At 36.2% G+C, this 123,683-nt stretch overlaps 5 protein-coding genes and 2 long non-coding RNA genes across 18 annotated transcripts in view; 1 reads left to right on the forward strand and 6 right to left on the reverse strand.

Annotated features, from left to right (window-relative positions):
- tlcd3a (TLC domain containing 3A) overlaps positions 1 to 3,328 on the reverse strand; it is a 56,014-nt gene extending 52,686 nt beyond the window's left edge. For all 7 annotated transcript variants that reach the window (XR_015492045.1, XR_015492042.1, XR_015492046.1 and 4 more), the window contains exon 1: positions 2,865 to 3,328. Coding sequence is in view for 1 of the 7 variants with exons in the window: in XM_087254630.1 (XP_087110756.1) it covers positions 2,865 to 2,986 (122 nt within the window). In the remaining 6 variants the exon portion in view is untranslated. The remainder of the gene's footprint in view (positions 1 to 2,864) is intronic.
- A 12,319-nt stretch (positions 3,329 to 15,647) lies between these two features.
- LOC100538142 (uncharacterized) lies at positions 15,648 to 21,638 on the reverse strand. The gene is made up of 2 exons (XM_087254628.1): positions 21,487 to 21,638; positions 15,648 to 18,493 (listed from the first exon to the last, which is right to left on the reverse strand). The coding sequence occupies exons 1-2, from the start codon at positions 21,542 to 21,544 to the stop codon at positions 17,691 to 17,693; spliced, it is 861 nt and encodes a 286-aa protein (XP_087110754.1). The 5' UTR covers positions 21,545 to 21,638; the 3' UTR covers positions 15,648 to 17,690.
- Positions 21,639 to 24,571: 2,933 nt separating this feature from the next.
- usp2b (ubiquitin specific peptidase 2b) lies at positions 24,572 to 118,660 on the reverse strand. Of its 3 annotated transcripts, XM_087254589.1 has the most exons (13): positions 118,501 to 118,660; positions 113,935 to 114,493; positions 39,093 to 39,143; positions 36,103 to 36,226; positions 34,003 to 34,114; positions 33,797 to 33,907; positions 32,764 to 32,828; positions 32,549 to 32,652; positions 32,136 to 32,213; positions 31,589 to 31,667; positions 29,523 to 29,630; positions 29,285 to 29,405; positions 24,572 to 28,639 (listed from the first exon to the last, which is right to left on the reverse strand). In XM_087254589.1, the coding sequence occupies exons 2-13, from the start codon at positions 114,451 to 114,453 to the stop codon at positions 28,555 to 28,557; spliced, it is 1,557 nt and encodes a 518-aa protein (XP_087110715.1). In that variant the 5' UTR covers positions 114,454 to 114,493; positions 118,501 to 118,660; the 3' UTR covers positions 24,572 to 28,554. The 3 variants fall into 3 exon arrangements, with proteins under 3 accessions (XP_087110715.1, XP_087110716.1, XP_087110717.1); XM_087254590.1 differs by lacking the exons at positions 113,935 to 114,493; positions 118,501 to 118,660 and adding an exon at positions 50,149 to 50,614; XM_087254591.1 differs by lacking the exons at positions 113,935 to 114,493; positions 118,501 to 118,660 and having other exon boundaries at positions 36,103 to 37,005; positions 37,395 to 39,143.
- Positions 75,669 to 81,885, reverse strand: LOC147844478 (uncharacterized). Its single transcript, XM_087254318.2, has 2 exons — positions 77,136 to 81,885; positions 75,669 to 76,599 (listed from the first exon to the last, which is right to left on the reverse strand). The coding sequence occupies exons 1-2, from the start codon at positions 81,519 to 81,521 to the stop codon at positions 76,579 to 76,581; spliced, it is 4,407 nt and encodes a 1,468-aa protein (XP_087110444.1). The 5' UTR covers positions 81,522 to 81,885; the 3' UTR covers positions 75,669 to 76,578.
- Positions 92,633 to 100,965, forward strand: LOC147844479 (uncharacterized). Its single transcript, XR_015492128.1, has 3 exons — positions 92,633 to 96,554; positions 97,100 to 98,295; positions 99,512 to 100,965. It is a non-coding gene; the product is annotated as an uncharacterized LOC147844479 (long non-coding RNA).
- On the reverse strand, positions 99,816 to 105,103 carry LOC147844480 (uncharacterized). The gene is made up of 3 exons (XR_015492167.1): positions 102,335 to 105,103; positions 101,602 to 101,759; positions 99,816 to 100,746 (listed from the first exon to the last, which is right to left on the reverse strand). It is a non-coding gene; the product is annotated as an uncharacterized LOC147844480 (long non-coding RNA).
- Positions 118,661 to 123,137: 4,477 nt separating the features above from the next.
- Positions 123,138 to 123,683, reverse strand: part of tecta (tectorin alpha) — a 62,188-nt gene continuing 61,642 nt past the window's right edge. For all 4 annotated transcript variants that reach the window (XR_015491913.1, XR_015491912.1, XM_087254300.1 and 1 more), the window contains exon 26: positions 123,138 to 123,683. This exon is cut by the window's right edge and continues 485 nt beyond it. The gene's annotated coding sequence lies outside the window, so the exon portion shown is untranslated.

Consider the following 123,683-nt stretch of genomic DNA (forward strand, 5'->3'; position numbering starts at 1 on the left):
CATCCAATGTGTCACCACCTTTAGGATGGTTTTGCTGCAGACAGTTACAACCCTTTTGCATCCTTGTTGGAACTCAAATTGGTAGCGATCAAAGATTTATGTTAATTTATTTTACCCGTGAAAGATGAACCACGTTATAACAAGGAACCACAGCATATCTAAATAACCTTAATATAAATAAATATCATAAATACATATTGTTTAAGCTTTTTTAAAACCCTTTTTAGGAATAAGTGACCATAAAATCTATAATTATTAATCTGAAAGGAACACAACAGGTCAATATGTTCTCCAAATGTAAACTTTTAGCAGATAATGAGTTTGTTCTGTATTAGCAAACACTTTTATAATGCAAAGGTGTTTAGTTTTGTATCACTCTGCTCTCAAACATTAGAATACAGAAAATAAACTTTTACTGCACTTTTCGATTACACTGCAAAAAACTTTCACGCCATCTTCCAATCAGTATTTCTGTCTTGTTTTCAAGGGCAAACGTCTAAAGATACTAAATTCTAAACATATTTGCTTGAGAAGCAGAATTACATGAGATAAGTCTTGTTTTCTGTGAAGGTAAAGTGGTTATTATCTGCCAAAGCGCTCAAGAAAACAAGATTAAAGAGATAGTTCACCCAAAAATGAAAATTCTGTCATCGTTTAGGCACCCTTCACTTGTTATAAATGTGTTTGAGTTTATTTATAGATTATGTTGAATGTTGGAAACATGTAAAGAATGCATTTGCAATGCAAAGTGTTGCTTTTTTCTAGTGTGGAAGTCAATGCACTGTTAATGATTTTTGTAAATGACACAGTGTTCAACTGTAATGTGAACTGTATTTTACTGTAGAGTAGTTATGCAGTATGTTACTGTATTATAAAGTAATTTTTTATTACATTGTTTATCTTTATTAAAGTTACAGTATATTTCACAGTAAAGATACAATTCTGTAAATACATATACAGCAAGATAAATGGTGCTGTAACTGTAAATCCAGTATTTTGCTGTAATTGATTTACAGTAAGGTGCAGATGAACTGCTGTCAGTAATTTACTGCAGATTTCACAGTAAGTTGTTAACAGCGTGCTTACAGATTTGATTTTTTTTTTCATTTTGGTTTAAAAGCTTGTTTCATCCTCCACACTCTTTAAATAAAGGGTCCAAAATTATGTTTTCAGTGATGCCATAAAATAAACATATTGCGTCTCACTAAAAAACCTAAACCAGTTTTTCAGAAACGAGTATCTTCATTTTACATCTCTAATAAATAAACCCTAAATATGTTTAGAACTAAATAAAATTACTAGACATTAAACATTGTTACTAGTAACATTTAATGCATCTCTGGTCTTATTTAAGGCCTTAAAATAACTATACTTGTAAACAAATACTGGGGTCCGTGGTTTGGCTGAGAGCCAGTTTGGGGTTCCTGTTAAATGGAAAGATGCACACTCAAAAGTTTTACCAGACAATAATTTCCATCAAGCTTCTGTTCTGTGAAACTACTGTATATTTTACAGTAAACACATATACACTTCTGTAAATACATATACAGCAAGATAAATGGCGCTGTAAATGTAAATACAGCATTTTTGCTGTATTTGACTTAGAGCAAGTTGCTGATGAACTGCTGCCAGTAATTTACAGTAGATTCTACAGTATCTGTTACAGTGTGCTTAAAGATTTCTTATTTTTTTTTCCAAATATCTTCTTTTGGGTTTAAAAGCGCTTTTCATCCTCCACACTTTCTAAAATAAAGGGTCCATAATCATGTTTTCACAGGGATGCCATAAAAGAAACATATTTTGTCTCACCACAGAATCTAAACCAGTTTTTCAGAAATGAGTATGTTTGTTTTGCATTTTTAGTAAATATACCTTAAATACGTTTAGATCGAAACAAAAACACTAGACATTAACCACTGCAGTGCACGTAACATTTAATCCATCTCTGATCTAATTTAAGGCCTTAAAATAACTATACTAGAAAATAAAGTATACTGGGGTCCCTGGTTTGGCTGAGAGCCAGTTTGGAGTCCCTGTTAAAGGGAAATATGCAAACTCAAATATACACCAGGCAATCATTTCAATCAAGCTGCTTTGTGAAAATTACTGTATATTTTACAGTAGAGATATACATATAATTCTGTAAATACATATACAGCGAGATAAAGGGTGCAGAAAATGTACATACAATATTATGCTGTAATTGATTTACAGTAAGTTGCTGATGAACTGCTGCCAGTAATTTACTGCAGATTCCACAGTAAGTTGTTAACAGTGTGCTTACAGATTAGATTTTTTTTTCTGTTTGGTTTAAAAGCATGTTTCATCCTCCACACTCTGTAAATAAAGAGTCTGTTTCACAGTGATGCCATAAAAAAACATATTTTGTCTCACCACAGAACCTAAACCAGTTTTTCAGAAACAAATATCTTCATTTTGCATCTCAAGTAAACATAGCCTACCTCCATTTAAATATCTTTAGATCTAAACAAAAATACTAAATACTAGACATTAATCATTACAGCGCACGTAACATTTAATCCATTTCTGGTCTTATTTAAGGCCTTAAAATAACCATACTGGAAAAGAAAGTATACTGGGGTCCCTGGTTTTGTTGGGAGCCAGTTTGGGGTCCCTGTTAAAGGGAAAGATGCACACTCAAACATTCACCAGCTAATCTTTCCATCAAGCTGTTAGAATATACCACGAAAGCAAAACAGTTGTGAATGCTGCCCTGAAATATGCAAACTACATTCTGTCTGTTCAGACCGGCTGGATGTGAGCAGTTTCACTAGCAGACAGCGGTAAACTAGCATGCAGAGCTGCGTGGCCTTTCAGACCCGCTCAACTGTCACCAAACTCACCTCTCGCTGACCAGCACGACGTCGGCATCTGTCCACCGCTTAAAAATGGACGGAAGCACTTTTCTAAAAGTGAAGAAGAGACCGGGGAAGACCACAACGCCGCAAACCAGCACTTGCAACATCTTGTCCCGCAGTAAAACCTGATCTGGTGTTCGGACGAAAACAAGATACCGCGTGAAAATAGCCGGTGCGGTCAGGGAAGCATTAGAGCAGCGGTTCCCCTGCCTCAGCAGCGCTCTCTGGACTCAACACACACCGAATAACGGTGGAGGTGTCCGGGGATTGATAGCTCTTCGCTCCTGCTTCACAAGCCGGGGCCAGCCAGTGTCTTGTTACATGATACTCCTAGTAAACTGACGAGCCACTTTAGCGTGCTTTTCGGTAGGACGAAATTGCATGCATAACGTGCGCAGTAACGACTGAAATAGTTGTGTACGGCCGCGTATCCGCTGCTACTCATTCCTGAGCGGGTTTAGAGTTGAGAACAGCATATCCGAGTCGTATCTTTGGAGTCGGATCTTTTCTAACGAATCTTTTGAACCGGATTGCAAAACTGATTCGATTTCAGCTGCGTAAATTTGCGTTCATGCTTGCAGAAAGAAAGAAAGAAAGAAAGAAAGAAAGAAAGAAAGAAAGAAAGAAAGAAAGAAAGAAAGAAAGAAAGAAAGAAAGAAAGAAAGAAAGAAAGAAAGTACATTACAATACAATAAACAAAACAAGCATGCTCAATAAATACATGTTGATGCTAGAATGAACCAATTGTTTTTCATTTTTAATAATTTAATAAACATAATTTGGTCCTGCAAAATTATTCAAGCCCAGTTACAAACTTTAATATAATTAGATACAGATATTTTTTATTAGTAGGCCTATTCATAAACCAAATTAAAGTACAAACCATAACGGAATATTTGAACAATCAGACACACATAGCGTTAGAGTTAATACAGAAATGCACACATAATATATACAAAATAGAATAGAAAGATTACATATTTTTAGACCTTTTATATTTCCTTTTAATGAACACAATACAAATAATTGAATTTAAGACAAAGTTAAGAAATTTATATTTGGTGGAAATTATTATTTCTGACTAACTGGCTTTTTTCTATGCTAAATATGTACAGTTGAAATTAGAATTATTAGCCGCCCTGTTTATTTTTCCCCCCAATTTCTGTTTAAACAAGCAGATTTCTTCAACACATGTCAAATCATAATAGTTTTAATAAATCATTTATAATAACTGATTTATTTTATCTTTGCCATGATGACATGATATTTTTCAAGACACTTCTATACAGCTTAAAGGGACATTAAAAGGCCTAAATAGGTTGATTCAATAAGATGGCCGTTATGTGAGTGTGTGTGTGTGTGTGTGTGTGTGTGTGTGTGTGTGTGTGTGTGTATATATATATATATATATATATATATATATATATATATATATATATATATATAGAGATATATATATATATCTATATATATATATATATATATATATATATATATATATATATATATATATATATATAATTTAATGATTATTTTTTATTGATATATATCACGATTGATTTCAATAATATTTGTTTTTAATGACAATCAAAGGTTACAGGTTTTCAGCATTCCTCTAAATATCTTCTTTTGTGTTCAATGGAAGAAAGAAACCCATTACGGTTTTACTCAAGAAAAAGGGGAGAGTAAATGATGACATAATTTTCTTTTGGGGTGAGCTGTCCCTTTAACAGCCTACATGGCTGTTTTTACTGAGACGTTTTAAAGCATGTGATATGGCACGCCGAGTTGTTTGGGACCACGTGGTGACGTAACCCCTCAGTGAATCTTTAAAAGAACTGTTTTAAAAGAATCGATTCGCGGAATCGAGTCAAACTTCTTTCACTACTGGAGAGTGCGTTGAGTGAACACTAGCAGCGAATTCCCACAACAGCGCCATCTACACGCGGCACTGTAGAACACCACAAGACAGTTATATTGCTAAATAATTCACACAAAAAATGTCAGCGAGAGTCTTTGGTCAATAGTCTTTCAGAGTTTTATAAATAGTATGCTGCCTAAAAATAATACACAACACGACGACTTAAAGAAAGCTTTGGCTAGGATATTTTTGAGACTTCAGGATGTCTATGTTTACGTATGTGTGCTCTACAGAAGAAACAGGTTGAACGGAAGCATAAAGAAAGCTTAAAGGGATAGTTAACTATAATAGTTAAAATTAGTTAAAATTGAAAATGTACTCACTATTTACTCACCCTCAAGTTCGAAACCTTATTAAGTTTCCGTTTTCTGTAAAGCTAATACAAAACAAGATATTTTGACACCATAATTGCATTGACTGCTGTTGTCGGAAAAACAAATACTGTGGAAGTCAATGGTTACAGGTTTCCGAAATGTTTCAAAATATCTTGTGTGTGTGTGTGTGTGTGTGTGTGTGTGTGTGTGTGTGTGTCTGTGTGTGTGTACGTGCGTGTGTGCGTGTGTGTTTGTGTTCATCAAAAGAAAAAAGGTTTGTGACAAGTGAAGGGTGAGTAAATGATGACCAGTTTTGGGTGAACTATCCTTTTAAGGGTCACTAACTTTAGTCATGTTAGCCAGTCGGCGTGATCACACTGCGCTAAGTACACATACAGAAGAGCCTTTGTTCCCAAACAGCTTCACGATCCTAATCCATCTGTCCCGCCACCAACCCCCACTTCTTAACCAGCCATTCATGCTGATCTAGGAAAGATGACTTCAGCCCTTCAGTCCCTTGGACATAGTTTCCTCTCACTGGGACCAATTACAAACGCTCCTTATTGTACCTTTCCACGCCACTGCTCTAAAGTTTTCCCAATTCAGCGTCTACCTGATAAACCAGTCCTTGTAAACTGTACAGTGACTTAATAACATTTTCCGTACAAGTTTTCCTCAGATATGAAACCAGTGTGAGTGGATTAAAAACTCAACAGAATGTTTTCACCTGCCCGCTGAAACATCAGGGCCCTCACATACACCCAGCGCAACCCACATAGCAAAATATCTCTGGCCCAGCTCTGGCCCACACAAACAGCTGTTGCCTGGCCCACATACCACAGTAAATTACAGTACATGACTGGACCAAGTCTGGCTTCCAGACAAGGGCCGTTATGGACCATATCTGGGCCAAGTCTCAGCCAATTTAATAACCCATAACTTCTTTTCTCGAATCGACCTGATTGGTAGATTTTTTTCTTCTTCCTTTATTCAAAAATAATAAAAATTTATTTTAAATGTGGGTCAAAATAGGCCAAATTTACATGGCCCACAAATCCATTGTTAGCATCTGGGCCAAATACTACATTTTACATCTGGCCCAAGTATTGTGTGCCGCCTTAAAGACGGTGCTACCTCTGCCAAATCCGGGTCATGTGTGGCCCTAATGCTGTATGCCAGTGCTGGATGAATGCCTGCTGTGCCAGATTTATGCCAAATCTGGGCCAGAATTCTTTGCTACCTGGGAATAAGGCGCAAGACATATTTGGCTTGCTATTTTCAGACCAGTGCAACCCTAATTTTCCTGCTTTGCACCGCGTTGTTTAAATAGTAAATCCATTTGCACCACTTTGTGGACTTGTGGGTGTGGTGGTCTTGAAAGGAGGTTTGTTAAGGTGCATTGTTGGTGCATTGCTATTTTGAGGAATTGAAATAGACCATCTAAAAGCTGGTCTAAAGTCCAGCACAGAGCGCGTTAGTTATGCACTTATGCGAGTCCAAAAGCTTGCACATCGCTTAATACAAACAGGATGTACAGCAACAAACAAATATCTTTACATATGAAAAAAAAATAAAGGGTTAAAATGTTGCAAAAGTTATTATTGTTTGCATAATTAGAAAAACCAGTGGCTTCATGTTTTCTTTATCTCAGGGGCCTTTTTTTCTGTTCATTTTCATTTATTCAATTTCTTGTCGGGGGCGAGGCAGTGGCGCAGTAGGTAGTGCTGTCGCCTCACAGCAAGAAGGTCGCTGGGTCACTGGTTCGAACCTTGGCTCAGTTGGTGTTTCTGTGTGGAGTTTGCATGTTCTCCCTGCCTTCGCGTGGGTTTCCTCTGGGTGCTCCGGTTTCCCCCACAGTCCAAAGACATGTGGTACAGGTGAATTGGGTAGGCTAAATTGTCTGTAGTGTATGAGTGTGTGTGAATGTGTGTGTGGATGTTTCCCAGAGATGGGTTGTAGCTGGAAGGGCATCCGCTGTGTAAAAACTTGCTGGATAAGTTGGTGGTTCATTCCACTGTGGTGACCCCGGATTAATAAAGGGACTAAGCCGACAAGAAAATGAATGAATGAATGTGGAATGACAGTGGAATGAACCACCAACTTATCCAGCACGTTTTACGCATCGGATGCCAGCCGCAACCCATCTCTGGGAAACATACACACACACACACACACAAACACACACACACACACACACACACACACACACACACACACACACACACACACACACTCATCCTACAGACAATTTAGCCTACCCAATTCACCTGTATTGCATGTCTGTGAGGGAAACCGAAGCACCCAGAGGAAACCCAAGCAAATGCAGGGAGAACAAGCAATCTCCACACAAAAACGCCTACTGAGCCGAGAATTAAACCAGTGACCCAGCAACCTTCTTGCTGTGAGGTGACAGCACTACCTACTGCGCCACTGCGTCACCCCTAAAATTTGCATTTGTTTAATGTAATTAGTATTAGCAGTATTATTTATCTTATGCATATTTATATTTGGTTTAATGAAAACAAGTTTAGATTTGACCACTTGTTGGGTTTTGGAGATGTCTGCATCACTATATGGGGCATCCGCTTGTTAAGTTTGACGTCACGGGACGTTGCTTCCAGGTCCAAGTGCTCTATCAAACTGTATAGGGAGACTCATGAAATGGTAATAATAAACGTTTACTAAGCGCTGTACTGTTTTCGAAAGTCATGATCGCAATACAGTTGAAGTCAAAATTATTAGCCCCCTTAAATTATTATTTTTCCCCAATTTTATTTTAGTATTTTATTTCTGATGACTGATTTATTTTATCTTTGCCATGACGACAGTAAATATTATTTGACTAGATATTTTTCAAGACAGCTATTCTTCTATACAGCCTAAAGTGACATTTAAAGGCTTAACTATAGGTTAATTAGGCTAACTAGGCAGGTTAGGATAATTAGGCAAGTTATTGTATAATGTTGGTTTGTTCTGTAGACTATCAAAAAAAATATATAGCTTTAATGGGCTAATAATTTTGTCCCTAAAATGGTTTTTAAGAAATTAAAAACTGCTTTTATTTTATCCCGAATAAAACAAATAAGACCTTCCCCAGAAGAAAAAATATTATCAGACATACTGTGAACATTTCCTTACTATGTTAAAAATCATTTGGGAAATATTTAAAAAATAAAAAAATAATTCAAAGGGGGGCTAATAATTCTGACTTCAACTATAAATATTCATGCCTAGTATACAATGTCCAGAAAGTGATTAAATTTTTTATAAATTGTTAAAATTTTGGTATTTGTGATGCAGCAAGCCCAGAGATTGTTGTGTACACTATGACTTTATATATAATTCACTTTAACGTGTGATATGAATAAAAAGTGATCATAAACAAATATTTTCCCAAATTCAAATGAGTGGCGGATTGGACCCGGAAACAGTATTACATACGTCACCAACACGTCACCACTTAAGAAGCAGATAAGAATAGGATGTGTATTTGGTACTTCGGCAGACTTGAGATGCACACAGGAGCTGACCACGACGATGGGGTTTAAGTCTGAAGAAGAACGGTTCTAAAAGAAGGCAAGACAAAAACAAAAGCCAAAAAATAAAATTAACAAAGTAGATAAAAGGGTGAGAATGTGGTAAAATCAGAAAACATGCTAAAAATCAGGCAAGGGCTTTTTTTTCTGGATTGCTTTTTTAAAACTTTCGCTTGGGTTTAGGAAAGTGGGTCAATCTGTACTTTTGAAAACACTTGGTTGAGTTTAGGGAAGGAGGAGGGTGGGTCAGTCCGTCAGTCAGTCGACAGCGGCCTCTGGTGGAATTCCGCGAGAACAGCAGGCGCGAATGGCACTCACGAGAGAAATTTAAGATCTCAAAAAGCGTACACAGCGGCCTCCGGTGGATTCGCGAAAACAAAAACTGAATGAGTCTGGGTTGCTGTATTTTTAAGCTACAAAATAGCTAAGTAATAATATAGTTTTTCTAGCAATTATTTTTCTAATATACTACAATAAACAAGTAGCACTTATTAAAATGAACATTCTGTGTATGATGTTTGCTTTTTGTTCAAACTACTTTAAAATAAGTTGAAACAACACAATCCTTGAGTGTTTTTTTCGGGGCAACTTAATTGTTTTATGTTAACTCCACTTAAATTAGTAAAAACTAATAAGTTAACTTAATTCCTTCATGTTGTCCCAACACAAATCGACTGTGTGGAACCCAGCATTTTTTTTTACGGTGTGGTACATTTATAATATGTCCATATGTTTTTTTTTTGTACAAACAGAAGCAACACTGAGTTTTGTATCCCCAAAACAAAGTTTGTTGCCGACAGAGACTGAACTGACAGAAAGAACAGAGGACAGAAATAAACATCAGAGTGTTCAGTCACACAGCAGGTAAAAGAGCTGGATCTCTCTCTCTTTCTCTCCATCCAAACAGAACAGCACATCAAATATTTATCCCTCCCTCCAGCAGCTGCTTTATAAACACTATCCAGTTTAATCCCTCATGCTGTGCATCTCTGAATGAACGGGAACATCGAGACAGGGACAGTCCACAACTGGCCTTCGACTCCAACACCACATTTATAAAGCTTTTAAATATTTCCTGTAGGGAAAAAAAAATAACTGTTTGACAATATACTCATAAATACTACACATCCGGCTAGACATCTGTTTTATTCCCCTTAGGCAGACGATTAAGAGCTATCAAAACTAAAACTGCATGCTTTTTAAATAAGCCCTTATTGTAGGATGGTTCATTTTTAAACCTCTCTAATGTATCTGTATTCAATTTTGTATGATGATTGTAATTAATTTGTGTATTTGTGTCTATATAAATGTGTTTGTGTCTGAAATTTCAGACGTCTATATTTATTTGACAATCAATCAATAAAAAAAAGGTATAAATAAACTATATCTAGTCCGTCTTACGGATGAGATGTTAAACCAAGGTCCTGACTCTCTGTGGTCATTAAAAATCCCATGGCACATTTAGTAAAGAGTAGGGGTGTAACCTCGTTGTCCTGGCCAAATTCCCTCCATTGGCACTTAGCCATCATGGCCTCCCAATCATCCCCATCCACTGAATCAGCTGTATCACTGTTCCCCCTATAGCTGGTGTGTGGTGAGCGCACTGGTGCCGTTGTCCTGTGGCTGCCTTCACATTATTCGAGTGGATGCTGTACACTGATGGTGGTGTGGAGAGACTCCCCTCATGATTGTGAAGTTCTTTAGGTACATGCATGATGCATACATGATAAATGTGCTATATAAATACACATTACATTTACATTATATATTAAAGTTTGAGTACAAACTTTATTGTGGTTTGAGAAATAAGCCTGGGAAGTAGTTTATTTAGTTTACAAAAGTATCACGTTGGCTTAAAGAATGTTTAAAATCCCTGCAATCAACAATGTAAGCACTTTAAAGACACTAGTAAAAAGCTTTAAAGTCAATCTCTGTGGTAAGTAATAGCATGATATTAGCATGAATTAGCATGCTTTTATCATGATTCACTTAATCATTCATTTTCTTTTCGGCTTAGCCTTTATTAATCTGGGGTCACCACAGCTGAATGAACCATCAACTTATCCAGCATATGTTTTACGCAGCGTATGCCCTTCCAGCTGCAACCCAACACTGGAAAACACCCAGACACTCTTGCATTCGCACACATACACTACAGAAAATTTAGATTATTCAATTCACCTATAGCACTGTCTGTGGGGGAAACCGGAGAACCCACGCGAACACAGTGAGAACATGCAAACTTCACACAGAAATGCCAACTGACCCAGCCTGGGCTCAAACCAGCGACCTTATTGCTGTGAGGCAATCGTGCTACCCACTGTGCCACCATGACACTTGTTATCATGATTCTAGCATGAATTAGCATGATTCTAGCATGAATTAGCATGATTCTAGCATGAATTAGCATGTTGTCTGATTCTAGCATGAATTAGCATGCTTTTATCATGATTCACTTAATCATTCATTTTCTTTTCGGCTTAGTCCCTTTATTAATCTGGGGACGCCACAGCTGAATGAACCACCAACTTATCCAGCATATGTTTTACGCAGCGTATGCCCTTCCAGCTGCAACCCAACACTGAAAAACACCCAGACACTCTTGCATTCGCACACATACACTACAGAAAATTTAGATTATTCAATTCACCTATAGCGCTGTCTGTGGGGGAAACCGGAGAACCCACGCGAACACAGTGAGAACATGCAAACTTCACACAGAAATGCCAACTGACCCAGCCGGGGCTCAAACCAGCGACCTTATTGCTGTGAGGCAATCGTGCTACCCACTGTGCCACCATGACACTTGTTATCATGATTCTAGCATGAATTAGCATGATTCTAGCATGAATTAGCATGTTGTTATGATTCTAACATGAATTAGCATGATTTTAACAAATTAGCATGTTTTTATCATGATTCTAACAGGAATTAGCATGATTCCCACAAATTAGCATGTCGAATCTAGCATGAATAAAGCCTTTAATTTCAGCCAGCCAGCGTAAGGGCTTCCGGTGAACTGTCTTTCCATTATAAAATCGCCACATTTAAGGTCTGATTTCTTTAAAAATCAGTGATCTTCACTGCCTGATAGTGATAGATACACGATATGAAATCTCAGATCTTAGATCAGACAAAAAGCACTGCATGAAATTCCATTTCCCCCTGCCATGTCTTTAAAATATGACAGTTAATTTTATCCCAGTATTCTCAATAAAGTTTCTGCATTCGCCTGCTGATCCTGACGGCTCTAGCGGTCTTTCATCTTGTTTTACACTTGAAAACATAAATAAACTCTTAAGTTTATTTAACTGAATGTATTGTAATTACATTACAACATCGATGCTGTAAAAACCTTATGAAATTGAAAATAGCACATTAAGCTTTCACCGGAAGTTTATCATTTGCTAAAACACTAGCTGTGCATATACCCCATTAACATGCCTTAGCATTCTAGCAGAAATTAGCATGTTGCTAGCATGAATTAGCATGTTGTTAGCATGATTCCAGCATGAATTAGCATGTTTCTAACACAAATTAGCATGTTCTTAGCATAATTCTAATATGAATTATAGCATAAATATAATTTTTCTACACATTTCCAAACATAACTAATTTCTAATATCCGATTTTCTTTTATCTTAGCCATGATGACAGTAATATTTTTCAAGATAGGCTACTCGTATTCAGCTTAAAGTGACATTTAAAGGCTTAACTAGGTTAGGTTAGGGTAATTAGGTTAGTCATTGTATAACAGTGCTTTGTTCTGTAGACAATCAAAAAATATATAGTGTAAAGGGGCTAATAATGTTGACCTTAAAATGGTTGCTAAAAAATAAAAAAACTGCTTTTATTTTAGCCGAAATAAAACAAATAAGACTTACTCCAGAAGAAAAAATATTATCCGAAATACTGTGTGAAAAAATCCTTGCTCGGTTAAACATCATTTGGGAAATATTTTAAAGAGAAAATAAAATTTACAGGAGGCTTAATCTTTGTGACTGTATGTTTTATATTACCGGGTTAAGGAAAGGCCAGTTGGGTAAGAGCAGTTTGTCACTGGTGCTGAGATGAAACTTGAGTTTCTAGCAGCTCCGTCAGCCTGTGGAAGTGAGATAATTCTCTCCTTCTTCTCACTAATGCAGTTCTTCTCCAACAGATCATCTGTCTTAGCTTGAAACCTAATCTGTGAAAGCAATAAGAGCACACACACACACATACACACATATATACACGCACACAAAGGTACTTAAGACATTACAGCTGATTATTTTGCATGACATCGAATTAATTTGAGGTCCTCCCTTGAGTTATTCATTTTCCTTTGGCTTAGTCCGTTACTTATCAGGGGTTGCCTCAGTGGAATGAACCGCCAACTATTCCAGCATATGTTTTATGCAGCGAATGCTGTTCCAGATGCAAACCAGTACAGGGAAACACCCATACACTCTCTTAGTCAAACACACTCATACACTACAGCCTATTTAGTCCATCCAATTTACCTACCCTGCTGAAAAATCCAGCTTAAACCAGCCTAGGCTGGTTGGCTGGTTTTAGCTGGTCGACCAGGCTGGTTTTAGAGGGCTTTTGGCCAATTCCAGGCTGGTTTTCAGCCATTTCCAGCCATTTCCAGCCTGGTCTTAGCTGGTCAGGCTGGGAGATGACCAGCTAAAACCAGCTTGACCAGCCTAGTCAAGCTGGGAGTGCAGCCAAAACCAGCTATATCCAGCTTAAACCAGGCTAGTCAAGCTGGTTTTAGCTGGATTTGGCTGGTAATTTTCCAGCCTGACCAGCTAAGATCAGGCTGGAAATGGCTGGAAACCAGCCTGGAAATGGCCAAAACCCCTCTAAAACCAGCCTGGTCAACCAGCTAAAACCAGCCTACCAGCCTACCAGCCTAGGCTGGTTTAAGCTGGATTTTTCAGCAGGGTATAGCGCATGTCTTTGGACTGTGGGGGAAACTGGAGCACCCTGAGGAAACTCACGCCAACACGGGGAGAACATGCAAACTCCACACAGCATCGCTAAGTGGCCCAACCTGGACTCGAATCAGCAACCTTTTGAGGCGACAGTGCTATCCTGTCTTCTTCAAGACTCTTACAAATAAAGGAACGCAAGCTCTCACTGTAGGTACCTTTTCGAAAGGTACAGATTTGTTCCTTAAAGGTCCATATTAATACCTGAAGTGTACATATTAGTACCTAAAAGTACAAAAGTGTTCCTTTTAAATTTTTTTAGGAAATGACATATACTTTTGAGGAATCAATATGGACCCTTTAGGTTCAAATGTGTACCTTTTAAAAAGGTACCACCCCTGTGACAGCTCGCGTACCTTTATTTCTGAGAGTGCACACACGTTAATGAAGTTCAGTGTCAGGATAAGTGATAGTGAGTTTATCCACTGTCATTGTGAGAACGCTGGAGATCAGGAGCACTGAGTGAACGAGTGAGCAAGGACTAATGTCTCCCTCTAGTGACCGGACTCTGATATGGAGTATGGAAATTAGCTTTTTAATTTTGTAAGACATTAGTGTATTATTGAAATCAAATATAATGTCATTTTGGACATGGCGTAGCTCATTTAAATACAATATACAGTTGAAGTCAGAAAAATTAGCCCTCCTGAATTATTAGCCTCCTTTATATTTTTTCTCCCAATTTCTGTTTAACGGACAGAAGATTTTTTCAACACATTTCTAAACATAATAGTTTTGATAACTCATTTCTAATACCTGATTTATTTTATCTTTGCCATGATGACAGTGAATAATATTTTACCTAAAAAAATTTAAGACTCTTCTATACAGCTTAAAGTGACATTTAAAGGCTTAACTAGGTTCATTGGGTTAACTAGCTATTAGATAATTTTTTAGCCAACTGAAATATATTTCTTAAGGGGAATACCAATATTGACCTTTAAAAAATATATATTTTATTTCAGACAAACTAAACCTAAAAGAAGTGAGACCTTCTACAAAAGAAAATATGTAATAGTGAAATTACTGGAAAAATTTCCTCGCATAGCTTAGGAAATAGGTTTGAAAAAAAAAAAATTTGGGAAGTGTGGTGGCACAGCGGGTATTGCTGTCGCCTCACAGCAAGAAGGTCGCTGGTTTGAACTTCGGCTGGGTCAGATGGCATTCTGTGTGGAGTTTGCATGTTCTTTCCATGCTGGCGCTGGTTTCCTCTGGGTGCTTCGGTTTTCCCCACAGTCTAAAGACATGCGCTAGGTGAAATCATTCATTCATTTTCTTTTTGGCTCAGTCCCTTTATTAATCTGGGGTAGCCACAGTGGAATGAACCGTCAACTTATCCAGCATGTTGCTATACTGCAGATGTCCTTCCAGCCATAACCCATGCTTGGGAAACATCTATTCACATTCATTTACACTCATACACGGACAATTTAACTTACTCAGTTCACCGGTACTGCATGTCTTTGGAATTTTGGGGGAAACCGGAGCACCCGGAGGAAACCCACACAAACACTGGGAGAACATGCAAACTCCACATAGAAACTTGAACCAGCGACCTTCTTGCTGTGAGGCGACAGCACTACCAACTGTGTCACCGCGTCACCGCTATAGGTGAATTGAATAACCTAAATTGGCTGTAGTGTATGTGTGTGAATGAGTGTGTATGGGTGTTTCCCAGTGATGTGTTGCAGCTGAAAGGGCATCCGCTGTGTAAAACATATGCTGAATAAGTTGGCGGTTCATTCCCCTGTAGTGACCCATGATTAATAAAGGTTAAACCAAAAAGAAAATAAATGTATGAATGAATGAATAAATGAGAATAAAAAAAATTATGGGAAGGCTAACAATTTTGCCCTCATTTGTGTGCGTTTATGTTGAAACACATTCTTTACATTTATTTAATAATTGAGTCATATAATACAATTGTTTTTTTATTTATTTCTGCATATTTAAAAAAATGTGGAGTCAGCATATGACATTTCACAAGGCAATGATTTAGTAAGACATCACTATAAACACAATTTTAACCAAACATCTCTTTTTAATTTTTTTAATTGGAAATACAAAATTCAAATACAGCAAAATGGCGTTCAACTTTACATATCATGAATCGTATGGAAGGCTCAAAACAAAATAATATACAAAAGTGTAAAAATTACAAAAATCAAAATTGAAATAAAATTAAGAGAGAGAAAAAAACTTAAAAAAAGAAATCAATACAAAACAGATATCGGCTATGGCAAGTTATATGATACAAAAGAATTAACATTTAGTAGTGGAGGTGTTTTAAAGTATCTGCTTTTAAGAACAAAATATTTGGCTAATATAATGATAATATTAATTAAATCGTGCAAAACAGAACAATCTTTAGTAATTCCATATATAGTACATCTTGTAATATGAAAGAAAACCTTCAGAATCCACATTCTTTATTATCAGCCTGGGGTGCGTTTCCAAAAACCATCGTTAGCCAACTAAAACATTTTTGCAGTGGTTTGCATGTATCAAATTGTAAAAGTAGATAAATGAATAAACAATATTCCACTTAATAATAATAAAATAATAATACAAAAATTTAATTTCCTAATAAATTGCCTAATTATGTATTTATTTATATGATTTATATAAAGATTAGAGTATGTGTTAGCTTTTGTAAGTGATTTGCTGATGAATGTCTTTATCAGAAAATGTTTACCAAACGTTTATTAAAAATGCCTTAAATGTTTAGTTTACAATACCTAGAGTTTAGTTTTACCAGTTGTTTTGCATTATAGAACTTGATAATTAGTGTTTATGAGTTTCTTTAATCATAATATGTAACAAAATCAATGCCAAAAGTATTGAATTAAAAAGCTTGTTGAATTCTGAATTTGAAAAAAGCTCGAATTTGTAACTGAAAATTGCCCTTTGAATATTATACATCGTATTCATATGAGGGTAAGAGTATTGAATATTTAGTGAAATCTGGAAATTGAATATGAATTATTAAATTTTTGAGTATGAAAACGTGTTTGAAATATTTTTAGTTGAAATATTCACACCTTAAATAAACAGACATGGTACATTTTAGGACCTAAAAATACAAAACCTGGAATTCAAGTCATTAAAATGCAGGAACTTGTTAACTTGTTGTTAATTCGGTGTATTATTTTTTAAAGTTTGTGCTGTTTAACAAGCTTTTAATTCAATACTTTTGGCATTGATTTTGTTCCATATCAAATGCTTATTAATGATAATTAATGATTAATGATGATTCATGTTTTAATATGGAAATCATTCATACATCACTGTGCCTGTCCAGTCATATTTATTCTCATATATATATTAATGAAGGAGTTGTTCAACACTTTTGTACCTTTTCATGAGAACAATTATTTACCTTTCTTTCCATTATACCTTAAAAGGTACAGAACAGCATCATAAGAGGACTTTTCTGTACCATAATAGGTAAAACTTTTACAAAGCTACAAAACTGTTCCTTAAGGAACATTATTTGTACCACCGAGTAATAATAATAATAATAATTCATTTTATTTATAAATGGTGCCTTTCTGGACACCCAAGGTCGCCTTACAGTAAGCATCAGCAGACATGCTAAACAACTTAAACATTACTAAAAACAATCATTGACCAAACAAGTTAAAACGCAATAGCGAATATAAAAGAACATAATAAAAACATGATAAAAAAAATTGTTAAGTAAAAGCCTGCTTAAAAAGATGGGTCTTTAGACGTGATTTAAAATTGTGAAGACTATCACTGCTCCTAAGATCTACTGGAAGTGAGTTCCATAGCCTAGGAGCCATAGAGCTAAAAGATCTGTCTCCCATTTTGCTCAGTCGAGTGCGAGGTGGTGCCAGAGTGAAGTTGTTAGCTGACCTAAGGGTACGAGAAGGGGTGTAGATATGGAGAAGTTCAGTGAGATATTGAGGAGCGAGATTATGAAGTGCCTTGAAAGTTAGAAGTAATATTTTAAAATCAGTACCTTTTTTTCTGAGAGTGTATGAACTTTCTCCACTGAATCTGAATAATAGAAACTCTTTCCACACGCAGTTCCGACACTGTTATGGCTTTTTCCCAGTGTGATTTCTCTCATGAGTTTTCAAGGATTTAAAGTAAATGAAGCTCTTTCCACAGTGTGAACACTTGTACGGTCCCTCTCCGGTGTGAATCCTCTGATGATCCTGTAACCTGTTCATTATTGTGAAACTTTTCCCACAGAAGCAAACGTGAGGCTTGACGGCAGCGTGAACTTGAAGGTGCTCCTTTAAGCGTTTTTCTAGCACAAATGTTTTATCGCACTGATGGCAGCTGAACGGCTTTACTCCAGAGTGCGAGAGCAGATGATTATTGAGGATGAATTGATATAAGAAGCCCTTTCCACACTGAGCGCATGTAAACGGTTTCTCTTCGATGTGCTTATTCGAGTGCGCTTTCAAGCATGACGGATCAATGAAACTCTTTCCACACTGGGTGCATGTATAAGGCCTCTCGCCGGTGTGGATCCTCATGTGTCTGGTAAGATCTGGTTTGTGTATGAAACTCTGTCCACACTGAGCGCACGTTAACGGTCTTTCTCCGGTGTGAATCCTCATGTGTATGTCCAGCTTTCCTTTCTCGGGAAAATCCTTTCCACACTGCGTGCACGTAAACAATCCTTTTCCAGTGTGAAATCGCTTGTGTCTGTAAAAACCTGATTTATGTTTGTAGATCTTTCCACAGGCAGAACAGGTGTAATGTCCATTGACTCCAGGTTTTTGACCTTGTCTGTGAACCGTCTGTGAAGCGTCTGCATTTTTATTTTCTTTAGTGATGTTGCGAGGATTTTTGAAATGATTACGTCTGACTTCGTTCACTTTCACTGGACCTAAAAATCAACAGGATACAAGGATACAAATTACACGACATATAATAAAGACTAGCAATTACAAATGTTTTGACCAAATCAACAATTATCTATATGTATTTTTTACTCATTGTTTTTCATCTAACAGTTGGAGATCGCTGGAGAACTACAATTCTGCCACTAAATTGAGCTACAAATCCCAGAATTCATTGCTCCAATCATTCATGCCACAGCTGACAGTCATCCAGACACTAATGCCACGGTCTAGAGTTTGAGCATGCAAAATTCAGTTTCAAATAGCTCGCAACACAATGGAAATGTTTCAAGAGGACCCTAAAACATAACGGACCTGACTATTTCGGTTGTCGTTAGACTAATAAATACTAAAGACAAGGCAATCAGGATGGTAAAATAAACAAACAAAAAACTCAACTTTCAAAGATCACCAACAACTTCACTGAGCAATAGTCGCTGCACAGTGACTTCTGTCACATTTTTGAGTCCCCTTGAAACATTTCTGTTGTGTTCCATTTTTTTTGCATTGTGGGAAAATATCGTTTTATTAACGTGTTTTTTTATTATTATTTTTTTATGTGTTTGCGTTGTGGGAAAATATCGTTTTATTAACGTCTTTTTTTATTTTTATTTTTTATGTGTTTGCGTTGTGGGAAAATATCGTTTTATTAACGTGTTTTTTTTTAATTATTTTTTATGTGTTTGCGTTGTGGGAAAATATTGTTTTATTAATGTGTTTTTTTTATTTTTATTTTTTTATGTGTTTGCATTGTGGGAAAATATTGTTTTATTAACGTGTTTTTTTATTTTAATTTTTTATGTGTTTGCGTTGTGGGAAAATATCGTTTTATTAACGTGTTTTTTTATTTTTATTTTTTTATGTGTTTGCATTGTGGGAAAATATTGTTTTATTAACGTGTTTTTTTATTTTAATTTTTTATGTGTTTGCGTTGTGGGAAAATATCATTTTATTAACGTGTTTTTTTATTTTTATTTTTTTATGTGTTTGCGTTATGGGAGAATATCGTTTTATTAACGTGTTTTTTTATTTTAATTTTTTATGTGTTTGCGTTGTGGGAAAATATCATTTTATTAACGTGTTTTTTTATTTTTATTTTTTTATGTGTTTGCGTTATGGGAGAATATCGTTTTATTAACGTGTTTTTTTATTTTAATTTTTTATGTGTTTGCGTTGTGGGAAAATATCGTTTTATTAACGTGTTTTTTTATTTTTATTTTTTTATGTGTTTGCGTTGTGGGAGAATATCGTTTTATTAACGTGTTTTTTTATTTTAATTTTTTATGTGTTTGCGTTGTGGGAAAATATCATTTTATTAACGTGTTTTTTTATTTTTATTTTTTTATGTGTTTGCGTTGTGGGAAAATATCGTTTTATTAACATGTTTTTTTATTTTTATTTTTTTATGTGTTTGCGTTGTGGGAGAATATCGTTTTATTAACGTGTTTTTTTATTTTAATTTTTTATGTGTTTGCGTTGTGGGAAAATATCGTTTTATTAACGTGTTTTTTTATTTTTATTTTTTTATGTGTTTGCGTTGTGGGAGAATATCGTTTTATTAACATGTTTTTTTATTTTTATTTTTTTATGTGTTTGCGTTGTGGGAGAATATCGTTTTATTAACGTGTTTTTTTATTTTTATTTTTTTATGTGTTTGCGTTGTGGGAAAATATCGTTTTATTAACATGTTTTTTTATTTTTATTTTTTTATGTGTTTGCGTTGTGGGAGAATATCGTTTTATTAACGTGTTTTTTTATTTTAATTTTTTTATGTGTTTGCGTTGTGGGAAAATATCGTTTTATTAACGTGTTTTTTTTATTATTATTTTTTTATGTGTTTGCGTTGTGGGAGAATATCGTTTTATTAACGTGTTTTTTTATTTTAATTTTTTTATGTGTTTGCGTTGTGGGAAAATATCGTTTTATTAACGTGTTTTTTTTATTATTATTTTTTTATGTGTTTGCGTTGTGAGGATTTGCAGCACATGTGCTGTCAAACGGATGAATATCTTGTCTAAATTTGCTGATGTTTTTTGTAATTGCATGTGTTTTCTTAAATTGCAACAAGTTCAGCTCTCTCATCTACTGTACAGGTCAGAGTTTACCAAGCTAGAACTTTGCAATGCAGCGAACTGCAAAACTTGTCGAGCTTGTGTTTCTGATCTGATGCAGTCGTGTGCATATGAATGTAAGATGAGGAGAAAAGTGCAGTGTCACTCCAGCTTTACACACACACACACGCACATACACACACACAGCTTAAACTCATCTTCATTGATTACTGAATATATAAGATTATATACTGGATTATATATACACCACACTTTCACACAAACTTTGCTGAATCTTGTTCACTGTTAGCATTACAAAGTGGTTTCCTTGTGTTGCCTTCTTGTGTTTTAGGACCTTTGTTTGTTTAATTGTTTATGCTGTTATGCTGCCCGTCCTGACCATTTCCCTGTTATTTTGACAACGTTCTTTGGTTTACTCTCATTCTCCAGTTTGTACCTGTTTGACCATTGCCTGCCTGATTTTGAAACTGCATAGAGTAGCCTATGATACAGTGTAAAAGTATTTTTTTTAGTCTAAAAGTTTCTGTAGAAATAAATCTGTAATTTTATGGTTTATTTCTGGCAGCTGGGGTGCCGGGAAAAAAATGTAAAATAACGGCCGCTAAATTACAGAAATTTATTCTAAAATAACGGACATTAAATTACAGAAATTTCCTTAAGTTTACATTTCTGGTAAATCTGTGTCATTCAACCTCTGTTATCTTACAGTACATTTCTGTAAATTAACGCCCATTATTTTATGTTTTTTTTCAGCACCCCAGCAGCCAGAAATAAATCGTAAAATTACAGATATTTATTTACAGTCTAGCTACGATAATGGTTGCAAATAACAATTATCTAGTTTTTTAGGCCAGTTTTGATCGTAATTTCTAATCAGTGTTAACCACAATAAGAAAAAAATTACAAACCTGTTTGTTTCTTTGTAGCCCCAACTTTAATTCTGTATGTTTCTTCCTTAATCTCCATCTTTAGTGTCAGTTGTTTTTCCTGCAGTAGTTCCTCCTGTTTGGTTCTTGTTCAGCTGTGGGAGGACAGAGAACCCACACTGACTGTGTTCTTTGAGGAACATGAGAATATTCCTCAGCTCTTAAACACTATAAACGGATGTGGGAGGGGCTTCACTGACAAGTTGGCCTATGTCATCTCTGCATTTACCATTTATACTTCTCTGAATAATATATATGTAATATATATTTATTTATGTAATATATATGTATTTTTTTAATCAAATGTGTCATTAATTTTATTAAAGTGTTTTGGTCTGATTGATCTGTTTTGTTTGTTTGTTTTTTACATCAAAGTGTAAGTTTAACATTGACTTTTCTATGTGTGATATATTTTGTTACTTTTTTTCTCACAACAAACATAACAGAGACTATATAGGCAATTTATTTATTTTAATGAGTAAATATTATATTCACAAATGTACATATTCGTTATCATTACCTCATTTGCAGAATTTCTTTCGTGATTTCATTTATTTAATTACTTCCTTACAAAACATTTTTTATATTATTATTGTTATTATTATTTTATTCATTTTTTTTCGGCTTAGTCACTTTATTAATCAGGGGTCGCCACAGCAAAATGAACCGCCAACTTATCCAGCATGAATGCGTTGAAATATATTTTGCGTTGATTTAACGACTTGCAGATAATTGAGGAATGAAACTTCATAATGATGGTATCCAAAACGTCAAATCTTATTCAGATTCAGACAGCATACCAGTACATTTTCCATACATTCAGTTATCTGGACAATAAGGAAGTCCATAGGCTGAGTTTAAAATGCAGGGTTTCTCAACTTCACAATACAAACAGTTAAGTAGCTCCAAGGAACCATGCGTTCCCTCTACGCAGCGAAATACCCTTCCATTAACACCTTTCTTAATAATTAAGGCTTTGTAAAGATGTTTTTCTCTCTGTTTGCTATAGCTTTTGTTATTGTATTTTCTCTTCAATGCAGTGATGTTTTATTCCCGTTCTTGTATTCAAAAATTCAGATTTACACTTTGAGCATAAATAGTCGGGGTTTTTTTTCAAGTGAAAAAGCAGATAATAGTTGTGTCAAATAGTTTAATCAGTGGAAAGACTCTGTATTGAAACTGGTATCTGTTTCTGTGAATTGAGCTCATTTAGCAGGTACTTGGCTTTACATTGACTCTCAATCATCCAGTGCTCAAATGGTCATTCAAATCAAGCCAATCAATCCGATTGTTTAAATATAGCCGCTAAAAATTGCTGCATAATTTATCATTAGACTGAAAAGGTCATTTTGTGGGTTCTGAGCCCATGAATAAAGCATGAAAGGATGAAATATTTTGAAAAAAAAAAGAAAATAAGAAATTATTAGCTGGCAGAAGATATAAGTGGTGTCAAGATATTAGCTTAAAGGTCATTCGCACAAAGCAAGATAATCACAAATAACGACAATATTGCGTGCACACTAAAATGAACGCCAAAAACTTTAGATTTATTTGAGTTTTTTTCATTCGGCATTCCCATTTTATAACCAGCAGATGTCCTCGGTGAATTTTGTTTGAACATGTATTATAGTAATCGAATCAAATAATGTATCTATCACAGTCCGTGTGGTGAAATAAAAACAACTTAGTTAAGCTATTTCCCCCAGTATTTTCAAAGAAACTGAAACTAGCACTGGATTTCTGAGGTACTTTGATTTTTATTCTTTAGTTTGCTAGCCTGGCTTACATATGTAATTTTAAATATAAATACATGAATAAAATAAAATCCAATGATCCAAAATCTAACTGACTGTAAAACGAGTACAAGAGCATTTTAAAGCATATTTCAAGTTACATACAAATATTGTAAAACCTTTTGGGACTTATGCCTTTATAATCACATGAACTTTAATGACACACCAAAATTAAGGTCTATTCTTTGCAGCTATAACAGATTTAACATCTCTGGAAAGATATTCAACAAGGTTTAGGAGAGTGTCATTTGTGAGTTCAGGCCCTGGTGTTGGATGAGAATGACTGTGTAATGGTCTCCTCTCTAATTCAGCCAAAATGTGTTTATTTGGATTGAGTTCAGGACTCTGTGCAGGCCAGTCAAATTCACCAAACTGTTCCCACAAAGTTGAGAGCATTAAATAGTTTGGAGTGTCTTGATATGCTAAAGCATTAGGATTTCTGAACCAACCCTATGCTATACACCAAAGTGGAGTGATTTCTGGATAGTAGATTTATTAGCAAATGTTTTATATTCAGGTTTTTTGCCACACAGCAAGAAGGTCGCTGGTTTCAGTCCCGGCTGGGTCAGTGGGCATTTCTGTCTGGAGTTTGCATGTTTTATCCTGTGTTGGTGTGGGTGTCCCCTGGGTGCTCCGGTTTCCCCCACAGTCCAAAGACATGCACTATAGGTGAATTCAATAATTTAAATTGGGACTAGTGTGTGTGTGTGTGAATGTGAGAGAGTATGGGTATTTCCCAGTACTGGGTTACAGCTGGAAGGGCATCCGCTGTGTAAAACATGCTGTATAAGTTGGTGGCCCATTCCGCTGTGACGACCCCCAATGTATAAAGGGACTAAGCCGAAGGAAAATGAATGAAACATTCATGTCTATCTATCTATCTATCTATCTATCTATCTATCTATCTATCTATCTATCTATCTATCTATCTATCTATCTATCTATCTATCTATCTATCTATCTATCTATCTATCCATCCATCCATCCATCCATCCATCCATCCATCCATCCATCCATCCATCCATCCATCCATCCATCCATCCATCCATCCATCCATCTATCTATCTATCTATCTATCTATCTATCTATCTATCTATCTATCTATCTATATTTATGAACAATGATAGGCAAAGTCTAACAGTGTACACACTAGTTATAGCACAATTGAACTACTGCCTGTCAGATTCTCTATTGTGTTTTTAAAGGGCATTTCTGGAGCACCACACTTCACAATCACTCCACACAAAGTAGCAATGCAGACAATTCACAAGTGCTCATGTAGACATTTGCTTTTATTCATATTTACTTCTTTTGAAAAGCCAGTAGCTCTTGATATGCAGTACACTACAGTCACATTTCAGACACAGAAAAAATCACCACTCGTTTAAAATCTCTCTGTAGAAAAAAACAACATCGTCCAGTTCAAGCGCGACAATAAGCAACGTTCACAACATTCACTTCATAAATAGAGAAATAATACATAAAGGCACACACACACACACACACACACACACACACACACACACACACACACACACACACACACACACACACACACAACACACACACACAACACACACACACACCCTCCTGGTGGCCTCTTGTTTGACTCATCTCCAAATTAAACATGAGTGTTATAGTCTCTGGCAGACTGTGGAAAAACATATTAAGGCCTCTTTTATATCTTGTATTATCCCTTGAGGAAACCGGAAATGCCTAAAAATAATTGGAGATGGATTTTAATAGACCGTTTTCACATCTACTACTAAATGTTGTCATGGTTGGGTAAAGTTTTATACTGGTGAACAGAAAAAAATCCCAAGAAATAGCCAATTAGCCAAAATCCAAACAGTGTTGCCAACTATTTTCAATGAAAAGGCGATAAGCTCTGCTTGAAAAGTTGCTAAATGTCAATAGATAATGTCATATGTCAAATTGCACATTATTGACATCACAACGTCCAACAGTTTCTGTTTGTTTAACTGCCTATGGTTAATAAAGGGGTATTTTTATTTGCACTACGCTTTATATATGCATGTCAATCCAATTAAATGCATTGCTTGAATACAGTAAATGTGTATAGTAGATCAGTTTTCTCAGTTCAGTAACTGGTGTCACTAAAATCTGTGTGATTGTACCAGGGAAATACCTCACACTCACGGTGCTAAAACATTTCCCATCGGTATGCAGAGGAATGATCTGCTCTCAGGCTGCAGGTGTGAGACTGCTGTGTGAGGACTGGGCCGCGGTAAGTGCTCTGAGCTGAAGGGGGGGGGACTAACGGGATCACGCGTGGCTCGTTGAGAAGAGTAGGAAGATTACAGTACGGACACATGAGATTCTATAACAATCAGCAGTAACACCAAAAAAAAGCAAACCAGGCTCATTCTGAAAATTTAGTCCTGTGGACCTTTCTGGAGACCGCAAATTATTTAATTAATTAATTAATATTTAATTTTGTAAGTGAAAGCTACAGCGCAATGTGACGCCGTTCCTTTGTTACCTCCATGTGGAGGGCTCTACCGCTGCAACCAGTTTGTCCAGTTAGCTTGTCGTGTACGTAGGCGGACTTGAGATGTAGAGAGGAGTTGACGACGATGACCGGGTTCGATTCTGGGGAAGAGCGGTTCCAGAAGTCAGGTAAGACAAAAACAGAATTCAAAAAATTATGTGAAAAAGATCATAAGAGGGTGGGAATGTGGTAAAATTTGAAAAACGTGGTAAAAATCAGACAAGGGCTTTTCTTTTTCTGGGTGGCTTTTGTAAATTGTTGGTTGGGTTAAGGGAAGCGGGTGGACGGGTCAATCGGTAAAATTGGTTGGGTTTAGGGAAGGAGGAGGGTGGGTCAGTCGATTGGCTGGTCGCCTAGTCAATCACTCACTCAGTCAGTCACACAGACGGTCACTCGATAGTGGCCTCTGGTGGGTTTACGAGAGAACAGCGCGAGTGCGAATGGCACTCGCGAGAGACATTTAAGATACGAAAGAGCGCACACAGCAGCCTTTTGTGTATTCGCGAAAACAAAAACTGCAAGAATACGTACCTCCCGGGACGTATTTCGCAGTCTCCAGAAATGTACACGGAAATATGTTTTCAGAATGAGCCTGGGTTGAAAAAAAGTTGCAAGATTGTCGCTAGTCGCTTTTTTGAAAATTTGTCGCTAGGGGGACTGAAAAGTCCCTAAATATATAGACGAAGTCGCTAGGTTGGAAACAATGAATCCATTGTCTTTTTGTCTTAAATCTGGAATAGACATTATTAAACTATATACGTAATTTGAAATATTGAGCTCATACTCGGCTCCTCTCTATATTATTTTCACCACAAACGAACAAGTTTTGGATACCAAATTTAATTTCTGAAGTAAATGTAACTTAAGTAAGAACTTAAGTAACACAGTTTACAATATCTTTCAATGACAGCTTTCTGTGGTTGAAACACTGACTTTTAATTTTTTTGGCTATGATACATTTCAGGAAGTTATTTTACTTTGCAACTACGTTAAATCAACTTAATTTTTATTACAATGCACATTTAATTAGGCATTATTTAATTTGTAATTACTTTGAAGTCAACGAGTGTAATAATTTTTTAAGTAAGCTTTTTACAATGTCCATTCATGCTTTTACCTTGCAATAACTATAGTAAATCCCTTTTGTGCGCTCTCTATTACTGAAACCAGTGATTGATTGATATGTAAATGTTATTGGATGGGTTTTTTGTTCTAGAAAGTATATGACATGACTGGCTACCATTGATTAATTACAGGTAGTTACAAGACATTCATTCATTTTCCTTCGGCTTAGCCCAGGATTTATAAGGGGTCGCCACAGCGGAACCAACCACCAACTATTCCAGCATATGTTTTACAAAGCGGATGCCCTTCCAGGTGCAACCCAGTATTGGGAAACACCCATACACTCTCGTATTCTCACACACACTCCTACACTACGATCGATTTTAAGGACAAAACATGTATTATTTTTGATTACTAAGTCGGGTCTCTAAATGTGATGTGTGGTCACCCCTATAAAAAATTTTGTGACTTTCCAAAACAAGAAAACATTTTAAGATTGATTACGATTATTGATTTGCAGATTATTCAATTATTTTCTATAATTGAAAGTCTATAAAAAGGGCAATCTTTTTTTTCTGTCTTTACCTCTCCTGGCCACCAGGGGGCAGTCATACAATCTTTTCTGTAATGGTGAGGGTTTCAGGAAGGAGCACAGTCATGCATTAGTGTAAAACCAAGCCCTTCCGATGTGCATATTCCATTGAAAATCAGCAAATCGAGCAAAGCGGACGCACGCATCTGTTCGAAACAGTAAACAATCCTTGCGTCATTCACACCGTTGACCTATATGGTCCTTCAGCAAGATGACCTCTCGTTTAAATTAGTCGTAATTAGCTTGAAATGAAGTAAAACGTTGAACTCATCATGTTAATAAATTAAATAAGGGATAGGGATGGTTTTGAGTCGGTAACACAGTGCATAGAGTCGTCCAGTATCAGCCTGAAGACTGACAGACACACACACACGCACACTTGTAAATATGGGTTATGAGGACTTTCCATAGGTATAATGTAATTTATACTGTAAAAGTGGCTTATTATATCGCCTTATCCTACCCCTAGCCTAAACTTAAATGTCAATAGACACTGTTAAGTATGTTTTTTAAGTGTTCTGAATTACAAGGACACAAGTCATGTCCCCGTAAACCAACTTTATTGGTTACCAGCCCAATGACTTAGCCTAGCTTTTATAATTATGCATTTTTTGTTTACTTAATAATTACAAGGCAACTAGTTTACTCACTTTATTCAAGTCAAGTCAGCTAATTGCTTTTTACAGTGTACTAGGTCATACTCTTGTCATTAAACAATGTTGTGTCCTCATAAACCACATAAACCTGTACACACACACATACATACACACACAATGTCTTGCTCGTTCCAGAGAGGTAGTAGTTCATGTTCCTCTGTCCGTCTTTGTCCACTTCCGTTTGTTAAATCCATCCCCAGAGCAGCAGCCTCTTTCAGGGGGAGTGATTGATGGAGGAGCCCTTACGCTGAAGCTCGATTTGGGTTAGACTTAAAACTCTAGTCCCAGGCTTCGTAGGCCGTGACTGTCGTTCAGTTCCAGTATGCATGTCTGGCCTTGGTTTGTAAATTCCCATGGTCCTTCAAGCATTTAGACCCTGACTGAGATCGAGTTCGACAGCAGCAGAAGAGTTTGTTTCCGTTTCGGGTTGAATCACATGCGCGAGGAGGTCGCACACTCGTAGAAGAGCACGTAAGCGTCGCTGCTGCACACCTGGCTGGACGACATGGGGCTCACCCTGAAATACACACAACAATGAGACGTCTGCAAAAACTCACACTGCGTCAGCATCTTTGAACACGAATTGTAAGCAAAATTATATGCCACAATACTGTAAATATACAGTACTGTTAAAATTATGAGGTGATATAATACATTTTATTTAGCAAAGATGTTATAATCGATACTTAAAATATTTATATTCCATTATTTTAGAATTAGAACAGCTGAAAACCTGTAATCATTGACTTCCGAAGTAGTATTTCCAACTATGGAAGTCAATGGTTACTGGCTTTTCAATATGATTAGTTAAAATAGGGTGACATGGTGGCTCAGTGATTAGCACAGTCGCCTCACAGCAAGAAGTTCGCTGGTTGGAGTCCCGGCTTTGTCAGTTGGCATTTCTGTGTGGAGTTTGCATGTTCTCCTTGTGTTCGCATGGGTTTCCTCCGGGTGCTTTGGTTTCACCCACAAAATTGAATGAACTAAATTGTCCGATGTGTATGTGTGTGAATAAGTGTATGGATGTTTTCCAGTACTGAGTTGCAGCTGGAAGGGTATCTGCTGTGTAAAACATGTGCTAGATAAGTTGGCGGTTCATTCAACTGTGGTGACCCCAGAGTAATAAAAGGACTAAGCCAAAGAGAAATGACTGAATGTTTACCTGGAGTCATTGTATGTGTACCATTCTCCTGTACAGGGACTGCGGCAGTACGCTGTATAATGACCACCCAATGATGTACCAGTGTGATTGGACACGGCATACAGATTATACACGGCATTTACTGTACGAAGAGAACAGACAACAGTTAAAGTCAATTAGCTGCGGTAAAAAACAAAGACACCAAAAAACGCAATGCGCAAATAACAGCACAGAATACAGATGTAGTAAATGATCTTACCGCTGTTATCAGAGGCGAATTCCCTGAGGTCCAGCTCTTTGAGAGGGAAGTTTACAAATGTGGAGAGTTTGCTGGTTCTGACCCGACACTCCGAGAAACGCTTTAGATCTGAGAGAGATGCAGAGTCAAGGGCAAACTGAAATATCCAGTATTTTGCGCAATCCATAACTTTTGAAAAATCATTTTAGGTTAAAAACATTCCTTCTTGTTAAAATCGTACATTTTCGTACGACTGAACTCGAACAAATTAGCCACTAAACTGATAAAGCGTAAAATACTTATGTTTCCTCATGAGATCAGGCTGGTATAGCTTGCAACTGGCATTTTTAAATGTCACAACTTGCAATTGCAACTGTTTATCTCACAATATGGACTCTAACTTGTCTCTAAAATGTGCATTTTTAGATTAAATCTTCAGTATAGCGTCAGTTTTTTGAAAAAAGCACAGACGTGTTCAGAATTGAAGAAACACATGCTTAGACTTTTTATCTCAGCATTCCGACTATAACTTGCTATTGTGACTTTTTCTCTTAAAATGACAAGATATGAAAGCAGAATTCCGGCTATAACTCGCTATTGTGACGTTTTTTCTCAAAATTACCTTAAAGTCAGAATTCCGACTATAACTTGCAATTGCGAATTTGTTTTCTCAAAATTGCAAGATAGGAAGGCAGAACTCCGACTACAACTCGCTATTGTGACTTTTTCTCTTAAAATGCCGAGATATAAAGTCAGAATTTCGACTATAATTTGCAATTGTGATTTTATTTTCTCAAAATTGCGAGATAGGAAGGCAGAACTCCAACTACAACTTGTTATTGTGACTTTTTCTCTTAAAATGGCGAGTATGAAGTCAGAATTCCGACTATAACTTGAAATTGCGACTTTATTTTCTCAAATTGCAAGATATGAAGGCAGAACTCCGACTACAACTCGCTATTGTGACTTTTTCTCTTAAAATGGCGAGATATGATGTCAGAATTTCGTCTAGAACTTGAAAATGCGACTTTTTTTTCTCAAAATTGCAAGATAGGAAGGCAGAACTCCGACTACAACTCACTATTGTGACTTTTTCTCTTAAAATGCCGAGATATAAAGTCAGAATTTCCACCATAACTTGCAATTCTGACTTTATTTTCTCAAAATTGCGATAAGAAGGCAGAACTCCGACTACAACTTGTTATTGTGACTTTTTCTCTTAAAATGGCGAGTATGAAGTCAGAATTCCAACTATAACTTGCAATTGCGACTTTATTTTCTCAAAATTGCAAGATATGAAGGCAGAACTCCGACTACAACTCGCTATTGTGACTTTTTTTCTTAAAATGCCGAGATATGAAGTCAGAATTTCGACTATAACTTGCAACTGTGACTTTATTTTCTCAAAATTGCGAGATATGAAAGCAGAATTCGGACCTAACTCAGAATTGTGACTTTTTTAATCTCAGAATTGTGCTAACATCTCAGAATTCTGACTTTATAACGGACAATTTTATGTTTACATCATACAATTCTGGGCAAAAAAACTGTAAAAAAAACTGTAAAATTAATTCATAGAAAAGTCATGACAACCTTATGTTTTTACTTTACTTTTACTTAATTTAGAAAGTTATTCAGGTTTCAATTTTTAACTTGACCTTTTAAGTCAGCTTATGTAAGTTAAAATGACTTGTAAACTGATGTAACTTAATGGTGTACTTGAGAAACATCATTTTTACAGTGCATTTGTACAGATACTGTGCTCATTACTCTTTCAATCCCTTGCTAAACAAAGAAAAGACTGCCTTAAATGGTGTACATTTGAAAAAGTTTCAATAAAGGATATGAAAAAATAAAAAGATACAGTTTTAGTAAATAAATAAATAAATAAATAAATAAATATTTAATCAAATAAAATGTCAAGTCTAGCAGATATTTATAAAAACACTTAAGCTTAGTAATAGAAAATAATGAGCTAGGCTATGTAATTATGTGACATTTAATTCATCAGCACATAGAGGTTAGTTAGATTTATTGAAAATTGAAAAGGCAACTCTTTGGATTACTGGTTTGTTTTAAAAGGATACGAAGCACCAGGATTTTGGGAAATTTCTGAATGGTGAACTTTTTCGTGCATTTCCGTCTGGTTTTACATCTGTGGCATGTCTGCATGAAAACAAAGAGATGTTTAGGATATATCATATCATACGTTTTTACCATGATTTACAGAAGACACTGCTGAAAATGACCACAACCAATAGCTTAAAAAAAAAAAAAAAAAAAAAAATATATATATATATATATATATATATATATATATATAGTACAAAATATCATTAAATGACAAGTTAAAATACTAATTGTGATTTTAAATATTTTATTGAAGCATCTTTTCCATTTCAATATTTTATAAACATTTAAAACTGAAAAATCGAGGGTGTGTGACTTCAACAGTCATCTCTCTAAGTAAAATATCTTATTTCTCAGAAATGTTCTTATTTGTCTGAAACATTATTTGGAATAATTTAAGTACACAAATCAGTCAAATATTTAACATTGTTCAAGTGGTTTTTGAATATTTCAATGGCAAAATGTTACAAACTGTGCTTTTAAATGATCAAAATCTAGACTTACTGGTCTCTCATTCCCATCAAGTACATCCTCCTTGGTGAAAAGCCGAAGACAATCATTCAAACTTACTTCTCCTGAAGTCTGAGGAAGACAAATAAACAACAGATGAAACACTATATGCTGTCATGTGACTAAACATAGGCACCACTTATGTTTATACAATGCTACTGTTCTAAATGATGGTTTGGGTTTTAAACTATAGAGCAAACCCACACGAACACGGAGAGAACATGCAAACTCCACACAAAAATGCCAACTGGCCCAGCTGGGACTCGAACCAGCGAGCTTCTTGCTGTGAGGCGACAGTGCTAACCACTGAGCCACCGTGCCGCCCCAATTATTGTATTGTGTAATAATAATTACTTATATTGTGTTAAGGCGTAAGGAATATGATGGATAATTAAAAGTATATTAACCTTAGCTATAGGCAGAGACAGATCCCAGAACGGATCGAATACAGTTGAGCAGAACCCACACTCGCTGCACGTCAGTGAGCTTTTGAGTTGACCGACGAACAGATCTGTGCAGGGACAAAAACAAATATTAGAACATTTGAATCAGAGCAGGATAAACACAAGCACGCATACACAATCAAGGAAAGAGAGACTGTTAATCTAGCAGGTCAACTCACCGACTACTTTGCTGTCCTCGCTCTCCAGGTACTTGTTCCACATTCGCTTGCCTTTCTCGTCCTCCCTGTAGATAAAGCGCATTTAATTTAAGAGCACAGACAGACTGCTCGCTATTACTGTCGGATTGCAACAGTTTAACCACAGGTGATTCATCTGTTGGATCAATCAGCACATCACACTGCATCATATTCAAGCACAACACTGATGCGAAGCAGTATTAATATATTCCCAGAGGCCTGAATCTGCTTAGGAATACATGATTAGCTTTGAATATTTTCTGAGGCCATGGCTAAAACTGATTATTCTGTGCCAGGCACTGTAAATATAATAAGCTATATTCCCAATTATTTAGTCGACGACATTGCCATTTGGAACACTATAATTACATAAACTTAATGCTCAAAACAAATAACATTTAACATATAGATTTATTTGAACAAAATGAACTAAATTTTGCATCTTTTGCAAGACCTTGAACCCGGACACCCCTAAGTAAATGTGTAGTTGCATCCCTACATAATACAACAATAGTAAATCAATTATTTATCAATCCTGTTACTGTGATACTTCCCAATATTATGGTACAAAAATGTACCATTCAATCTGCTTTAAGTTTAGCATCTTGTTAGCGATATCTCAAATTCAAAATGGTAGAAAACGTTAACTCTGTTAGTGGTTTGAAGATAAGTTAAACAATCAATTCAACAGTATCCACATTTTGCCTTATTTTACATTAATAATGGATTCATAATGGTTAAACTGTACATTTTTTGTACATTATTCCAGTTGAAACGAATGGAAAATGCTTGAAGTGAACCAGCAATTTGACATTTTCATTCATCTTTATAACAGCTCTTGCTCACATATTTGCAGCTTACAATATGCAATGAGTTTTGCCTTTTCAATCCTGTCATAAAACCGAACTAAAAGTAGGCTTGCAGTCTTTCCCTGTTGGCTCATGAGGCCACAACATGTTATATACATCGACAACCAAGTGTTTCTTCAGAATAAGAAAGCATCTAGTGTACTCACGAGAGGTGATCAAGATCCTCCACGGGTGCTCTGGATTTCACCGTCACTCGGTTTACTTCATTATGGAGCCCATCCAGTAGAAAGCGCAAGAACTCCTGAGCGTCCTGCTGACTACAGGACAGAAGAGAATGGCAAGGACATAGATTTTAAAGAATTGAACATCAGCCAAATATGATGCAATGTTTCATACCGCCGATGTGACTTACTTGTAACCAACAAATCGAGGGGCGTATTTCTGAATCTGCATTTTAAAGTCAGAAGGGCTGATGGCCTCATTGCTAGCTGACGTCCAAATGGTCTGAGTGAGCTTGGCAAACTCTGAACACAGAAACACGCAGGGATTTATTGACTGATTGATTGATTTATGCAGCATTGGCTATATTCATGGCAAAACCTATTCTACATACACAATATATAATAGGCAATCATATTGATTTCTTAATAAACATCCACTGTACAAAAAACAAACAAATAACAACATCACTGTAGAGTCATATAGGGCCCTATCATACACCCGGCACAATGTGGCGCGACGCAATAGTTGTTTGCTAGTTTCAGCTTGGCGCAAGAGTCGTTTTGATGTTTTCCGCCATGCTGTTTAAATAGCAAATGCATTTTGCAGGAGTGATATGGCGCGTTGTTATTTTGAGAAACTATAATAGATTTTTCAATTGACCATAACAAAGCCGGTCTAAAGTCCAGCGCAAAGCGCGTTAGTTGTGCGCCTCGCTTACACACTGCTTAATACACACAAAATGTACAGCAATCTGCAAATATCTTTACATATAAAAAATAATTTAAAAATTAAGGATATATATTGAATATGATAAGGATATATAGGATTTAAATATAAAGGATTAAAATATTACAAAACATATTATTTTCTAGCCTACATAAATTTAAAAAACACTGCCTTCATGCCTCCATCTCGGGAGGCTTTTTCAGTTCATTCATAACAATTTGCTTTTGTATAATGTTATTATTATTAGCAGTATTATTTATTATATCCATATTTATTCATTCATTCATTTTCTTGTCGGCTTAGTCCCTTTATTAATCTGGGGTCGCCACAGTAGAATGAATTGCCAACTTATCCAGCAAGTTTTTACACAGCAGATGCCCTTCCAGCCGCAACCCATCTCTGGGAAACATCCACACACATACACTACGGGCAATTTAGCCAACCCAATTCACCTGTACCGCATGTCTTTGGACTGTGGGGGAAACCGGAGCAGCCGGAGGAAACCCACGCGAAGGTAGGGAGAACATGCAAACTCCACACAGAAACGCCAACTGAGCCAAACTTCGAACCAGCGACCTTCTTGCTGTGAGGCGACAGCACTACCTACTGCACCACTGCCTCACCTCCATATTTATATTTGTTTTATTAAAAACAAGCTTAGATTTGTCCAAATGTCAGGTTTCAGACCATATGGGGCACAGCATGTGTTTTAATATAACTCAGGTTTTTGAACACACTTGGTTATTATTGTTCATTTATTGGAAATTAAAACTGAATTTAGAAATAGTTTCAAAAACAAATCTTTGCGCTGAACAAAGTTAATTATTTATAGGCTAATTGATGTCTGTGCTAACAACACGTTTCCCTATCCACGAGAGCGAAAGTGAAAGTAGATTATGAGATTACTATTCTCTTATTCTCATGCTGCAGATGCTCTGTTTAACTGTTTCCTTGCTAGTGAAGCGCTCGGTTTTTCCACTTACACTTACTTTACGTCATGTAAATAGCAAATGCGCTTATGGCGCGACGCAACTGGTTCTTAAAGGGAATGGGAGATGAAACTCTGATTGGTTTATTCTTAAAACACACCTATAACTCATTAAGAGAATAAGCTCAACCCTTTTAGATCATGCGCCACGACGCAAAGCTGATTTTTCCGTCCTTAAATTAGCAAAAGTGGATTCTGACACGCCCTGAAAGCGTTTGCGCCCTGCACTTTGCGCATGTACCGTCAAAATAGAGCCCAATAGAGTCTATTGGTTTGACAAATATCACAATTCCTCCTGAAGACACATTTTTAAACATTTCCATTAAAATATTTCCTGAATAACATCGATCTCTAATATCATTTAAAAATACACATTGAAATCAAGTCAAAATATTCTTACACAAGTCAATAAAAGTCGTGAGTGACCGTATGTTCAACCTGATCATGTCTAGTTTCAAAATGGTAGATGCAGGCATGTGACTAACCAATACCTATACAATACCCTTAGGGAGTCTGATGTGCGTGCTGGAAATGAATGCTCTACTGTATAGACCGGTGTGTAAATGTGTCTCTTACCGTCCATCAGCGCAGCTTTGGCCCTGCAGTTGTTGTTGAGGTCGGTGCGGTGTGTGTTACGCAGACAGTAGTCCCTCAGGTCATGAGTGTTGCTCAGACACTGCAGGATGGAGTTCATGAAACACTGCAGAGGCACAAGAATGGAGAAGGCACTGAAATGAATGAATTGAGAATACCGCTCTTTCTGGCCACTTTATTAGGTATAACTGCTTGCTTGCACAGATATTCAATTAGCTGATCACATAGCAGCAAATCAATGCATTTAGGCATGTAGATCAAGACGATCTGGGAAAAACAGAGCATCAGAATGTAAGAAAAATGATGGTTTACCAAAAAATAACAACTCCCTTTCAAGTGGTTCCAAACCTTTATGAGTTTCTTCTTATAGATATTTCTATTTAAACTGATTACTACTTTAATGATATTCATTTCCTTTTTGGCTTAGTCCCTTTATTAATCTAGGGTTGCCACAGCGGCATGAACCGCCAGCTTATCCAGCACGTTTTACGCAGCGAATGCCTTCCCAGCTGCAACCTATCACTGGGGAAACATCCATACACACTCATTCACACGCATACACTAGCTTACCCAATTGACTTATAGTGTATGTCTTTGGACTTGTGGGGGAAACCCATGCAAATATGGGGAGAGCATGCATACTCCAGACAGAAATGTCAACTGACCCAGCAGTGGCTTGAACCAGCGACCTTCTTGCTGTGAGGCGATTGTGCTACCCACTGCGCCACCGTGTCCGTGATTATATGGCTATAATATTTTTTTGAAGAAAGACATTTTTATTCAGAATATCTTTGTGTTCAACAGATGAAAGAAATTTAGGTTTGTGCAAAGTCAATAGTGAGCAAATGACGACTGAATTTTCATTTTGTTTTGGGTGAACTATTGCTTTAAGCCGTCTTTCGGATGAGACGTTAAACCGAGGTCCTGACTCTCTGTGGTCATTAAAAATCCCATGGCACTTCTCGTGAAAGAGCAGGGGTGTAACCCCGGTATCCTGGCCAAAGTCCCTCTATCGGCCCATACGATCATGGCCTCCCAATCATCCCCTTCCACCAAATTGGCTGTATCACTGTCTCTCCACTCCACCAATAGCTGGTGTGTGGTAAACGCACTGGCGCCGTTGTCCTGTGGCTGCCGTCGCATCATCCAAGTGGATGCTGCACACTGGTGGTGGTGTGGAGAGACCCCCCTCATGATTGTGAAGCGCTTTGGGTGTATGGCCGACACAATAAATGTGCTATACAAATACACACATTACATTACATTACATTTACATTAAGTGGTTCATGGTGCCAAATAGGCTGGTCTGAGCATTTCAGAAATGGCTGATCTACTGGGATTTTCACACAACCAACTCTAGGGTTCAGAGATTATGATGCAAAAAAAGAAGAAAACTAAATCCAGTGAGTGGCAGTTCTGTGAGTGTAAATGCATGGTTGATCTATAAGAATTTAGACATTTTAATTGAACCATAAATGGTAATATTTTAAACTAAGGGTCCAATATTTACTAACATTAACCAAGTATGACTAATCTTGTAAAACATTTACTAATGCATTAATGAAATCCAAATGTGTGCTTGTGGTAACATTAGCTAATGCACTGTGAGTTAACAAACCAACTCTATTTCCCTTAAATCAGTGGTTCCCAACCTTTTTTTGCTTGAGACCTGCTTTTCCCCTGGAAATTATAATAAGGCCCCCCTCTACATTTAACTTATTATAGCTCATATAATTTTGCCGTAAGGATGACAAAAAATGTTGTTTTCAAACATACAGTATTTTAATTTTTATAACTAGATATGTTTATGCGCAAATAATGGCCTAATGTAAAATAAAAGCAAAAAATTAGTGGGCCATTTGTAACTGAAAAACGAAAGCCTTTGGCCTTTAAATTGGCGCTATTGACCTTATTCTAAAATGCGGAAGTGCGCCTGTTTTCGCGATTGTCTTAGAACTTCCGATTCAGTCGCTTATGGGAGAAATGACTAGGAATAATAAACGGCAGAAAATGGCCAAACTACTTGCTCTACAAACAAATGTTTGCATGACTATACAGACCAAGTAGAATAATATAATAAGAAAATATCAAATTGCAACATCAAGCAGCGTAACGAGCAGTTTTTAACGTCAAAAAATGAATGGAAGTGAATGAGACCGGAAGTCTCAAGCCAAAAAGATTCAAATGGCAGCGCCCGCTCGTCGGCGGAGAATAAGGTGAATATTAGTTGCCAATTTTTTAAGTTTCTTGTCAGTAGCTGTGACGTCCATGTGTCAATTCTTTTGCCTTGCGCTGAAGAAAACGCTCTGGGCTTGTCGCCGTATTTCGGATGAGTCGTCTGCAAATGTCTTATTAATTTGGACGACCTCATGTGTTTGTTAGCAAGAACTTTGATGCAGATAATAGACTGTGGCTGGATCATGAACTCTTTGCTTCGAGAAAATGGAATAAGACCATAGTCGAGGTAATCTTGGTATTTCCTGCATTTCGTGTTTTCAGTATTGCTAGCGCTGTGACTTGAAATGTTTGGAGCTTCCTCATCTGGGACCAGCATGCTTGGGTCATTAGTATTAGCTGCTGAAGGCGAATCAGTGAGACTTTTTTGTGGAGGACGAATTACAAATTTGTCCCTTTTTATTGGTCAAAATGAACTAAGGCAACATGATCGTTCTCTTAATTGTTCACTGCTAAAAAATGTTAACAATATCACGCGATCCCATACTGATCTCGCTTGAGAACCGCTGCCTTAAATGACATTAACTAACATGAACATGAAATAAACATATCACTAATAGTTTGATCATGTTACTAAATACATTAACTAACATTAACTAACTCACCATTATTTTAAAGTGTTACACTATGGACATAAAAATGACAACTCACAAAAGACACAGGCATAAAAATAAAGCATTTTTTTATGAACTTTATATGGAACTATAGATGCGTTGCTACTTGCTAAAAATACTTACAGTATTTCCGAGATTCCTGAGACCCACCAGACCCTGAGCATTCTTTGAGTTCTGTAGACAACAAAGGTGGAAGAAAAAGAGAGAAAAGATTAGAGGACTTTCTAAGATGAACACCGGAGCTAGTTATACCCAACATGTTTTAATAAATTCAAATATGACTAAAGCGCGTGACTCATTCGAGCCACATCATTTGTTTGCCACAGATAATAAATGACAGCGAAGTGAAAAAGCATGTTTAAGGAGGGAGAACCAGACAAGAATAAAGGTGTCTCTAATTAAAATGACAAAAGCTATTGCACATTTCTCTGCCCTATAATCTGTTTTTTTAGGACAATTTTTGTTATCTGACCCAAGTGTTCTCTCTGGTGAAGGTTTGACAAACAAACAATGCCCATTTTTCACATCACAACCATAACCCAGGCTCATTATTGATACGTACCCCTGTGTACATTTCTGGACAGCATGAAATTTGTCCCTGGAGGTATATTTTTTGAAATCCTAAAAGATGAAATTCTAGGCTAAAATCTGTGGTATTTTTGGTTTGACAAGCTCACAGACAGCTGCTTATTGTCCGTTGCGATCAGATTTTCTCTCTGATGAAGTTCTGAAAAAGCTGAAAGAGTTTTCTTCCGTGTTTGGTGGTCGTTCAGTCTGACATTATGACGGCTGAGATCTTACAGTGTGACATGGGAGCCATGTTCGTGCAGTCTGACATGCTACAAATGATTATAAAAAATTTAAAAAATAAATAAATAAATAATCGCACAGTGTGAGCCGGCCTTTACTGAACAAACTCAAGAAGCTCCACCATTGAATTATTATTATTCAAAATAAAATAATATAAATTGTTTTAGCAGTATTATTAGACATATTAGTTAAAATAATGCCCTAGAAAAGTGTTTTAAGCCATTTTATCTTGACAGACTGGCACAAATATTTAGACTCTCATCATACTTAGGCATCTTAGCATGTCATCTGTTTGATTTTGCTGACCAGCTCTCATAATCTGTGGTAAAACTGTCACATTGCACAGCATGGAGCAAATGAATTTGTAGTGACCGGCAGACTCAACTCCAGTGTAGGCCTATATATATATATATATATATATATATATATATATATATATATATATATATATATATATATATATATATATATATATATATATATATATACGCAACAGCCATAATTTTAAATGAGTTGAGTAACATTATATATCAGTAATATTGAGTACAATGATCTTATGTCATTCGTGAACGACTGGAATTAATGCATTTGGTAGCAAATCTTACTGAATGAATCATTGATTTAAATGAATCGGTTAAATAAATGACTCGTTTAGTTATATAATCACTTGCTGCCACCTGCTGGCATTTTCAGAATATCATTTTGTCAATCACCTTATTGTATGACAGTGGTTTGTGAAGAAAATATTGCTTAAAGAGGCTAAAAATATTGACCTTAAAATGTTTTTAAAAAATATTAAAAACTGCTTTTATTCTAGCCGAAATAAAACATTTAAGATTTTCGCCAAAAGAAAAAATATTATCGGAAATACTGTGAAAAATTCCTTGCTCTGTTAAAGATCATTTGAGATATATTTAAAAAAGAATAACTGTGACTTCAACTGTGTGATGATGTAGCACAGAAACATTTGAGCAATGCAAGACAGCTGGGAACGCTGATGATTTCACATGCTTGATAATCTGGCCATAAGTGCTCAGCTTGTTGACCATGACATAACACAGAGCGCTCCAGCACATGAACAATGTGTCAAGAGGTTTCTCGGTATGAATCTCACGCATTCTCAAGCAGACACACTCAGAATCAGAGATACGGAGGCTTGGAATAGCAGCGCTCTTTTTCATGTGCGTCATTGGCTGATTGCAGTGCTGACCATGTGATGTTGTAATGGTGTCGGTGATGCTGGGAAGAACTTAAAAAAGTTGCAATGCAAGCATCCACTCAGACAGGTGAATTTGACCCCTAAATTCTTGAAGAAATGTTAAACAATGTTTGACAGACAAGGCTTGAGCCTAAATCCAGAATAAAATGTAAGTCTGAGCTGTTTCAACTGAAGGAAACTTGCAGTGACTGATTGTAAAAAAATAAATCAGTGTTGTTTCTTGACTCAAATGGGCACAGATTTTTTTGTTTTAAAGCACATCTATAAAATAAATGACTGTAATGTCCTAACTGAGCTACAGTGCTCAGCATAATTGAGTACACCACATTTTGAAAATGAAGGTTTTTAACCATTTCTCACTGAATACAGGTCATATTATGGTGCATTTGAACAAAAAAGATTTATTAAATGGATATATTTATTAATACCAACATCTCACCAAACATCTTTAAAACCAGAATATACATATAAATTCATGCAAAATATTGAGGGAAAAATTACAAGCTACAAAATTTCAACAAAATTTAATCAGTGTTTTGTTTCTGTTGAATTTTCCTCTTTTTAAATTTTTTATTTAATATTTCTCCCTAACATATACATTTGGGTGTGCTCATTATGGACCGTTATCATGAATTATTTTGCTAGATTAGCTCCAGATTTGGCTTCAATACTTACTAATTTAAAATATGTACGCAAATATATTATTGTAAAGCTTCCGATAGAAAATATTGATTTCAATGAGAGATTTGTGAGGGGTTTACTCATATATGTTGAGCACTGTATGTCTAAAAATACTCTCTAAAGCCCTGTCTGTGAAACCATGCTGTATATCTTTCTTTTCGTGAATCAATTTTAACACTAAGCATGATGACATTGAGAAGATAGAACTAGTAACGAACCTCCAAAAACAATAGTGTGTTAACAAACAATGGCTATCAAAGTTTTGTGTCTTGTACTGGCTGTTTTATCATTGGAAAAGCCTATTACAATAAAGAAAACCCTACCAGGGGAATAATTGATTAGCATTTTGCCATGTTTGAAAGCTGTGCTCCCTATTTTTACGTGGGTTTTTCTCTCTGGGTGCTCCGGTTTCCCCTACAGTCCAAAGATATGCAGTATAGGTGAATTGGATAAACAAAATTGAGTGTGTGTGTGTGTGTGTGTGTGAATCTGAGGGTGTATGGGTGTTTTTCAGTACTGGGTTGTGGCTGGAAGGGCATCTGCTGCGTAAAACATATGCTGAAATAGTTGGCGGTTCATTCCACTGTGGCGACCCCTGATAAAAAAGGAACTAATCCGAAGGAAAATGAATGAATGAATGTTAGAAAGTTCTGTGTCTGTGATCTTATTGGTTACCATCACTTGACCCATTGTGGAGTTTGTCATGAAGTGCACAAACACAGCATTAGTTTTCACCCACTACAACAATATATTAGAGGAAATAGAAGATTTTTGCATTCTTATGCTAATTTTCATTATGAATAATCACAACACACTACATCATGTCCTATGAACCATTAGATGGCCTTGATATTAGCGTTGTTACAACGTACTATAAGTAAAATAATATAATATTATAATTAATATTAGTTACAGTTATTATTAAGTTGTAATAAAAAACTGAACTACTAAGTTTCCAACACACCAAAACATTTTTTTTGTTCTGCTCGTTCAAACTACTAATTTGAAACGAGCTGAAACAACACAATTTTTTTGAGGACAACTTAATTGTTTTATGTTCAATCCACTTAGATTTGTTAAGTTAACTTAATCGATTTGTGTTGAGACATGAATGAATGAATTGTATTGCATTTTTTACAGTGAAGTTAAAAATAAAAAAGCTAAACATAAATATGAATAAACTTATAAAAAATGGGAGCAAGCAGATGACAAATTTGATCAAATGTAAACTGAAAATATAAAAATAAAAGTTAATAATTTAAAATGAATAAATGCTATAATGTTACATAAAAACATGCCAAAAACAAATGATGTTAGTACTGGCATTCTCTTTATGGGTGAGTGACTGGATAGTGTGTGATATTATGCACCACGTTAAGCGTATCACAAATTGCACACTAATGACATTATTGATGGATGTTTCACAACACCAAAAAATCAATAACAATTCATCCATGAAAAACACACTGCACACATACAGAACAGCGGCATATGATTGACAAACACATTAAAATTCTATATTTTTATACTCGTTTTTGAGCCATGGACCACTACTAAAAAAAGCGCAGTGCTGCTTTAATAGTTTTCAGTATATATACAGTACTGTGCAAAAGTCGTAAGCCACCACCAGCTTTGGGAGCCTAAGACTTTTGCACAAATCTATCTATCTAAAAGGTATGGAGCAAGTGCTTATCAAGGTATGGAGCAAGTGCTCATTACTTTTAGGTGAACTATACCTTTAATTTACAAACAGAAAATATGGGAAATATGCGCACAATATTCAAAACAAAATGACTATTTGAATCAAAAGTCTAGCATCAAAAGTCTGTGTTTAACGTGACCTCTTTAGCACCAAGCAACAGCCTTTTCTGAAATGATGTGCTAATTTATATCAATCATCTTTTAGCATTTCTAAGAGTTCTTCCTTATGTTTAGCATGTTCTCTCTTTATTTTTCTCTCCAAGTGAATCTCATACTGCCTATAGTATGATGTATACATACTGTATATAATATTTAGGTCTGGACTCTGTGTAGGATAATATTCAGGTCTGGACTCTGTGTAGGCCATTACATGACTGCCTTTGAAAAGATGTGCCGCCACATTAAATTGTTTTCTGTTCAATCCACTTAATTTTGTAAAAACGATTAAGTTAACTTAATCCATCTGTGTTGGGACAACATAAAGGAATTGTGCATTTTTTACAGTGTATGAAGATTTTAAAAACATTCAGGTATAATAAATTGTACACTTTGTTAATCTTATAACGATTAACTTAATTGAAATATTTATACAACGAAGACTTTGCAGTCTTATTTTACATTTGATTATTCAATTACTGTGTGACTGAACACTGTTAGACTCTCAGATATTTGATATCAAGCATCTTTCAGCTTTTTCATTTCTTCCTTACACTCCAAAAATATTTTGTTTACTTGTTCAAACTAATTTAAAATAAGCTGAAACAACATAGTTCTTGAGATTTCATTAGGACAACTTAATCTTTTGATATTCATTCCACACAAATTTGTTTTAAGCATTAAGTTAACTTAATCAATTTGTGTTGGGACAACATAAATGAATTGTGTGGAACCCAGCATTTTTTACAGTGTGGCTTTAGCATGTTCTACATTTCCTTTTCTCTCCAGGTGAATCTTGTACTGCCTATATTGCCTCCACATACTGTATATAATATTCAGATCTGGACTCTGTGGAGGCCATTACTGTCTTTAAAAAGATGTGCAGCAAAATTTAAATGTTTTCTGTTCATTTTACTTACATTTGTAAAAACTATAACATTAACTTAATTTGTGTTGGGAAAACATAAAGGAATTGTGAGGAACTCAGCATTTTTTACAGTGTATGTATTAAAAAATAACATTTAGGTATAATAAATTACACAGTTTGTAACAACAAAGAATATGCAGTATTACTGTGTGCCTGAATACCGTTAGACTCATCTGAAAAACACTAAAATACTGTTTATTTCATTTGCATCTCTTTCTTTATTGTGTTTTTCTCTGCTTGTAGATTGTTTATTATAATTTATGCAGATGCACTCAACGAAAGAATCATCCCAATCAATCTAAAAGGATCAATTCGTTCCAAAAAGAGATATTCAAGTCACATATAATCACAGAATAACAAAATATCACAATGTTAATGATATTTAATATCCAGCATCTTTCAGCTTCTTCCTTAGATTTAGCATGCTCTACCTTTCCTTTTTTCTTCAAGTGAATCTCATACTGCCTATAATATAGCTTATACATTCTGTATATAAATTCAGGTCTGGACTCTGTGGAGGCCATTTCATGTCTCCGATATGATTTCCTTACAATTGCAGTGTGTTTGGGATCATTATCATGCCGCAAAAAAACCTATTACAAATTAGGTGCTTTCTTGTAAGAATAACATGAAAAATTAACACCTGTCTGGAATTTTCAGCATTCACAATTCTATCAATTCAGGCAATATTGACGACAGCTCTGGCAGACATGCACATTAAACAAAGACGGAAACTCCAGTACTTTTTATTCATTCGTTTATGTATCTTTAACTCTTTTTTTCATATGTCTATAACAATTAGACCCTAAAAAATCCAACTAGAACCAGCATTTTCTGGTTGCATTTTAATAAAGAGACTGAGAAATAATATAAATAATATCATTACACTTTCACTAAAACAACAAATGTAACTGGGGGCCTTTTGCAAAATAAATAAATAGTTTGATGTTCTCAGAAATCATTCAGCATAATAATATTCGCTTCTAAAAAAACATCAGTCGCAGTATGTTTTTGTGAGGAACGGATCAGAATGCACTTTAATTAAAAAGTAATGAATTGCCCAAATCAAACACCCCCTGTTAGCACCTCCGAGGACAGATGTGCCAGGTTCCAACATGTTCAGTTCAGTGCGTCATCCCGCGGGGTTATTCCTATATTCACCCAAACATCTGATGAGATTTTTCTTCCCTAAAGAAGATGAGAGAGGGCAAAACAGATGGTCCAAGGTCTCTGGCTTTCACACTCAGTTCGTGAAGCAAACTGAACAGCCAGCACACAGCAGCAGCCATGGGTACGGCAAGCATTGGGAGTTGTGCCTCGAAAGCGATTGGCTAACACGAGGACAGCACTGAATGTCTCTTCAAAGATCTTCGGAGCTCTGCGAGCTAATTGGCTGGCGCGAGTTGAAAGCAAGCGAGTAAGAACACAATGTCCTGACCTTAGTTTCTGGAAGCCACGGCTGTCACCGGTGTAAGAACTCGATGCGCTCTGCTGCCAAAAGGCTGGTCACATGGGCACAAACATCTGATTCGAGCAGATTCCTGAGGCTCAGCTCTTTTATATCTTATTCTACATCCTTTATTGGTATGCTTGATTATTGATATCTCTGTAAACAGATTACAGTAGGGCTGCACAATACATCTTTTCAGCATCGATAATCACAATGTGATCATTCGCAATAAAATCACAAGATATTCAATGTTGAATCCGGATTATAATTTATTATCTGCATGTGTTTGCATGAGGTCTTTGACTGTATATGCTAAAAAAAATGACTGCTTGTTTAAACTACTTATTTAAAATGAGTTGAAACAACACAATTCTTAAGGTTTTTTTTTGGGGGGGGGGGGAGGTGGGCTAATTGTTTTCTGTACAATCTACTTAAATTTGTTAAAACGATAACATTTTATTGAATTATTAAAACAAGGAAGACTATGCAGTATTATTTTGGATTAGGTTATTCAATTACTGTGTGCCTGGATACTGTTAAACTCTTAGGAAAACACTAAAACACTGTTTATTTCCTCTGTATCTTTTTCTTTATATTTATCTATGCTTGTAGATTGTTTATTATAATGTATGCTGATGCACTCACCTTAAGAATCACCCTAATCAATCTAAAACAATCAAATCTTTCCAAAAAAGAAAAGAAAAGATATTTATCCCATTCATGAGATATTCATATCACAATAAATAAGTCAGAATTATTAGCCTCCCTTAGATTTTATTCAATTTTTAAAAATATTTCCCAAATTATGTTTAACAGGGCAAGGAAATTTTCACAGTATGTCGGATAATATTTTTTCTTCTGGAGAAAGACTTATTTATTTTATTTCAGCTAGAATAAAAGCAGTTTGAATTTTTTAAACACCCTTTTAAAGTCAAAGTATTAGCCCCTTTAAGCTATATTTTTTTCAGTAGTCTATAGAACAAACCATCATTGTACTTTACCTTGCCTAATTACCCTAACCTGCCAGTTAACCTAATTAACCTAGGTAAGCCTTTAAATGCCACTTTAGGCTGTATAGAAGAGTCTTAAAAAATAAAGAGTCAAATATTATATATATATATACAATAGAAGTCAGAATTATTAGCCCCCCTGACTTATTAGCGCCCCTGTTTATTTTTTTCCCCCAATTTCTGTTTAATGGAGGGAAGATTGTTTCAGCACATTTCTAAGCATAATAGTTTTAGAAACCTATTCTAATAACTGATTTATATCATCTTTGTCATGATGACAGTAAATAATATTTTACTTGATATTTTTCAAGACACTTCTGTACAGCTTAAAGTGACATTTAAAGGCTTAACGAGGTTAATAAGGTGAACTAGGCAGGTTAGGGTAATTAGGCAAGTTATTGTATAACTGTGGTTTGCTCTGTAGACTATCGAAAAAAAATAGCTTAAATGAGCTAATAATTTTGTCCCAAAAAAGTTTTTTAAAAAATTAAAAACTGCTTTCATTTTAGCCGAAATAAAACAAATAAGACTTTCTCCAGAAGAAAAAATATTATCAGACATACTGTGAAAATTCCCTTGCTCTGTTAAACATCATTTGGGAAATATTCAAAAAAGAAAAAAAAAAATCAAAAGGGGCTGACTTCAACTAATTCTGACTTCAACTATATATATTTATATATATATATATATATATATATATATATATATGGATGGATGGATGGATGGATGGATGGATGGATGGATGGATGGATGGATGGATGGATGGATGGATGGATGGATGGATGGATGGATGGATGGATGGATGGATGGATGGATGGATGGATAGATAGATAGATAGATAGATAGATAGATAGATAGATAGATAGATAGATAGATAGATAGATAGATAGATAGATAGATAGATAGATAGATAGATAGATAGATAGATAGATAGATAGATAGATAATAATTTTCTTCAACTGCAATGTTAAATTTTACCAATATCCTCTATTAGTTTATAGCTGCTCAAATCTGCTCTTCATCTCAGCACTTACTGTTCTAAAAGAAAAGACACATTCAAGACACCTGAAATGAACGGACTCATCAGAAATGGGATATCTGGTCTGGCATAACTCTGGATCGGCCATCAGTGTTGATGATAAGCCATGACAGCTCGTCATTACTCTGTTATCTGGGCAATGATTGTCAATCTGGATGGACAGGAGTGTTTGCGTAAGGTCACAAGCTTGTGAGAAACAGAACCTTTGGCGATTCTAGGAATGTCCTCGATAGATATGCCGTTAAGGTACATTGCTTCAGAAATGTACCGCTTACTCAGGAGTCCATTTGTTCATGATAATTACACAACACCTTGCTCTGGTTATCTTATTGTTGCATAACCAACACTGATTACATTGGGAAATGTGGTTATCGCCATTTAGATAACTGACACTCGCCCCTTGAATGGTGTTGATGTACACTAAAGCAAATATGGCAGGTTTCCCATTATTAATTGGACTAAAGGTGTTGTGTAAATAGTCGGATTATTAAATAATGGACTATTTGTGTTGTGCAAGTATGTATTGTCCTGCATGAGGAGCTTTATATGGTTTGAAAATTCCTCTGTGCCCCACTTAAAGGGATAGTTCACTCAAAAATGAAAATGTATACATTATTTACTCACTTTTAATTCCTTGCAAACCTTTACAAGTTTCCTTTTGCTCTTGAGCACAAATTAAGATACTTTAAAGAAAAATTGAAATCCTTGAACTGTAACCAAAAACAAAGAGGCTACTATGGATGTCAACAGGATTTTAGCTTTCTTTAAAATACCTTCTTTTGTGTTTAATAGAAAACCGTAAACGTCTGAAAAAAGTAAAGAGTGAGTTAATGATGATAGAATATTATTTTTTGGTGAACTGTCCCTTTAATCAATTTAAAAATTCTTTTAGAGAAACACAAATGCCTTTGTACTAAATATGGCCCAAAGGTGTAATTTAGTACATTGCAAAAAACAAGCCTCTAGTTATGCAGCCTGATGACTCATAATCATCCGTTTTCATTTACACTCCATTTAAATAGTTTAAATGGTTCACTGGCTTCTCCGTGAGCAATGCGCTTCCTACTGAGCGCGACGCAACAGCTGCGCAGGTAGATGGCGTCAGACCGTCAATGCAAAGCCAGCGGCTTTAAACTCTACTTGAAAATTGCCCGTGTTATGTAACAACCCACGCTACGAACATTTACATTACCTGTACATTTTAGACATAGATATGGAATATTAACGTAAATATTTCATTATGAAACAGTTGTATGAGTCTGAAAACACGCTGAAGTAAAAATGTGAGGTTTTTGGAGGCGGGAAAACTGGTCAACTGGCAAGGTCAGAGACAGCAGCATCTGTACATGAATGAGTGTGCGTGGAGGTCTGGGACACTTTCGAGGGTACAAACAGGGTGAGTCATTCTTTAAATGTGACACTGATTTCTTAAAAAGGCCAACTTTAAGGGTCCATATGCAAATGATGTATTTCATATAATCTAGTTTTAACCAAATTATATTGTTTGAATAAGCATGCACACGTTTACTTTCAGAAAAAAAACTCTTAATGTGTTGCCTTCATGAGTAAAAGTGATATGCAACTGTTGCTAGTTCTGTTCACAGCTTTTCACCTCAAACAATTCATAATATTATTTTAAGACGTTGAACATTGTATTAGTTTTTAATCTGTAAACCGCTGTTTATTAAGAATATATTAGCCTGATATTACGCATTAAAGGCTATGGCATAATCAGTTGTAACCATTTGCAATTATTCGTCTTAATATTTTGTAGGCTTCTTAAAAAGTCATGCTTATTTCCTCAGTAAATTTCAAAATAGTTGTGTTAATTTCCATTACCTACCTTTCCAAACATATAAAAACAAATCAATATTGTGAGGCATTGAACTTGTGTGCCCTCTTCAAGGTGATCCACCAATGTTTGATTTATAACTAAATCAACACTTGATTCACAGTTATTTTACACGTCTAATATGCTAGCAATTGATGGTCTACCGATGATGGTCTGCTAAGAAAAAGGTTGTCAGGTTAAACAATAGTCTGCGTGACTACAAAGCTGTGAGGCGTGCAAGAATATGACAGACAGACAGTACTGAGGGTTCATTTTCATAGCTCAGCTGATAATGAGTTTCTATTTAAACCAAGTGGATAGCCTAATAATTGAAGAGCTGCGAACTGGGCTTACCTTAGCCTGGTTAATGAGAAGCCCCACAAATGTGGACACCAGCATAGAGCGAGACATTGTCGGACTTTTTCTGCGCATATCCTGCTTGATGAAGGGGAAAGCCGAAGCCGGCGGTTCCTCCGGGACAGTGACCGTGTAAGATTGTCGTATACTCGGCATTATGACTGGAGAAAACTAGCGGAACAAATAACGCTATGTCAACGACTCAATACCAGCAAAGCCAAGGTATTCCTCAGTATCCCGTTTGTCATGCAGTCTGTCTTTATTGTATTCCTCAGGTGATGTTCATCTCATGCACTGTGCTCAGTCTTGTGTCCTTGAGCTTACGAGAGGTTCACTAATAATGCTGGTAGCAAATAATGCAACTGTACGATCCGGTATCTCTTGTCGTGTTGTAATGCTCCGTACAGCGGTGTGTTCTGTATTGACCGGCTGCACCAGCAGCGTCAGAAACCAGCAGAGGAATAATGGCAAAGTCCGTGTGCCGTTTGCTTTTGCTCGGGCGCGCACACGCCCCCTCGGCACGAGAGAGACGTCACCAAACGCCTCATGCTGTCCTGACGTCACACACAGTAGAGGACAAGACCTTCCCATTCATCTGCACGCCTTTTTAACGACGATGTGTTATTCTGACATTTATATACTGAGTGAACCTTTTACTCATAAACATACTCATGTTTGTAAACGCGCGTCGATTCTGTATTGATTTACACTGACTGATGCTGACATTAAAATTGAGACAATTTAACAGGCATTTAAAGCGTTTCATCAGCACCAGCATTTCTAGCACTTTTACATTTCTTTAACTGCAGTACCAGAGTACATTCTGTTCATTCTACTATATTTAAATGTGTTCGGTTATTCATTTTTTCCAAGAATAAAATCACAAAAATGTTATTCACTGTAACAATTTTTATACTAAAATATTATTTCCGGCATATTAATAATAACTCTGACTTCTGTTAACCCAACTCCCCTGTATCCTTATAAATTCATTTAATTTTATGTATTTTTTGTATATGATATATAAATTAAGTGTCATCACAGTGGCGCAGCGGGTAGCACAATGGCTTCACAGCAAAAAGGTGGCTGGTTCGAGCCCCGGCTAGGTCAGTTTGCGTTTCTGTGTGGAGTTTGCATGTTCTCCACGTGTTTGTGTGGGTTTCCTCTGGGTGCTCCGGTTTCCCCCACAGTCCAAAGACATGTGGTATAGGTGAATTGAATTAACTAAATTGGGTGTAGTGTAAATGAGTGTGTGCAAAAGTGTGTGGGTGTTTCCCAGTGTTGGGTTGCGGCTGGAAGGGGATCCCCTGCATAAAACACGTGCAGGATAAGTTGGCGGTTCATTCCACTGTTGCGACCCCTGAATAATAAAGGGACTAAGCCAAAAAGAAAATTAATGATAAATCTGGGGTCACCACAGAGGAATGAACCACCAACTTATCTAGCATATGTTTTACGCAGCGAATGACTTTTCAGCTGCAACCCATCTCTGGGAAACATCCATACACAATCATTCACACTCATACACTACGGACAATTCAGCCTACCCAATTCACCTGTACCGCATGTCTTTGGACTGTTAGGCAAACCGGTGCACCCGGAGGAAACCCACACAAACGCAGGGAGAATGTGCAAACTCCACACAGAGACGCCAACTGACCCAGCCGAGGCTTGAACCAGCGTCCTTCTTGCTGTGAGGCGACAGCACTACCTACTGCACCACTGCATCGCCGCATTTTAATATATTAACATTTATTTATTTCCATTTTTAATGCTTTCTTGTTTACTTTTCTTGTTTTTTTACATTCTCAATTGTCATTTTAACTTAGCCTACCCTTTTAGTTTAATTACATACATAGTTAATTACTTAATATAATATAAACTATACTGTTTGCTTATAATTAGATGTGTACTGTTTGTTTTAAATGTTGTGAAATATATCATTAAAAAGTTAGATTATATTCGTTTGTTTGGCATTTTTACACTTTAAAGTTTACACATGCATTTGTTAATTTAAAAAAGGAAAAATGAAAGAACAATATTTGATATTAAGCAATATTAGAAAAAAAGCATTACTGCTTATCTTGCATTAGCAGTAGTGATAAACTGCCAGAAAAAAGAAATTAATCCACGTAACAAAAACGTCATCTAACGGTTGCTGAACGTCACACGACAACGTTGTTACAGCCCTCCCTAATATTTTTATATATAACAAAAAAAAACTTGAACATTTCTATGCATTTATGAATGTATCATATCATCTTTGCGTCAAAAAAAAAAAGATTTATCGCTTGTGTGGAGAAGTTGGAGAAAGGTCTGACTCTGTTGTTTGTGTGAGGTGTTTCTAATGCAGAATATATAAGGCTGAGAGTAATTTGACGTTATTCTCTCCTCTAGCTGCTGTCATCAGTCACACACTCTTTGTTTTCTTTTCTGAAACTTTTGATAATACCATCATGGAGATGTTCTTTTATTATTTCAGCAAATAAAACAAAAAACATTTGTTGTACTCTCCTATCTGCTTGTTAAGTGTGACGTCGCGCGAAGTGGCTTCCGGGTCCAAGCGCTCTATTCAAATGTATGGGGAGACTCATGAAGTGGTAATTATAAACGTTTACAAAGCGATGTAATACCTTCGAAAATCCCGATCGCAATAGATATGTCCATGCCTATTAATCGATGGCCAGAAAGTGATTCATTTTTTATAAATTGTTAAAATTTTGGTATTTGTGATGCAGCAAGCCCAGAGATTGTTGTGTACACTAGAAGTTTATATAAAATTAACTTTAATGTGTGATATGAATTAAAAGTGATCATAAACAAATCATTTCTCAACTCAAATGAGTGGCGGCTTGGACCCGGAAATAGTATTACATACGTCACCAACACGTAATCACTTAACAAGCGGATTCACTGACTGCATTCTATTTTTACCTAACCATGTCACCTTCCGGAGGGCATCCGCTGTGTAAAAACCTGCTGGATAAGTTGGTGGTTCATTCCGCTGTGGCGACTCCGGATTAATAAAGGGACTAGGCCAAAAAAAAAATGAATGAATGAATGAATGAATGAATGGAGGCCTTCCGTGTCACGGTACGAGATTGTAAACAGGAACAAAAACGGGTGTAGAATCCAAGTGCAGATTTTAATGATTATTGTGCAGTGAAAGTGACAAAAAAATACAAAAATCAAAGTAACAAATAAAACAAACAAACGAGGAACTCAAACAGATTAACTCGAACTAGACTTTAACAACTGAGACAAGATACCAGAGCAAGATCAGGAACACATGCCAATGAATACGACAACAGAGGATGAATGACTGAATATATAGTCCAGGTAATCAACGGAGAACGGCGACAGCTGTGGTTGCAAATCAGTGTAGATGACAGACCGGGTGTGTGCGCGAAAGAATGTATGGAAATGTAGTTCTTAAGGCACTGTAGTTCGCTGTGAGTTACTGGCGAACTACAGTGGCATCTTGTGGACAAACACAGTCATGACATTCCGCTACTGAGAAACCCGGACATGTGAAAAGGGTCTATTACATACATTAAATGTATGCTTTCTCACTGACAAATAGCAAACAGTAGAATACATTAGCAAGTTTTGTTAACTAAAGTTGATAAATATTTAATGCTCTTTATTGTTTTTGTCCCCTAAATATGCTGTTTTTAATAAAGGGTGAAAAAAATCCAATGATTCAGTGTATGAGTAAATTGTCCAATTGAACAATTTTTTTGCCAGCACGTTTGACAAATTAGAGCAAACGAGTGATTCATTTGCAAATCTGGTGAAGCAACTGGTTCTGATTATAAATAGCCGACAGAAGCATGTACAGTATGACTTTACTAGAGAAAATTATTAAGTCAAGAACCGCCAACTTATCCAGCATATGTTTTACACAGCGGATGTAACCCTTCCAGCTGCAACCCACAACTGGAAAACATCCATACACACTCATTCACACACATACACTACGGCCAATTAAGTTCATCCAATTCACCTATAGCGCATGTCTTTGGGGGAAACCGGAGCACCCAGAGGAAACCCATGCCCACATAGGGAGAACATGCAAACTCCACACAGAAATGCCAACTGGCCCAGCTAGAATTGGAACCAGCAACCTTCTTGCTGTGAGGTGTCAGTGCTAACCACTGAGCCACCGTGTGGCCCCAATACTGTAGATGTATTGGTTTTTGCGTCATTTCTCACGTATATATTCTCCAAGTACGTCAGATACTTGTCTCAGTGTACTGCCAGCTCATACGATGAAATGAAACTAATTACAGGACTTTGCACCGCAGGCTAATAATGAGCCATTGCAGGGCCATCCATTTGTACATTCATAAAGTCTCTCTATTCAAGTCTTTCTTTATATAGCCCAGGGGTTACAAAGCATACAGTCAGATCTTGAAGAAGGAGTCATTCACTGCCTCTAGCTGTCCAATATGCATGAAAGAACTACAGTTTATAATTTTTTTGTACATTTTTGTGCCTTCTTTGTGTGATTGTACAATGAGCATCAAACTGAATGTAGGAAATAGACTTTTATATAAAAATAAGGGCACCCCATTTTAAAAATTAATATTTTTATCAATTTCTCAGTGAATATAGGTAATCTATTTTGGTGTATTTATAGAAAATAGTTTTATTAAACAGATATATTTATTAAAATAATATTTTAATCACAGAACATTTTTAGAAATAAAGATGATACAATTAAATTCAAGCAAAATATTACAAAAATATTTTAAAGTACATAATTTTAACTACATGTTGGATATTTTCTTTTTTGGATAATTTTTTTTCCATCTTTTTAAAATTTGCATTTAATATTTTTCTTTAACATTTAAATTTGAGTGTACTAGTTTTTGGACCGTTATCGTAAGTTATTTTGTTAGATAATGTTACAGTTACCAGCGATCTAGCGACTGCAGAGCGCTGGAGAACTACAACTCTGCCACCGAATGGACTACAAATCACAGCATGCAACGCGCACACACACCGCTTCCTAATCTCATCTGATTGCAAACACCCACAGCTGAAGCTGATCAAGGACTCATTACACAGAATATTTATACACCACATGAGCTCACACAGATTGCTGAGTGTTGTTAGTTGGTTGTGTTAGTTAAAACCTGTAACTTTACGTAGCATTTTTATTTCCTTGTCAAGCCGTGTTGATTGTTGATTCTTGTGATTTAGGTTATCTACTCCTAGCCTCGATCATAGTTTTCTTTATCTTTCCCTGGTTTTGTCCATTTGCCTTTTCCTCGATGACGACTTCTGGATTATCTGTATAAGCCCGATTGCTCTTGTTTTAACCGTTGTCTGCCTGACTAATGTTGAATAATTCTTCATTTGGATTCGCTCCTCTGTGAAAGCCCCCCTTCAGTTACAGATAAGCTCCAGATTTGCCTTCAGTACTGACTAATCTAATGTATATGCAAAACTATAATATTGTATAGCTTCCTATTAAAAATATGATTTTAAAAGAGATTTATGCTCAGTGCTGCACAAAGAAAGCTCACAAGTCTCTATGTATAATGATCAAAATATTTTTGTCAAAATGTTGTGAACCGCGGAACCATTGTATTATTTTAAAAATAAACATAAAATAGTAATTAAAATATATATTTACTTACTGTTTACTTAAAGATTTCTTTCTGAAATCATATTAAAAAAAACTGACAGTAATTTGACAGCCTGTGACATTCAAAACATACCCAGAAAATTTAGAATTTTTAGTTCAATCATTTCATGTTTCACAAAAAAATACCCACCTTATCAGTGAAACTCAAAAATTAAATAAAAAAACATAAAGATTGTCACAATTGCACTTTAGGCGTTTTGATTCCCTGCTCACAGAACTTTCCCAATTCTGTTATTATGACAATGAAGCCCAAAAATTTCACAAAAAGGTGAAAAAGTAATTAATAAGTTTAGAAACCGCCAGTTCATTCCACTGTGGCGATCACTGATGAATAATGGGAATAAGCTGGAAAATTTATGAATGAATGAGTTTATAAACATAGTTTTTTTTTTTTTTTTTTGAAAAAGAAGATTAATTATTGGTCAATCTCGCTGGTTGACAAAGGTGTTTGAATGATTGCAATATAAGCTGAAGCACATTTTTCATTCAGTGTATTGTGTTTGACATTAATTTTGCATGTGTTTACTTATATGTGCAAAATAAGCATACACAGCGCACACACATCTTATATTAATCTTTGCAGAGCGCTAATTATATTATATTTTATTTTATTTTATTTTATTTTATTTTATTTTATTATTATGCTATATTTCATTATATTATATTATTTTATATTATATTATATTTCATTAGTTCACATTATATTATATTATAATATATTATATTATAATATATTATATTATTAACTCATTATTTTATTTATTATATTATATTATATTATATTATATTTCATTATATTATATTATATTATATTATATTATATTATATTATATTATATTATATTATATTATATTATATTAAATTGTATTATATTATATTATATTATATCATATTATATTATAATATATTATATTATATTATATTATATTATATTTCATTATATTATATTATATTATATTTCATTATATTATATTATATTATATTATATTTCATTATATTATATTATGTTGTATTGTATTGTATTGTATTGTATTATGTTATGTTATGTTATATTGTATTATATTATATTATATTATATTATATTATATTATATTATATTATATTATATTATATTATATTATATTATATTATATTATATTATATTATTTGTATTGTATGCAAAAAGTGAATAAAATAGCATCACTTAACATGATGTAATAGCAGGTTTTGTGTGATATTCTTGGTGTAGCTCCATGACTCAATACTGTTACTAACATTACTCTAAAGGATCCTCCTCTGAACCTCACCCTAAATTACTCCACGCTAAAAGGCCCAGCAGACCAGTGACCCAGAAGCAGCTGCAGGGCAATTTGTGTGGGAACAACAGCGAAAAAGCCCTGGTGGTGTTTCTCTAAAGCTCTCCTGTGTCTTTTCACCATGCCTATTATGTAAGCGCCATCTAAAGCATGGCAGAGCTGGCCTATTCTGTGCAAATAATTGCATTCATCTTATGAAACACACTCTGAATCGAGCTTATATAAGAGCTTGTTTGAAGCAGTGTGCTGAGCCTTATATTCATGCCAGCCGCAATCCACATCCCCAGTGACGGACATGCCAAAGCATTGCCGTCTCACTGCCACAACTAACAGATGTGCTTATGTGTGAGAGACACGCTCGGAAGGAATTAGAGGGGCTGTCTGTTTGGAAGAGATCTGAATAACAGGCCTCTGTGTAAACAAACCAGAGTGACACCATGAGCACAAAAATGCAGCGGGGCCGTCCACACATACACTAACTCCCTCTGACAGTTATTACACATCTATATTTACCGAGGGTGAATTTTAAGAGTTCGCCCTTAGCTGATGATTGATTATAAAGCTTGTTTGGAGAGAGCCCTGAACTGGTGAGATCCTCGAGCCCGGGGCTCCCCCCGTTGCAGGGCGAGAGGGAAGTCCGAGTTCAGGTAGGTCTCGAGGACTCCCCTGCTTGATAATGTTGAAAGTAGAATAAAATGCTATGAAGTGTCTATGCTGTCAATTTAGATTTGTCAATTTACTTATGTTACATGTTTTTGGTCTGTGGGAGGAAACCGGAGAGCCCGGTGAAAACCCACGCGAACACAAGGAGAACATGCGAACTCGGCACAGAAACGCCGACCTGGCCAGGTAGAGTCCGAGCCGGTGGCATTCTTGCTGTGCGACCGTGGTACTAACCACTAGGCCTCCGTGCTGCCCTGACAAGGAAATGGGAGGAGTAGGGGTGGAAGGGGGGATTCTTCAAGACAAAGATGGTTGAGGTAAGATACTCTGGATATTTATAGTGGTTAAGGAGTCGTCTGATTGGTGAATCAGCATTAGCTAATGTGGACCAGGTGCTATCAATCATAAGCGCTTGCTCCTCTCGAAATTAGTTTATAAATAAACTTTACATCATGCAACATCTTCAGGTCTCACTTCGCTAAAATTACATTATACATTGTTTTTTTAATGATAATGAGTATACTTGTGTATTCCTTTAATACGTAATGTTTGTATTTATAAGGAATATAAGTAACACTTTAGAATAATGGTGCATTAGTTAATGTATTTACTAACATTAAGTTTGAATAATCTTTTAAAGCATTTATTAACCATAATTTAAGATTAACTGATTTTTTAAAAATGCCTGTGTGTGTACAACAATATAATTTGCACAAAAAATTATGTTTTTTTTTTTGTCTAAAGAACTTGTTACTCCACCACGTTTAGAGCGTCATTATGGACGTTTTACGTCATAACTAACGTGGTTCAAACGATGGATCTGCTACAGAGCAAATACGATTTTGGGGGAACACTCGTCACTACCGTTCTTTTCCCAAATAATGCATCATACTATGGTAGTTCAGTCACGAGTTACTTGGTTGTTGTTTGGTAAACACACCCCAGATTATTCAGTGACATAATATACAAAACAATGTACACGTAATCATGCTAATAAATTAGTGCAGGCAAATAAACAACATGATTGCAAATCTGTATTGTTGTGGACTTTTGACCAAAGGTAGGTTTAGGTTTAAAGACATGGAAACAAAACAAACCATATAACTTTATATAATATTAGGACATTATATAATAGACATTCTATATTAGTTATTGAGTATTTACTTATTTCATAAATGAAATCAAATATGGCAAAATAATATACGAATTATTCTTTCACTTGGATTTAATCTTAATGTTTTAGAACATGCCTGAAACATTTAAAGCAGTAGTTCATCTAAAAATAAAAATGACTTCATAATTTACTCACCCTTAAGTTATTGTTGATATACAGTTGAAGTCAGAATTATTAACTCCCCTTTGAGATTTTTAAATATTTCCCAAATGATGTTTAACAGAGCAAGGAAATTTTCACAGTATGTCGGATAATATTTGTTTCTTCTGGAGAAAGTCTTATTTGTTTTATTTCGGCTAGAATAAAAGCAGTTTTTAATTTTTTTAAAACAATTTTGAGGTCAAAATTATTAGCCCCTTTAAGCAATATTTTAAAATTGTCTACAGAACAAACCATCATTATACAATAACTTGCCTAATTACCCTAACCTGCCTAGTTAACCTAATCAACCTAGTTAAGCCTTTAAATGTGACTTTAAGCTGTATAGAATATTATTTACTGTCATCATGGTAAAGATAAAAAAATCAGTTATAAATGAGTTATTAAAACTATTATGTTTAGAAATGTGTTGAGGATATCTTCTCTCTGTTAAAACAGAAAATTGGGGAAAAAATAAACAGTAGGGCTAATAATTCAGGGGGGCTAATAATTCTGACTTCAACTGTATATGAATTTTTTTCTGTCACAGTTGGAGTATTTTTATCCTGGCTCTTCGATTCAGTGTAGAAGTGTCAGATAGTAGCTTTAATTTGAAGCTTCTAAAAAGAGCATTAATCTGTCCAAAACTAACACATACACCGCCAGGGGTTTACCACATGTCTTATAAAGCGGATCGATGTGTTTTAGATAGAAAAATATTGCACGTTTTTTAATTTTGAACTCCAGTCGACTGACGTATACGACTAATGATGCATGAAGCACAGAAGGTGATGATGAAAAAAAAACAGTTTAGAAACTTCACTAGCACTTTTGAAAGCTTCAAAATAAAAGCCACTATCCACACACTTGAAGCCAAGTAAATTATGGGGTAATTTTCATTCACTCCTTTAACACATTCCAGAAAAAAAGAAAAGTGAAGCTAACGTAGAAAAATATGAATTAAGTACACTGTAAAACATATGCGTAAATTAGAAGTTTTCTGTATCATTTAGTACAGTTTTTATTTTTCCCAGTTTATTTATGATTTTAAATTGAATTATGGGACCTTGATCTGTCTTACAAACAATGTTTAACCTTTAATTACATTTTTAATAGTTTGATTTGATATATTGTCTGGGTTGTTGTTGCATATTACAATATACACTTACCAGCCACTTTATAAGATGCACCTGTACAACTGCTCGTTAACGCAAATTTCTAATCAGCCAATCACATGGCAGTAACTTAATGTATTTAGGCATGCAGACATGGTCAAGATAATCTGCTGCAGTTCAAACCGAGCATGATCTACTGCTGATCTACTGGGATTTTCACACACAACCATCTCTAGGGTTTACAGAAAATGGTCTGAAAAAGAGAAAATATCCAGTGAGCAGCAGTTCTGTGGGCGCAAATGCCTTGTTGATGCCAGAGGTCAGAGGAATATGGCCAGACTGGTTCGAGCTGATAGAAAGACAACAGTAACTCAAATAACCACTCTCTACAATTATTGTATGCAAAAGAGCATCTCTGAGCACATAATACGTCCAAGCTTGAGGCAGATGTGCTACAGCAGCAGAAGACCACTTCTGGCAGCTCAGAACAGGAAACTGAGGCTACAATTTGCAAAGGCTCACCAGTAGAAGATTGGAAAATCGTTGCCTGGTCTGAAAAGTCTCGATTTTTGCTGCAACATTTGGATAATAGGGTCAGAATTTGGCATCAACAACATAAAAGCATGATCCATCCTGCCTTGTATCAACAGTTCAGGCAGGTGGTGGTGGAGTAATGGTGTGGAGGATATTTTCTTTGGGCACTTTGGGCTCATTAGAACCAATTGAGCATCATATCAACGTCACAGCCTACCTGGGTATTGTTGCTGACCATGTCCATGTCCATCCCTTTATGACCACAGTGCACCCATCTACCGATGGCTATTTCCAGCAGGATAACGCGGTATGACATAAAGCGCAAATCATCTCAGACTGGTTTCTTAAACATGACAATGAGTTCACTGTACTCAAATGGCCTCCACAGTCACAAGATATCAATCCAATAGAGCACCTTTGGAATGTGGGGAAATGGGAGATTCGCATCATAGATGTGCAGCTATCATGTCAATATAGACCAACATCTCTGAGGAATATTTCCAGCACCTTGTTGAATCTATACCACGAAGGATTAAAGCAGTTCTGAAGGCAAAAGAGAGTCCAACCTGTAGCTGGTGGGTGTAAAATATCTTGTAATAAACGGGCAGTACTTATGTCATTTTACAGATTTCTTTATATATTATTTCAAACAACTAAAATGTCAATAAAAGTCATTTTGTTAAACTGTAGAGTTGAATTTCCAATATCAAAAGTCAACACTGCAGAGATCAAGGTCCTCATAATGCAATTCACAACAATAAATCAACGAGAAATAAATGGAAAACATCCGTATTTTGTGATTTAACATTCTGATTTAACATTTGTCAATTAACAGGTATCTTTAAAGTGTAGCAAAACAGCAAAAAGCTCATATGTGGAGAAGAATTAAGTGGCTTGCAAAAGTATTTACCCTATAATAGCTGTAGACATGCTATGAATGACTGGTGTTTACATAACTCAGCTAATCAGCACGCAGGGCTGTTGCACAACAGGTCTCCACTGTTGAACTGGCACAGAGGTCATTGCTTTTAGAAAACCAAGCAATGGAAACTGGCATTCTGGAGGATTTAAAGCAAGAATAAGTGAGAACGATTGGGTGTGAGCCTCTGTTAACACTGCTACATTCTTGGTAATTGGCCTCTAACTTAATCATTTACTGTCAGAGGTGCTTTAAGCGGGTTAGTAGATAAAATGTCAAGTCAGCATGAAAGAATGCTAGTGTTGGTGGAAAGACACCAGAGGACAGCAAAAAAAAAAAGAAAAAAAAGAGAGAAGCATATCCTCTCGATTCTGCCAGTGTTCACAAAATATGGTCTACGCACACAGGTGCAAGACAGAAGAAGTGAAAAATAGAAAGTTTGCCTGTGTTTTGAGTCTATAATAAGCAGCAGTCCTGGACGCAGACGGAGTGATGTCACCAGAACCACTGCAGTGACTCATTCTGAAGCCGCCAGTCAAAAATAGACCAAAACATCACACTGACCTCCAAATACTTCCAACGCACACACAAACACAGATATATCACAACACCTAAAACATCACGGCGACCTCTGAATTATTCAAACAGTGCACTGCAAACAACAGGCAGAGCAGCACAGCATTTAACAGCGCTGAATATAACACACTCACACTAGCGACAAAGCGTTTTCATTTTCAGGAAAAGTTTAAAGGGGCCTATTTTTTTGCTTTTGCATAGAGGAGGCAATTGTACACATATCCTGCAGAATTCAAAACATCTTGTTAGTCTAAAAACAACTTATATTAAAGCCAGTCTATCAACACAACAGATTGTGGATTGTGCCGCTTTATCAGGCTCATAACAATTTTTTCATTGCCTTCTTTCTGATCCTAGTTTTAGGAAAGACTCAACCCAAGCTCATTCTGGAAACGTAGCCCCCAGACGTTTCTGGAGACCGCGATTTACAGTACGTGGCCGGAGGTACGTATGGCCACGTTTATTTTTTCTCGAGCGAACGCTGCGGGGCGGTGTGGCGCCGCTCCGCTCCTCCTCTTCGCGCTCGCCGGCTGATGGCTCGCCTCCGAGTGGAAGGAGTCCCAATGCAACCAGTTTGTCCGCTTAGCTTGCAGCGTTACGTCGGCGGAGCGGAGGCCTGGAGGAGGAGGAGCCGGCCGCGGGGACGATCGGGTCCGGAAAAGAGCGGTTCCAGAAATCAGGTAAGATGAAAAACAGAATCCAAAAAATAAGGGCGAGAACGCGGCGGGATCCGAAAACGCTGTCGAAATTAAAGACGAGGGCTTTTGATTTTTTTTCTTTTCTGGACGGCTTTTGCAAACCATCACTTGGGTTTAGGGAAGGAGAAGGAGGAGGAGGAAGAGGAGGGCGGCCGCCCGATCGATCTTCAGTCGTTCAGCCAGCCAGTCGGACGGACAGTCGCTCCACAGCAGCCTCCGGCGGCTTTTCGCGCGAGAACAGCGCAGGTGCAAACGGCGCGAGCTCCCGCGCAAACAAAAACTGCTCGAATACGTACCTCCTGGGACGTATTTCGCGGTCCTCAGAAACGTCCGCAGGGCTACGTTTCCACAATGAGCCCGGGTCGGAAAGACTGGATGATATAGTGTTAAGACTTATCTATAAACACTTTGTCATTTGCTCACATCATTCTTCTTTCAAATAGGGCACAATTCGGTGCAGCATTTTCATAAACGTAAGACTAATGTTAGCTAAAGAACTGACCGCAACATCAATTGGTTCTTACAAGCTACTTTTCCATGACACAGTACAGTATGGTTTGGCACGACTGGCTTCACTTTAGTTTTATTCAGCTTGGTTTGCACTGCAGTTTAGTACCGCTTAAAGTGGGTTGGATTATAGTTGCAATGGCTCCTGATCTGTATTCGCTGTAATTGAATCCTTTTCAAACCCACTCAAAACACTTTATTAATACATATTTATGTGCAGTTATGTCATCGAAAAAGAAGATAAGACTATAATTGGCTCCAATGATCATTGCTTCCTGCTCTTCACCAAACACTGTATTACGAAAGTTGCGCCTATCAGAGGATCTGTCTACGAGAAGGTATATAAAGCAGTTATGCCATTGAAAAATAAGATTTGACTGTGATTGGCTCCAATGATCATAGCTTCATGTTCTGTATCAAACACTTACTGTAATACGAAAGTTGCATCCATCTATGAGCAGATATATGAGCAGTTTTGTCGTCAAAAAAAGAACGTAAGACTAATGTTAGCAAAAGTACTGACTGCAACATCAATTGTTTCTTACAAGCTACTTTTCTATGACACAGTACAGTATGGTTTGGCATGACTGGTTTCACTTTAGTTTTATTCAGCTTGGTTTGCACTGCAGTTTGGTAACGCTTAAAGTGGGTCAGATTATAGTTGCCACGTCTCTACAGCTCTACTGTGACATCATCTTAAATTTGACATGAACAAACCCACAACAACGAGGCAATGAATGTTACCAATAGTGTTCTTGAGCAGTGGCTGCTGGCTCTTTCAATATGGTGTCTCATGTCAAAAATCAAATGACGCTAGTAGTGACGATTCTCACAGTGATCGTTAGTGTGAGTGTGTGTACATTTCACATTTTGGTTATGATTCCTCTTAAAAACTCTTAGAAAGTGGTTTGTAATAAGTACCAGTTACTAGAATCAAAACAGTGAGCCATACCGAACTGCACCATACTATGCAGTGAAAAATCGTCTAAATATTGCTGATTGGCCTTTGTGTTCAACGGTGATGACTCTGACTCGACTTTTGGTCATGGCGTTGGAGTGAGGCTTCTGGTTCTGTATTTGCTGTAATTTAATCCTTTTTAAACCCACTCAAAACACTTCATTAATACTTATTTATGAGCAGTTATGCCATTGAAAAAAAAGAAAGGACTATGATTGGCTTTAATAATCATTGCTTCATGCTCTGTATCAAACACTTACTGTATTATGAAATTTACGTCTATCAGAGGATCCGTCTATGAGCAGATATATGAGCAGCTATGCAATCAAAATAGAAGATAGGACTATGATTGGCACCAATAATCATTGCTGCATGCTCTTCAGCAAACACTGTGTAATAAAAGTTGCATCTATCAGAGGATCTGTCGATGAGCAGATATATGAGCAGTTATGCCATTGAAAAAGAATATAGGACTACGATTGGCTCCAGTGATCATTGCGTCATGCTCTTCACCAAACACTTACAGTATTGTGAAAGTTGCATCTATCAGAGCATCCATCTATGAGCAGATATATGAGCTGTTATGCCATTGAAAAAGAAGATAGGACTATGATCGGCTTCAATGATCATTGCTTCGTACACTTATTGTATTTCGAAAGTTGCGTCTATCAGAGGATCCATCTATGAGCAGATATATGAGCAGTTATGCCATTGAAAAAGAAGATAGGACCATCATTGGCTCCAGTGATCATTTCCTTCAAGCTCTTCACCAATCAATTACTGTACTGTGAAAGTTGCATCTATCAGAGGATCCGTCTATGAGAAGATATATGAGCAGTTTTTCCATTGAAAAACAAGATATGACTGTGACCAATGATCATTGCTTCATGCTCTTCACCAAACACTTACTGTATTGTGAAGTCGCGCCTATCAGAGGATCCATCTATAAGCAGATATATGAGCAGTTATGCCATCAAAAAAGGAGATAGGACTATGATTGGCTCCAATGATCATTGCTTCATGCTCTTCACCAAGCACTTACTGAATTACGAAAGTTGCGTCTATCAGAGGATCCATCTATGAGCAGATATATGAGCAATCCCCTTATAAGCTCATTTTTGGAAGCTGTTCTTCTGAATAATGTTTCTAGAACCTGCTACTTATTTTAGGAGTTTTTAAGTGAGCTGTATTATTACCAAACTGTGATGTCCAGTGTCTGAGTATTTGTATAAGTACTTGGTGAAGAGCATGAAGCGAAGACAACTATAGCCAATCAAAGACATATTTGTTGAGGATGTGAACACAATGGCTAATCAGCGGTATTTAAATACAACAGTGCTTAAATGTTAGCGAGAAATTGACATTTTTTAAACCACATAACTGAATGGTGTCATGGTCGGCACTTTTGACAATACTAATAAAATACCATACAAATTTGAGCAACTGTTATTATGTGTGACCAGGTCAAAGCACCATTGGAGTCCCATGAAACAATTAAGAGGTCACTTTTCTAACCTAACCTGATAAATGGCACATACCTAATGCACTTTTGAGCAAAAAGTGTCACAGATTTGAAGTGACTGTTTCCTGTTACATAATTTCTATTCATTTAATTGAGCCTATTCTAAGTTTTTGTAAATTGGTTAGTCCACTTGGCTTTAATATAATGGTCAAATATCCTTAATAAACAGTAAAGCAGTTCAGATTAAACTGTGATCTACTTAATAACGATTAGCTTGATAAATTTACAATGTAATTAGTTATTATAGTCCCCAGCGTCATTTGCTGTTGGACATCATGACCTACAAAACACAATGTACTATAATGAATCCCTGATATTCAAGAATACTGCACATCTTATGAGATAATTGCTCCCTTTTACATACTATATGCATACTACAAACTATGGATATTTTCTTTTATAAATTCACCTATTTCACAAATTGACCTCACAGTGACATCTTAATTGTTTTCTGTTCAATCCACTTAAATTTATCGATTTGTGTTGGGACAACATGGAATGAGTTGTGTAGAGCCCTGCATTTTTCACAGTGTATGCAAAAAATGCATGCATAAGAAAAATCAACACCTACAGGCAATTTGAACTCTAAAAGACCTGATATGCATGCTAAATATAAAGGATCACATCATACGTCTCAAACACAAGACTCATAGGACAAGACACACACACACATAGCTCTTTCATTAGAAGTAGTTCCAAATTCTGATGGAAATCTGACTTCTCAGAACTTATATATACATAACCCTAGTTAAACAACAATCGCTGTGGCTTCTGTGTAATGAGCAACATGCACATCTGCGTTGCTGGTTAATGAATTCATAGTACCATGTAACATATTTGTGGCATCAAGGAACCCAGCCAAGAAAGAAATGACCCGTCTGCTGTTCTCAGAATGCATGTAACCCCTAAAGCACTCTCTTTTCCAATCGGCGTATCTTGCTAAAGGCTTCTGGCCAAGAGTATAGGAGCGCGGCCAGCATGTTTCTACTGAAATCCTCCCTTGATTTCTACTCACGCATGAATAGCGTGCTGTGAAACATGATTGGTTATTAACTTGAATGGCTGATGGAAAACTACCGCATTAACTCTTTATACACTATGTTAAATTGCATGGGCTATAGATAACACATAGAGCCAAATACACTCATCCAGGGCAAATGAAAAGAGTCATGGGGGTAATTGGAATGAAGATGGAAATTAAGTCAATGCGTTCGTGTTCTCATATGGTGAGACGGCGCACATGGAAAACATGTGAGAGTGTGTATAGTAAACAAAGCAGTGCGACCCATTCAAACCTTCCATTCATGTGCGTGCTGAAGAAATAGACTTTTACATAAATATTAGTTACTAGAAACAGAACGCAGTGGAAAATCTTTCAAAAATGAGCCATACTGAACTTTGCAATTCTATGCAGTAAAAAAGTACTGCTGATTGGCCATTGTGTTCAAATGCTCAACAGATATGTCTGTGATTGGGCTTTCAGTTATGGCGTTGCTGTAAGTGGTCGTGGTTTCAAACCCTCCTGCATTTGCTGTTATTCAAACGCACTTAGAGCACTTTATTAATACTTATGAGACTTATATAATAGCTATCTCAGTTATGCTATCAAAAAAGAACATATGACTATGATTGGCTCCAATGATCATTGCTTCGTACACTTTCTGTAATTCGAAAGTTGCGTCTATCAGAGGATCCATCTATGAGCAGATATATGAGCAGTTATGCCATTAAAAAAGAAGATAGGACTAGGGATGACCCGATCCGATATTAATATCGGAAATTCGTCCGATATCAGTCCAAAAAACTATATCGGAGTGCGTTAAAAATCTCCGATATAAGCAGTCCGATACTCTCTAAACTCCGTTACAGCTATTCTATCCAGCAGCGTCCAGAGCCAGCGTGCAAAGCCCACGTGATCACAACACTGCTTGCTAGCAAACAAAGTCTCTAAGATTTAACATGCTCTTCACACTAAGTTATGGTGTATTACGATAGAAATCTATTGTGACGGTAGCACACGCTGACGCTAGCAACAACGGCACATCTCTAACGTTACTGGTTTATTTACTTCACGTCAAGCGATCTTTACATTGTTTTGCATAAGGCTGCTAAGCAACATAAGGCACCGAATGGCGACGTTGCACACATCGTGCGAAGCTCAATTCGATCATGGCATATCGTGGTTCATCCAGTGTGATACCTATTTCATCACCAGTGCTTCCCACACATAAGACTTTACCTCAGCGGCCCGGTTCGGTGTGCATAAGAAAAGTCTCCGGCACAGACTCGCAGGCTCTGCTGCAGACCCACAAAGACGTGCTGGACACCTGCTCTGACTTTAGCTTTAAGAAGAGCGCGAGGACACGCGGGGAAAAAGCCTACAATACTTTATCTTTTTTCCAGACATGTCCTCTATTTGGGACTTAAAAATGGCATTCAGCCAAGATTTCTAAATCGAAGAAAATGCCCCGGATTCTGCTTTCTTTAGCTGCGTTTCTACATTATTTTATATGCAAACTTTCAATCTCAAACTCTCAGCAGCACCAAGACTAGAGAAGGAGCAGATTTGACCTGTCAGTCGTGCACATGGATAATAGGAGTGAAATAGTGGATGTATTATTCTTTATTTCATTTTTTTACTTGAACACTCTGAAAGGAACAGTGTCATGTAAAATGCTAAACATTTTTGTTGTTTTCATTGTCTGTTAAATTAGAATAAGAAATCATTCTGTTGCTGAGGGCCATTACAGTTTAAAAGAAAGAATGGTATTACTTTTGGGGCAGAAGGAAAATTTTATTAGAGACATTCCCATGTTTAACTCTTCTTTAAAAAGCCCAAAAAGATAAAGTGCTCTGATAAACAGTGTCAGCTTTGCACATCAGTTTGCTGTTATTTACATTGTCTAATTTTCCCATGTGGGCAGTAGGGTGGAATCTGTGCAAATATGCAAATATAATGAATTTTGATAAAATAAAATAATTCTTAAAAGTCACATTATTTTAAGTGCTGTGGAGAAAATGTGTGTTTCAATCTAGCCTCTGCAAGTATTTTTATGTTAATATGTGCGATATATAATATTATAAAATTAATAATGTTTGGGAACATTGATACAGCCATAATCTTCTTATTATACAAACACAGATGAAATAGCTCTGATTATGTAAATGTTTGTACTAACCATACTGCACATTTTTATCAACTTAACAATAAATTATTTCTGCTGCCCAGTGTGAAAGCTATTTTTCAGCTCAACTGGATCAAAAATTCATCAAAAAGCTGTGTGTGAAATTGAAATTTTGGACACTAAACCTTTAGCAGTTGTTCAATTAACAATATTTTTCTAATGTTCCTGCTCTCAGCAGTTTCTACTCTTTGCTGATGGTAAAAAATTAACAACTGAAGTGACCTTTAATTAGCATTTTGCACATATTCTTTTTATATATTCTTATGTAAAAGTTCACATTTATGCAACCAATATTTAATAAACTGTTTTGTTTTTTTCCATACTTACTGTTGCTGACTTGGTCTCAGTTTGATCTAGCCATTCATACATTAGACTCAACAAAATAGGTAAAAAAAAAAGTATTCATAATTTGTGCTGATATCGGATTTATATCGGTATCATATCGGACTGATGGCTGCAATATCGGTATTGTATCGGAAGTTAAAATGTTGTAGATAGGACTATGATTGGCTCCAATGATTATTTGCTTCATGCTCTTCACCAACCAGTGTATTGTGAAAGTTGCGTCTATCAGAGGATCTATCTATTAGCACATATATGAGCAGTTATGCCATTGAAAAGCAAGATATGACTGTGACCAATGATCATTGCTTCATGCTCTTCACCAAACACTTACTGTATTGTGAAGTTGCGTCTATCAGAGGATCCATCTGAGCAGATATATGAGCAGTTATGCCATCCAAAAAGAAGATAGCAATATGATTGGCTGCAATAATCATTGCTTTATTCTCTTTATCAAAAACGTACTCTATTACGGAAGTTGCATCTATCAGTGAATCTGTCTATGAGAAGATATGAGTAATCCACTCATTTAGGAGCTTTTTTTCTGATTAATGTTTTATGATGTTAAATGAATCACGTTATAGTTATTATAACATTTACTAACATTTAGCAATTACATTTGTGAAATTTATGAATTGTTAAAAAAGGCTACAAGATGGACTAAAGTTAATACATTCTCTCCCACTGCTATCTTTAATGCAGTTGCTTTGTGTTCAGGGTGTTTGTCAGGTAGTTTGGTGTTCTGAGTGATTTCCAGCTTGTTGATCAGGCGTTGTTAGGGAGTTCAGGATGGTTGTTAATGATGAAGTGAATTTTTAGCTTCTTATGCAGTTGCTAAGTGGTTTTCTATGTAAGCTTGCACTTGGTGAATGTGTGTGACCATTATAAACTCATGTATTTTGAATTGTGTCGCACATTTTTTAGACACCATGTGTAAGGAATTTCAACTCAATATCAGTTCCAACGCAGTGGACTAATCAAAAGAACTCTGAGGTGGGGCAAGCGTTGCAAGCTTTTGTTTACGTTAATAATTTGACATGACAACATTTTAACATGTCGGAATAGTTGCTTTTTTTTTAATAACGCAAATTTTTAGACACAAGGACATGCTCTGTGAAATTATGGCAACTTAGTTGTTGTAATGCTTTCTAAATCTATGTAGTTTTTCCAATAATTCCAATGACACGTACATCTGGACTGACTGTGTTATTAGAGTACATTAACTGAACTGTGACACTCTTGAATTTGAATTTTTTGAGCGAGATGCTAATGGTCTAATCCAATTCAATAATTTATGCTAAGCTAAGCTAAGCTAAGCTTAAAATGTCTCAGCAAGACCTTGAGATGGGCTGAATGGATTCAAAAATGGTAAAACTGTACCTTGACCGTTTGGGACAAATACATGTATCATTACATCCCTAATATATAGGGTGAAAAGTAACTAATCAATATTTAATGACTATAAAACTTTTATTATATAGAGCCATGATAAAAAAGTTTTTAAATAGTAAATATGATTTCAAGTATTTCATATATAGTATGAGAAATATGGGCTGAATATGTTTAACGCTTATATTTGCTACTGTAGTTGATCTACATTCATTCATTCATTTTCCTTTGGCTTAGTCTCTACTTCAGAGATCGCCACAGCGGAATGAACCACTAAATACTCCAGCATACGTTTTATGCAGCGGATGCCCTTCCAGCTGCAACCCATTATTGGGAAACACCCATATACACATTCACACACACACACACATACACTACGGATAATTTACCTAATCCAGTTCACTCATAGCGCATGTCTTTGGACTGTGGGGGAAACCGGAGCAACCGGAAGGAACACACGCAGACACGGGGAGAACATGTAAACTCCACACAGAAATGCCAACTGGCTTAGCTGGGATAAGAACCAGCAACTGTCTGCAGCAACAATCTTGCTGTCAAGCGACAGTGCTAACCACTGAGCCACCATGCTGCCCTTGATGGTCAACAATATGCCTCAAAAAAGTGTGAAAAGCACTACTTTAGCTCTTCTCAAGCAGTCACATGATTTGAGGTATCAATGGTTTGCACAGTACAATAAAGAGGGATGAAGTACATGCTGTAACACTGTTCAGCTCCGTCTTAGCAAGCACCACTAACAAGGTCATTACAGTTTGTGTGAGTTCAGTGAAACAAAGCCTGAGTCACCTAGCAGAGCAACATTCTTTCAGTGGCATGAAAATAACATTGCATAAGGCTATTAAACTGCTGTGCAACAGCCAGATAGAAAGATGTTGACTGACAAAAAACATGTTACACTTTTAAGGAGTTGTTACACTTACAAACAAAGCACCTTTATGGGTGGTTCCATTAAAAACCTTCCAGCTAGCAAAATTCATGTGGCTCAAACCCGCCCCACACCAGACACTTACATTCGGCCCACATAAGGCATGGAATGATAGCACTTGGGCGGTCAGCTCCTGTTAGCCAGATCTGGGCCACAATTAAGCCAAAGCAAAACCACATATTAACAAGAATTCAACCAAATGAACCAGAACGGACTTTATACTGGGCCACAATTTGCTTTTACTCTGGCCCAGATTTGGCCCACACCACACACTAACATCTGGACCACATACTGAATGGAATGGTGGCTCTAGGGCGGTCAGCTCCTGTTTGTCAGATCTAGGCCACAAATAAGCCAAAGCAGTACCACATATTAGCCAGAATTCAACCAAATGAACCAGAACTGACCCTATTCTGGGCCACAACTTGCTTTTATTCTGGCCCAAATCTGGCCTACACCTTATACTTGCTGGGTGTGGAAAAGTACAAAAATCCCAGCATGCATTGCAGTATTAATACATTCTATAGTTTATTGAAGTTTCAGTTTTCATTATTTGATTTTGTTGTTTATGTTGACATTGTTAATTCTGTCACTTTTAGTTTCCTTTTTGTGATATTTGTGGGTTTTGTACATTTTGTTAGTTGTCACCGTTGTTGTGGTTCATACGCTGATATTGATGTCTCTGTGAGCAAAAGTTGAACCATAGAATTTTGTTAGCTTATAAACCTTCATAATTCTGTGGCATGTGCAAGCATGTTATTACGTTACTTCTAATAATGGATTAAACATTGGTTAACATCAGTGGATTATATTATTTCATCACAGGTTGTGCCTCACTTAATTTTATTGTCTTTTTTTTTACTTGGCTTGTTTGCTGCAATGAATAAACTTTTCAAGCAAAGTTCTTAAAAGTTACAGCAGCCCAAAAAATGTATAATAAGAGGTTCAGGGCTATGAGCCCAACCAAAGCAAACACTTTTCTTCATGATGGTGACTTTAGTCCATGTGGCCCACATATGTTTTAAGATAACTGGGCCACATTTTTCATATATTCTCTGGGCCACTATAGGCTAACAGCGTCAATATCCAGAGTTTACTGTGCCGAGTATTTGCTAAACTGGCCTACATATGTTTTAAAATAGCTGGGCCACATTTGCCATATTTTCTCTGGTCCACATTAGGTTCACAGTCGCAATAGCCTAAGCTTACTGTGGCAAATATTTGCCAAAAGTGGCACACATATGTCTTAAGTTAACTGGGCCACATTTTCACCTACACTTGTAAGCCACTTTAGGTTTAGACCCAGATTACCCTTAAATGAATATGCCACATTTTTGCTAACTGTGGCCCACATTTGTCCTCCATCATTTGTGCCAAATTTATCATTTTCCACATGGGCCACATTAGGCTCACCTTCAGATTACATTTTGCCATAAGTGCCAAATCTTTGCCTTAAATGGCCCATGTATAAATTTAAATCTTTGGCCTCCATTTGCCATTGCATGGGTGGGCCACTTCAGGATCACATTCATTTTGTCTGGGCCGAAGGAATACCACCAGTGCTGCATAACTGCCTAAAGTGGCCCACATTCGTACAGTATGCTATCTGGACTAAATGTTCTTTATAATGCAAAAAGGTTCATCAGACTATTTTTACATGAAGAAAAATGGTATTCATTCACTAAAAAATGAACCAACCAAACTGATGGTAAAAGCAGCAGATTTAATTAAAAGGCCAAAAAGTACACCTGAATCATAAATAGTTTGATCAGAATGATTAGCCCTCCTGGATTATTAGCCCTCTGTATATTTTTCCCTAATTTCTTTTTAACAGAAACACATTTTTTAAGCATAATAGTTTTAATAACTCATTTCTAATAACTGATTTCTTTTATCTTTGCCATGATGACAGTACATCATATTTTACCAGATATTTTCAAGATGCTAGTATTCAGCTTAAAGTGATATTTAAAGGCTTAACTAGGTTAATCAGGCAAGTTATTATAATTAGCAAGTCATTGTTTAACAGTGGTTTGTTTTGTAATCAATCAAAAAATATTGCTTAAGGGGGCTTATAATATTGACCTTAAAATAGTTTAAAAACAATTGAAACCTGCTTTTATTCTAGCCAAAATTAAACAAATAAGACCTTCTCCAGAAGAAAAAATATTATAGAAAATACTGTGAAAAATTCCTTGCTCTCTTAAACATCATTAATATTTGAAAATGAAATTAAAAATTCAAAGGCGGCAAAATTTTTTCACTTCGACTACATGAAATAATCATTAAAAAATCGGACAGACATTCTGTTTCCCTACAAGCACCGCACACAGATAATTATTATGACATTCACAGATGTCAGGCCGTGGAGAATCATACAGTCAGCTGTGTTCCAAACCACTGCTCAACTGCAGCTGGGCTTAAAAAAGGAAATCCTAGGCCGTTTCAGCCTCAATTACATAATAATAAAGTCTTTTATTGCCAGCCTAAGGCAAGCGATTGCAGGGACATGTGCCGGGCAAATGAGTAACTGCTAATGTTGAATTGTCTGATGAATAATTGCATGAAAGGAGAGCGAGTTTGGCAGAGAGTGTTTACTTAGCACTAATGAAATGTTCACAGTCATGAGTGGAAAATCTGAAGGGGCGCTTGATCCAAGTAAACCGCGGATAAATCCAAGAACAATGGAGCAATCCTGTTAACTTCGAGGTAAAGACTTGTATTTATCAGGCTATAAATAAATAATTTGTTTCCAAATATAAAAAAACCTTGTCAGTTATCAGACCATTTTTCCATATGTGTGCATGTCTAACAAAAATGACTAAAACATATATTCATTCATTCAATTCATAATGTTTTTGTAGTCTAAAGCAGGGATTTCCAAACTTTACAGCTTGTGACCCCCAAAATAACAATTCTAGTGGCTCGCGACTCCAACTATCCTTGGAGGTGGTTATAAACATGCAAACATTGCACACAACGGTGGGCACACACACCAATAGGAACTATAAGCAAGCTTATTGACAACACAAAGTAAGTGCAACAGTCTAACAACCATATCATCTTTATTATTAATAATTTTAATTATTAATTTGTTAATAATTAATTCATTTAATATTAACCTCACTCGATGAGAATAGGGGGCACAATGTTTACAGCACAAGACTATTCTTGGCTTAATTTTGGAGATCGCCACTTGGAGCCTCTATGTTCAGTCGTGGCCTTTACTTTTAATGTATGTGAGTGCAGTGAATGTATCATAGTTTAACATTGTGCTGTAAAATCAATCTGCTGCAACAAACACTATTGCTGTGTCATTAATCTAGCGTAACAACCCCAGGGGTCACAATCCAATGGAAAAAGAATTGAAAGGCTGATGGCTTTTTATTTGCATGTTGTTTGTAGCAGACCCCATCCGAATGATGGCCGAAACTTTACTGATGTTTCAAGTTGCTTTATTTACACTCCTTACTCTTGAAATCACCGTAAGAGCTTATGCCTTTTCGGGGGGTTGCTGATTAAACTTGTAAACAGTCCTTTTCAGTACGAGCTCTAGTTAAACTGTTATGAAACGTCCGCTTTACCTTCTGCTCTCTCATTTATTTTCTGCTCTGAAAAACGGAATTCCTTTCAAAATAAAAGTCCCCCACAAATAATAGAAATTAAATGATCTTTAAACATGAAGAAATGCAAGATAACACCTTAAGTCTGTTACACTCCCACCAAATTATCAATGTTCCTCAAACATAACTAATTTCCAATTATAACCCTCTTTGGAAGTGTATAAAGTGCAATAAAGTCCCATTGTAAATGCATTCACTCTGCTTCCAACAACAAGACCAACTTTTGAGCTGGTCTATCTACTATTGAGATTTTATGCATTCTTTCTCCTTTCTTGTTTAATCTCTTGTCGCCAAGTGCTACTTTGGCTTTTCTTACAAGTCCATCCGGGCTCAGAACAGTCTCTATAATCCTCCCTAGTCTCCATTCACTCCTAGGCAATGTTTCTTCTATATCCATGACCACATCACCAATTTGAAGGTTCCTTTTTGGAGCATGCCAGCGTTGCCTTGCAATGATATTGTGTAGATACTCCTTTTTCCATCTGCTCCAAAACTGTTCAGTAAGGTACTGCACACGTCTCCATCTCTTTTTTGTATACATATCCTCTCTAATGAACTTTCCTGGTGGAGGCAATGCTGTGGTGGGCTTCATGGTTATCAGATGATTGGGTGTGAGTGGTTCTAAGCTCTTGGGGTCATTCAGATTGTCAATCGTAAGAGGGCGACTATTGACTACTGCCATGGCTTCGTAAAATACAGTGCGCAATGAGGCATCATTAAGCCTGCCTGCTGAAAGGGTGATGGTAGCATTAAGAACGCTCCGGACAGTTTTGATTTGACGCTCCCATACACCCCCTGCATGACTGGAATGAGGAGCATTCAAAACAAAGTCACATTGTTTGTTTGCAAGAAAAGTTGTGAGGCGTTCTGGATCGAGTTCTTGCAATGCTGAATTCAATTCATTCTTTGCGCCTATGAAATTGGTACCTTGGTCACATTTTATTTGCCTTACTGTGCCTCGAATTGCAATAAAGCATCTCAGACTGTTAATAAATGCATCCGTCGACATGTCTTCTAACATTTCAATATGAATAGCTCTTGAACACAAGCATGTTAGAAGCAGACCGTACCTCTTGTGATGTTTTCTCCCTTCTTTAGTCATGAATGGACCAAAGCAGTCCATGCCACAATACATAAAAGGCGGCGAAGGCTCTACACGTTCTGAGGGGAGATCACTCATCCTCTGGCCTTCAGCAGATCTTCTCATCCTTCTGCAAGTCACACAGTTGAGAATGTAAGATGTGACCACTCTGTTTATTCCAGGTATCCAATAGCCGCATGATCTGATATTATTGATTGTGAAACCCTTGCCTTGATGCTTTACACATTCATGGCAGTGTGCAATAATCAACTTTGTAACATGGTGTTCCTTTGGCAGGATCCATGGATGCTTGAATGCGTGAGTATATGATGAGTGATCTAATCTGCCTCCCACCTTGATTATACCATCTTTGTCTATAAAGGCATCCAGATGATGAAGTTTACTGTGACTTGGAAGTCTTTTTCCTTGACTCAACACTTCAGTCTCTTTCTGATACACTTGCCTTTGTACTCCTTTTAGAATCAAGCATTTTGCATCTTCTTGTTCACTTACGGATGCTGGTGAATTGGTTTTATCTTTCTTAATCCATCTCAGAAGGCGTGCAACAGCTTTGATAGTCTTAGACCAAGATGAGAACTTGGACAATCGGTCTACAAGATCTTTATTTTCCATGGTCTTTGTGTGTAATGTCTGAATTTTCTTTACCTCTGGATCTCCGACTGGGAGGTCTGGCACAACATTTGTGGTTGTTATTTCCTTTTCCCACAAAAATGAGGGCCCAGAGAACCAATTAGATGAAAGCAGCTCATTGATTGTTCTCCCTCTTGAAGCGTTGTCTGCTGGGTTTTCATCTGTTGGGACATACAGCCATTGATTGGGTGTTGTACTTTGACGTATTTTTTGGACTCTATTGGCTACAAATGTGTGGAAACGACGAGCATCGTTATTAATGTAACCCAAAACTACCTTTGAGTCAGTCCAAAAGTATTCGTCGACATCAATGAGGTTAAGCTCTTCTCTGAGTATATTGCTCATACTGACTGATACTACAGCTGCAGTTAGCTCTAACCTGGGTATTGTGATAATCTTTAAAGGAGAAACCCGGGCTTTGCCAATAAGAAAAGAGCAATGAATTTCATCATCCTCATTTATCATCCTCAGATAAGAACATTGACCGTAACCACAGGTACTCGCATCTGAGAAATGATGCATTTCTGTTTTCACTACTTTTCCGAAATCAGCAGGTACATAACATCGTGGTATGTTCACATTTTCTAGATTGACAAGGTCATTTTGCCATCTCTCCCACCGTGGCTTGAGTGCAGGGTAAAGTGTATCATCCCAGCCAGTTCCTTGGCGACACATTTCCTGTAGGATTCTCTTGCCATTGAGAACAAATGGAGCTACAAATCCTAAAGGATCAAATATGGAGGCAACAGTGGATAATATGCCACGACGTGTTGTAGGCTGACCCTTTAATGGAACATGGAATTTGAAACTATCACTCTGTATGTTCCAGTGAATTCCCAGAGCTCTTTCGAGTGGCATTTCATTGAAGGTGAGATCTTTCGTTTCAAAGTTTACAGCACGTTCTGATTCTGGTAAGCTTTGCAAAACTGTGTTGTCATTTGATACGAACTTGTGAAGTCGAAGACCACCCTTTGCACACAGTTCCCGTGCTTCCTTTGTCAACTGTATAGCCTTTTCTACTGTTTCTGCACTTGTAACTCCATCATCAACATAAAAATCCCTTGTGATGAACTGAGCGCCTAATGCGTGTGATTGGCTGTACTCATTGGCTAAATATCTTAGCCCATAGTTTGCACAACCGGGCGAAGAGACTGCACCAAATAGATGCACTTTCATTCTGTAATCTTGAAGAACTGAATTTGTGTCTCCATCTTTCCACCATAAGAAGCGCAGATAATCACGATCCTTTTCCTGAACGTGAAATTGGTGAAACATTTTTTCAATGTCACATATCACTGCAATAGGATGCCTTCTGAACCTTACAAGGACTCCCGTGAGGTTGTTTATCATGTCTGGTCCTGATAGTAAATGTTCATTGAGACTTGTACCTTTGAATTTTGCAGAGCAATCGAATACAACCCGTAGCTTATCTGGCTTTTTTGGGTGGTAGATCCCATGGTGAGGTATGTACCATTTTTCACCACTGGTTCCCTCATCATTTACCACTTCTGCATCACCTCTGTCAATAATGTCATTCATGTAAGTGAAGTAGTCTGTTTTGTATTTCTCATTTTTGGAAAACTTCTTGTTCAGATGTTGGAGTCTGATCGATGCAAGTTCTCTGTTGTCCGGCAAGGATGGTCGTTGCTTAAATGGAAGAGGCATTTCATAATGTCCTAGATAATTTTTCTTTATTCCTACTTTAAGTTTGTCTAGGAACATGATGTCCTCTTGAGAGACTGTCTTGTCATCTACTGTGATGTCCTTAAAGTCTGATTCAAGTATACGGACTGCATCCCCAGGTGTCATAGCTGGTATCTCCTTTGTAGCTATCCTTTGACAAAGACTGAACCCTGTTGATTCATTGATACTTGGTATGGAGCAGCCCACAATACTCCACCCTAAATCTGTTAAAATGGCATATGGTTCCTCATTTTTACCTAGTATGACTTGTCTTGGAGCTAGCACTCTAGGGCAGTTATAGCCAAGTAGTAAGCCTACTTCACAATTGAGTAGAGGTGCCATTTCGTCAGCAATTCCTTTCAAGTGACTCCAGTTCATTGCCGTTTTCTGTGTTGGTATGTGATCATAATTAGCTGGAATACACTCCTTTGTGTATACAGGAGGAAGACTGATATGTACTGAGGAACTGTACCCTCTCACTTGAAGATCCGTTACTCGATTGCTTCTAATAATCTCATTGTCTCCCATCATGGTGGTTAGTTTGAGTTTCACTGGGTGACTCTCTACTTGCAGTGTATTACTAATGTCTTCATCAATAAATGTAGTGTCACTCTGTGTATCTAGCAATGCATACACAAGCTGTTCGTTGGATGGATTTTTAACTGAAGACACCCATACTGGTACGATCATCGATGTAATGACTGACTGACTTTCTCTTGTGATATTAAGTGACATGGCATTAGTAGTTTCACTTTCAGTTGCATGCACATTGCTTACCATGGGCAATGGTCGTTCTCTGATTCCGTCCTTGTCATAATTGTAATCATGAAGACATGTGGGATGTCGTAACTTGCATACATCACATGTGTGTCGACGACGACACTCCTTAGCATGGTGGGACGATTTTAAACACCCGTAGCAGAGTTTGTTATCTTTCACATAGGCTCTTCTGTCTTTCAGAGACTTCTCCATGAATTTCAGACACTTATGAAGTTGATGACTGTCATCCTGACACAACATACACTGTGTTTTAGTCACTGTAAACTTTCCTTTGACTGTTGATTGTGTGTCATTGTTTACACTTGTTTGTGTCTTAAAAACAATTGCTTTACTTCTTTTAGTTTCCTTTGACATTCTTCTCTCATAAGGTGACTCACATGAATGAAGAGCATGTAAAGAAGTGATGGGATTACACATAATTTCTGCTTCTGTTGTCATGAAATTGACAAAGTCATGGAAACTTGGAAACTCTTTGTCATCCATAAGGGTTTTTGTGACCTGACGGTTCCATCTGGAAGCTACCCAGTCAGGTAGTTTTTGCACCAGCTTCTGGTTTTCTTCACAGTCATTTAATATTTCCAGACCTTTTACATGTGGTATGGCTTGCAAACATGCATTTAAAAAGTCTGAAAATGTTCTCAAACCTTCTGCGTCTTTGGACTGTATTTTAGGCCACTTAGACAGCTTTTCTCTAAACGCTCTTTGTATAACAAAGGGCTGGCCGTACCTTTTATTAAGCTTGTCCCAAGCGTCTTTGTACGCTTCTTCATCATTTCGATAAAAGGTGCCCTCAAGATACCTATGCGCTGAGCCACTCACATACTTTTTCAAATAATAAAGCTTGTCAGCTGCTGAAATGCCCTTTTTACCTATTAATGACATAAATGATGACTTCCATTCCACAAACTGTATTGGGTCTCCGTTGAACACTGTAGGCTCAGGTAGGGGTAACCTGTTTATGGCTATGCTGTCCTGAACTGCTTGAGCAAGGTGAGACACTTCACTGAGCGATGCTGACTGAAGAACATAAGATTCCTGAAGCTGCCTTTCATTTCTCGGCCCCTGCTTTTCACTTTTTATTGACTGATTTCTTGTTTCCTCCTTTATTTCTTCATCATACGATTTTACTCTGGCACGAGCAACCTCTATATCCTTTTCTACTTGCAAACATTCCAGTTCAAACCTTTGAGTTTCTAACTCTTTTTTAAATTGCTCTTCTATATTTCTTAATTTTTCCTTTTGTTGCCTTTCTGCTTGCATCATCTTGTATTCAGCCTCCTTTGCAGCCAGCTCTGCTGCAGCGTCTGCTCGTTTTCTTGCTGTACGAGAGGATCCAGAATGGCTGTTGACACTCATTAGTGAAGCACTGGAACCAAATATAGAGCGAGCGTAACTGTGTGCTAAAAGTTCACTTAGACGCCCCCTTTCTCTTTCTGCATCATACTCATCATCTACATTTGATATTTTTTCCAACACTATTTTGACAATGTCATTGGTCACAGCATCACATGCATCGATTTTACGTCTTAAGTCAGCAGCAGGAGTAATAAATTCCCTTATATCGATGAAGATTTTCATGATACCATTTCTTTTATCCTCAAGTGAATCAGCGATATCTGCAAGCTGCTTGTCAGATATGTCAGTTTTTAAATCCTGCCTTGCTTTACGAGCATCTAACTTCCATTGTTCATACAATGTAGTTAATTTTTTTTCTTTCTTTCTACATTCCTCTTTTTGATAAGCAAGCATTTTCTCTGTTGGTATACGAGAACGTTCTGAACGTCGAGGGAGTTCTGTGCTCTCTTGTACATGACACTGTTCTTCTGATGTATTTTTGTCTTTTTGTTCAATTGCTCCTTTTATATCTGTTTCCATATTACCTTCATTTTCCATTTGGAGCGGCCTCTCAGATTCTTGGTCATCTTCATCCATTTCCATATTGAACTCGTACCCTTTTACGTCTCAGCTCCGTAGACCATCACGCTCTATGCTGATTATAACTCACTGCAATGCCCTTTCCGTCGTCGCGTTATATCCGTCCGCCTGCGCCTGCCGCGAGGATCTTAATCAGCGAAGGTGAAGCTCTTACTGTAGCAGACCCCATCCGAATGATGGCCGAAACTTTACTGATGTTTCAAGTTGCTTTATTTACACTCCTTACTCTTGAAATCACCGTAAGAGCTTATGCCTTTTCGGGGGGTTGCTGATTAAACTTGTAAACAGTCCTTTTCAGTACGAGCTCTAGTTAAACTGTTATGAAACGTCCGCTTTACCTTCTGCTCTCTCATTTATTTTCTGCTCTGAAAAACGGAATTCCTTTCAAAATAAAAGTCCCCCACAAATAATAGAAATTAAATGATCTTTAAACATGAAGAAATGCAAGATAACACCTTAAGTCTGTTACATTGTTTTTTATGGAACTATTAAATGCTATTTTTATCTTCTGTAGGTTATGGATAAAATATTGTAATTCTAATATTTTAATAACATATATTTTTTCGAAATCACCAAGTGACACCCCCCCCCTTATTCCCTAAATGTCTTGCACTTTGGGAACCACTGGTTTTACAGGAAGATGATTTAATGAAGATCGTTTAGCAGTTTAAAACCCACTTTAAAATGTTTGTGATTTCAGCCGTCATAATTGAATGATTAATGAAAGTCTAAATAAATATGCAAACAAACTAATATGTGAACAAACTAATATTTTAAATAAGAAATATTTTCCAAAACATAGACATAACCACAATTTAAAGTTGTTCCTCTTTAAACATTTTGAGGGAGAAATCTAGTCATTTCAATTGAAATCTAAACGAATAAAAGAAAAATGTTTCAAATACTAGGGTAAAATAATTCTATTTTACTACATTCAGGAATTTTTATTAACAGTTGTGTATTTTTTTTCTATGATCATAAGAAAAATCCAATGATCAGCATTTATCTGACATAAAAAGCTGTTGTGACATTATACACTCAAACGTGTCAAATAATATTTTAATACAGAAATTATCAAAATGAATACTTTTATTTAGCAAGAATATTTATTATTCAACCCAGGCTCATTCTAAAAACGTACCGCTATATACATTTCTGAGAGCGCCAAATACAGTACGTTTTTTTGCAGTTTTTGCGAATCCACCAGAGGTCGCTGTGTATGCTTTTTGAGATCTTGAAGTTCTCTCGCAAGTGCTATTCACGCCTGATGTTCTCACGTAAATCCACCAGAGGCTGCTGTCGACTGACTGACTGACTGACTGATTAACTGACCAATCAACTGACCCACCCTCCTCTTTCCCTAAACCCAACCAGTAGCGTTTTCAAAAGCACTCATTGACCCGCTTACCCCCTTCACTCAACCCAATCGACAGTTTTAAAGAGCAATCCAGAAAAAGAAAAGTCCCCATCTGATTTTTACCACATTTTACCACATTCTCACCCTGTTGTTTACTTTATTTTTTGGCTTTTTTTTTTGGCTTTCTGGAACCGTTCATCACTGGACTTGATTCCTGTCATCGTGGTCAACTCCTCTTTGCATCTCAAGTCCACTGGCGTACATGGCGAGCTACTGGGAAAACTGGTAACAGCTGGAAAGCCGTCCATACGGAGGTAAGTGGTCAGCTGCTAAGCGCGAAAAGTAACGGCATCATATCGCCCCGTATTGTTCATTTTAAAGACGAAATGCATCCATATGTACTTCAGGCTACATAATTTGCGATCTCCAGAAATGTACATAGGGCTACGTTTTCAGAGTGAGCCTGTTGCAGCTAGTATTAATACTTTAATTTGATCAATTTTTTAAATAAAAATAAACAAATAAATAAATGAAATGTCAGATAAACGCTGTCCTACTGGATTTTCAATTCCTCACGAAAGAATACATGAAAAAATATATCACTAAATAATAATAATAATACTTTTTTGGAGCAGAAAATAACCATGATATAATGCAAATATACGTATTGTTGAAGAATCATGTGATGCTAAAAATTAAGCTTTGAAATCACAAGAATAATTATGTTATTAAAAAAAGAAGAATTCTGATCTGATTTTGCTGTACTTTGGATCAAATAACTGAAGTTATGAGAACAGATGAGACTTTTAACTGTCTGGTCGTGTATTATGTATGCAAACATGCTCAGTGTATTCAATATAATGTGAAAGTACTATTAACTTAGGAAATATAAACAGCGCCATGCAAGTGTGAGTAATACTCAGTCAGAGGGTTTAACAGAATAGAGTTAAGCTTTAAACAGAAACTTTATTGTTATGTGTCCTTTGTTATATTTAGCCACAAAGCCGGTAGTTATTAGCTATGTACCGAGGGTGTGGCAAAGGCCCAGACAGAATCTGTATTCTGCAGGTCATTTACTCAGCTGATTTTCAGGGTAGATCTAGAAAATTTTCCATAGTGGATTTAAATATGGTGAAATACATTCAATAAAAAAGCTGAATTGTAGTAACATTTAAAATGCTTGATAAATAAACATGCAAGAGGTAACATGATGTTGATGTGTATAAGTTTATCTGCATGACAAACATTACTTTTTTCGAGAAATCATGTTTTATATTGATCCTTCAGGCCTTTTGAAAACCTTTTTTTTAATTGTAAAAAAACTCACTGTTAATATATTAACTACAACTATTCATATCTGTTTTTTATGCATACAGTAGACATGCTTTCACTATAACAGAGATATGACTGTGTAAATGACTTTTGACATTGTATGCAAACACTGTTTTTCATGAGGATCAAAGGTTTTCCGTGACAGCTGGAGTTATAAGAGGGATTACAGAGAACAGTGAGCATATTGCACAGTGGACGCCGAGAGGCAGAGACACCGTGTACCCTTATTTGCTATGGGAATGCATGAAAAAGACACATATAAAAAGCACATACTGTACAACAGTTTTTTTTAGGCAACTCTGGCAACGGTGTTTGTTGCTGCTTGTCCCGTCCCTTGTCTCCAATGTTTCCTCCAGTTCCCCCCAGACATTATATTATCGCCATGCCAACTACAGTGTGCTACGAGTGTGTGTTACAACATAATGTTCTGTAAGTAAGAACAGCCTGTCTAGATCCCATCTGCGAAATAAAGAAGTGATGTTTTAATCAAGAGCTTTTACAAATCTGCCCTAAACGCTTAGAAGGAAATGCTCCCAATGTGGGGTTTCACTGAAATACAAACAAGAGTTTTCAGACAGCAGCTCTAAAAGGAACCTTTTTCTTTGCGTGAAGAACACTTTATTATTCTATAAAAAAAAAAATGTGTGCAATGAAAAAACCAAAAGAAAATCTGTCACGATTCATACTCACCGGCCACTTTATTAGGTACACCTCATTTTTGACGCAAGCTTGTTAACGCAAATTTCGAATCAGCCAATCACACGGCAGCAACTTAATGCAACACGTCAACAAGTACTAGTAAGGTGCACCTAATAAAGTGGCCTAATAAAGTGAGTGTATATTTGTTAATAAATTTGTCACAACATTCCTTAAATGTACACAAAAATCACTTTTATAAGGGGTTTAAATACGCTTGTGTGAAAAAAGTCTGTGAATATAGCCGACTTGGTGGTGAAAATTTATTAATTACATTTTTTATAATCACACTTGATAAAAACAGTCTGCAAAAACATTTTGATTGACATTCATCAGAGGGGGTAAGCCCCGCCCATTAGTGACATCTCTCCCTCATTAGCATTAGCAAGTTAGTCTTCTTTTTGGATCTGTCACTATGCTGACACAGAGCCATTTGTAGCTCCGCCCTCTTTTAAAAAAAGCACAATCTCATTTAAATTTAAAGTGACAGTCACTAAAATGGCACAATTAGGATCAAAGCTTAAAACGGGCAGTTTTAAAACATTATTTGTTGGGTATTTTGAGTTGAAACATAAAACATCAGAGACTTAGTTTACATCTTGTAAATAAGGGAATAATAGGTTCCCTTTAAATGGGCTTGTAATGAATCATAGCTAATTGAGTGTCTTTTGTTAGCTAACGTTATGTTGAGCTATTAGATATGCCCATGTCATATACAAACAAAATCTCTCACACAAAACTCTGTGCTCTCTCTTTCTGTCTGATTCTAAGATCTAATGTGGCTTAACTGACAAAAATAACTATAGTTTTATCCTTACTTAGAATTAAATTACAAGAAATAAATAATAAATTGTTACAATGTACTGGCTTTGACTTCACTGATTGGTCAAACAACAAGCCACAAATTTGACACCTATTTTTGCTGCCTAGTACCTACCTGATATAGCAGATTTAAACATGGATAAATGTCTGTCAATGGGGCCTGTGCTCCAGTTCTCTTCCGATGTTTTGACAGATTTTCCTGAACCTGCTCTGCCAGTTCTCTCTGACTGATTGCTCCGCTGAAGGTCAACCTGATAACCTCAGCCTGGATTTTGGTTTTCCATTTCCGTAAGAAGTGTCAGGGCTTGGTGACTTTTGTGTAAATTTTATGTTTAATCAAATCACTTGCAATTCTATATGAGTACTAAGTTACTTTTACAGGTAGTTTGTCAAGCCCACTCACCTGCATGAAGCACACTAAGGGGCCATTTATACAGTATGTTGTATTCCAGGCACACATAGTTGAAAACATCTCAACTTTGAAGAATGCTGAATCAGCTTTATACTTTGTGTGGAATATACATATTTCAAAAAATAATTACTTTAGACAAACACAGAACACCCAACCACAGGGGCTGGGCGATAAAATCAGTATCGACATTTATTGACCGATCACCATCGTCAATATCGATAAAAAAAAGATTTGGTATGAAGTTTCGGTATGAATTGCTATAGTTTTATTGAAATGTGGCCACTGAGCACGCACCAAGGAAGCAGTGTCAATAAGCTTAGGGTGTAAGTTTTCATTTATTTCATTCAAGTAATTTCCAATGGAGGCACGCAACTTGCACGACGTCCACATGGTGTGCATGCAGTGCACACTTGATGTGCGCACACTTTCCAGATGCACCTAGCTGAAATCATCTGAAGTTTTCTGAATGTCGCGAGCGCATCGCATCGCGATTCATTTAAGTAGAACTCAATCTGCTTTCACATTTTGTATGGAACATACACATTTCAGTAATAACGGCAGACTAATCACCTGAGACAAATACAGAGCACCCAAACACTGCAGTGCTTTTTACTTTTCTCCATAACCTTGTATTGGAACTGCAGCAATGGTTTGTCCGTTTGTCAACCTCTGAGAAAACGCTTGATGGTCGGGTAATTACGAAAGATGCCAGCGAAGCGTGAGCGCAAAGTCCATTGTTATTGTCAAGGAAACCAAGCGAACGCCTGTCACTTTGGATCAGAATAACAACACACTCGAAAATAAGTGCCGTGGCAAGCAGCAGTGAAGAGATTGTAAATTTAAAAGGACATAAAGATGTTGCCAGAGTGGCTTTTTGGTTTCTTTTCTTGTGCATCCCAGCCATTAGCACCCCATCTAAAAGAGTTTTTAGCATCGGGGGTAATGTAGTCATCCAACTTCACAATTTGTAATGTTCAGTATTCATATAATGATGGCTGGTTCCTTTAATAAAAACTTTGATTATCATAATTTGTTCTGTTTACAGAGTTTGAGGTTTACTGTATCATTATTGTTGACACCTTACAGATGTTGGTCCACTTTAAAGCTTGTTCAGTTTTTCTGCTACCACTGCACACTTTGGAACATTTTATTTACCAAATTTGAGAGTCTCTTTAACACTTTCATTTATTTTATTATAAAGAGATCAGATATTTTGTTTAAATATATATATATATATATATATATATATATATATATATATATATATATATATATATTTTTTTTTTTTTTGACGGCGCAATAGCCTAGAGGTAGCACCTCAGGATGTCCTGAGTTTAAATCTCGGCTCGAGGACATTCAACCCCCCCCCCCCCCCCAAACCCCCTACCTCTCTTATTTAATAAAGGCAAAAAGGCCAAAAATAAATCTAAAAAAAAACTAAAAATTCTAAATGTTGCTTAACAGAGCAAGGAAATTTTCAGATCTTCAAATTTTCAAATTATCAGATTTATGTCTGATTATGTTTTTTCGTCTGGAGACAAATTTGTTTTATTTTGGCTAGAATAAAAGCAGTTCTTCATTTTTAAAAAAAACATTTAAATATCAAAATTATTAGCCCCTTTAAGCTATTTTTTTCGATGAAAAACAAACCATCGTTATACAATAACTTGCCTAATTACACTCACCTGCCTAGTTAATCTAGTTAACCAAGTTAAGCCTTTTAATGTAAATTTTTTTTGCAATATTGCCCAGCCCTAAACTGCAGTGCTTTTTAGTTTTCTACAGTAAATAAAACTTGTATCAGAGCTGCAGCAATGTTTTGTCAGCTTGTCATCCTCTGAGAAAACGGTTGATAATCGCCTAGAAACAACAGACGACAAAGAAGCACGACCGCAAAGTGCGTTAATAATAATGAAGAAACAATGTGCTTTTCACGTGATTTTAGACACAATATGTAAACAGCTCCTAAGAATTGCACAATATTTCCAGAAACATGAAGTGTTATAAGAAAGTGTCTGGTGCATGCGGAGAGAAGAGAGTGTGTCCTACAGGTCCATTGAGTTCACAACCATTAGTACATACCTGCCATCTGTTTGAACTGAAACAAGGGCAAATTATTCACATATTCACAGTTTGGGGATAAAGAATCTGTATAACAGGTCAAATGCTGATGCTATCAGAGCGAGGAGAGATTCAGATTGCAAATTGCTTAGTTGGCAGGTCAGTTGCATAACCAAGTGTGATGTTCCTAGAAAAATCCGATTTGTGTATATTCATTACAAATCAAGGAGGCAATCAAAATGAACTTTACTAAAAATCAATCATGCACTAAGGCAATCATTAAAGAGATATATGTATTTTGAATACACATCAGCTGTTTTTCAGAGAAAAGAATTACACTGGATACTCCCTCAATCCTTAAGCCACTTGTGTGCTGACTTGACGGAAGTGTGGACTCAAGAGGGCTAATTATTCCTGTGCCATTAGGTGTTTGTTAACTCTAGGGAGGCAGTGCCCTGTGCGGTGGTAAAATAAAGCACTAAGTGTGGCCTGGAGCTGGATCCTTGCATACCTGTCTTTTATGATTTCATCAGCTTAGAAAGCCATGTGTCAAGGTTTTTTCAATTTATATGATATGATATGAGAGAAGTCAAGAGATAGCAGGAGAGGTAAGCGCTGAAAGTATGTTTAGGCGATAAGTTCTATTACATAATACATTACAAGATTCATAAAAAATGTATTAAACATTTATACAAAGACTGCAAGAGGAAAGCGTGCAGAGCATTTTACAGTGACTCTTAAAAGCACTTTTATAGTGATTAACAAACGATCCAAATATATTTATCCATTTACTTTGATGGCAAATTAACATTAAAGTACAGTATAGCTCTTTTAATATTATCCTGAAAATTTTACACTGTAAATAATAATATTAATAATAATATTAATAATAATAATACACAGTTTCCTATCTTTTGTGATTCATGGGTGTCATTTATTAATTTACACTTTTTAATAGCATTATCATGTCAATGTAACTGGTAATGGAAGTTCAGGCATTCCATGTTATATATATTTATGTTTATTTATTATTATTGTTTATTCATTTATTTATTCATTCATTCACTTATTAAATTATGGTGATGATTATTATTATTATTATTATTATTATTATACATTGACAATCCATTGGGACTAAATTAAAAAACTTATTTTTTAGTTATATTTCTTAAAACATATCTCTTATTTATTTATTTATTTATTTATTTATTTATTTATTTGTGTTTATTATTATTATTTATATGTTCATTTTTATATTTGTTTATTTATTTATTCATGTATGCATTTATTTATTATTATTAATGTTTATTTATATATTTGTTTATTAATTAATGTGTTTGTTTAATTATTTATTAATGTTTATTTATAATAATTAATATTAATGTGCTAATTTATCCATTTATTATTATTATTATTATTATTGGCGGCGCGGTGGCACAGTGGTTCGCCTCTCAGCAAGAAGGTCGATGAAGGTGAATAGGTGGTGAATTGGGTAAACTAAATTTTCTGTAGTGTGTGTGTGTTAATGAGTGTATATGGATGTTTCCCAGTGATGGCCTGCAGCTGGAAGGGCATCTGCTGCATAAGGGCATTCCTCTGTGGCGACCCCAGATTAATAAAGGGACTAACTGAGAAGAAAAAGAATGAATGAATAAATGTATCAATACTATTATTATTGTTATTATTATTATTATTATTATTATTATTATTATTATACATTGACAACCCATTGGGATAAAAAAATATGTTTTCTAGTTATATTTCTTAAAACAAGCTACATTTTTATTTATTTATTTATTTATATATGTTTATTTATTTATTTAAGTTTATTTACTTATTATTATTATTATTATTATTATTATTATTATTATTTTACATGCTCAACCCATTGGCATTAAAGCATTAAAATTTATTTATTCATTTTTTAAATTATTTATTTGTTTATTTATTTATGTTGATTTTTTATTCACTTATTTATTCATTTAATATTATTATTGTTGTTTTTCTTTTAATTATTATACATGCTCAACCCTTTGGCAGTAAAACATTTAAATGTTTAGTTATATTCCCCAAAACATGCTTACTTGTGTAAAGCTCTTTGTCCTGGGTGGTTGCTAGAAAGTTGTTAAATAATTGGCAGGGCTTTGCAAGGTAGTCTTTAGGGTATTCTAAGTGGTTGCCAGAACTGGCTGGAATATACTACATGATGTCCCAAAACACAGGATTATACCTTGATTATATTTCAATGGAACTTTTAATGAAGTAGTGCCACTGCCAACTGTACTGGGTCTGACACACAGCATTTAACAGCGTAAATGAATTCGTCATGCTTTGGCTCCAAATGATGATTCAATACTAACGGATTTACAAAACACTTACTCGTGGGCCAAAAAAATGTTTCTTCCTATGGAAAAACATTAGTCAATCATAACAGCAACTGTTTGTTGATATGTCTGAAAGGAGACATAGCATGTCAGTTTGAGGATGTCAAAACATGATTTGTTTTGTGTAAAAATATTATTATTCCATTGTTGTAAGTATATATCAAAGGACATATTAAAATAATTACAAATATATGAACGATTAATATTATTTAAAAGCACAAATTATAAAAAAAATATTAAAGGAAGGGCTTTGAAATTAGCATTTTTTAACTGTATTTTGTGCATTTTGTTGTGGACTGCCAGCATTACCTAACAACATGGAAAGATTCTAGCAACAAGAAATTTGTCTGTCTGCACCAATCGCAACTCAGCATTTTAATACCAGCCACTGCACCCCAATGAAATTGTACAAAGGCTTTTTATCTATATAATACAAATTGAACCTCTTTAACGTTATTAATAGGCAACTGAGTGACTGATGCTGTTGGTTTAATCACAGTTCTGACTCTCATTTTCAAACGGTCTGCAATTTATTTATTTTTAAGATCTGAGGTGAACTATCTGCTGCTGCCTTCAGTATTATGGCAATAAATGTGACTTGGAGCACACTAGCTGACTCAACACTGTTTTTTTTATTTTTATTTTTATTTGTTTATTTGGCAGGGACAGTGTACATTAATTAGCATTTCTGCCAATGCACAAGAATTAGCCCGAAGGCTATTTTTCATCTGTTGTCCCTTAACAACCTAGAAAAAACAATACAAAAATTATACAATCTATCAAACATTTTTAAAAAGTACTAAAATAGACGTGGTCATATAGATGTTAAAAGAGAATATTTACAAATTAAGCTAAAACACCAACATTTTGTAAGATATTTTTATCTAACATTTTTTTGAGATAAAAATAGTTGAAACACATTTAAACAACAGATCATTAAGATGGTGGGCACAATAGGAAACATGCTAGTTTCAATTTAATCAGAATGAAGACACGTCTGATTCTCTATAAACCAGGTTTTTAAATGTTTTTTGAATATATTAAATGAGGTTATATCCCTGATGTTAAAGAAATTATGCTAAAAACTGTCAAACTCAGGCAGCTGAAGCGCTGGAAAACCTAAAATAATAAGAAATATAATAATAAATATATTTATTATATAAAAAAATAATAATAACTCTGGCTGCTGGGGTGCTGGAAAAAAAAAACATAAAATAAGGGATGTTAAATTACAGAAATGTATCATTAAAATAAATTAAATAATGTTGATCCTACAAAAGCATTTAAAGATGTTTGGGAGCTAGATCTAGCAGTTACTATGACAGAGGATCTAAGGAATAACATTTTGGGGGTGCAATCCCCTTCATTATGTGGTCACTTAACCAATGCTCAGTTGGCTAATTTCTTTTCAGAAAGGAGCTCTGCTTGTAATTGACGCAAACATTCACCTGCTGACCATGTGCATATGTTTTGGCCATGCCCATAGCTGGCCACCTTTTTATCAGGTGTTTTTAATACATTCAATAAAGCGCTAAAAATATAGACCCTGATCCTTTGCTTGCCCTCTTTGGAGTATGACAGTGCGTGACAGCAAGGTCATTGACTTTACAACAATTTTAGCCAGACGTGCCATACTTCAAACACACTTTCCCCCTACACATGACAAGTGGATGCAGGACATTTTTCATTGTATCAGATGCTAAGATGCTTTACTCTCCAGCTCATTAGATTCCTTTTATAAGACTTGGGATTCCTTTCTTAACTATATCAAAGGCCAGCCTATTACACCTGGTGCTGGCAACCTGTAACATTTACAGTAATAATAATAATAATCTTATTATAATATATTATAATAATATAATCATCATTATATTAGAAGGTTTTTAATTATTATTATTTTATTATTATTATTATTATTATTTCCCCATCTGTATCCCATCTGTATCCAGTTCTGTATTCCATTGAGGGAAGTAATGGGTCTCTGATGTTGTACTTATGTATTTAATGTACTTAATTTGATATTTATGTATTTATTTATTTTAGTTTTTTAAATTAAGTTAATGAATGAGAGGCTGGGGATGAAGAAGATTTCTGTTCTCTCAGTGTGAAGTATTTTCTAAGTGTAAAGCAGTTCATTTTCTCTTCTCAAGGAGTATGGAGTGTTTGCAGCAAACATGCCAGTGTGTGTTAAAAATACAGTGATGTGTCTGTGTAAGATAAGTATGCTTGCACAGGAGCAACACTAGGAGAAGGCTATGCTGAAGAGTGACTGATTGTGTAGAATAACTGAATATGTAAAGCACTGATTATATATGTTAAATACTTGTATGAAGCTATATGTGTCAGAAGTTAGAATGAGTAACATATTATCAAGTGATTATGCTATCATGACAATGTATGTAAACACTTAGTCCTTTTGCGTAAGTTGCATCTATGGAAAGAGAACTTTGGTTTCAAGACAGTTGCTGACATAGACCTGTGACATCTCGCTGACCATAGCAAGCTAGCAGAGAGCCAAGAATAGCAGGACCACTTAGAGTAGAAACCTAATCAAAAATCGTCAAAAGTTAAAATGAGACACCTAGGGGTGGGGAAAATAACCTTTATAAAGATTGCGGAAACACAGAGACTTTAGAAAGAGTAAGAGAAAGAGAGAACCAAAGAAAGAAATTGTCCAGGAGAGACTTGAGAATGCTCTGGGGTCTGCTCTTCTCTTTCTCGGCTTTATTATGGAGTATAAAGTCTATTTTCTGATATTCAAAACCTTCTGTCTGATCATTTCTAATTGATAAGAAGTCGAATTACGACAGGGATGGGATTAACATTGGACAATAAATTACTGCTTACTCTCAATATTTAATTTGTATTGTTTTACAAAAGACTAATAAAAAGATTGAAAATACATTACAGAAATATTGTCATAATTAAAAAACCAAACAATTTTTTTCCTGGCAGCTGCAGGGTGCTGGAAAAAACAACATAAAATAACGACTGTTAAATTACAGAAATTTCTCGTAAATAAAAAATTTAGGTATTTTCTGTATCTATTCAAAACTAGATTTTCTGTATTTTCTTGAGCTTATAATATTGAACTGTACATGAATATTGTGTAAAAAGTTAATTAAAAGCCATACAATTATACATTTTTAACAGTTCTAAAACTTAAATAATCAGTCATAAGTGCAAAACAGTGTTTTAATCATTTATTCCCCAAAAATTATCATGATTCCAACAAAATTCAAATAAAATATTAGTCCAAAAAATACAATTTTAACACTTTATAATAAATATTTCAGACTAACATAATGATACAAACATTTTAAAAAGTTATGATTTCAAGGGTAAAATTTATATACAGCTGAATTATAAGCCCCCTTGCTTATTTTTCCTTCAGTTTTTATTTAGCGAAGAGAAGATTTTTTAAACACTTTTCTAAACATAATAGTTTAACTAACTAATTTCTACTAACTGATTTCTTTTATCTTTGCCATGATGACAGTACATGATATTTGACTAGGTATTTTTTAAGACACTTCTATACAGCTTAAAGTGACATTTAAAGGCTTACCTAGGTTAATTAGGTTAACTAGGCAGGTTAGGGTAATTTGGCAAGTTAAAGTATAACGTAGTTTTTTTCTGTAGAATATCGAAAACAAAAATATAGTGTGTATGTGTGTGTGTGAGACAGAGAGAGAGAATGTATGGATGTTTCCCAATATTGGATTGCAGCTGGAAGGGAATTCGCTGTGTAAAATTTATGCTGGAATAGCTGGCGGTTGATTCCACTGTGATAAATCAGAGACTACGCCGAAGGAAAATGAATGAATGACTATATGTAAACAGACTGGCTAGTCAGTAAATGAAAGGCTTCTTCGAACTCAAAAGCGAAAGTTCATGTTTCATTGCTTAACACATGCAACTAGATGATCAAATCGACAAAAAATGCAATGCTGTGTATACACACATACTCTTAACTAACGTCATACACACTCATGGCATGTCAGGAATCTAGCACGTATGTTCAATAGCACGGGTGAGAGAGTACAGGGAGCTAATGGACTGTGTGGAATGTGACTGAAATCCTCATCACAGAATCTCCAGATTGACTAAACCAACCAGAGCTCAGACGGAAAACGTAATCTTGCATTGCATGTACGGGTCTTTATTCATGATCGTGGAATGAATATGACAGCGCTGTGACTGTTCTGATTCCCTCGAAGGCGTCCTGCTGAGATTTTCTGAAGTCATTAACCCAAACAGTAATGGGTTTACATTTTTACGCCGAATTTCTATACTTGCGAAGCCATGCAGTGAAGAATTGTCTTCATGGAGATGCGCAACTAATTAGAGACACTGCCTTTTCACAGAACTGCATTCAGCCTACGTGATTCCAGCCATGCCATATTGTCTCTGGGATTCATCAGGGGAAGTCTTACACTGTCACTTCAAATGGATCATCCGTAGCCAAGTACACAGCTGGCCTGAGACCTGCTCTTACTGCAGGCCAAAATAAGCCAAACGGCCTTGACACTAATTTAGATGAAAGTACAAAGTTGCTTTGTCTTGCAGTAAAGCCTTATCTGGGCCATAAGTGATCAGCATCATCTTCACTGCTTTTCTTTTGTATTGTATATAGGTGTGCACAATTTCTGTCCTTCGCTAATAAATACCAAAAAAAAGCTTTCTATCATGACCCTTGCTCTATTAATAAATGGAGCTGATGAAATGACTTAAATGCCGCAGGGAGCTGAGTCAAGCAAATGAAGTTTTAAGCTTATTTTGGAAAGTAAGACTCATAAGTATAGTGTTTTCGTAGGTGTAAAAAAATGTAGGGAAGTAATGGGTCACTAGCTATGTTTCCATCCACCTATTTTATGCGCATTTTTTGCAAATGCGCATAAAAAAACAGTTGATGGAAACGCCATGATGCGCATACATTTTGAAAATGCGCATAAAAAACGTATGCGCCTAACTGGGTAGGATAAACTTTTTATTCGCATAAACTGCGATGGAAACACTTTTACCGCACAAACACCAGCATGCGCATTAAAAAAGGTCATGTGATTTTGTTAAAAGAGATCATGTGATGCTTAAAATGTGTGTGAATGGATAAAACGTTAGGCTGAGCACATTATAAAACATCTGAAATGTTGTTTTGGTCATTATAAAACGCCTTACCATTTCATTCGTATTAATGTTATTATATTATTAATGACCTCCAGAATCAAGAGCGCATGTGCTCCGCGTCTGACACCTTCAAACGCCACCGCGCGCTCACTGCTTGTCAGGATTGTCTTCTGAGGCGCATTCATTTAGAAAAGATTGACGCAGCTTCTCCTACTGCAGCAAATGCAGTTTTTACTGTTGATATCTGGCGCCAGTTAATCAGGAAGTGATGATTTTGTTCGATTTGACTCGTTGGATGGAAACGATGCTTCATTCGCACAACATTTATAATGTTATATAATGTTGTAATATATATAACATTATATAATGCAGTTTTGCGCATAAAGTTTATTCGCATTTTTGGATGGAAACATAGCTACTGACTTTGCGTTTAACATAAATTCTGTGCAGCAAGCGCTCCACGAACTTCAGGAGATTTTCCAGTGTCTACAGCTGGTCTAGAGAAACATTTAATAGCTCACCTCAGAGCTCATTACACATAATGGATCTCTCAACAATATTTCAGGCATTTATTGGTTGTTTCTGCTAAAATAAAAATTAAAAACAAAGACGTATATTGAGTTTTACAGAAATGTTAGAATCGAGTTTGGTGGGATTTTATGAAAAGATACTGAAATCTTTGCAGACAGTAAGATTTGTTTTTATGTGAAAATATTGTTTGTGAAATATGTCCCATTTTCTCACAAAAAGCTGCATTTATTTATTTAAAAATACAAAAAAGTAATGTTGTGAAATGTTGCTAAAACTAAAAAACTCCCCCTGGTGGCGCAGTGGGTAGCCTCACAGTAAAGGCTGATTTATACTTCTGCGTCAAACACCGGCGTAGGCTACGGCGCTGACGCATAGCCCTTCGCCGTGGCCATCGCCGTCACTGACGTGCACCTCTCAAAAATTGTAACTACACGTCGCAACGACGCGTAGCGCAAGCTCTGTGATTGGTCGGCTTGCTAGCGCCGACGAGTCTGGGCGGGACCGAGAGCCGCGCGAATGGCGCGAGCGATTGTTTACAAGTGTGGAGTCCCGTGAAGGAGCTCCGGATGGAAAGTTTTGTTCTGTGTTTACCTCATGGTTAAAGTTGTTGCACGTCCGCCGGTTCCTGCCTCAAAATGAGCGAGTTTGAGCCACTTGTACATCCAGGAAGTGTTCAGAATAGCAAAACAGAAATGAAGAAACTCGACACAGAGGAACATTTACACCTCACTGCCCACTAGCGTTTCGGAAGTGTTAATGCAGACCAATGGAGACAGCCTGCAGAAGTATAAATGCACAGCTGCGCACGTTGCCTGCGCCGTGAGTTGCGCCGGTCACTTGACGCAGAAGTACAAACCAGGCTTAAGAAGGTCGCTAGTTTGAGTTGGCATTTCTTGTCAGGGTTCTGCCACTTTGGTCTTGTAAATTCTTGTTTTGGTGGCAGAGCTCTGACACTACTCATGTCTGGTCCTGTTTCTGTCTCTGTGTGCGCGTGCGCCGTCGTGGGTGTACGCAGAGTGTGCGCGCTGCCGCTTGATGTGGCCGCGCACGCTCTGCGTCCCTCAGACACGCGCGCTCTTGTATTAGTGTTTGTGTTTGTCCTGTCAGCATCGTGCTGCTTTATTCTCGCCGCTTCCGTCTAGTTGGTTTCAGTTTTGGTTGGCGCTGAGATGAAGCATGCGCGTTGCTTATGTGTGAGCGCACGGTGAGGTGTTTATCTATCGTGTGCTCGTGTCTTGCGTCTTTTGTCAAAGCACGTGGCTCGATGTTTACATTGTGGTCACGTGCTTTTGTCGTGTGCTTCAGTGTTGTGCTCGTCTTGTCATGAACATGCGGTTAATGAGTTCTCTCATTGGCTGCATGTTCTTGTCCTGTTTTTTGTGAGCGCATGGCTTGTGTCGTCTCTGTGTCATGCACTCTCCCGTCTATTGTCTAGTCCCACCCTCCTTGTTAACCCATTATTAGTTAATTATGTTCATCTGTTTTTGTGCTAATTTCCTACATTTTATAAACCCCTTATGTCTGCTGTCCTGTGCGAGTTCGTCATCACATGTTGTCCATCTTTACCTGTCCTGCTGTGTCCAGCCTTGCCTTGTCGTGCCTGCCCAGTCAAGTTTGTTTGTTTATTTGTTTTATTAGTGTTTTCCCCCTCGGGGTTGTTTATTTTGCATTTTATTTTATTTTTATTATTTAATAAAATCCTATCTACTCTGCACTTGGGTCCTCGCTCCTTTTTCCCTTTACCGGAACGTGACATTTCTGTGTGGAATTTGCATGTTCTCCCTGTGTTCGTGTGGGTTTCCTCCGGGTGCTCCAGTGGGACTAAAACCTAAACTTTCTAGCTGAGAGGTGACAGCCCTACCCACTGTGCCACCGCACTGCCCAATAAGGTAATACTAATAGTTTAATAACATTTATTTGAGTTTTGAAAATCACCAAGCGACCACTTGTCATTGTCTCGCGGCCTCTCAGGTAGTCCCGACCCCCACTTTGGGAACCACTGACCTAAAGGACTAACATTAAACACCACTATAAATAATTCAGGAATCTTAAAGGGTCACGAAACACCAAAACACATTTTTTAAGCTGTTGACAGTCGTATATGTGTCCCACACTGCTAAAAACACTATTAAGACACCTATATTTCACTAAAAACTGTAAATTGGTTGTTTTTGCGTTATTTCAAGCAAATTCGTACTTCCTGTTTGAAACGAATTTTTGAAGCTGCGTCACGGTCATGACATAATAGCCTGTATTCCAGCGTGCAGACTGGGCGTCTGTGCCAGAGTGAGTCTTATTACGTCTTACAGTGTGTTGCATTAATGCATGAGTAAGGCTTGGTTCAAACCAATCAGCGCGCTCTATTGTGCAACTTCATTAATATTCATTACTGTCACAGTGTAGACGGCAAAGACGCCACGTTGTGTTGGCAAAACAAGCGTGAAGTGTTGCTTTTATAGTTTGCTGCAGTTAAGTTTCGTTTTCATTTTCTCTCTGTGAGAGCGCAGACTCACGTGTGGATTACAGTGTACGCGACGCGCGACAACAATAACTTACGTGTCTAAGGAGGATTATTGTTTACCTGAGAGCTGTTCTCATCTGCAGACGCTGAGATCCGGATTCGCTTGTAGTATTCTCTTCATAAAGACGCGGCTCTTGTTGCTGGTGATTGTCCTGTCTCTACAGATTTGGTAAGTGAGCGACCAGTGCTCTTTGTTTATTCAGTTCGTATTTTATTCGTATCAAACAAACTATTGCATTAGCACTAACAGTTACAACCAAACTATAACCTCGTGTTGGATTTTGTGACCGGAATAACACACGCGGCTTTCTGACGCTACCTGCCGTGTGTATCTAAGTTTCCGGGAAATGCTGAGTTTTTTTTTCTCTCATTCGCCGTGCAGTATCAAACATTGCATGAAAAATACACGCTTAGAGCAGCGCCTCGAATCAAATATCACGTTTGTCGGGAGGGAAATTAATGAATTCCCTGAATGAAAGAGCCAAACTGCAGTTAAAGTCCACCATTTAATAATTTGGCAAATAATTCCACTACAGATGTCCATGTAAACACAGTCACATTGTCCGCTGTGGGTGTGTGTTTTGACTCTGAAATTCAGCGCGCCCAAATAGACACTCCCATACCAAGCCGCTTTTCTTCCTCCGACACTCCTCCCTAAACAGAGCTGGACACGCCCACTTTTCTGACTTTTTCCAAAGTAGAGGTGTGAAAACACACTGCTGAAACGAGGGGGTTTCATGGCCCTTTAAGAACCAATAAAGAGGAATTTTTCCTATGTCAGTAAGCAAATACTTTTAACTGTAACCCAAAAAATGAAAGAAAATTACTAAATTCTTTACTCTACAGGATAAATGAAACATTAATTAATTTTATTAACATAAAAGAAACATTTTGTCACCTCGAATGCATCATTTCTGAAAAAAGACCATTAAAATTATAACAGATTCAAATAATATTTTAATATTTTCAGTGAAATAATGCCATTATGCACCTTGACAGTACCAAATATAAGCCTCGTGTTCTTTGTGTGATGTAATTCCTATTTCTTTTTTTTACATAGGAGTGAATCGTTAGCCAGGCATGTCATGTTCTTGACAGGTTTCCCCAACACGAAATGATCTCAGCTGGAACAAAGTTCAATGTTCAAGCCACGCAACAGGCAGCAAACTCCCTTCACATTTCAACGCCCAGGTAATTTAATATTCCCTGTTAGATTACCAGCAGCACATTATATCGAGTTCACAATAAGAGTTGACTCATTCTGGTGACAAGTGCAGACATGTTTGGTTGTTATGGTGAGAGATCGACACTGGGAGGTGATTAATCACATCTGACAGAATGATCTGAATGCAGGACTAAGAGATTAGGACAGAGTTATACTACCTTACCATTATAATCACAAACCACAATCCTATTGTTGAGCACTTTTTAGGTTGTATACAGTATGTACAGTCAAACCAAAATTTATGTAAACATCAGATTAAATATTTTATATACAGTTGAAGTCAGAATGATTAGCCACTCTGTGAATTGTTTTTATTTTTTAAATATTTTCCCAATTGATGTTTAACAGAGCAAGGAAACTTTCACTGTGTATCTGATAATATTTTTTTCTTCTGGAGAAGGTCTTATTTGTTTTAATTCGGCTAGAATAAAATCAGCTTTTAATTTTTTAAAAGCCATTTTAAGGTCAAAATTATTAACCCCTTCAGGCTAATTTTTTTTTCGATAGTCTACATAATAAACCATCGTTAAACAATAACTTGCCTAATTACCCTAACCTTAACCTAATTAACCCATTTAAATGTGACTTTAAGCTGTATTGAAGTGTCTTGAAAAATATCTAGTCAAATATTATTTACTGTCAAAGATAAAATAAATCAGTTATTAGAAATAAGTTATTAAAACTTTTATGTTTATAGAAATGGGTCGAAGAAATCTGCTCTCCGTTAAACAGAAATTTCGGAAATAAATAAACAGGGGGGCTAATCATTCTGATTTTAACTGTATTTTTTTTTTATAAATGGATCCAAAACACTGTAGGTCTTTTATGTAAGTGAGAAAAGCTCAAGAAAGTAAACAGTGACTTATTATACTTAAAATGTTTTGATATGGTGGACTATATATGTCCGGTATTAGACAACACAATATATTAAGAGTGAACAATATATCATTTGAGCATCAATATCACAATTTGTGTATCTGCAATAGTCACATTGCAGGATTATATATATTTTTAATGATTAAAAGATAAAGATATTAAATATTATTGAATAAAATTTATACAATGATGACCCTGTTATTTTATTGTTTGATTGTTCATTTCAATATTTGAATACTGTTGTTAGACTCCTCAGAAAAACACAGCACTGTATATTTACCTTTATTTTTGCTTGTATATTGTCATATTTATATTTGCTTGTGATTTATAATATTTTATTCAGCTGCACTGCATAGAAAAAGTCTTGATCATCCCAGTCGATCTAGATGAATGAAATCTTTCCAAATAAAGCTTTTTATTTTTATTTTAAATTATTACTTTTATTTTAAATTTAAGTAATCTGGTGAGACTTTATTCATATTGTAATATATAACACAGCAAAACAAAATATCGCAATGTCAGATTTTTTCCAATATCGTGCAGCGCTACAATATATGGCATTATTAATATATATAAACCGGGTATTATCACAACATTAACCTAAGCTTTGCAAAAAAAGTTACTTAAACAGGTATAATAACAAAATATATATATTTTTTAATTTTATATAAATGTTATATAAAAAAACTATATAAAAACAACAACTGTGAAAATGTTTGATTTGGTTGAGTTTCACCACAGTTGAGTTTCACCATTTTTTAATCCATTCAGTCGATCTCAAGTTCTGGCGGGAGCACTTTTAGCTTAGCTTAGCATAGATCATTGAATCGTATTAGACCATTAGCATCTCGCTCAATTCATTCATTCCTTCCATTCATTTTCTTTTTGGCTTAGTCCCTTTATTAATCTGGGGTCGCCACAGCGGATTGAACCGGCAACTTAATCAGCATATGTTTAATGCAGCGGATGCCCTTCCAGCTGCAACCCATCTCTGGGAAAAATCCATACGCTTTCATTTACACACATAGACTACTGACAATTTAGCCTACCCAATTCACATATAGACCATGTCTTTGGACTGTGGGGGAAACAGGAGCATCCGGAGGAAACCCATGCCAACACGGGCAAAACATGCAAATTCCACACAAATACCAAATGGCCCATTCGGGGCACGAACCAGCGACTTTCTTGCTGCCACCATGCTGCCCTAGGCCAGACTAAAATATGAAAAATGTTAATGTTTGAAAATAAATATGAACAACCACTGCCGATAAAAAAAACTGAATATTCTTTAAATAATTCAATATTTTTAAATAAGTTTAAACAATTATTAATTATTGTTTAATATCATGAATGTTCATTATCATAGTATATTGTATTATTGTATATCATCACATGTCTAGGGGTAAGTATTGATAGTTTAAAATAAGTCACAGAGTTGTGTAATTATTTTGGTCGACTGTAATGTGCACTATAAAAACGCTGGGTTCTACACAATCGATTTGTGTTGGGGAAACATGAAGGAATTAAGTTAGCTTATTAGTTTTTACAGATTTAAGTGGATTGAACATAAAACAATTAAGTTGTGACAAAATACTCAAAAATTATGTTGTTTCAGCATCTTTTATATTAGTAGTTTGAACAAACGTGATTTTTTTGAGTGTATTACATGCTGTACTTGTCTATCAAAGTCTCAAGATGAGTTTATTTTGTGAGTTTTTGTCAAATTGTATTACCATTTTTATAAACGATACCAAATGAACTGTGATAATGGGACAAATGTGTATGAATAATTATTGGTTTGACTTAATGTGTGTATACAGAAATACCACATGCTTGGATTGACGTGGGAGAGTGAAAGGAGTGCCGTAAATATGAGACTCTCCCAATGACTGAACTATGATGTTGTTATCTCTCTCTTCACCTTTCTCTAAACTAATCTGAACATAATGTCACAAGACAATGAGTTGCTGGCTGCATATATGACTTTAAAAGCTACAGTGCAAAAAACTGAACACATATTCAATCTAACACTGGTATTTTACTGTAAAAGTCTTGTTGATGGTCTTGGGGTTGAAGAATAGATTACATTGTAAAATAGTTTTGTGTGTGTGTGTTTGTGTGTGTGTGTACAAGTTTTTGTGACATATTAGGACACAAATCTGTATAATGACATAGGTATGACACAGGTATTACAAAAAGGAGGTGAAATATGAGGACATTGGTGACATTCTCATTTCTCAAAATGCTTATAAATCCTACAGAATGAGTTTAATCGGAGAGTAAAGCTGCACACAGTCCCCTGTGATGGTTGGGTTTAGGGGTGGGGTGGGGTAGGGTGAGGGCAATACAATATACGGTTTGGACTGTATAAAATGAATGGAAACCTATGTAATGTGCCCACTTTGCACAAAAACAAACGTGTGTGTGTGTGTGTGTGTGCGTGCGCGCGTGCGTGCGTGCGTGTGTGAAATTTTAAGGGACAGTTCAACCAAATGTGATAACTTTTTGTCCAAACAGTGGAAGTTAAGTGGAAGTGAAAGGCCAAACAATACTCACAAAATAAAATCCTATAGTGGTTTAAAAAGGATAGTGGCACAAATAAAGATGACAGCAAACTATTATTTTGGATCTGCACTGTGAATCATAAATAGAGTCTTCCATACATACCATCTGCAAGTATTTCCAGTTTTATTATCAACATATAATTATGAGCCACTTATGATGAAATCTCTCTACTGTAACATCTGTATTAATATGGTGGTTATGGAGTACATTATACAATAAAAATATATTTCGATATTTTAGATATAACCTGCTAGATTGGTATATTATCATTATATCACCTGATGAAATATAAGGTTATAATTTGTAAAACCGACAATAAAAAATGTCAACAATTATACGATCTCAAAATACCTAAAACATTATTGTGATGAATTTTTACGAACGAAGCTGTCAAATTAAACAGGGATATTTCAAAAGTGACATTCAAGCCTTTTGTTCATGTGTGTTTCCTCCGGGTGCTCCGGTTTCCCCCACAGTCCAAAGACAATTGGGTAAGCTAAATTGTCCGTAGTGTATGTGTGTGAATAAGTGTGTATGGATGTGTCCCAGTAATGGGTTGCAACTGGAAAGGCATCCGCTGCGTAAAACATATGTTGACAAGTTGGCGGTTCATTCTGCTGTGGCGACCCCTGATTAATGAAGGGATTAGGTGAAAAGAAAATCTATGACTGAATGATTAAATCATTTTATTCAAGTAAAGGACTATTATATGACAGCATGGTGGCAAAGTGGTTAGCACTGTTGCCTCACAGCAAGGTCGCTGGTTCGAGTCCTGGCTGGGCTAGTTGGCATTTCTGTGTGGAGTTTGCATGTTCTCCTCGTGGGTTTCCTCCGGGTGCTCCGGTTTCCCTTACAGTCCAAAGACATGCACTATTGGTGAATTGAATAAACTAAATTGGCCATAGTGTATGTGTGGTGTGTGAATGCGAGAGTGTATGGGTGTTTCCCAGTACTAGGTTGCAGCTGGAAGGGCAACCGCTGCGCAAAACATATGTTGGATAAGTTTTAAGTCATTCCGCTATGGCGACCCCTGTTTAATAAAGGGACTAACTCAAAGGAAAATTAATGAACGAAAGGATAATTATAATTTGACTAACCCTAGATCAGTGGTTCCCTAAGTGGGGGTCGGGACCCCTCATGGGTTGCTTGGTGATTTTCAAAAATCGAATTCATTTTATTAAAGCATTAGAATGACCATATTTTAATATTTTATCCATAAAATACAGAAGAAAAAAATAGTAGTTGATAGTTATATTATAAAAAATAACATGCAAATAAAAAGACATCAGCCAATTTTTTTTTTGAGACCCCTGGGGTGATTATGTTATATTGAAGAGACAGCACATTGACTTTATGGGACCAGGGTAAACTTTCAGACACCTTTACAGCACTCACGTACATTAAAAACAAATATAAGCCACAACTGAACATGGAGGATGGTCTCCGAGTGACAATCTTCAAAATTAAATGATGAATACACTTGGGCCTATTTATATGTGTGTGCCATTGTGTGCAAGGTTTATATATTTATAACCACCTCAGAGGATATTGGGAGTCGTGTGTCACTGGCAATGTAATTTCGAAGTTCGCAGGTTGAAAAGTTTGGGGGCCCCTGCCTTACATCAACAAAAACATAATATAGGTCAGTTTGGTTAGAAATAGGCAACCACTTAAGATTATTACACATTTCCACTTTTTACAAGTGTTGTATCATTCACCTAGTAAAATCTGCAATAAACTGAACAATACGGAACTGTACTTGTGATCTTACAATAAAAAAATAACAAAGGTGCCAACACTGGCAAGAAATTATAAAATAAATACTATTATTAGAAGATAATTTAAAATAACACAGCTTTATAATAAACTAATATGATAAGATTATGCTGAGTCTTATCTCTGTGTACAATAACTCCAGCACTTATCCTTATAATAACACTGAACCTGACTGTGGAGACTAATGTAACCTAAACACACACTTGCCAGGCAACAAACCTTTAATGTCAACATATGAAGATTTGGACAGATCTGAAAAACAACACTCAATCTCTTTCACGGCCTCTCCCAAGACCACAAGGAGTGGAATGAAGAAAATGAAAACATGCACTCTGGTACACTGAACTCTATTGATGTTTGAATAATGCAGAAAATGGTGAGATTTACTTTCAAAGCATTTAGTTATGTCACACTGTGAGGACAGGAGAAGAACGGGAACGAAAATAAGCTTAAGTCAGACTTCTTAGCAGAACTGCACCTGGTTCTGGACATTATTTTTAACACCCAGATTTGGCTGACGATACTCTATAGGCCTGACAATGACAAAGTCCAAGCTAACAACGCAAAATTGTGCTGATGTACTCCGTGAACGAGTAATTATATTACAGCGCGCAGACCTCTGGCCTACTAAGAGAGCAATCGACTAGCAATCAGAACAGTCAGCTGATAAATGAACAATCTGACAACTGCACAAAGCCTGAAGACGTTTATGGCAGGGCAGAATGTGAGACCGGATCAACGATCAGCTAATGCATGTACAGCCAAAATTAGTAGCCCTTCTGTGAATGGTTTTGTTCTTCTTCTTCATATATTTCCCAAATGATGTTTAACAGAGCAAGGAATTTTTCACAGTATTTCCTATAATATATTTTCCTCTGGAGAAAGTCTTATTTGTTTTATTTCAGCTAAAATAAAAGCAGTTTTAAATTTTTTTATAAACATTTTAAGGTCAAGATTATTACCCCCCTTAAGCAATACATTTTTAAAGTAATAATGTGTGGAAAATCCCACTAGATAAGCAGTTTCTGAAATACTAAGGCCAGTTCATCACCTTTCTTCTCCATTTCATGCATTGCACTTCAGCAGATGCTCTTGACCATGTCTGCTTGCCTGAATCCTGCCATGTGATAGATTTAACTGCTAAACAAGCAGTTAAATAGGTGTACCTAATAAAGTGGCCAATGCACCAATGCAGAACTTATAAGTTGTATCTTTAATATTCTGGAACAATGACAATAAAGGAGGTATTATCATTCATTATTAGACGGTAATTATTTTATGTGGATTAAAATGGATAGTTCATTCAAAAATGAAAATCCTGTCATTTATTCATCCTCCATTTGTTCCAAACTTGTTTGAGTTTCTTTATTCTGTTGAACACAAAGGAAGATATATTACATACATTCTCAGAAATAAAGATACACGAGCTGTCACTGGGGTGGTACCTTTTCAAAAGGTACAAAATTGTACTTAAAGGGTTCATATTGGTACCCCAAAAGTATATATTAGTAGCTAAAGAATTTAAGAGGAACACCTTTGTACTTTTTAGGTACTAACATGCACCCTTGAGGTATTAATATGGACAGGGGCGGACTGGGACAAAAATTCAGCCCTGGCAATGTAGCCACACCAGCCCACAACCACACCGACACAGCCCCACCCACGGACCCACACATTCACTACTTATATGGTGTACAGATGGTGAAATAATATAAGCAGTACCATATGTTATAGATATTTAAACATTAAATGTATGTGACTGAAACAAAAACAACCCGTTTATAACAAATGTATGCAAACAGTAAACACTAAATAACAAAATAATCTGTAAATCTTGTAGAGTCCATGTGCTGTCTGTTTATACCGTTTGTCTGCTATTACTTATGATAGGAGTAACCTGTGAATGTGAACACACCTTTACACACAAATGGACATGCAGCACTAGCAATACCTCAGCATAATTTTATTCACAAATAACTATATATGTCATTTCTGCAGTGGTGTTCTTTATTGCCACTGTCTATATGCTGGCTTCTCCTTGTTTAGTTGACATTGTACACATTGTCTATCTGATTCTATATCTTCTCATCTTTTTTAACTCTCTCACTGTGTCAACATTATTTGAATCACTCCTTATGCTAGGCTTTGCCTCATTCTTGTTTAGAATAAATATGTGCTTATTAAACAATTATAGGTGACCTAATGAATAAATATTAATTGTTATGATGACCTACTGTAATGTACAGTCTCTGGCTGCAAGAAACCAAGCAGCCATTCGCAATTGGGCCAAATGCCTGACCTTTATTATTATTATTATTACTATTATCATTATTATTATCCTCATCATCATAATATCCAATTTAGCAAGATATAAAAGCTGACCACATGTAAAAACAATACAGATTAAAAAAATAAATAAAAAAATGACCGGCCCACATTTAAAAAATGGTCCGGCCCTTCTGGCATTAGCCAGAATTGCCAGATGGCCAGTCCGCCCCTGAATATGGACCATTTGGGTACAAATTTTTACCTTTTGAAAAGGTACCACCCCAGTGACAGCTTGCGTACCTTTATTTCTGAGTGTAGATATTTAAAAATCTGACCAATGTAGTATTTTTTCTTCCTATAATGGATGTCAGCGGCTGCCTTTTCTTCAACATTCTTCAAAATATCTTGTTTTGTGTTTAACAGAAGGAAAATATTCATAAAAGTTTAGAACCACATGAGAGTACATGATAAGGAAATTTTCAATTTTGGGTGAACTGTCTCTTTAAAAAATGAATGCATGATGCCTGTGACTTATTGCTATGATCCAAATATGTCATATTTGACTAAAAGGGGACATCAGCGCTCTCTAGTGTGCACATACGGGCATTACATAGATATATATGTCAGTTATTAAATCTGTGGTTCATTCTCTCAGGCCAAAAAAGTGTTTATTCTATCATGAATCATCACTGTAACATAATTCCTCATGAATAATGTATTAAAACTCAATAACAATCTGATCACTACTGACTGTGATAACACATGGCTAAAGTGTGTATAGTCATAACTAATGAGCGTATGTTTGCGTGTGTGAACTTCTGCAGTATTACTCAGAGCACATGGAACAGTTTTTAGGGCAGTGTGGTGTTGATTGGTCTAGTAATTATTCTCCGGAGTGCTTACACGAGTGTGTGAAGTGAAGGTGTCAGAGTGTCGGCCTACAAGCGTTGTTTGCTGTAATGCAAATGCACTCTACAATTAAATCAATATTTTGGCACAAAGCAGTTCTGAACTGAAATTAATAATAAAGACAGCAAAATATTGACAGACAAGACGACGATTAAAATAAATAGCAGTAAGTTAAGCTCGATTAACAGTATTTGCTTATTATGATGTATATTATCTTATTATAATCTATCTAAAATGAGTTTGAATACACAAATACAACCACGAGTAATCATTTAAACAGTTTTACAGTTCAAATAACAAACATGTTTGATCAAAAGAGTTATTTCTGATTTTAAATTGTCTGAAATCTTCCAACTCTCTGTAACTTTTTTGTTCTTTTTTTTATTAATTTATTTTTGTCAAAGATTGTTTTATTGACAGTATATAACTGAAATTAAATAATCAGGGCTTTTTTCCCTAAATGGAGTGTGCAATGTCTATTTAGTAGGGCCGCACAATATATTGTTTGAGTATGGATAGCAATGTGCAAATCGGCAATAGTCATATCGTAGGATCTCAAGAGATTTTATAAGTTCTTTTAAACCATTTGGGCACAAGACATTATAAAGTTTTTCTGCTTTACAATTAGATTAGATCTGATTGATTGGGTTCACATACAGTTGAAGTCAGAATTATTAACCCCCCTTTGATTTTTCTTTTTTTTTTTATATATATATTTCCCAAATTATGTGTAAAAGAGCAAGAAAATTTCCACAGTATGTATGATAATATTTTTAGTCTTTCTTGTTTTATTTCAGCTAGAATAAAAGCAGTTTTTAATTGGTTAAAGACCATTTTAAGGTCAAAATTATTAGCCCCTTTAGGCTATTTTTTTATAGTCTACAAAACAAACCATCGTTATACAATAACTTGCCTAATTACCTTAACCTGCAAAGTTAATCTAATTACCCTAGTTAAGCTTTTAAATGTCACTTTAAGCTGTGTAGAAGAGTCTTGAAAAATATCTAGTCAAATATTATTTACTGTCATTATGGCAAAGATAAAATAAATCAGTTATTGAATTGAAATGAAATACTAAAACTATTGTGATTAGAAATGTGTAAAAAACAAAAAAAAATCTTCTCTCCGTTAAACAGAAACTAGGGGAAAAAATAAACAGGGGCAACTTGTAAAGAGCATGTGGTTTGTAAATAGGCTCGCATATCTATTTTTATCAACAAAAAATATCGAAAAGTTCAACATAATTTAACATAACCTCAACTGAGACAACATGAAAGAGCATGAAACAAGTTAGTAGCCCCTGCCCCTTTAAAAAAACAGCCAATAGCATTTTGTTATTATCACAGCTCTGCCAGTGGGATTGTTTGAGATCAAGTGCATGATATGAAAAGCAAATGAGAAGCGTCTTGAACGGAACGGCGCATGTCAGATACTATAGCGCATTTGAATGATTTGACAAGAAACTGACACAGAGGTCAAATCAAAAACAAATTTTGTACCCATTTAGACGGAAGTGACAAACTGCAGGATTTGGATGTTTGAATGCAAATTTTGTCACTGTTTTGGAGCACACTAGCTTACTATTGTCCTTAAAACTACCATACTAACATCTAACTTTCTCTTAATTTCGTTCAACCTTTAACTTGTGGTTTTCAAATAAGCCAGAATGACTTGATTAGCTGGATCTGGTGTGTTTAATTAATGTTTAATCTAACCTCTGCTGGGCTGTGGCCCTCCAGGAACTGAGTTTAACACTCCTCTTCTAAGGTGTGCAATTATTTCAGGGAACCACACAGCTAAATTAGTTCAAGGCAGGTCTTGACCCCATTAAAAGTTGCGTCTCACCATGCTGAAGGATTTAAGTTATTTCACAGCAGCCTACAACTGTCAAAAATTAAATCAAAAGAGAAAGCTTTGGATAAGATGCATATTAAACTAGAACTAGACACATAAGCTGTTTTGAGGACAAAAACTTGACAAATTTGTTTGTCTGATCAGTGTCTGGTTTGGTAACCATTATATAAACAGAATAATTGACGCTGGTTCTTTGAATCGTTAGAAAATAAAGCATATACTATATGTGATAATGCAAATAATGCATCATATTTTACTAATAATTCAACAGCCCATCATTAATTATACCTTACAACATTTTATATTAATTATAATTTTGCAAATCATCATTTTTTTTAAACCACTATATCTCAAACTTATATGCTTTTTCATGATATTTTGGATGCTGTTGGGGAGTGTATCCTGTCTAAAATAGATTTGAGTCTTTCTGAAGGGATGATCCCAAAATATTTGAAAAAGCTGAATGTAAATCTTGGATATATCCAATTTTAGGCTCATTTCTAATTGAACTTGTATTTCTAAAAGCTTAGAGAAAGTTATTTCAAATCAATTGCTAAGCTATTTAGACTCAAATGGTGTGTTTGACAATTTTTAGTCAGGTTTTAGGAAACATCACAGAACTGAATCTGTCCTGTTAAAAATATAAATAAATAAATAAATAAATACATACATACATAAATAAATAAATACATAAATAAATAAATAAATAAATACATACATAAAACATAAATAAATAAATAAATAAATAAATACATACATACATAAATAAATAAATAAATAAATAAATAAATAAATAAATAAATAAATAAATAAATAAATAAATAAATACATACATAAAACATAAATAAATAAATAAATAAATAAATAATATTATATTTTGCTATCTACTATTAGCTATTGATATTTTGATATTGATAACTGGTTGTATTTTTGCTTCAAAACGTTTGTGCACCATTTGACGTGGTTGACCAAATTGTTTTTATTTCCCATCTTGAACATTGTGTCCGTTAAGGGTTTGTTCTTAAAATAGTTCAAATCCTATATAAATAATATAACTTTATCAGTTTATGTGAATTGGTGCTCATGACTTGTGGAGCTCCTCTAGGCTCTATCCTTGTCTCATTTTCTTTTCTTTTTTACACTATATGCTCTAATTGGGTTCCATTGTAAATAAACACAATGTGTCGTTTCACTGTTATTTGAGTGCTTGTCTGTCTAATATTAAGGCTTGTATGTCTATTGATTTTTAAAATCTCAATGAGAGAAAGGCTGAGGCAATTGTATTTGGTCCTTTAGCTGTTTATGGCAACACAGCAAGTTCTGGGTGATCTGGTAGCATATCTCAAGCCCTAAAGAAATGTGGATATTATGTTTGACTCTGCTTTGACCTCTGATAAATGGAGTAAATGAAGCAGTTGAATCAAGTTTCGTTAAATCAGACTTCTTGCTAAGATGAAGGGCTTTTTAACCTTTGCTGCAGTTTGAGAGAGTGATTCATCCTTTTATCTCATCTCGACTAGACTACTGCAATTCAGTATATATTGGTATTAAACAATCATATCTGAATCATCTACAAACATAGCAAAATACAGCTGACTAGCACTCACAAATACAATCATATTTTCCCTGTCCCACTCTCATTGCCTTGGTTGCCAGTACATTTTAAGTACAATTTTACTTTTCGTTTTTAAGGTTTTAAAGGGCACCTATGGTTAAAAATATACTTTTCAAGCTGTTTGGACAGACTTGTGAGTAGTGTATAGATAGACCGTCATATTAGGGTGATATAAACACACACAGTCCTTTTTTTTTCAGTTTAACAACATAAAAACGGTCAACCCAAGCTCATTCTGGAAACGTAGCCCCGCGGACGTTTCTGGAGACCGCGATTTACGTGGCCGGAGGTATGTAAAGGCCGTGTTTGGTTTTTTTCGAGCAAACGCTGCGGGGCGGTGTGGCGTCGCTCCGCCCCTCCTCTTCGCGCTCGCCGGCCGTAGCAGATGTTGAGATGTTGTAGTAGTGGTAAATGTTGTTGTAGTAGTATCAGTTGTAGTAGATGTTGTAGTAGTATTAATGGTAGTAGTCATTGTAGTAGTATCAGTATTAGTAGATGCTGTAGTAGCAGTAGTTGTTGTTGGTGTAGTAGTATCAGAAGAAGCAGATGTTGTCGATGTAGATGTTGTAGTAGCGGTAAATGTTGTTGTAGTAATATCATTTGTAGTAGATGTTGTAGTAGTATCAATGGTAGTTGTCACTGTAGTTGTATCAGTTGTAGTAGTAGTAGGTGTAGTAGACATTGTAGTAGTCGTCTAGTGTGGCTGTAGTAGCTGCAGTAGTTGTAACATTAGTAATTTTCTGTAGTAGTAGTAGTTGGTGAAGTACTTGTAATTAATTAACTATTATTATTATTATTGCTGTAGTCAGTCATTATTACTGTTGTCCTTTTCATTATTACCATCATTACATTACTATAATTGTTGTCATAATTGTTTTTATCTATTTTATATATATATATATATATATATATATATATATATTTTTTTTTTTTTTTATTTTTTTTTTATTGGTTTCATTTAATAACAGCTATACATGTTATTATAAATAAATATATATATATATATATATATATATATATATATATATATATATATATATATATATATATATATATATATATATATATATATATATATAATATATTTTATATTTATTTTATATATAAATTTTATTTAATTATAAAAATTATATATGTATGTACTCAGACTATCCACCTAGGTACCTTTACATGCACGAACACATTGTGTTTTCATGTTTTTGTTGTTGTTTTGTTCTCTTTGTATGTGATCCCATTTTGTGTACTAGCATATTCTAATACAAAAAAATAAATAAATAAAAAAGGAAGTATTTGTTTAAAATGAACCAAATTCTTTATGAATGTTAAAAAATCAACATGATGCCACAAACGGCGCTAAGCTTTTGTTAAACTCAGAAATCCTTTAATATGTTCAATTCAAGTATACAAAATAATCAAACTTTCTAAATATTCCAAACCATATTGTTTAGCACGACGGTCGACTGTTGTTGTTTTATTGTGCATTACAAATAAAAGTGAAGAAGGTTATGCTTATCTGAAAAAAACCTGCTGTGTATTATGAGGTTTTAAAAAACTTTTGTTAAAAAAAAATTCCCTTCTAACCAGTTAGGTAACTTCCAATGTGACCGGCAGAATCGGGTGGTCATGTAGTTTATATTTTACAGATGCTGGGTAATATCATTGTACCTGCTTCAGCCATGATACTGCAGCAAAGTGCCTTGATTATTACACCAGAATGTGAGTATAGTTCCTATATAAGCAAAGTCAGTCGGTCTTAGTACACAATATAACTAGAGAAGAGTCACACTTTAAAAAGTTAAATAATTGAAACTCTGGACATTTTGGTCATGCTAATGGTCTACTCTGATTCAATGATGCTAAGCTAAGCTAAATGTGCTCATGCCAGACGTGGAGATCACCTAAATGGATTCAAAAATGGTAAAACTCAACTGTGTAACTCAAGAGTAGAAAACAGTAAAGTAAAAGAGTAAAATTGTTCCTTTAAAATGAACTAAATGCATTACGAGTCTTAAAAAAATCGACATGATGCCACAAACAGCTGTTAATCCGTTCAATACACTTATACAAAGTAGACAAACTCACCTCTGAGCTCCAGTAGAGAGGCCCTGAGTAATCTGTCCGTCCCCTGATGGCGCTCTCTTTGACCGCGTACACCGTTCTCTCCACTGCTCCTTGGTCACAGATCTCCAGCGTGGCCAGTTCTCGCATTAGATCTGACTGACTGACCGACCTGCGCTGCCTTGATAGTGGAGACATGCATGTATATCCATTCCTCGAAGGCGAACGACCCCTAGGCCTGTTAATTCGTGGTAGCTGACCTTTAACCTGCAACCTGCTGTAGCTTTCACTATAGCGGCCGACGTGAGGCTCTGAATGCAGCGCCGCTCGCCCACGTTCGGGCTCCTGAGGGAAGAACAGGACCCCTCGGGCTAGGCATGGGCTGGGGCTCAGATAACGGGAGGTGGAGGGTGCATACCTGGAAAGTTGGGGTTGACCTCGCACTATATATGCCAGAGTGGGATCGCAGGGGTCGTAGGAACTGTAGGGGCTCAAGAGGGTGGAGCCAGTTGCGTATTTAGGGGACGAGTAGACTGGAGACATGATCACGATGTGAAGATAAATCAACCCCAAGAGAGACAAACTGTAAAAAGACAAGAAAACAAAGGTCACGAAACATCAAAACACTTTTTTTTTGAGCTGTTGACAGTCATATATGTGTCCCACGCTGCTAAAAACACTATTAGGACACATACATTTCACATAAAAGTGAAAACTGGTTGCTTTTGCATTATTTCGAGCAAATTAGTTTCTCCGGTTTGAAACTAATTTTTGAAGCTACAACACGGGAATTAAATCCTTGCAAATATTCCAGCGTGTAGACTGGCTGTCTGTAGCGGCGAGTACAACGTGACGCGTTTGAGTGTGCAGCATTAATTCAGGAGAAGACTTGGTTCAAACCAATCAGTGTGCTCTATTGACCCATCGCTAAGTCCCCTCCTTAGTTACTGTTGCTACGCCTGTCAAGCTTTCGTGCCTGGCACGTCTATTACAATGTGTATGCGCCAGTGTCAGACATTGCCAGGGAACATGACATTTTTGGCGAACAGGTGAGATATCTGAAAAAGCCAGACAAAAAAGGACTATAGTATGCATTACAGGGGTATTTTCCAACCCAAGCTCATTCTGGAAACGTAGCCCTGCGGACGTTTCTGGAGACCGCGATTTACGTGGCCAGAGGTACGTATGGCCGCGTTTAGTTTTTCTCGAGTGAACGCTGCGGGGCTGTGTGGCGCCGTTCCGCTCCTCCTCTTCGCGCTCGCCGGCCGACGGCTCACCTCCTAGTGGAGGGCTTTCCCGATGCAACCAGTTTGTCCGCTTAGCTCGCAGCGTTACGTCGGCGGAGTGGAGGCCCGGAGGAGGAGGAGCCGGCCGCGGGGACCACCGGGATCGAGTCCGGGGAACAGCGGTTCCAGAAATCAGGTAAGATGAAAAACAGAATCCGAATAATAATAGCGAGAATGCGGCGTGATCCGAAAACGCGGTCGAAATCAAAGACGAGGGCTTTTGCTTTTTTTTTTTTTCTGGACAGCTTTTGCAAACCATCACTTGGGTTTATGGAAGGAGGAAGAGGAGGAGTCGATCGGTCGATCGTTCGGTCGTTCAGCCAGCCAGTCGGATGGATGGTCGCTCCACAGCAGCCTCCGGCGGCTTTTCGCGCAAGAACAGCGCAGGCGCGAATGGCGCACGCTCCCGAGAGGCGCTCGAGATGCGAAAAAGTGCTCACAGCAGCCTCTCGCGTATCCGCGAAAACAAAAACTGCTCGAATACGTACCTCCCGGGACGTATTTCGCGGTTCGCAGAAACGTCCGCGGGGCTACGTTTCTACATTGAGCCCGGGTTGGTATATTCACTACATAATACGCAACAAATAAAAAATAATTTTATCAAAATTGAAGCTAGGTTAGCCAAGTTGCCTCATATGCTGCCCATTCAACAGCTTAGTTCATGCACAGCAGGAGAGGAGAAAGCGCAGCGCTTTGGCCTGTTTAAAATAACAATAGAATGACACAGGGAGAAAGCACTGAACTAATGAAATGTATTTAATACTAAATATAAAAGGCTTTTTTGGTGATGGCAGCTTAAAGACGCCTTTAATATGGAGAATGAATTCACATGCATTGCTCAGGTGTGATTTGATCAGACTTCAACAGAGTGTAAACATCTTGATGGTTCTGTGGTTCTCGTCTATCAAATCAGATCTTTAATTTGTATTTTCTATTGGATTCAAGTCAGGTGATTGGTTGGACCATTCTACAGCTTGATTTTCTTTCTCTGAATGCATTTGAGAGTTTCCTTGGCTGTAGATCATTGTCTTGCTGAAATGTCCACCCAGGTTTCATCATTATCACTCTGATAATGTAGATGTTGAACTGAAGCAGCTATATTAATTTACACTGAGGAAGGGCTGAAGGCTGCTGAAGAACTACTGAGAGATTTCAGCTGCTGTCTGGGCTTTTACTGTCCTTCTACAACTCCCTTTCTTTATGTGTTCAATACTTTTTTCCCTGTGTCATTTCATTTTATTACACAAATTAATTTGTAGACTAATTTTTTTTTTCTTTGCATAAATGGATTTCAGCAGAAGTCAACAGCAGTCAACAAATATGCTTTCTAAGAAAAATGGTGATGTGCTCAATACTTATTTCCCCTACAGTATATCATCACAAAGTTATGTGTAAGACTGTAAAATGGGGAACTTCTTTTTATGTCTTGCTCATGGAAACACAAAGACGACATGATAAACGTGACTTGTCTCATCTTACAGTATCAGTTGTGTCCAAGCAGGACGAAAGTCAACTTGAGTTACTAGCAGGTAACTTACACTGACACTCAAAAGGTTGATGATGAACGGTATAATTCAGAAATATTGTAATTTATTTTGTACATTTTGTTTAAGTGCTAAAGTTGGCAATTTGGCAATGACTAAACCATAAAAATAATGCACCTTCTATAAATACGTTTTTAAGTATGATGAATACTGTAGAAGCTTTTCCAAACAAATTTTTGGAATACATTTTAACAATACGGACAATGTATGAGGTCATTTTTCAAAATAATTTTAAAAATACTTTTTTTATAGCTTTTTTTTGTTGTTGTTGTAAATCTAACAGTTTTCTGCAGATTTTCCGTAAAACTTTACAAAACATGCCCCTGCAAGCTTTGCCTACTATGTTGCAAAAAAAATAAATAATAATAAATAAATAAATAAATATATATATATATATATATATATATATATATATATATATATATATATATATATATATATAAATATATATATATATATATATATATATATATATATATATATATATATATATATATATATATATATATATATATATATATATGTGTGTGTGTGTGTGTGTGTGTGTGTGTGTTTTGTAATTTAATTTTTTTGGGGGGGGAATATTTTTGTTGCAATATAAATATATAGGTATTGCAACTATAAAACAATACCTGCAAATGTAGCCCTTCTGTATTACTCTTAAAATTTTAAATCTACCCTCAACCTTATTCCTAACTTCATTAAAATTAAAAATTTAAATACTTTAAATTAGTTTCAAGTAAGCAATACTAAAAACTTGGTAAAATAAACAAGATGAGTTCCTCTGTTTATGATCTATATTCAATACTAGATGGTAATAATAATATATTTTATTAATGCCAAATAGTACACAATACAAAATATATATTTATATAAAATAAAACAAATTTCTTTCCTTCTTTCTTTTTTGAAATCCAAAGTGGAAAGAAAGATGGTGACGATGATGGCGAAAACTGAGATAACGACAACTGAAAAAGTAAAAACATGATGGTAAAGATGAAAGTGAGGATAAGACAGCAATTGACTCAGAATTACAATACTTTTAAAACAAGGAAAAACCAAACAGGATTTCTACCAACTAATGTAAGATCTATATATAAAACTATGATTTCACATGGCTATGATCAGATTTGTACTAAATAAATGCCCTGTTTAAGTAAAATACCAGAGTCTATGCCAAAAAAAACACAAAAGTGAAAGCAGAAGATGATGAAGATTAATAACTCAGGCAATAATAATACAAATGAATATGATGCTGACCAGGAAGAAAATTATCAACATAATGACAATGACTGACTGCAAAAAGCTGAAGTACAACGAGAATATGATGATGACGATGATGATGATGATGACGCTGATGATGATGACGACGACGACGAAGAGGAGATTTTTAAGAGGAGTCTTTGTAATGATGTTAAATTTATGTGAGGGAAACGATTCAGGAGAATGGATGAATGCGCATTAGCTAAAGTCAGAGTAATTAAGTAATGCACTGCTACCTATTAAAGCGCAGTAATCTGAGCGTGAGTCAAACAGAGACTGTTACTGTAGGATACAGCAGTTACTATAAACACCCACTCATTAACGCTGACTGTGGGAAAACTGCCATCGATAAACAGCGGTGGTCTCGTTAAATTGCAAAAACGACGTAATCTTGAATAGAAACGGGAGGTAATAGTGAACTAAACTGGTGTGGCTAAGTTATGTCACATGTTTAATCCTGCGCTAGAGCCTCCTCAAATAACGCTTAAAATCCTTACCAGCGGAATTCCAGTTCATCCTCCCAAGTGGCCAGCCAAGTATTCCTGGATTCCCTGATAAAACGCGCACTATATTTCAGGATAGAGCAGAAAAATGTTTGGAGACGGGCTCGGATTTAAGCACTCGGTAGGCTGCTTGGAGTGACAGCATACCAGCACTGACTCCTGCTCAGATATTTGTGCTTTTCTCAAGTCAGGATTTAAGGAACCGCCTCCCAAGCGGTTGCCAAGCAACGCGGCTCGTTCCCTCACGCGCGCGCGCTCTCTCTATCTTCGGCTTGGTGCAGAAGCCATGATGACTAACGGCACTATGAATAGAAGCAGAATTTATGTGAAATGCTGACTTTATTCTCAAATAAATCCCATTGAATTAAAAACAAACAAACAAAGGAACGAACGAACAAACAATCCCTAGAATAAGAAGTTCCAGAATGAATGGGCATCACCAGAAGCAGGTGACTGTACTAGGAAAAACAGTAGCCTATGGTTCAGTTGTGTGGTGTTCACGAGTGATCAGAAACATATCAAGTCAAGTGTGGGTGATATTACCAAACTCAATTGCAAATGGCTCTACAATTCACTTTAAATGTCAGTGATTCATACCGTACAATGAGTATTTTTTGTACAGGGACAAAATGGTCACATCTATCAAACATGGCCTACTACAGCTTAAATAAGTGATGCTTTTAAAGACATGGTTCAGCCCAAAATGAATTTTGCTCAAATATGGATGTTGACTTACCATTCACCATTTTCTAACAACTTTTGAGTGGATCCAAGCCTTTTCATTTTCATTTTTCAGTCTGACCCAAAGGAAGATGCTTTCAAAATGTTGTTTACACTACCCATTGATTGACATATTAGGCTGAAGAACTATGGATGTCAATGGGTACAGATTATTAACATTTTCCAAAGTAGCTTATTTTGCGTTCAACCAAGGAAAGAAACACAGAGGATTGGAATAACTCGAAGACACAAAAGAATCAGAAAAGAAGATATTTTGAAGAGTGTTAGTAGAAAGTATACTCATTGACTTCAATTGTAGTTTTTTTTTTTTTCTACAGTGACAGTGGATGCAAAATAAATGTAAAATATCATTGGTTAACAATAGCCAGAAACTTGAGAACATTTATTCTGTACATTGTTTCATAAACATTTTTTTAGGAAGAGCATGTCTTAGTGCATTTATTATTATAGTTGTTATTATTGTTATATTACATAACTAACAATTATTTATTTTTCTATCCTTCAAATGTTAAAGGAACACGAGTGTTTTTGGAAACAGGCTAATGTTACTACTCCTTTAGAGTTAAACGGTTCGGTTTGACCATTTTTGAATTCATTCAGCAAATATTTGCATCTGGCGGGAGCACTTTTTGCTTAGCTTAGCATAGACCATTGAACCATATTAGACCATTAGCATCTTGCTAAATAAATGACTAAAGAGTTTTTTTTATAATTTTTCCTTTAAAAACATGAATCTTCTGTAGTTACATCATAAGATAAATGTAAAATTAAAAGTTGCTGTTTTCTAGTCCATATTTATAGGAAGTTTACTCTTATTTTGGAACGTTGATGCCGTACCATGGCTGCTGGAGGCGCAATGATTTAATTTGATTCAATGATTTATGCTAAAAGTGGAGGAGATCGGCTGAACTGTTTCACACCAGGAGAGCATTAAAACTACCCTTTTTTTTTAAAGTGGAGTTTTAAAGTTCCTTTGAATTTTAGAACTATTATAATATAGAAAACAAGACAGAAACAATCAATTTTATTTATTTTTTCTATCCTTCAAATTTTAAAGGAACACTCTTTTGGGCAATAGGCTAATTTTATAACTCCTTTAGAGTTAAACGGTTCAGACTATTTTTGAATCCATTGAGCAAATAATTGCATCTGGCAGGAGCACGTTTAGCTTAGCTTAGCATAGATCATTGAATCAAAATAAACCATTAGCATTTTGCTAAAAAATGAATAAAGAGTTTGGATAATTTTCCCTTTTAAAGCTTGAATATTTTGTAGTTATAACCCCGCCAGTCCTACACCATCCAGCCCACTCCGAGCTGGGATCAAACCCTCCGGATGGTAGTCAGTCGGTTGCTCTAACAAGGAGGCTAAAGATCATGGCCTCTAGCGCCTGTCACTTTTTAGATGTCAGAGGAGAGAGGTTTACCTTTACAGCACTAGTTGTCCCCTGCTACAGTTACATCATAAGACAAACATAAAATTAAAAGTTGCTACATATAGGAACTATATCTCATTTTGGCATCAAGGAACTTTGATGCCGTACCATGGCTGAAGCAGGAGCAATGATTTAATTCGATTCAATGATTTATGCTAAGCTATGAAAAAAAAAGTGCTCCCACCAGACCAGGAGATCGCTGTATTGTTTAACACCAGGAGAGTGTTAAAATGACCCTTTATTTAAAAAGTGGAGTGTTCTTTTGAATCTTAGAGCTATTATAATTGTAGAAAACAAGAGAGAAACAATTTATTTTATTTATTTTTCTATCCTTCAAATGTTAAAGGAACACTCCACTGTTTTTGGAAAAAGGCTAATTTTACAACTCCCTTAGAGATGAACGGTTCAGTTTGACAGTTTTTTAATTCAATCAGCAGATATTTGTAGAGGGGTCTGGATGCAGACCTGGTGCAGTGCAATCTGAGCTGCATCCAGTGTTGTTTAATAAGCTCACCTAACCCTACCCATACCCCTAACCCTACCCGTCACAGTGAAATCACTCACTCCATTGAGCGCATTGTGTCTGACATTGCATCACTGAGTGATGCAATCTCAGCTTGCATGATAAAGGCTGCATCCAGATACTATTGGATATCTGTGTCTGGAGGGAGCACTTTTAGCTTAGCTTAGCATAGATTATTGAATCGGATTAAGAAATGACTAAAGAGTTTTGATAATTTTCCCTTTTAAAGCTTGAATCTTCTGTAGTTACATCATAAGACAAACACAATTAAAAGTTGCTAATTTGAAATCCAATATGTATAGGAACTTTTATTTTGGAACTTTGATGTCGTACCATGGCTGCAGCAGACGCAATGATTTAATTTGATTCAATGATTTATAATAAGCTGCGCTAAAAGTGCTCCCACCAGTCCAGGAGATCGGCTGAACTGTTTAAAACTGTTAAAAATTACCCTTTTTTTAAAGTGGTGTTCTTTTAAATCTTAGACCTATTATAATTATCGAAAACAGGAGAGAATTTTATTTATTTTTCTTTCCTTCAAATGTTAAAGGAACCCTCCACTTTATTTTGGAATCTAATTTTACAACTCCTTTAGGGTTAAACGGTTCGGTTTGACCATTTTTGAAGCCATTCATCAGATATTTGCATCTGGCGGGAGCACTTTTAGCTTAGCTTAGCATAGATTATTGAATCGGATTAGACCATTAGCATTTTGCTAAAAAACGACTAAAAAGTTTTGATAATTTTCCATTTTTAATTTGAATCTTTTGTAGTTACATCATAAGACAAACAAAAAAAAATTAAAGTTGCTATTTTCTAGTCCAATGTGTATATGAACAATATCTTAAAAAGTGATTAGATTGCCTTACTTTAAAAAAATTGAGTAAACCCCATTGCTTTTAAAGTGATTTGTTGACTTTACGTTAAAAAATTGTAAGCAAATCCATTGCCTCAAATGATTAAGTAAATTAGTTCTATGCATAATTTATATTAAAAAAATAAAGTTAAGTCAATAGGGCCATTCTAAGGTACAACAGATTAAGGGTGCTTTCACACCCAGTTTCGGAACCAGTCTCGTTTGCCCGGTTAGCGCGGTTCGTTTGGCATATGTGAAACCAACAATCGCTCTAGGATCAGCCCCAAATCAATCGCTCCGAGATCCCTTGAATGAGGTTGTCTCGGATCGATTGAAACGAACTCTGGAGCGCATCAATTGCAGTGAGAAAGCGATACAATCCGAGCGCAGTTATATCACAGTGTTTCTAGAATATGTAATAGGCTTACGGCTACATGAAGAGAGAATTATGAGTAGGGCAGGAAGTTTCGGGCAGGAAGTTCCCGGATGCCCGCAAACGAGTGATAATCACCCGTCTCCCTCTCGGTCCTCAAATACGTTGTGCACCCTTCTCACCCCTCCCCACCGCATCTTTCCTCGCTCTTCAGACACGTCGCGTGCACCTTGTCAAACACCACCAAACCACCACCCCCCCTGACAGCTGAGCTGGACTCTGCAAAATAAACCCTGACACTTTGACCAATGTGCGGAGAGTTTACTCACACATAACTTGTTTTAGCTCTTTTGGTCCGTTTACAAACTTTGCAGTGTGAAAGCGAACCACAACAAGAACAAAGAGAAACAATGTAACAATTTTAATCCCTGTTTCAGTACAACTGAAACGATTCACAGGTGTGAAAGCACCCTTACTCACTTTTTATAGTAATAAGTCAACTTGATGCTTTTAAGGTAATGGGTTTACTCACTTTACCACCAGACCAGATGATCGGCTGTTTAACACTTGAAGAGCGTTCCTTTGAATCTTGGAGCTATTGTAGTTATAGAAAACACAGAGAAACAATCCATTTTTGTTGACTAGGAAAGATGTTTGGCGCATGATGCATTTTCACGACTCCCAGCACTTGCAGAGATGAAGATTGTGTTGAGCAACATTTATTAAAACACTGTTTTCATGAGCTGCTCACATCAACAGATTACAGTACTGTGCTTCAGATATTTATATAATCCATATGTATTTATATAATTACAATGCAGTCGCTGCAATTACCATGCTAAATCATGTCACATTCTCAGTTATAATGTTAGAAGTAATAAAAAAAAAAAAAGATTGTAAAAAACAATTCAACCGGCAAGTAACTCTATTTCATATACTCACCAACACAGATTTTTACTTGCATTTGGTGCCTGTCGGGTGTTAATTTAAAACCCTGTCCACGGGAAAACAAAGTAATACAAATGTTGATTGGCATTTTGATCTCAGCAATACTTTAGTATGGCAAACAAAAGGGGGACTTTAAATAAGAAACAAAATGGCAGATTGAGAATTACATTTCATCAAATCAACTAGATAAAACGAAACCACAAAAAACATAACTGGTGTTGAGAATTATCATCCATTCTTGCAACACGTGCTCTCACGCTTCGGTGATTCTCAGGAAAATTCATCATCTAATAAGTAACAC

This window comes from Danio rerio, chromosome 5 (assembly GCF_052040795.2).
Source record: "Danio rerio strain M-AB ecotype USA chromosome 5, GRCz13ab, whole genome shotgun sequence".
NCBI classification, from domain to species: Eukaryota; Metazoa; Chordata; class Actinopteri; order Cypriniformes; family Danionidae; genus Danio; species Danio rerio.

What these genes read in the sequence shown, in the direction of transcription:
- LOC147844478 (XM_087254318.2), bottom strand. Translation starts at nt 81,521, where the DNA reads ATGGAAATGGATGAAGATGACCAAGAATCTGAGAGGCCGCTCCAAATG. An exon ending in TCCCAGTCGGAGATCCAGAG is followed by an intron (nt 76,600 to 77,135) that starts GTAAAGAAAATT and finishes TGTGACTTGCAG; the next exon opens with AAGGATGAGAAGATCTGCTG.
- LOC100538142 (XM_087254628.1), bottom strand. Translation starts at nt 21,544, where the DNA reads ATGGAGATTAAGGAAGAAACATACAGAATTAAAGTTGGGGCTACAAAG. An exon ending in GGCTACAAAGAAACAAACAG is followed by an intron (nt 18,494 to 21,486) that starts GTTTGTAATTTT and finishes GTTGATTTTTAG; the next exon opens with GTCCAGTGAAAGTGAACGAA.
- usp2b (XM_087254589.1), bottom strand. Translation starts at nt 114,453, where the DNA reads ATGTCTCCAGTCTACTCGTCCCCTAAATACGCAACTGGCTCCACCCTC. An exon ending in TCCCAAAATCCTGGTGCTTC is followed by an intron (nt 29,631 to 31,588) that starts GTATCCTTTTAA and finishes CATCTCTCTCAG; the next exon opens with ATCTAAAGCGTTTCTCGGAG. An exon ending in ATTCGCCTCTGATAACAGCG is followed by an intron (nt 29,406 to 29,522) that starts GTAAGATCATTT and finishes CTCTTCGTACAG; the next exon opens with TAAATGCCGTGTATAATCTG.